The 144179-nt window shown below is 44.0% G+C and overlaps 2 protein-coding genes across 3 annotated transcripts; both read right to left on the reverse strand.

The window, feature by feature from the left end:
• Nucleotides 1–13738: 13738 nt before the first annotated feature.
• LOC147609648 (protein MID1-COMPLEMENTING ACTIVITY 1-like) lies at nucleotides 13739–79772 on the reverse strand. Of its 2 annotated transcripts, none has more exons than XM_086788013.1 (7): nucleotides 78369–79772; nucleotides 57165–57601; nucleotides 48592–48704; nucleotides 14858–14929; nucleotides 14527–14633; nucleotides 14284–14382; nucleotides 13739–14112 (listed from the first exon to the last, which is right to left on the reverse strand). In XM_086788013.1, the coding sequence occupies exons 1-7, from the start codon at nucleotides 78774–78776 to the stop codon at nucleotides 14101–14103; spliced, it is 1248 nt and encodes a 415-aa protein (XP_086644139.1). In that variant the 5' UTR covers nucleotides 78777–79772; the 3' UTR covers nucleotides 13739–14100. The 2 variants fall into 2 exon arrangements, with proteins under 2 accessions (XP_086644139.1, XP_086644138.1); XM_086788012.1 differs by having other exon boundaries at nucleotides 14289–14382; nucleotides 78369–79770.
• Nucleotides 79773–100955: 21183 nt separating this feature from the next.
• LOC147609649 (ubiquitin-conjugating enzyme E2 8) lies at nucleotides 100956–143791 on the reverse strand. The gene is made up of 4 exons (XM_086788015.1): nucleotides 143562–143791; nucleotides 143046–143173; nucleotides 101445–101549; nucleotides 100956–101318 (listed from the first exon to the last, which is right to left on the reverse strand). Exons 1-4 carry the CDS (start codon nucleotides 143629–143631, stop codon nucleotides 101175–101177), a joined length of 447 nt encoding a protein of 148 aa, XP_086644141.1. The 5' UTR covers nucleotides 143632–143791; the 3' UTR covers nucleotides 100956–101174.
• Nucleotides 143792–144179: the final 388 nt, after the last annotated feature.

The raw sequence follows: 144179 nt of genomic DNA on the forward strand, positions 1-144179 counted from the left end.
GGTCTCCTTTTTATATAGGAAGAGACACTAGGCACTAAGGAGGGGGACTAGGCTTTTGGCACTTATAATTACATTTGTCTCCTACAAAAAGTAGGGGGTTAGAGTAGGTAGGTGTGGTCCCACAATTTTCCTAGCTCATTATTCCAAAACAATCACTTCCCCCCTCCCAAAAACTCATCTCAAACTTGATTATAGACCAAAATCTCATTTTCAAGTCCGCTTAGCTTCTTGAACATCCAAACTATACTCTCGTTAATCTCTTCCCTTCTTTCATCTCTTCATTCTCCATGGCTCCTCCAAAACCCTAATCTACAGATCTCATTCTAGAACATTCACCCAATCCTAACCTTTCGCACAACAAACTTCACCTTTAGCTTCAGGTTGATATGGCCGCACCAAGAAGACGAAAAGATGAGATTGAGGAGATATCGCTGCACAATAGGAAGGATGACGATGGTGCTTGGGTGTGGGAGAGGCATTTTGCAAGGGTTCTTGGGTTTATCTACTACAACCTACTGCAATTGGTCCCCATCGAGTTTGACAGCGAGATGTGATGGAGCTTCATTGAAAAGGTCGTTTATAGGGTTTCAAAAAGGCGAGCAATGGAGAACTAGTGGGCATGGTACAACACGTTTACACAACACGAGATATCCATCTTTGCCAACAAACTAAGTTTCCATGCAACTGTAAGTATCATGAGTTTGAAAGGAGCATATGATTTTATGACTGCCAGAAGTTTCTTTCTTTCTAAGTCATCTTATTTCTTGTTTGTAGACATTTTCCCCTCAAACTTGGTAGAGGAGCAGCCATTACGCAGTCTTACTGGAACAGTGCAAAACTTCTCAAAGAAAATGTTTTCTTTTACTGGCACTCCTATGTGGTTCCAAGGCACGATGGTGGTTTTGGTAAGTTACAGATGATAACATGTCTCCCCTCTCTTCTATTGAATGGCCAATCCCAGATGCTTGGACTGTAATGGTCATGAAATCAAGGATGCTTTGTGATATACAAGGGTCTTTAAAGTTTGCAAAGCCCTCTCGATCTGTGGGTCTTAGTTGGGTATGCCCAATATATCTTTTTGCTACTAAGATGTTCAATCAATTTACTTTCTCACAAACATCTACCATGTTTGTGTGCAAGAAAGTTCTAGGTGATGACATGGTTGCCTTGCTTGGAGAGCACTGGAGTATTGTAGAGGGGGTGCATAAAAATGACACATTCAAGTGTAATATAGTAGACTCTGTACGGCCATGGCAAATGAGTGGAGAAGGGAATGGTCGTGGCAAGTCTTAGGTAGGTTGAAACAACGAGCATAGTTCTGGAATGGCCATGACACTTCGGAACCTGCAAAGGAACAATTGTGGCAAATGTGGAACGCCCGTGGCATTTATTATTATTATTATTTAATAATAATAATAATTATTATTATTAATTTTTTTAGAGGCACCCTAAAGTAGGTTTTATACCCAAAGGCTATGCTACCAGCACCCCATTGTGAGTTCTGTATAGACCGCGTGCTCAATTCGCCAACGTAAGGAGTCGATTTCAATTGGGTGATGTGGGAGATATCACTTCCTTGAGGGATTCTAAGGTAAGTGGCAAGGAAGTACCTAAGACTGAAGGAGTTGATGATGGCATTGGAGTACTCATTTGTTCAGTCTCACAATGATAGGTGGGGGGGTCGCTAACGTTGAAGGTATATCAGTAATTAGCTCTGTCAGTGAGTGATGAGGGCAGCATGGGGGTTATAGTATCACTGTGAAGCTTCTACTTTCCTTTTTCTTGGGCAGTCATTAGAACAGATGTTTCCATTGAAGGGTAGAGGAGTGTTGAGTGACATAGGGGGGAAAGTTGAGGTTGGGGAGATGTGGGGATCCAAATATGATGGTTGCCCTCATAGAAGTGTCGGGCTCCTAGAGCGAGGTTTAGGGATCCACCTTGGAGTTGGTTTTGGGTACAACTGAGGGCTTTGGTTAAGGGTTGTGAATCCATGGAGAGTGCTTGGGCCTGCATTTTTTTTCATGGATGACTTTTAAGGTGGCCTCCATGAGAGGGCCGTAGTAGCATTTTAGTTTGCTACCATTGAAGTAACCAACCATCACTACACCATCAATTTTTTCGATGCGCACTACGCCTTGTGGTGTTATCTCAGTGACTAGGAAAGGTCCTAAGCCTCTAAGCTTGAGCTTCTTTTTATGTGTCTTGGTACTGAATAAGAGGACCATGTCACCCTCATTCATCTATTTATCCTTAAGCTAGTCGTCAAACCATTGTTTACGCCTTAACTTTTTGACAATCATATTGTATATTGCTAAAAGGCGTGTTTCGCCAAGCTTTTCAAAGTTGAATAAGCAACAGCCTAAGACGTTTCCAGTGAGCTTTTCTTGTACTGCAACACGTAAGCTCGGGCCTAGGAACTCCATGGGCATGACTGCTTCAGTACAGAAGTTAAACTGAAAGGGGTAGCATTAATTGCTGCCTTGTATGAAGTTCTATAAGCCCAAAGTGCAACCAGCAACTTTTGTTACCAATCGTCAGCTGGCCTCCATAGTTTTGGTCAGAATGGCACATAGGATTTTGTTCGTGCTTTCCGCTCGGCCGTTCACTTGTGGGTAATATGGGGAGGACTTTTTGTGTGGGTGACAAGGAACTCTTGCCAGGGATTGAATTACCTCGTTAATAAAGTGTGTCCCATTGTCCTGACGAGCTGGAGGGGGTAGCTGAAGCGTGTGATGAGACTGATTCATAGAGAAATTTAGCAATCGCTCTAGCATCAGCCTTGTAGGTCGAGTGAGCTTCTACCACTTGGTACAATAATCCATAGCAGCAATTATATAACAAGATTGAGTGTATTTGGTTGTCGGATTGATGGGTCCAATGAAATCTATTCCCCATTTCTCAAATGATTGTAAAGACACAATAGGGTTCAAGGGCTTTGAAACAGGGAACGGTTGTACGCTGGCACTCATCACACCGTTTGACGTATTCTACAGCATCAGCCATTAGAGTGGGCACCATAACCCAACCGTGAGGACCTTAGGAGCAGTGATATCTACTGCAAAGTGCTCCCCAACACAAGCAGAGTGAGCATGTTCAAGGAGGAAGACATACTCATCTTCTCGGACACAATGTCATAGAATTCTATCTTTACCCTACTTATAAAGTTGACCTGCATTGAGTTGGTAGGGGCTCGCTTGTTTAGTTAAGCGATGGGCACAATTTGTTGAGGAGGGGATCAACAAGTAAGCCATTGGCTAAAAAGTGAGCCACTTCCTCGCCCCATTCAGGAATCCAACATAGTTGGAATAGGGCGGCATCTGGTAAATCGTCATCTACTCCCACCGACTGTTCACTCTTAGGGTTCCTTGACATGTGATCGGCTAGGACATGCTGAAAGCCTTTCCTCACATAACAATGAAGTCAAACTCAAGCACAATATAAGCAACCATCGGGTGATTCTGCCTGTCATACAGGGCTTACTAGGTAGAGGAGGGCTTGATGCTCTACGAAGAAATCAAATTTAGTCGCCAAAAGATAATGGCAAAACTTCTTAACAATGTAGACCATGGCTAATCCCTCTCTCTTGGTCATGGTGTAGTTCCTCTTAGATTCATTGAGTTGGCAGCCTAGCAAAACTAATAGGGAAATCCATCTTGTGTTCTCTTGTTGGTTAGGCTAGCACGCATCCTATATCAAAGGTTGAGTCATCGATATGGACATGGAAGATGATGTCCCAATTGGGGGACCTGAGAATTGGAGCGCTTGCCAAGGATTTTTTGAGTGTAGTGTAAGCCCATTAGCATTCTTCACTCCACTCAAAGACAATGAGGATTCCATGAAGAGGTCGAGCAATATCAGTGTACATAAAAATGAATTGCTGATAGTAGCCGATGTGTCCCATAAAGCGCTGGACTCCCTGGAAGTTGGTGGGTGGCGGTAGCTCTAGAATGAGCCGCACTTTGCTATCATTGGTAGAGATTCCCTACCTGGAGACGATGTGTCCCAGGATCACTCCATGCCGAACCCAAAATTGGCATTTCAGTAGGCTCAAGAGTTTGCACTTTTCTAGCACTTTGCGCAAACATGAAAGGTTCTCCTTCCAGGAGAAATTGACACAAAGGTCATCCATGAAGACCTCAAGGAATTTTCAAAGATATTCCTTGTAAGCCGTACACATCAGATGTTGGAAGGTTATGGAGACATTGGTCAGCCCCCGAAGGGCATGACTCAGTATGCATATATTCCCCATTCGGTGGCAACGACACTTTTGTGCTGGTCCTTTGGATCGATCAGCACCTCAATGTAACCAGAGAATTCATCGAGGAAGCTATAGGCTTCCTTTCCTACTACTCATTTTAGTACATGTTATGTGAAAGGTAAGGGATAGTGGTCCCCTGATGATGGTCCTTTGGATCGATCAGCACCTAAATGTAACCAGAGAATTCGTCGAGGAAGCTATAGGCTTCCTTTCCTACTACTCATTCTAGCACATGTTATGTGAAAGGTAAGGGATAGTGGTCCCCTGATGATGGTGGTAGCATTAACCTTTTTGAGGTCGACGCACTCTCTAACTTTTCTATTTTTTTTGGGCACTATCACGATGGGTGATACCCACTCCGTAGTATGCTCAATTTCATAGATGAATCTAGCATTGATAAGTCTCTCAATTTCTTCACGGACCATCTTGGAGTATTTAGGGTTCATCGGATAAGCTTGTTGTTTGACCAGCCTAGCTCCATCAACCATTGGAATGGTATGCTGGACCACTTCTAGAGGTACACCTTTCATGTCCATGTACTTCCAAGCGAAGCAATCCTGGAATTCAGTCAGTAGAGCAATGAGTTCGGTCTCTTCTACTTTAGAAAGGTCTTCTCCAATAAATATCGGCCTTGTCTTCACCCAGGCCTGCCAAGTTTATCTCCTTGACCTTAGTTGGACCATCATAAGAGGTCCCAGGTTGCCCACTATCAGAACTCTGAGCCGAATCATATTGGACAAATCAGTCGACCATCTGAAAAGTCTTGAAATGCTCAGGCACTTGCCTAGTTTCTTCACCTTTAGCACTTTCTTCATCAACTAGCATTTTGGCTTCTTTTTTTGCAAGTGCTAACTTTTTATTGCATGCTTTGTGCACTAAGCAATAAAGCTTTTTTGAGTCTGGTTTGGGTTTAGTGGGTTTTACTGGCTGTGGGATGGTCGAGTGGACCAACAGAGAGCTATTAGCAAAATCATTTTGCCACATTTTATTGAAATGGTCATGTGCTTCCACAGCCCCCACATACTTCAACCAATGGGTTTCTCAGTCATCTAGGAAGACGTATCATTCTGGCCCAGGGAATCCCTTAGGCATGTGCGTTCTATGGGAGCATGTACCCCCTAATGGCTTTGCTCGAACGCCTTGTTCAAGTTCTTAGGTGGCAACATTGGGCAGGTATGCTGAGCTAAGCATGTAAAGAGATGTAATCTTCTGCCTGTCTATCGTGCCAAACCTTGTACCAGTTCGTCTAGGCAAAATGTCCAAGGTAGCAAGGATATGCACTGAAAGAGGCACACACCCCTCGCCCTCCTTTTCATCTTCAAGTGTCTTATGGCATGTTTGACATAGATAGACTGTTATGGATTGCGTAGTTGTGACAGAGTCCTTTGCGAATGGTCTACCGCTCATGGGGTATACCTTCCACGTGCGTAGATTTATCTTGAATGTAAGATCTTTTCTTCGAATTTATATGTGGTCAGTATCCCAATCATGAATCATTTTTTACTCTGTCATGAATGGTCTGCCAAGGATGCAATGGTAAGAGACTGGCTGACGTTCAAAATTCATCACCACAAAGGTGTGGTGGTAAGTCTAGTTCTTCCCAGGATCTTAAGATTAAGGGATCTTAATCTTAAGATCCCTTAGTAGACCAGTAGGTCTAGCTGTGGCTCCATCAACAAGTTTAACCAACAAGGCGGGTGCTCCCCATTTTTCCCAACATTCTTTTGTAACAATGCTCACTCCTGCTCCACCATCCAAGATTGCAATAACTTGGTGGCCATCGACGAAGGTCTCCACGCCTACTTCTCATGCATAACCACCCATTTCCTATGAATCAAGGACACACAATTCTGAAAAAATTTCAAAACCCGATAACATTGTAGAGGTCATAACTCTTGAAGCTCATAGAAGCATCTGATTGCTATGCTATAAAAAGTAAAGTTATGGCTCTCAACCTAATCTACAACTTCTCTTCAGCAAATTCTGCATATTGTTTGTGCTATAATCTATGTAAGCAATAGCGATCATTATACAATGCAATTGTGTTTTTATTTATGGATTTTTCTAATGCCTTTTTATGGGAACTTTTTTCCCTTCCACTTGACCTCTCAAGATGATTTAAAGGCTGCATTGACTTCATCACCTTTGTTCGAGCTTGTTCACTCAAACCGTAGGGGTCCCAGTTACCTTATGGGGTTTACGAAAATTCTTCCCTTGAATTCATTAGAGCTGTCAGGGTCCATAGTTTCATGCATGCCTTCCCCGAGGCGTCCTTCCATCCAATCCTTCAGATCGTTCCATAAGCTTGGGCTACTTTAGAGCAAAGTGCTGATAGGGATTTGGACCTAAGAAGAGAGGAAAGAGGAGAGACCGCCAATGTCACTTGGAACGGGGGCTGTTTTGTGTGAGGAAGGTTGGTTTGGCTCAGTCTCTTAAGCTCTTTTGAGTGTAAGGGATGAGAACAGGGATTTCTATGCTCATTCCCCTAAAATGGTCATCTCCCAGGTTTCTCAAATATTCAGCCACCCTGTTTCCTGAAAGAATGGATGTCTTGGATCAGTAATTAATCATGTTTAGGGACTAATTTAAGCACTTGTCTTAATTGTGGTTGCCTATCAATAAACAAAGGATGTATATTAATTACTAACCATATTTAAATTTTAATTCAAAAAAAGAAATAATATGGTTGAAAAAACTTATGTTGAATTTTTCAAGGTGGCATCTTTCAAGCATTTGACTTTCAAGCCAAAATGCCTCCCTAGACTTGTTTGCAAAATCGAAGGGGTTTACAGGAAATCAAGATGAGATCGCATTATCACAAGACGTGAGCATATCACAAGTGGCCACATCAAATCAATTTTATTTACTTTTCATAAAGCAACTAGCACTATAATAAGAATACAAATTGTTGAAATCTCATACATTTCCATGTATGATCTCGAGCAAACTTCATATTCAATTCCAATCGTGCTTACCATTCCAAAAAAGTCATTCATTACAATGTAACCTTAATGGGATCATAGTACTTGATCCCAAAAAAAATTGTACTTTTCCACCTAGATTAGATGTGATGTAAATATTTTATTTTTCAATAAATTATCTATTTTCAGCATACAGTTGGCCAAGAATCAGGTCTTTCATGCACGGACCAAACATATAGAGGTCCACTATCATTTTGTCAAAGAGAGTGTTAGATGGTACAGTGGATTTGCAGTATGTGGTTGGTGATATCAACACTCACCAGTCGACTGCATGTTATTGGTTTACACTTGGTTCTGGTGCTATTTCCTTGAGTAGTAAAAAGCAACCCACTATTGCATTATCCTGCTCAAAGGCAGAATATTGTGTTGTTTGTTCTACTGGCTACTACTGCAGTGGAAGATGCTTCTGTTGGCCTTTGTGAGGGTGGTTGGTCTGGAAGCTCTCCAGGATATACCTAAGCCTCTTCAATAGGTCTCAGGTTTGAGAACAATGGGCATGGCTCAAGGTAGGCTGTAGGAGGCCCTTGACCAACTCCTAAGCTTCCAAGAGTGTCTCCTTTTCCTCAATGGGGTTTGGATACTCCGTGAGCTTTTTTGGTAGTTGATATGTGTCAATAGGTTCTCTGGCTTGGGTGGCAGCGCGTAGCAATTCTTCCTCTTAGATGAAGAATTCGACGCGTGAGTTATAGTGCCGTCTTCCAAACCACTTTTGATAACCATTCAGCTCTCACCCTTGCCAATCTTTGTGGCTTTCTTTCTTGAGCGTCGAGTCGCTCGTACTTGTTCGCGGGCTCTTGCTTGCCCCTGGTTTTGTGAAGTTGATGCCTCTGTAGCAGTATGTGATGCGTCCCTCTGACAGTTTCGCAGTCTTGTGAGACAGCGTTGAGAGAGGGACTGCTTGGATGAAGCCATCTCTTACACTCAGCAGAGCAGAAGTTAAGGCTGGTGTTGGGATTAACTTCATGAGCCTTTCCCATCATTCCCAATATTAGCGCACAATCCTTATACATATGGTCAATACAAAACCCTACACACAATGGAGTCATAGCAAGAGCACCAGAAAAGCAAAGGCACCTGACATTCCCTTTCTGTTCGGACACCGCCACTCGGTGAGGTCCTGCACAATCATACCAATGTACGGGTGGTCGTTTTGTCATCTAATTCATGTTTCTAGCCCGAGGTTCTAGGGCTACTAAGTACACAGGGTACATTCGATATCCCTCCATAACATAATGACTGAAGAGTTGAGAGGGTGACCTTGTAAGCTCTTGGGTTCAATAAATAGGAACTTCCAAAATTTCCCCCTCGTTCCCATCTTCAAAGATTTTCATCAGGGTTAGCTGACGTACTGGTGCAACTCTTGGCAACGGGAGCTGAGGTGGAAGAAGTGGGGGTGGTAAGGGCATTTCAAGTACCCTTAGGATTCCTCTTTGGGCCACTTCTTGGCCAGGTTGAGGTGCGTCGTGATGCGCAGGTGCTGGCAAGGCCAGCGGTTGCCTAGGGTTGGCGGGCAACGCTTGAGGGTAGAGCTCTAGCTAAGGCAACTTTTTGATGATAACAATTGGAGACTTCATGATTACACCATTTTATGCAATACGTACAGTAGAGGCTTGGACAGGGTCTCAGATATGGACACTCCATTTCGGTATGGTTAGCTCAATATATTGGGCACCATACAAATTCTCTCCTAGGATAAAGATGAGGTTGGCCTCCCCGATCCCGACCTTGGCCGGTTCTTCATTGCTGGGTCATTTGCTACATTAAAGCAGCAGCCAATCGCTCTATATTTTCTCCTGATGTGGACTCCTTGCTTTTTCCATCAGGTTTTGTGTTGGCAGTCTTGAAGGAAGATTCTCATATGCCTTCATGGAGTTCTCGAGAACGTGTTCCCTTGAAATTGTCCTCAAAGTCCATAGCACTCCTACAGCATTGCTCAAAGGAGGTATGGCCCAAGACATGCAATGAGTTGTGTAAGGGAACATCATCAAGACCCTCTAGAAATCTCCCTATTAATCTTTCATCAGAGAACTTGTCTATGGCATTGCAGCACGAGTGGAGATATCTAACTCTATTGATGTAGTCTGTAATAGTTTCTCCTTCCTTTTGCCTTACATTATGCAGCTGCTCAACTGGTCTCCACTTGGTACCTTGGCGAGAATACCCTACCTTGAAAGCCTCTTTCAAAGCTTCAAAGGTGGCCTTATCCTCAATCTTCAAGGACCAAAACCATTGTCCTGCCCGAAGGCACTCACCTTGACCTAATCTTCAACATGGCCAAAGGCATCGCAAATTTGATTAAACATCTCTAAATGGGGGATCGGATCTCAAGTCCCATTAAATTTTATGATAAGTTTCAAGATGTTAGCGGGTTTATTCCGCTCTACCCTTGGTACAATGTAGGTTGCACTAGTGCTGAAGGTGTGATACTACCAGGAGCCACCCCCTCCCTATTTCCGTGGCCAATCTCAACACTTCGGGTGTGTCAGCCCCTGCCATGGCTAGAACAGGAGCAATTTGAGGAAGGGTTGGTGGAGGAGCGGGGCCAGGAGGATAATATACCATAGGAGGCCCCTGTCTGATTGGTGGGTTCAAATGTATACCTCTTGTGGTCCCATGTGGTACCCAAGGTAAACTCCTTGTGGTGGGTACTGCTGATATATAGGAGGTGGACCAAGTGCATGTGAAGATCCTAGGTAGACCCTTTCCCCTTGGTGCAACATTCCTTGTCCTTGAGATGATGGACTTGGCCCTAGACTTTGTACCGGTCCTTGGACCCTATACTGGTTAGCTATACCTGAAACAGGCACAGCTCTCCAGACTGGTGGTTCTGTTTGGGTTTGTTGGCTTTCACTTTGCTCTACTTCCGCTCTAGGCTCTAGAGACGGAGTAGGATCGCTTTCTTGGGGTTGGTACATGCCTCTCACCCTGGGTTGCGGTTCTTCTAACTGTGTATTTCCTAGGATACAATTACGGAGCCTTGAAGCAAGGCTTCTCTGTGAATGTGTGGGAGAGGTAGGACCTTCCTCTTGGACAGATGGTCTGTTCATACACTGAAGTTCTTGCTCTCCTGTTTTCGAGAAATGGAGTCCCTCATCCAGTGCTTGGGTGGTCTTCGCTTTGTGATGTCAAAGACAAGCACTATTTGACTCCACTCAGTATTGACCGATGGGTCTGATCTTATAAGCGAAGGAGCTTCCTAAGATTTTGCTTCATCGAAAAAGAGGGTTATTTCACACTAATCTACCCGATCGTAGGCGCATGGAAATATGGAACATGTGTGAAGAACTCCTCTGTGATTTTTTTTTTTAAAATGGAACGGACGTACGCTTCGAAATGAACGGGCGTACACTTTCAAAACGTGGAACGAACGGCCGTATGCTTCTCAGGCAGAGAAGCATACGGATAGGCAGAGAACGGACGTTCACTTGCGGAATGGCATGGGCGTGCACTTTCAAGATAAAAGAAGGAAACGGACATTCGCTTTGGAGGAGAAGGGAACGGACATTCAAAGTTGGATTCAGAGTGGAACGGGCATGGCAAACTTGCCACGGACATTCGCTCAAGAGCTGAATGGAATGAACGTTCGCTTTTAGAAAAAGAAAGGAACGGGCATTCCCTTCCAAAATCTGGGGACGAAAGGAAAGACATGAGCGTGCGCTTGCAATTGAACTCTAGAATGGGTGTTCGCTTGCGAGACTGAACTCAGGAACGGACGTTCACTTTGAGATGAGAAGGGAATGGACGTGGCACGTTCAAAACGGGTGTGGCACTTTTGGAATGGCTGTGACACTATCAGATCTGAAAATTTTTCAAAATTTGTCTGGGGATTTATGGCTTCAAGTCTCACAGCCCCTTGAATATTCTCTGACAGTCTAGTTACACCCCCTAGACTAAATGCACTTCAATGCAATTTATGCTCAATTAAATGCAATTGTTTTTATTTTAATACATCCGGCACATTTAGGCAAAAGATCTTGCTGGATTTGGTCTGTTGAGGAAGGGAACGGACGTGGCATGTGCCATGGCCGTGGCTTGATAAGGGAACGGGTGTTCGCTTCTCAAAACAACCAGACAGAATGCAGTTTCACTTGGAATTTTCCTCAAACACTTGTTGATTCAAGTGTTTTCTAGTGTTTTTGGTGTTTTTGTTTCAATAGATGGCTAGAGATAGCCCCTAGCTACCTAACTATTGGTGCCTACAATACATGATTAACACTAACAAATTAAGATTAATTTATAAATAAAGCTAAAATACAAACTTTTTTTAAAAAAAAAGCAAAGAAAATGAAGGTTTTGCTTGAATGTTAAGAGCAAAGATGAGAGCACTCATTTGCTTCTCCTGCTCTATGTGAAGAGTCGAACATTTCAATGCTCGATTAACCTCCAAAGCTCCGAGTAATCTCCATCAAAAAACAAAACAAAACAAGATTAAGCAACCAACTGATCGATTTACACTCCAATTGGACTAATCAAATGTATAGCACATGAATTGAGTGGAGGACCCTAAGCCAAATGCCTTCCCCAGGAGCGGCACCAAAGATGTTAAGGATAACATGCTACCTTCCACACAAGAGAGAAAGAAGAGAGGAAAGATGCATACAAGCGTCGAATTCGGAGAGTAGCACTTAGCCAACCCTATGAGGCTTAACTCCTCGATGTGAAGCCACTAGAGGCTCACTCCACCTCTTCCTGTGTTACCCAAGAAGAGATCCAATAGCTAGGTAAAGAACAAGGAGGAAGCTATGGAGAGTTCAATCTCTACTTCATGCAACTGGTATGCAAAAAGACAATGGTAGATAGCAAAGAGAAGGTAGAGAGGAGAAGAAAGGAGAGTTCAATCTCTACTTCATGCAACTGGTATGCAAAAAGACAATGGTAGATAGCAAAGAGAAGGTAGAGAGGAGAAGAAAGGAGAGCATTACCATCCCTACTTACATACACTCACAATTAAACATGCAAGCAAGTTAAACAATAAACAAACATGGATCCACAAGCTCAAATGAGAGAGAGAGAGAGAGAGAGAGAGAGAGAGAGAGAGAGAAGGTCTACAAACTCAAACGAGACAAATGGAATTGTCCCTTTTCATATTCCATAAAATGTCTTATATACAGAGCTCATAATTGCAATGTCAAGTTAGACAACATGCAAATATGCATTCACAAGCTCAAATGAGAAAGAGAGAGAAGGCAAACTCAAATGAAACAAATGGGATTGTCACTTTTCATATTCCATAAAAATGTCTTATATACAAGAGCTCATAATTACAATGTCTGGCCGCCCATTTACAATTGGGAGCCCAAAACTAGTCTTCCTAATTTCTCTAGCTCTTTGTACATCTATTCCTCGTCATGACCAATGTTACACAAGCCGTAAGCTCGATCATCCCTTGTCTCTTATACAATCAACTCATTGCGTAACTTACAAGAAGGATAAATTACAAAAAAAGGGGTATAACCACGTGCGAAAGGTAATGTTAAGCGGAAAGGTTAACACTACTTTAGCTCAAAAGAAATCTGGCATATTCTTCTCATTTAGCATGACACGTGCTATCTCTTCAATATGCATGTTCTTCTTTTTTGCAACCCCATTCTGCTGATGACAGATATGGTTGCGTGAATATATCTGCAATCCTTTCTCCTTTTCATCCATCGCTTTGAATATGAGAAAATGAGTAAACACCTCACGTTTATATTTCATGAAATACATCCACATCGTCTAGGTGTAGTCATCAATGAAGCTCACATGATAATGGCATCCTCCAATACGTTGTTTTGGTAGTCCAAACATCATCTAGAGTGGATTATTTCCAAAGCTCTCTTGCCTACTTCTGCATTACATGGAAATGACTTGCCTAGCTTGCCTAATTAACAAGCCTCACAGATTTTATGCAAAACATCAACTTTAGACTTCGGTAATCCGGCCACAATATTCTAGTTGTTTTGGTAGTCCAAACATCATCTAGAGTGGATTATTTCCAAAGCTCTCTTGCCTACTTCTGCATTACATGGAAATGACTTGCCTAGCTTACCTAATTAACAAGCCTCACAGATTTTATGCAAAACATCAACTTTAGACTTCGGTAATCCGGCCACAATATTCTAGGCTTACATTTTTTTTTGTCACTATATATTCACATGTCCGATACAGTCGTGTCAAATGTTGATATCAACAAATGACATTGGTTCCATGTGGAGACATTGCAGCATTTATCTCAGGCATGCTTACATCCAAGGTAAACATTCTACCATTTTTGCAACAATTATTATTCAAGTCTTCTACAAAGCATCCATAAGAATTAAACCTCATTTGCAAGCCCTTCTCAACCATTTTTCCAACAGAAACCATGTTTTTTGTAATATTTGGAACGTAACGTACATCTGCTAGATACTTAGTCTTGCCATCCTACATAGATAATGGCACTTTTTCAATATGCTAGTGTAATGTACAAAGATGCACCATGTAACTTAGCTATCTTATTAATATATATGTAACAGAGATATTCTTTAAAAATTAAATATAACATTGTTGCTTAAGAAAAAGGTGTGCATGTGTACAAATCTCACAATGGACGAGTCTCTTCGTGAGTAACCCAGCATTAGAAGTTTCAATGGGTGGGATAGATGCGCAAAGGCCCACATGTTCTAAAATGGAGTCAAACAAAATGCATACCGTTCATACGGGATTGAAAAAGAGCTACAAATGTCTTCTGTTTTTTCCATGTTATTGTCCCAAAGAGGGGGGCCCAAGGCAATGAAAAGGATGTGAGACTGTTTTTTGGATGAAGGATTTTTTCATACATAGGATATAAGAATACTTGAATCTTTTATTCCCCTCTTTCCATGGTTTGGGCAGGAGGAGGGCTCATTTTGAAGCCTGCACAAGAATACAAATGAGTGTTAGAAATGGCTCTTGCTATTATGAAAAAGTTCATGGGTGTGTGTGTATAGATTTTCTGCACTTGCAGCATTATTCTGCGGTGTCAATGTTTTGAATATTTTCCAAAATCTATGCAGCTGAGTGGTTGCAGAGAGCATAAAGGCCTGCCATACTATCTCCATCGCGAGCAAGAATCTCATGCCATTCTTGAATAAGAGCACAGCAGAAGCACATCACATGAGCGCACAGATCTTCACAGCATCCTCCCTGGAAAGACAGATCAATGGTGTTCGACCTTTCTGAAATCCGCTCTAATGCTAACCTTGAATAATCTTAAGCTTTAGGATTTTAGGTTTGGAATGGATAACTCCATCAAGCAGACTACTTATACACTATGATTGGAAGCATTACCTTGATGTTGTAGCGTTTACGCAACTTCTGCCTGAAGCAACAAGTGTAGCAAAAACAGCATAGCATTAATGAGTAGGTCATAAGATCATTGCATGCATCTTCAGGAGCTGTTGTGACACACACACACACACACGTGTGATTAGAGAAAAGAAGATACTTCATGATCACAACACAAATACAGCTTCTATGTCAACTGATGACAATTACATTGGTTACCCACAAACACGCAGAAAGAGACCAAATCAAAATGATCTATGAGAATATGATGGACACCATAGTCATACTAATGAGCAATATTCAAAAGACAATCTAAGCAACAACATGTACTCACAAACTTTTCCCTCCGAAGCAAAAGCTGCTACATCTGAGAAGGTGCCACATGGGTACATGAAAGTACAAATACCTGGAACACAAAACAAAAAGGAAGAAAAAAACATAAATAAATCTATATGAGCAGAGATTACATCTACCAAAGTTTCACACCCTAGAAAATATTCCCCTGATAAGATCAAGGATGTAGTAAACAGCCTCCGCTAGGAGATTCTCCTCAATCATTTCCATTAGTCCATGCAATATCCATTCTGCTCACTAGTGGTACAAATGGGAAGACTCTTAGAGAGTGTGTTTGCAACCGCATCAATATAACAGAAGAGATCGAGTGCTTTGAAGGAAATCGTTAAACTTCAGATACTGCATTGGCTGGCGGTGGTCAATTGTGCAAGAGATGATAGCCGGATATGGTGGGGTGGATCAAGGGGCCTCATCGAGTATGAATGTGTCGGCTACAAGTGAAGCAAGGGCTCGGGCAGTAGGTGAAGGCGGCTGCATCGGTTCAACAGGCGGCGCACAGAAGCATGCAAGGCCTATAAATTTAGCTACGTAAGGTTATAAAACCTTACGTAAAGTCAAGGAGCCGTTTGTCTTTGTTTTTCCATCATCAAGGACTGGCGCCCATTACTCGTGTAGTGAGAACACAAAAATTATAAAGTGCCCGCCGGCCATTTGTAATGAAGTGTGGACCTGCAACCTGCAAATATAAAAAAGAGACCTGGTTGTTGAGCATTTCCTCGCCAGAAAATAAAGGAAAATGGGGTTTTCACTAGCTTTCCACCACTCCAGCCCTCCGGCGTGGGAGGTTCACATAGGTGGGATGATGGCAAGAGTCCTAGTTACAAGTGTGACCGAGCACAATCCCGGGGTTTAGAGATGGCATAGAACAAAAAGACAACCTTGCAAGAACAAGACCATATAAATAGATGCGTGGATTTGTACATGCTCCGCCCGTATTGGCATCAAGTCTGGCATGAGACCGTGGCCCTTCTCAAGTTTATTGCTTAGAAAATACTTCACCTTGCTCCATTGTTCAAGTGAATACACAAAAATGGGTAAGAACCCTAGTGTTGCCTGCCGAGAATAGCAAGCTAGATGGTAAAAATTACCAGATGGAAGTTCAAGATGAAGGATTTGATGGTCTTAAAGGACCTACGGGAGATTACAATCGGTGTGGAGAAAAGACCTTGTACTCCTATATGGAAGAGCTATAGGAGGAAGGCAATTGATGCAAAAGAGGGTTCATCCATTGATGATGAGGCACCAACACCCGAAAAGAAGGAGAGGCAAGCAGCCATTGCTGCTGAAATGCAACAAAAAGAACATGAGTTTGATTGTAAAGCCCAAAGGCCGTTGTGCATGATCAGCATGTCGATCATCTCATTCCACACATAAGTACCGGCAGTTCCCCATTGGAGGCGTGGGAGACCCTCCATAGCATGTACGAAGCAACAAACACAACTAGGTTGCTTTACTTCAAGCAAAAGCTTCACAACTTGGAGATCCTATGTGCTCCTCTACACTGCCATAAGGAATGACACATTGTTTCGGATGGAGCTGGGCATCTAGGACAAGAGGGGTCCATGCCAAAAATAGATCTCCACTAGTTGGTGGACAATCCATCGTGTAGAAACAACCAAAAGAAGTAGTATACCTGGCTCCTCCTGTAAGTACGAGTGCCGAAATCTCTGCCGAATCTCCTCTGAATGGGGGGTGTAAAGTTATATGCCATTAGGCCTAAGAGAAATAATTCTTTGGGTTTGTCCAAGCATGAGTAACCTGGCGTTACACACAATGTAGCTGAAGAAAGGTACGCTCCTCATGGGGTTAGCAATAGTAATCCATTCCCACTCGCCAGGGTCCCAATGTAGATATATGATAGCGCATCCACCATATAGCCATAGGCACCACACAGCATGAGTAACCATCACTAAGGAAGGGTCACTGTACCAACGCTTCCCAGAGCGATTGTTATGTCCGGACACGCCTAGGGTTAGGGATAGGGACGTGGACTTACCCAAGTTAGGGTTAAGGTTTAGTTGGGGCGTGGGGACCTGGAGAGTTCACACATGGGCTAAGGGCGCTAGCACGATGAGGTCTAGATTGACTAAGAGTTATAAGTAATTGCCTATGGCTAATAATGGCTAAAAGCTAATAAAGAAAGTAGGAAATCTTACAATTAAAGCAACGACCAATAATAGCCACGTTATTCCTATATAAGTAACGTGGACTTACCCAAGTTAGGGTTAAGGTTTAGTTGGGGCGTGGGGACCTAGAGAGTTCACACATGGGGTAAGGGCGCTAGCACAATGAGGTCTAGATTGACTAAGAGTTATAACTAATTGCCTATGGCTAATAATGGATAAAAGCTAATAAAGAAAGTAGGAAATCTTACAATTAAAGCAACAACAGCCAATAATAGCCAAGTTATTGCTATATAAGTGACCGTAGGGGGACATATGAGTTATTGAGGTATCCACACAATACATGAGGGCTACCAAGGGCATGCAAGACCTCATGGCCATGGAGCTGAAAGGTTGGTTCGGCCTAGTGGTACGGAATGCTAGGTTGGGGGCATTGGTACCAAGTACGCTTGTGACAATCGAAACTTGGGCTAGGGAGTGAATCTGGAGGACTCTACAATCTATCACGTTCATGCGATGTGTATAATGTCAGGTCTATGAAACCTCATTAGGGTTCTGATTCTAGGTGAGATGATCCTTGGGCGTGGTCTATGGAGACCTTACATTGGTATCAGAGCGTAGATTTGACAACATAGAGCCCGATAAATCTTTTATGTATCTCTCTTTGCATAAAATCAAAATTGATGAAAATAACTCTTTTGAATTACCCTCATGTGGGCTGGTTTCCCTGCATCAACGTGTGGGAGAGAAGGAAAAGCAAGAGCCCTAAGCATGGATGCGCATAGGGAAGGAAAGAAGGTAAAAAAGCACCATCCTGCAGGCTGAGAATTGCCTCCTAGATGAGCACAAACCATGACACTGTTGGTAGTTTTTTGCCCTTGCTTTTGCCCTATTTTGTTGGCAGATATGGACAGGTAGAAAAGAACCGTGTGTGGCTGCATCGCACAAGGAGAGGGAGCGGATGGTAGCCCAAGCACATGAAGGGGTTGGGGTCCTAGGGCTATGGCCCAAGGCCAGCCCGTAAGGGGTCACCTATGTAGGCCAGCTGAGCCTATCCAAAGCCAGCCAAGGGGGGGCCAGTAAAGGCGGCTAGACCTACCCAACCAGCCCCATACGGCTAGGCCTAAGGGCAGCAAAGAGGGGTAGTAGGATCGACTCTTTTTGGCGGTGCCAGACTGCCTGCGCACGGGCCAGAAATATGGCCGGCCAAGGTAAAACTGGCCCATCTGCGCACAGGTCTGCATAGGCCAGCACACATAAGCACAGCCCATCAAACCGTGCAGGCCACACAGCGAGGCCTAGATCACCCACCAACAAAGCATGCAGGGCACACGGGCAGTGAGCCTAGGCAAGTCGGGCAGGCAGTCTAGACAGCGAGAAGAGGAGGGCTCCATATATGTAAGGTTGTGCACAAGTCAGCCATGTGGGAGAAGGCAAGCTAAAAGAGGCATGAATGATAAAACGGGAAAAAGAAGGAGTTTTTAAAAAAAAGCATAAGTGAGCTTTTTTTGGTGCTAAAGTGGGAGGGGGCTTTTCCAAAAGCACAAAACTAAAACTAAAGCCAAGGGTGCTTTTTTTAAACCTCAATACCCCTATAAATTCAGTCTCAGCCTGAGCTTTGCCAAAAGCACAAAACTAAAGCCAAGAGTGCTTTTTTTTAACCTCAATACCCCTATAAATTCAGTCTCACCCTTCTTGTTGTCTCATACATTCAGATTGTAGGTACATCTCCAAGCTCTTGGTCTCAAAAAGTTCAAAAACTTTCTCTGCCCTCTCGTCCACCCTAAAATCATTTCTTTAACCTTTCACTTCTTTCCAGCCCGTAACCGTCACTTTTATGTCTCACTGCTTCTCTCCAAGTTAGCATGCACGTTTCATGCGCACTAGAGATATATGGAGTCAGTGGCCGTGAAGTCATCTGGTAGTAACAACGTGGAGTTGGTCGGCAATGATGACTTTGAGCAAGTGAAGCCACTGGGATGGCTAGGATTTTATCCGCCACCATTAGTAAGGCTGGAAGATAAATAGGAGCGCATTATCCAAGATCCCCCAAGGGAGGATAGTGCCGGGACTCGGGCCCAAGGTTAATGGGTGCTCCATTCCTTTGCCAACAGATGACCGTGGGTTTGTCAAGTGATGTTACGAAGCTTTTGCTTAATCTGAATTTGCACACACATTGGTGGGTCCGGGAATGGCTCAATAGTCTTCACTTCACATGATCATGGGGTTGTCAAGTGGTGTCAAGAGGCTTTTGCTAATTGGGATTCAAAATCTGAATTCGCACACACACTGGTGGGGCTCAATAGTCTTGACTTCACAAACCCTAAGTCGTGACACTTACTTTCAACCACTTTTTTGTACTTTTTTTATAAACCCCCTAATTAATAATACTTACTTTTTCGAGGTCTTTGCCAAACCGTGATGGAATCTAATTTGTTGCATGCTCTTACTTTTTCACATGAGTGGATAGTTCTTTTTTTTCCTTTTTCTTTTTCCTAAAGAAAGATCCTTTTATTGACGGTTTAGTTTTCAAGACCAAAATGGAAGGGCTCGCTTTTTAGTAGCCTTGAGCTACTAACAGCTTGGTGTGGATCCAAGTTGTTGTCCTTTCGTAGTAGCCTTGAGCTACTAACAGCTAACAGCTTGGTGGGGATCCAAGCTGTTGTCCCTTCCTAGTAGCCTTGAACAACTATACAGCTTGGTGGGAATCCACAATGGGGCTCAGGTTGTGGGTGAAACATGGCCTATATAACCTGTTATTGAAGTCTCTTGCTCTTTGTTGGCACCGTAGCTTCGAACAAAGAGGCATAGTCAATGGCTAAAGGATTTTCTAGATATCCATATGAATCATATTGCTCTCCTTGTCCGCACTCTCGGAGTCTTCTGGCAAAGTCACCAAGTACTGTTGTTTTGGTGCGGAACTAGTTGGGGTTCTCAGGGTGCCCAAAGGGTTGTGTTGTGTCTCGGCTCCAAGAGTCATTGGTAGCTCTGTACCACGTGTCCAGAGTTTGAGCTGGCTCCCCATAGAGCCGGCCTCACCAAGGGAGGTGGGATTGGGCACCAATCATGTGCCTTGAGGAAAGGCATGTTGGATGTGAAGGTAGATGCTCTACACAGACTCACAGACAAAACACACACACACAAGCTCAGAGAGCAACAGAAACAATGGCGATAGTTGGAGTGTACTCAATCACAGGGTTGTTTCCGTACGGCGTATGACGGCTTATCGTACGGAATACCTTACGGCGGGTCAAATCCATGAAACATTCTTGGTTGAACTCTAACCATTCCCCAGGAGGGGGGGGATCGCAATAGGAGTAGGTGAGCAATGGAGGCCAGTAGTTAAACATCATGAGATGGATCCCTTAAATAGATGGGTAGTTATTCATCTTAAAGAGAACAATCACAAACTGGTGATTATCTCAGTCTATGCTAATCGGTACTTATGCCTCAAAACCAGAATTGTGGAGCTCGATGATGCATTTCATTGATCTAATAATACTGGTCGGAGACTTCAATATGGTAGAGTCTCCCAAGGATAGGTTAATGGGCATGGGGTAGAGTCGCAGACAATTCGAGGCCTGGAAAGAAACAAGTGGATGGACCTAAAAGGCATCCACGCTCTGCAAGACTTCGCCTGTGATAATGAATTTATATGGGACAATGGTCGTGTAGGCACTCAGCTAAGAAAAGCAAGGCTAGATAGGTGCTACACATCCATAAGTATCAGTAACCTATTCCTAAATGCAAAAGTAAAAGTCCAACACAGTATCACTCTCTCTGACCATTACCCAATTTTGTGTACTGTGTCTCAAGGGGCACAGAAGGTCAGAGCACGCTGGTTTCATACAGACCCTAAGCTCTTCCAACTTCCTACAGTGAGAAGGATGCTAAAGAAAATCTAGCACCAACATTTTCTTGTCCACAAATATCCAACAAAAACCTTATCGCAAGTTGTTAAAGACTCACAGAAGGTGCTTCTGAACATCAAGGAGGAGGTCACCAAAATGAGGATAGACAGGAAAGCTAAAAAATATCAGGGCTGCAAACACTAGAAACAAAAATCAATCAAGGACAGGTAGAACAGGACTTGATCAAAGTTAGAGCTGCAGTAAGGAAGGAGGAAGAGATTTAGTGCCAGCACATCAAACTCTATCTATGAGAGTGGTGGGCTGGGAAGATGGATAGACCCTCCAGAGAAATGTTATCTTCTAAAGAAAAAGGCTGCAATAGGTCATATCCCTATGCTAAGGGAAGATGGATAGACCCTCTAGAGAAATGTTCTCTTCTAAAGAAAAAGGCTATAATAGGTCATATCCCTATGCTAAGGGATAAACGAGGTTGAAATGAAGAATCAATAGCAGAGAACATGGAGATTGTCAAAGATCACTTCTCAGCCATCTTCGGGACACAGGATGAATACACAGAGGATAGAAAAGAAGCAATGTATCTCATTTCAGATTGCAAGAAGAAAACAGTACCTGTGAGTCTCTCAGCCATTCTAGAAGAAGATATAACCATGGGAGAGCTTGAGGATGCAATTGATGCAATGCAGAATGGTAAGAGTCCAGGACTTGATGGTCTACCTGCAAAATTTTACAAAACCTACAAAGACTTCTTGTTAAGCCCCTTGCTTAAGGTCTACCAGGGTAGTCTGCTACACTCTATATCCGTTCATGCCATCCACTTCAGGGGGGTTTGTCAGCCTTTTGCCTCCAGGAAGTTCAAGTGTGAACAGAGCTGATCACGGGTAATTTTTACCTTGTGCTAGCGGGGTTTTTTTCCCATGAGAACACACCCTTAGTGTGTTAGCAGCCACGTCATCCCTCTAAGGGCTACTAGTACGTTATACTCCACACACTCATTATATGATTGAGCATAGTTGTGAGGTACAATACCATACGGTTCGTACGATACGATACCGTACGGAAAAATGCGGTATTGTACCGTACGGAAAAATACGGTACAATATAAAAAAATTTCTTATCGTACGATAAAATACGGTGTTTTAAAAAAATACTTATAAACTTAGGTATTTCCAAGTCCAGATATGGAGTATTTTAGAAAGGAGGGAAGCATCATAGTATAGAGGAAGCTTAAACAGCCATAGATAAGCTTAAACAGCCATAGATAAGCAAAAAAAAAGACCATTACCTTACAAAATTATTTTTTTGGGGGGAAAATTTTTATTTTTGAAAAAAAAAATCGGGGAATTTTTTTTTCCTGAAAAAACCCGTATGAATCCATACGGTATCGTACCATTTTAACTTCTTGTAGGCAGATAAAATCCGGATAAATGTTCATTTGATACATCCAATCTTTAACAATTCTAGCTCTATTAAAGTCAATAAGCCCTTTGGTATTGTAAGATATAAGGGTCATGTTTCTCATGTTCTCTCATTTTTAGGAGGGAGTTTAGCAGAGTCTTGGGTTCTCTTCTATGTGGGGAGGGGAGAGTTCATCCCACCTACTTAGGACCATCTCCTTTTAAGGGCGAGGGATTCAGCTTATATTTTGTTTGACAACAGATAGAGAAGGGGATTTTTTCCCTCCTGGTAGGGATTCTTCCTCAGCTTGTCAAGGGCCTGCATCCGAATTAACCAGGGAGGCATCTTGGAAGTGCATAGCCTCAAGCTCCTTTTCAAGGTCACTTTCATGAAATTGTGTACTAGGAATCTCTACTTCCTCATCTTCACTTGAGGCTTCTTTGGCAATAGGGTCAACTATACCTATCAAGAGTGGGGAGAATCTATTGTAATTTCTCCTCCTAGGAATATTTCTACCAGTTTGATTGCATCCTTGTCCTCTACCTCTTCTCCCAACCGTTTGAAACCCCTGGCTATCCTCTTTAGGGTCAGGATAGTTGGTCGGTGGTTAAGGGGGGGAGGGAGTTTGATAGGGTAGTTCCTTATGAAGTGATACTTTACTCCACAATGGAAACATGTTGGGGATGTTTCTCGTTTGTATAGATTAGCAAACGTTTGCTGCATTCTCACGTTTGCAACACATTGCAAACTTGACCTTTTTTGCAACTTAAAAATTTGGGTGGCCGGCCATGTTTTAGGTTTTTCTTTGGTAGCGTGTAAATACTAAACATTGGGTGGCATGGCTCATCAAAGCGTACTGAATTAAAACGTTGCCGAATGTTGGGAATCACACTCAAGTAAACTGCAATGCAGGGAGTACAATCGCCATTCACCTTTCAAGTTTCAACATTGTGAAGAAGCTTGAACGTGTGTGATGTACCCCACAACCATAGCCCACTATAGCCTAAAGCCTACAACCTTTAAGTAGAGTGTCTATTGATGTTTTTGAAATTTGAAACTCTCCCAGAAAAGCCCCAAATTTGACATGTTAGTCTACCAAGTTGGTTTTCTTTTGGAAATTGGCCATCTAGTAAATGTCACGAATGCATCTACGCCAAGGTTTGAAGCATTCTTTAGCAAACTTGGCAAACTCGAATGCGAATGCACGAATGCAACGAATGCTTGCAACTATGGTGTACGCTACATTACTGATTTTTTTTGGGAGCTGGTCGCTATAGGGGCGAGGCCCTCTGGCCTAGCGGCCATTGGGAGCACGCAGGGGAGGGGGGGCTCTCTTGGGCGTTGTGAGCAGTAAATAGGAGATGGGTGGGCGCATGCAAAGCAGGAAATGGACGATAAATGAAACCCTAACCTATCTTCAACAGAAATCATTCATACACTGCAGCCTGCTTCTCTCCTCCTTCCTCCAACTCCAAAAACAAACTTTATTTCACTGTTGAAATATCAATGCCCACCTCGCATCCAAGATGCCATGCGGATCCATCTAAACTCGTACACTGCTTCTCTCCTCCTTCCTCTAACTCCAAAAACAAACTTTATTTCACTGTTGAAATATCAATGCCCACCTCACATCCAAGATGCCATGGGGGATCCATCTAAACTCGTCAGCTGGGTGCCAAGTCTGGCAGGAAGTGTTACTAACCCAGAAGCTGCATGATTTGTGCCAGATGATCCTCGCCCCTAAAGCCAAGCAGAACTCCTCAACCACTGTTGCAAAGCGATGGAGGTTCCCTTCTGACACCGTGAAGTAGGCAGCAGTGTAATCTGCAAACTCTGCATCCAGCAACTCCTCCTTAGTGCGAATTGGCAAGTGCAACCCCTAGAGGCCTATATCCTGCGCTCAAAGAAAGGAGCTCATGGCCTCAGCCACAAAAAGGAAGGGGGATTGAGCAAGCGAGCAGCCCAAGTGGGAAATGGCGAAGCACTCTCCTCAGCGACCCTGCAAAAGGACACTTGGCTGGCTGCCATGTAGAGGGCCACAACTCCTGGGATCCAGGCAGGTAAAACTCCCAAAAGGTGAAGATGTTATCCAAGATGCTACGGTCCCGGATGAAGCCAGTCTGAGTAGCTTGGATCAAATCTGGGAGGGAAGGCTGATCGCCTTGGCCAGGATCTCGTACGCTATCCCTAAGAGGGTGATGGGTCTCCACGGTTGGATCTCCACCCGCCTTCTGGAAAAGGCATATCAGACCCTCAAACATGCGCTCGCGCAAAGTAAGCCCGTCTGCATAAGCTCATTGAAAGCAGCCCGAAGGAATTCTCCCATGAAGTCCCAACGGTGAAGGAAGAGGGAAACCAGCAGGCCATCCTCTCCAGGGCACTTCCTGCACGTAAGGGCCTCCGATGCGGCTGCTAGCTCCATGTCAGAGAACGGGGAATCCAAGTGTGTCCAGCGGTGCTCCAAGACAAGGCTGAACATGGCTCCAAACTCGTTGACAAGCCACCTCTTTCTGAGGGGAATCTAGTTCAGCAGCGATCAGAGAGCTATAGAGAGTCGAGGCTACCTCCTGGACCTGTTGAAGCCCTGATGCAATAGATCCATTTGGCCGGCAAAGAGCTCGAATCCCCTCTCACCGAAAGTGAGGTCCTGAGGCAGCAAAAAACTCACGGGAGACCCTGTCCCTAGAAGGAAGCCATGCATGGTATCCACTGCTCCTCTAGGCTCTCCAGCAAAGTACAGGCCACCTCCGTTTGGGTGTGAACCCAGGGACTCTCTGGGGTGTGCTCCTGAAGCCACTGAAGAGGGGCTAAGCTGCATCGAATTATCCTGTCCTGCTCTCTGAATGCCCTGAGTCGATTTTGGCCAGAGGTCTTAAGGAATGAGCTAGTCTCTAGTAGCCCGGCATCCAGATAAGTCGTCGCTGCCTGCCCAGGAGCAGAACTGTGGGAGGTCCAAATCTCCTCAATCTGGGCAGAGACGGAGGGGTCTTGAAGCAAGCAGTTCAGAATCCTCACTGAGTGCTGGCTGTCCACCCCCTAACCTGGCTTTGTGAGGGTGAGAATCACTGGTGCATAATCCTCGCTGAGTGCTGGCTGTCTGCCTAACCCAGCTCTGTGAGGGTGAGAATCACTGGTGCATAATCGGAGAATGTCATCCGGCGAGGATGCCAATTATGCCTCCCTTGTCGCAGCCCCACTCATCCACATAGAAGCTGTCAAGACGTGAGAGAGTGGGCCAGCGGGAGAAGGTGAAGCTGCTTTGAGCACGGCTTAAGTCAGGAAGATGCCAGGTGTTGTCGCCGCGGATGTAAAAGAGAAGCTCCTCCCAAGTGGCGCCCTCGGGGTCAGAGACTGTCAGGTGGAGACACCCACCACTGCAATCCTCGGGATCCTTAAGCATGTTCGAGTCTCCACCTATGCTCCAAGAATTTTCCATGGGGAGTCCCGGTCGCACCTGAAGCTAGAAGGTCGTACTCCAGTGGCCCCATTCCCCAGGGCGTAGATGTTGAGGAGACCGAATCCTCCCCAACGCATAGGATCAGCCACTGGACGCAACCGGGGATGATCATGCCTAATTCTTCCACCAAGGGGACAAGGGTCAGGCTCACCTAGATGCATACCCCTCCATGATTCCCCTGGGGACCAGAATGTGTGGCTCCTGTCGGGAAGGATCTTCCCACAGCTGCGGGTCCTGCCCACTGTGAGATGATGCTCCTGAACCATGAGAATATCAAGATCACCACCAACCATCTGAAGCTTCTCACGGATCTTCTGTGTGCCTTGTCGAAAGTACGCACCTCCCAAGCCTTGGATGTTCCATGGGCCAATCCTAATGGCAGGAAGCTGAGGTGGTGTGCAACGGCCAGAGACTATCAACTGCTGCGCCTTTGGACCTGGCTTCGAGGGGGTGTAGTGGCTGTCCTCCCATGGGCAAAGCCGCTCCAGGTAATAACCTCGAATGGTGGTGGCAAGGTGGCTCCACTGCACAAAAGCTTCTGCTCGAGCCTTCTCAGGCGAGATCTCATGGCGGTGAAGGTGCTTTGTATATGCCCTTCTCAGTGAGAAAGGTGAGGTCAAAGTAGAAGAATAGTGCAGCCCCTTCCGCTTCGGGAGAAGGCACAGGAGCTCCATCCTAACCATAGGCCAAGCCACCTCCATGGTGTCGGTAACACAGGTGTCTCGCAGAATCTGAGAATGTTATGTCGCCTGCTTCTTGTGGAAAGTGGTGCCCACCCCCACATCAGTCCAGGTGACTACGGCCCTCACGCTCTGGAAAAATGAGAAGACATTGGCTCCTACATCCTCCGGGGTGGTGGGGGAATGGTCGAATACCACACAAACTCGCAGTGGTACTGTAGTCTCCTCAAACTCTGCTGCTGAATCCACTGGGAGATGCTTGAAGAAAGTGTAGTCGACCGAGTATCCCAGCAGGAATGGGGGGCCCACTGGAGGTGAGGGTGAGTACTGTGTCACTGGAAGGGTAAATCTCCAGTCTCCACTGGGACTGAGAAGCTCTGGAAAGAGCACCAGTGGGTGGTATTCCTCTGAGAGTGTTAGATACTCGTAACGCCACTACGGGCGCTACCACAGGAGGGGACGGCCTCTGGCTCACCACCCAGCCATAGAGAAAGAATGAGGATTGCCCCTCATCCCCCAGGCTATATAGTGTGTGGCCTGCCATCCACACTAGCCTGGCCGCCCATGACTCCGCATGGGCGTCCTCTCCCACTGAACCCCGGAAATGGCCATCCGGTCTGCCATCGGTCATCATAGGCGTTACAGCCTACGTGACATTACCCCCCCCTTAAGAAGAGTTTTCGTCCTCGAAAACAAACTGGGGAAACCTTTTGGAAATTGCACTATGGTGTTCCCAAGTAGCTACCTCCTCATCCCTATCTGTCCATTTAACAAGTACCTCCTGGTACACTTTATGTCGGGTTTGTCTGTCACGATACTGTAGAATCTTTTCAGGTTCATGTGGTATCTTTGGTGGCTCTATTAAGTCCACCAAAATCTCTGGAGAAACTGCGTTCTCTAACCCGTGAACTGATTTCTTCAGTTTACTGACATGGAAGACAGGATGGACTTGAGAACTCTCCGGTAACTCAAGTTTATATGCTACGTCCCCAATTTTCTTAAGGATTTTAAAAGGACCACAATATCTCGGAGAAAGTTTATCACACTTTCCCGTTTTCATGGTTTTTGACTGCGCAGGAACCTTGAGGAATACAAAGTCACCTTCTACAAAGGTCACCTTTCTACGTCCTTTATCTGCACAAGTTTTAGCGCGATCCTGAGCGCTACGAATGCTCTCAAGTACGGCTCTGAGCATATCATTCATATCTTCAAGGAAGTCCTTGACAGATTGAATTTTTATAGGCAAACTCCAATAAGGGCAAGTACTCTTCCCAATTAGATTGCTTCTTACTAACATACGAACGCAACATATCCTCTAGAATTTGGTTAACTCTTTCAGTTTGACCATCAGACTCCGGATGATCTGCCGTACTCATACTCAGAGTAGCATCCAACTTTTTGAAGACTTCCCTCCAAAAATAACTATTGAACTTTCTATCTCTATCCGACACTATATCTGCGGGCAGGCCATATAGCTTGTAGAGATGTTCAATAAAGAGTTTTGCCAACTCTGGCGTTTTAACAGTTTTCTTCGTGGCGATAAATTTTGCCATTTTAGTTACCCTGTCCACTATCACCCACACCGAGTCATTCCCTCGACTCGTCTTGGGTAAACCAGTAATGAAATCCATGGAAATGCTTTCCCATTTCCCTTGTAAAATCTCCAGCGGATGGAGTAGTCCTCCAACCTTAAGACGTTCATGTTTATTGACCTGGCACTTACTGCATTTCAGCACATAAGTCTAGACGTCCTTAAACAAACTAGGCCAATAAAATTGTCTTTTTACTAGTGCATAGGTCTTCTAAATCCCAGGATGACCCGCACTTGGACTATCATGACTTTCTTTAAGAATTTGGGCCCGAAAGTCACCAATAGTTGGTACACATACTCTACCCTTGTAAAGTAAGTACCCGTCGTCAATGGAGTAATTAGCATATTTCTCCCCCCGACGAAGTTTATCACTCCCCTTTGAAGCCGTGGCAGTCAAAGGTGATGAAGGGCCTACGTCAGAGCTCTCCGGCTCCAAACTATACCCAGAAGACACGGCTAGTCTCTCCGGACTAACTCTCGCTTCCCTTCCCGTTGCACCTTCGGCCAGTCTCTCCGGACTAGCAATATGTGCCAACGAAGGAGGTGGTCGCGTCTGTGAAGAAGTGCGTACGCGTATAGCGTGCCAGACCTCTGTAAAAGATGGATCATGCTCACATAAACCACGTAGTGACTCCAAGAAATCATTCTTGAAGACTGTGAAACTACGTTCATTAATCTGTGGCATGCGACTAAGTGCATCTGCCACCACGTTATACTTACCTTTCTGGTAACGTATCTGAAGGTCAAACTCCTGTAGAATCTCCGCCCACTGAGCTTTTCTTCCCTTCAGTTCATTTTGACTTGAAAGCCATTTCAGACTTTCATGGTCCGTCCGGACCTCAAAAGTAGCACCATATAAATAGTGTCTCCACTTTTTCAGTGCATGAACTATCGCTAGTAACTCTCGCTCGTAAGCCGAGTAGTAACGCTGCGCACGATCTAACTTTTTACTCTCAAATGCAATTGGGCGTCCCCTTTGCATAAGTACGGCCCCAATGGCCTCATTACTAGCGTCTGTTTCCAAAACAAACGGCTCATTTGGATCGACAATAGTCAAAACAGGTGCAGCTGCTACGGTCACCTTGAGCTTATCAAAGCTCTTCTGCTGGGCTTCCCCCCAACTAATGTTTTTTGTTTTTGACCGTAACTGGTCAGTCAACAAGACTGCGATCTTCGCGTAGTCCTTCACATACTGTCGGTAGAACCCCGACATGCCAAGAAAAATCTGCAATTCCTCGAGATTCTTCGACGCTAGCCATTTAAGAATAGCCTCTGCTTTTTCTGGCTCCATCCGCGTACCATCGGCGGATATAATATGGCCAAGGTAGTGAATTTCTGTTTCAAAAAATTCACATTTGCTCTTCTTCACAAATAGTTTGTGCTTTCGCAACAACTCGAACACTAGACGCAAATGCTCTATGTGTTCTTTCTGTGTCTTATTGTACACAAGAATATCATCTAGGAAAACTACTACGAATTTTCCCAGATATGGACGTAAAATACTGTCCATCAGCGTCATAAACGTCGCTCGAGCATTGGTTAGCCCAAATGGCATAACCAAAAACTCAAAATGCCCGAAACGGGTCCTAAATGCTGTCTTCGCAACATCTTCTTGTTTAATTCTAACCTGATGCTATCCTGATCTCAGGTCTATTTTTGTAAAGTATCTCGATCCATAGAGTTGATCAAACAACTCATCCATGCGTGGCATTGGATACTTGTTCTTAATCGTTATCTGATTAAGAGCCCTATAGTCTATGCACATCCGCATAGATCCGTCTTTCTTCTTTACCAGAAGAATAGGCGATGCCCACGGACTTGAACTAGGCCGAACAAAGCCTTTGTTCAAATATTCCGTCAATTGTTTTTCCACCTCCCGTGCCTCGGAGTGGCTTAATCTATGAGCAGGTTTGCTTATAGGTTTTGATCCTGGCATAACTTCGATGCCATGGTCTACTTCTCTAGATGGTGGTAAACCATCTAGTAAATCATCAGGAAAAACATCCTGAAATTCCTCTAATAAATTCATTAAAGGATCTACGTACTTTTTCTTTAATGTCTCATTCACCTTGGATTTTTTCTTGTTTGAATCACATGCATGCCAAACAGGGTTTTCAAACAGTGGGTCTCGTCCAAGGCTATCTTGTTTTCCTTGTTTGTCTACGCAAACATCATTTATCGTTTCATCTACGGAAACAGAATTCAAAAGAGGGTAACAAGCATATACCTCTGCTATATCTGGTCTCTACGGACCGCTGTGCACAGCTCCATGGAGGAAATAAGTGGTGTGGCGAGCACAGTACGGTCGCCCTGCAGGGTAATGACTCTACCTTCATGCTCAAAACATAGCGTATTATGTAAATAATTCCGAGCTAGACTAGGGCCCAAGCCATACAGCCACTCCCTGCCTAGATATACGTCTGCTCTGGCTAAGTGCATGACCTGAAAGTCAAGCGGAGCCTCGTAGTCCTGCATAGATAATGGGACCCCCAATACTACGGTATTCCATACCGTTTTGTCATATCCGTTGGCTAGGCCAACAGTATACTCATGATCACTCCGGGTCTCAGTCAACCCCAACTTCTTGACTAACGAGTAGTTCAAGAAGTTGTGGCTAGCTCCATCATCAATAAAAACTGTGACTCTACGGCCACCTATGGTGCCATACATGCGCACCATGTCATGCGGACCTACAGTAGGCTGCCGTCACTGAACAAGCGTGATGCTCATCACAATGACACACTGTCACCTCTCTGAACTCTACGGAACTGAGAGGGAGTCTCTGCACTGTATGCAACTGCCTAGACGATTTACCATCTTTTTTGGGCTCGTTGCCACTCGTGCTGGCTTTAGGCTTTGGACACTCATCCTTCGTGTGCCCTACATCATTGCAATTAAAGCAGCGATTTTCCTTTCGCGGTTTAATATATTGCTCTTTCTTTTGGATTTCGGTGTCTCTTTTCTTCCTGGATGGTCGCGGTTTTTTAGACCAATGACCACCTTGTCCTTCCTGGTCCGTCCTATCCCCTTGTTTATCACTGCGGAACCCTTTTCTTGTAAGACCTGACCACCTCTTTTCACTACCCTCGGCCCTGCTAGAACCACCACGCGCACTACGGCGCTTGATGTCATCAAATATCTGCGCATACTTAATTGCCTCTCCTAAGTCTTTAGGCTGTAAGGGCTCTACGTACTCAAGGTAATCATCTTTGAGGCCTCTTTTAAAGCCTCGCAATGTCTGGAATGCATCGATTCCCTTTAACTTGAGTACTATCTCCCCATAGTCTGAGATGTACTAAGTTAGGGATTTGTTCTCCATCGAGCACTTGTCTCATAACTGAAGGGAATGGGTGTTAGGGTTAGGGTTTACAGAAGATACAATCAGGCGTGGAAACCAACACACAGAGAGAACACGACTTCAGTATGCTTGAATGATAAAAAAGTGAAGTACAATAGCCACATGATAGTGACCCTAAAGATAAGTGTTCACATGTCCGGCCATAAATGTCCCGGGTGGACCAAAACACTTATAAACTGCATATAAGTGAAACTGGGAAAAACCTCCACTAACTGAAGTAAAAAGTGCCTCAGTAATCTACTGATGATCACTAGCACTCCTCTGGGTGCATACACAGCATAAAACCCAACAAACCCCCCTGGAGTGATATGTGATCACTGTACATCATCCACCAGAAGGAAACAAATTCAAAGCATTGCGGAATGCTTCAAATTTCAGACGTGGTAATGCCTTCGTGAAGATGTCTGCCACATTCTGATCTGTAGGACAGTAGATCAGACTGATATCTCCTGCCTGGAGTCTCTCCCGAACAAAATGATAGTGAATCTCAATGTGTTTCGTGCGAGCATGAAACACAGGATTCCTGGCCACAGCAATGGCACTCTGACTATCAGTATAGATAGGTGTAGGCTCCTCCACTGAAATATCCATATCAGTCATAAGACGACGTAGCCAAACACACTCAACAGTAGTAGTGTAGGCTGCTCTGTACTCTGCCTCACAAGACGAAGTGGCCACTGTGGTCTGTTTCTTGCTTAGCCAAGAAATGCATGAAGAGCCAAGGAAGAAACAATTTCCACTAGTGGAATGTCTGGTATCAAAATCACCAGCCCAATCTGAATCACTGTAAGCGTGTAACTGCATATCACCCCCCTCAGGATAAAGCAATCCAAGAGACAAGGTACCCTGCAAATAACGGAATACACGCTTCACAGCTTGCCAATGTGACAACCGTGGGCTGTGCATGAATCTGCTCAACTGAGAGACTGCATACTGAATATCTGGCCTTGTATTACACAAGTAAATAAGGCACCCAACAGCGTGAGCATATGTAGTGGCATCAAAGGAAACACTGTCATCTTGTAGTGACAGTTTCATCCCAGGCTCCATAGGAGTACTAATAGGCTTGCAATCCTGAAATTTAAACTTCTCCAGAAGTTTAGCAACATAACGTGATTGCAACAACCCAATGCCTCTGTTATCCTGCACAAATTGTATGCCCAAATAGTAATGTACAAGGCCCAAGTCAGACATGTCAAATGTCTGTTGCAGTATCTCCTTAAAAGCTGCAATTTTGTCATCATTTGATCCCATGAGCAAGAGATCATCCACATAAAGACTGATGACCAGCAAATCTGTCTCTTCTTTCTTTACATACAGAGTGGCTTCTAATGGACTGTTCACAAATCCCTGAGTGAGTAGAAAAGCATCTATTTTTGCATACCAAGCTCGTGGAGCTTGTTTCAAACCATACAAGGCCTTTTTCAGCCTGCAAACTTTCCCCTCATGACCATGTTCAGCAAATCCCATGGGCTGAAATACATAAACTTCCTCCTCGAGGTCCCCATGTAGGAATGCAGTCTTTATGTCCAACTGGTGAACAACCCAACCACGATGTGCAGCCAATGCAATGACACACCTAAGTGTCGACATACGGGATGTAGGAGCAAATGTCTCCTCATAATCAATGCCCTTCTTCTGTGCATAGCCCTTTGCAACTAGACGGGCTTTGTACCTGTCAATGGATCCATCTGCATGTCTTTTCAACTTATAGACCCATTTAGTACCAATTGCTTTCTTGCCTTTGGGCAGATCAACCAAATCCCATGTTTGATTCTTTTTAATAGAATCAATCTCATCCTGCATGGCTTTGTTCCAATGCACATTATCTCGTGCATCCACAAATGAATCAGGCTCATCATCATCCTGTAAACTGGCTGCCATAACCAGATTCAAATCCATGATGTGTGCATGCTCATTGGTCCTTGTTTCCCTACGAGTACGACCAGCAAGAGGACCCTCTAAATGGCTGTCCTGTAATGTCCTCAAATACCATCTAGGTATGTGTCTGACCTGTGGTGCCTGCTGCCCCATATTTGGTTCAGCTTCTGGCTCATTTGGCTGCTGAATTTCTGCACCACCTACATCATTTGCTGGCTGTCCTGTACCCTCAAGAGTTGGATCACCAACAACTGTGGAATGAAACTCCATGGGTAGTAGACCTTCAAACACATCATTTTCAGCCTGATTTGCCTCATAACCAGCCATGGATATTTCTGATTTTTCATCAAAAATCACATCCCGACTAGTGAATATCTTCCTGGATAGTGGGTCATATAACCTGTAGCCCTTGCTCTCACGGCTATACCCAACAAAAATGCATTTTGTGGCTTTATCATCCAGCTTCCTCCTCAACTCTTTGGGTATGTGTGCATATGCAAGACACCCAAAGATACGAAAATGCGATACAGAAGGCTTGCGGCCATGCCAAGCCTCAAAAGGAGTAATAGAAACCAATGCCTTTGTGGGACATCGATTCAAAATATGACAAGCACACATGACTGCTTCCACCCAAAAGATATGTGGTAGCCTTTTTGCCTTTAGCATACATCTGGCCATCTCCATGAGTGACCGATTCTTCCTTTCTGCAACCCCATTCTGCTGTGGAGTGTAAGGAGTAGTATACTAATGTTTTATACCTCTACTCCCAAGAAAGGAATTCAGCATATGTGACATATATTCCCCCCCTCGGTCAGAACGGAGAGTCTTCACCTTGCATCCTGACTCTGTCTCAGCAAGTGCTACAAAGGCCAAAAATGCATCATATACCTGTGATTTCTGTGTCAAAGGATATACCCAGCATATACGAGAGAAGTCATCAATAAATGTTGCAAAATAAAAGCAACCACCTAATGACTTCGTCTGCATGGGACCACAAAGATCACTGTGTATAAGTTGCAACTTTGCAGTTGCTCTTAGAGCCTGATCACGTGGGAAGGAAAACCTGTTCATTTCTCCCAAAATACATCCTTCACAAATGTGATCTGGAGGCTTCTCCATGAGAGGTAGATCTGTAAACATGTTATGTCGCTGCATAAGCATAAGACTACCAAAATTTACATGCCCCATGCGAGCATGCCATAACTCCGCATCAACCATAGCTGGAGTAAGAGTGAATGCATGATAAGCAGACTGATCCACTGGCTGAAATGCATCCAACTGATAAAGTCCATGACATAATGTACCAGTAAGCATCAAGGTCAAGGCATTAGCTTTGTCTCTGACCATGCATTTATCATCATCAAAGTGGACTTGCATTCCACAATGTGCTAAAGAAGAAATGGACAACAAATTCTTCTTTATCCCTGGTACATATAAGGCATCTGTAAGGCGGAGAATGGAGCCATCAATGGCTGTGAGCTGAATCTCCCCAATGCCACGAACTGGATATGAAGCATTGTTGGCACACTGAACAGTTTTGCCAACAGGGGCAGGGCCAACATGACTAAACAAATCCCTGCGAGATGTGACATGCTTTGAGGCACCACTATCAAAATACCAAGTACATGCATGCTCTGTCAAACTGAGTGCCTGTGAAGACCAAGAGGCATCATAGCTGCATATATAAAAACAGTAATCCCTGTCCTCAACAAAAGATGCAGTCTCTGGAGGAGCTTTAGAAGCATCATTAACAGACATCCCAGCTTCCTTTGCCTTCTCTTTTGCAATCCTCTTCCTACATTCCGTGATGTAGTGACCTGGCTTCTTACAGTAATGACATTTGCCCTTCTTCTTGGGCTGTCCATCACTTTTCTTGGTATCCTGTGAAGAACCACCATCACCTGAGTTTTGATTTGCACTCTTTGGCTGAGTTTTTCCTTTCCCCTTTTGACCTGTAGTAAATGCTTGTTCAGCATTTGTGTTCATATTCATATTCTTCCTCATTTGCTCCTCTTGTAGTAAGAGAGCAACAAGTTCCTGATACTTGAGGGGTTCAACAGCATTCCTCATGCTGAGGTTCAAAGAGGTATGAAAAGCCAAGTAAGATCTTGGCAAAGAGTGCAAGATGGTGGACACAAGCTGTGTCTCAGGAATAATCTCATCCACATTGATGAGTTGCTCTCTCAAATCCTGCAGCTTGTTTAAGTGGCTAGACATATCATCTCCTTCATTCATTTTCTGATTTTCCAGCTCTCTTTTCAAAAATGAGATCCTAGCCTCATTACGAGCAACATACATCTGCTCCAAAGTCACCCATGCATTCTGTGAAGAGCCAGCTGAACGAATATGAGGTATAATGGACCTCTGTACTGACAATGCAATGAGTGACAAAGCTTGTGCATCCCTGGCATCCCATGTCTTTTGAGCATTTGTTCTCTGAACAGGCAATGGCTGTCCTGGAGCCTGTACCTGTTGTCCTCGTCCACGAGCACCCCCTTGGGGAGGAGTCTCTGGAGCCAATGGACCTGGACGTGGTTCATCACCACTAACAAAATCCCAAAGACCTTTTGCCACAAGCACATTTTTCAGCATAAAACTCCACAAGGAGTAGTTCGTGCCATCCAATTTGTCTTCCTTAGACAAATATGTGAATACATCACTTTGCTGTTGATTTGCCATTATGCTTACGCACAATGTTGTACCTGTTTACCAAAAAACCCAATAGCAGAAACCCTGATAACAACTGTACTCCACTGAATACAGTTCACCCAAATATGCCTGCACTCTCAATCCTCTGAATGTGCAGCTCAATGCACCAATGACTGAGTAGAGCAGCAAATGGCGTACACAATGCCAAAATGCCCCAAAAATGCCCAAATTTGCTGCACCCAAACACTTCTGTATTGTGCAGGTACTCAGCAACTCAGTCGAGGTGCTGTACGGAAGCAGGTACGAAAGCAGAAGGCTAAACTGCAGTCGAATGTTGACGTAGCAGATTCTGGTCGACTGTACTGTGCAGGTACGGAAGGTACGGAGCAGACAGTGCTGTACGGTGCTGCAGCGTTGAGGCGACCAGGTACAGAACTCTAGAAGGCGGCGCTTACTGTACGGGCAGGTACAGTAGTTGTAGGCGACGCCTGTTGCAGTACCCGACTGAAGGCGACCAGGTACAGAAGTTGTAGGCGACGCCTGACTGGATGTACGGGCAGCAGGCACAGAGGTGTAGCTGAAGGCGATGCAGGCGGCGCAGACTGGGTATGCAGGCGGCGCAGACTGGGTGTACAGGCAGCAAGCGCACAGGTGTACGGCTGTCAGAAGTACGGGCGGCAGGTACTGTAGCTGCTGTACGGGCAGTGCAAGGCAGAGCTTCAATGCTCTGATACCAAATGAAGGGAATGGGTGTTAGGGTTAGGGTTTACAGAAGGTACAATCAGGCGTGGAAACCAACACACAGAGAGAACACGACTTCAGTATGCTTGAATGATAAAAAAGTGAAGTACAATAGCCACATGATAGTGACCCTAAAGATAAGTGTTCACATGTCCGGCCATAAATGTGCCGGGTGGACCAAAACACTTATAAACTGCATATAAGTGAAACTGAGCTAAACTGGGGGAAAAAACCTCCACTAACTGAAGTAAAAAGTGCCCCAGTAATCTACTGATGATCACTAGCACTCCTCTGGGTGCATACACAGCATAAAACCCCACAATAACTCCCAGCTTCTCTCTGCCTCATTAACAGGCAAAAATTCTTTTCGAAACATCGTTTCAAACTCCGTCCAAGTGGCAGGACGAGTTGTCAAACTCATCCACCACTTGTACGCTTTGCCGGTTAATGAGAGGCTAGCCTCTACGGGCTGTATACGGCTAGGCTGCTGTCGCAGCGCGTGCAAATCTGACCACTTCGCTAGAAACATATTGACCAAGTCCTTGTTTCTCTCCTTTTCCTCGCCACCAAAACTAGGCGGCTTTAAGTCTTTTAATAACGACGAAGCTGTCGCTACGGACAGCCCCGCAGGCGCATCGGCCTGTACTCCTGCAACCACTGGCGAGGCTACGCTCACCCGTGCTACAGGAGCTCGGCTACCACGAGGAGTCGGAGTACTAGCCGAGGCGGCTATCAGTGCATCTAACCGTGTGGAGATGCTCTGTAGCATCGTGACTAAATCAGCCTGGACTTTACCCATATTGTTCAGTTTGGCATTAAGATATTTAAACAGTCCACTAGAGAGCTCCGTCTCTATTAGGACATCAGTGGGGTCCAATAGGTCATAATCGTCGTCGTCATAATCCAAGAGGTCCTCCTCGGTCCCCTCGGCAACGTCGGTGTTCATGTCCTCTGGCTTGTCGGCCAGAAAGGGGTCATCTGCCAATGCGGCCGCTGCGGGCTCGCTGGGTCCTAAGGCGGGGTCAATAGCCGAGGAAGGCGCTGGCGGATCACGCGTGATCGACGAGCGCACTCCGGACCGGACAACGGTCGGGCGTGTACGGCCTGACAATTCGGTCGGGGTCAAACCCGCGACCGAGAACAAGAGACCTGAAAAACCTAGAGAAGTAGAAGGCGGTAGGGACACACTACGCCTAGCAGACATCTTTAATTCTTGCAAAAAACAATGCGAGAACTCGGAAATTACTAAAAAAACGCTAATAAAATGAGCAGTGGTGGAGAGAGAATAGTCACCCCCCTTTACGGTCGCCTGTCGATTTGTGTTGCGCTGCGAGCCTCCAGACAGCGCCGCTTCTCCGGGATGCTCCGATCCGAGAGAAGAAATGCCTGCAACTCATAACAAAAATAAATTTGCTCGGGAGGCTGTGCCTGAAACAGTCGGATTATCCCTTGCCGGGATTATCCCTCCTCCCCAGCCGAGATAGAGGATCCGTTTGAATTTAGTTTCATTTTTAATTTTATTAAAAATGAATAGTTAAAATATGGAAGAAAGAAATAATTTTTTATTTCTTTGGCTGGCTGGCTGGCTGCCTGTGGGTGGCTGGCCGCCGCCGGGGCTGCTCTGGTGGCCGCCGCCGCCTGGCTAGCCGGGTATGGCCTGGCCGCCGCAGCTGGTGTCTCACAGCCGAGGGAGAGAGAAAGCGGCCGTTGTGCTGTTTTTTCTACACAACGTAGGCCAGCATTGTTCTCTCTCTTCACCTCAGACGACCTCTCTTTACACCCAAAACATCTCTCTTTTCACCAAAACGAAACGTCTTTCGCAGACAGCTTCAACGCAAAAGAAAAAAAAAACGAAAATTGCTTACCTGCTGCCGTTTCGCTTTGGTGTGTGCTACCGAGAGAGAGAGAGAGAGAGAGAGAGAGAGAGAGAGAGAGAGAATTCTTCCCTTCAATTCTGGCCGCCTCCCTCCACACACTCCATTGTGGAGATAAGGATGAGAAGATGAATGGTTGAAAACCATTGAGTGGGCTCCGGTCCCCCGGTCACGCGCGAACCCTGACGACCCAATCGAACCGATGCTCTATACCAGTGTTAGATACTCGTAACGCCGCTACGGGCGCTACCACAGGAGGGGACGGCCTCTGGCTCACCACCCAGCCATAGAGGAAGAATGAGGATTGCCCCTCATCCCCCAGGCTATATAGTGTGTGGCCTGCCGTCCACACTAGCCTGGCCGCCCATGACTCCGCATGGGCGTCCTCTCCCACTGAACCCCAGACATGGCCATCCGGTCTGCCGTCGGTCACACAGGCGTCACAGCCTACGTGACAGAGAGGCTGGGGGGAACAGTGCTTGGGGCAGGATGGGGGCAGTCTCCAGCTCTACGGTGCAGGTTGTCGCTCTGGCGGGTTCCCCATAGGGTCCGGGGGGTCAGCCTGCGGATGGGTTCCACTGGGAGGTGAGGAGGGGGTCTTGATGTGGTCAGAGGAGGGGCTGGCATCCGCTGCCTCCAAGAGTAAGGGCTCATAACGGCTCGTCGCGGGAACCGGTATCTCAGGAACTGTTTCCCCTTTTGAGGAGGGATCATGATGAGACGTCTGCGGATGAGGCTCTTGGAATGGGCCCCCCTCCTCTGGGGCTCCCATCTGTGCTCCCTCTCACGCTCATGTCGACGACGGCACTATGCGTGGTCTATGCTTCCAACAAGTGTGTCACCGCAACCATTCCCAGCGGGAGGACTCGGTTGTGCGGGGTCCTCCTCCATCAGCTAAGGGATGAAGACATCCGCTGACTCTCTCCTCCTCTGCTGCTGAGGTGGCGAAGGAACCGACCTGGGGGGGGGGGCTGTCGACGATGATGATCAGGTGGGGCTCCCGGGAAAGGGGGCTGTCAACGACGAGGCTCAGGCGTAAATCCTGCTCCGGGAGCTACGAACAACTAGGGGTGAGAAGTCTAGCCTGCCATGCCCTGTCAGCGCGAGCATGCCTGTGCCAAATTTCCCATCTGGCAGCAAATTCCATCATTCTTGCATTGGGTAGGTGTCCATCGTTTGATCTGGAACTTTCTTTGGTCTGGAGGAGATCGTCGCCTAGCTCAGGCGAAGGTGGCCTGGCATTAACTGACCCAACCTCAGACTTGGGGAGGCTTGAATTTCATAGATCTCATGACCGAGAATAGGACCTTTTTTTGGGCAAGTTGATCGTACGTGGATTGCATCCTAGGGAGGAGCCCTGGAAGGATTTCGTGATCAGCTGCATTTCCTCATGCCTTCCTACCTGCCAATGGAGGCCCTTGGACACCGGGGATTGGATGGATCTTCTTGGAAGCCCCCCTCCATGATCTCAGCACTGGCATTGAGGACCGGTTTGCAAACAAACCTCTTCCACACCTAGCAACTTCTCTGTTCAAGTTTCCCCCACTTGCTAGGAGGAGAGAGAGACACAACCCATGGTCTAGAACCCTTATTTCCGCATTCCCTCAGGACACATGATTGGCACCCGCCGATCTCACCTCTCTTGGGGCCGGCTCCTATTGCAGGGGGGCGGCTTAGACTCTGGGCACCTGGTAGAGTTATCGTCCACTCTCAGAGCCGACACAGTAAAACCGCTTGTTCACCCTGAGAGGAGCCTCCATTATGATCCGCAACATCAACTCTGCCATCCCACCATAGTTGCAAGCATTCTTTGCATTCGTGCATTCGCATTCGAGAATGCCGAGTTTGCAAAAGAATGCATCGAGGGTGGATGCATTCGCATTCGTGGCGGGTAAAAAAATTATTTTTTTGGGCATAAATAGAATGTTCAAAGTCAATGCTTGAAAACACAATGAAAAACTTGAAAGCTTGAAACTTAAAAGATGTTAGAATTTAGAACTTAAGACTCAAGACTCAAGACTCAAGAGTGCTGGAAATGTACTCAATTTGCAAAGGGATGCAAACTGTTAAAAAAATTGCAGGCAAAGTTTGCAAAGGGATGCAAACTGCAAACGTTTGCAAACGTTTGCAAATGTTTGCAAAGCCTTGCATTCGCGAATGTTTGCAACTATGCATCCCACCAGATTGGCTTCTTTCTCCCGATATTCCCGGGATGGAGCTTTCTCCCGCACCGGAGTTCCCTTCTTGGTTTTTGGTTTTTCACAAGGCAGAGCCTCATCAGCACTCATGGGGTTGGACCACGCGGCCTCTTGGCAGCCTCCCAGTAGTAGATCAGTGATGAACTTCCCTCCCCCCCTCAGCAGGTCCACATGATGGGCCACAAGGGGAGGAAGTGGGCAACAGATCCCCCTCCTGGTGCTTATGGCATTGAGAGAACAGTCCACTGGTTCACAAGCATTAGGACCCTAGAGAGTGGAAGTGATTCAGGATCCTGAGGAGGCCATCCCATTCTTTGATTACTCTGCATAGCTCGGCCATCGGATCCTTCTCAAGACCACAGATGGCACCTCGGCAGCGCAGCAACATTGGCAGGCACAGAGAGTCCTGGTGACTTTCCTCCAGGATTTCTCATAGAGACACTCATGTAGCATCCACCCCAAGATCTCCTTTCTCTGGCTCTTAGCCCATCGAAACTTAGTTGTGGGCACATGGCTAGCAACCATACGCAGACCAACGAGCTTCTGCCATTGCGGCAACCTTGAGGAGAGCCAGAGACATTGCCTATGGGACTACTCCAAGGCACATCGGGTTTGGTAGTGCATCCTCTGCTTATTCACCTCTGATCTAAGCACTTCCCGTACCGTCAAGGAAGGGGGGGGGGGGGGGGGGGGGCAATAGCTTGGGTTGCAGAGGCGAGCGAGGCCTTACTTTACGAGGACGATGGACATGACCTTGCTTTGAGTCTCACTCACATGCGCATCTCTGTGAGACGAGATCTCCGATACGGCCCTGGACTCCAGAGTCACACACTAGCTCACAATGGGAGATCATCAGCCATCTGGCGAGCCTGACGTAGTAAAGCCACCAACGGCTTGATTTTCTTTATAACTAATAGAAGAATCTTTCTTTGGGGTAAAAAAAAAAGACCTTGGGGGACTTATGAGTTATTGAGACAGGAGGGCTACCCGGGGCATGCAAGACCTCATGGCCATGGAGTTGCAAGGTGGATGGTTTGGCCTAGTGGTATGGGATGATAGGTTGGGGCCATTGGTACTTGCAATAATCAGACCTCACGCTCGGGGGTGAGTCCAAATTCTACAGTTGGGTCGTGAGTCGCTAGCCACAATCTATCACAATCATGGGATGCATACAATGTCGGGTCTATGAAGCCTCATTAGGGTTTTGGTTCTAGATCATACGATCCTTTACGACCCGCTACTCTCACTGGGACGGATCACAGAGCCAAATGTGATCACCTATACATCACACCTCTCCATCCACCATCCAGACTAAATAGTAGAAAGCAACATCCTCTTCATCCTCTGCTTTTGGGAATCCCATCACCTGAACGGGAACGCCTCTAAGGCAGATTACCTCCTCCCATCCTCCCCACTGGTTTCTTCCATCATCTCGGCTTGCTACTATGCAGATATTTTTACGTCATAGGTCCCCTAGCTCAGTAGATGATGAGGCTGACAAGGCAACCCATTATGTGGAACGACCTTATTAGAGATGATCTTGGCAAACTCTTGGGTGCAGCGGATATATGCAGCAGTGGCCAAGCTGGGTGTTATGTACTAACGCTAATCCTTGGGATTAGTGGCCTAATCTAACAAGGTTAGGTAAGCCTTGGGATTAGGAAAAGCAAGCTGAACTGGTGGCTAAGGTGGATTATTAGTAAAACCATAGTCACTGACTATTTATGACTAGTTGGCTATAGCAATAGGTATCGACTTCTGGGTTTATTACTGTTATGTTGTTGACAGTGGGTCTGAGCCCAGACAAGAGACTCTTGCCATGGACTTGGCAGATGGGAGTGAGCCTTATCCCTCGGCTCAGGGATGGTTTGCAATCGCAAACCTACGGTTGGGAGGTGAGCTAGCCTACACCCCTTCTTTTTGGTACTAATCTTGTTGCTTGTGTTTAGGGAGATTTTGGAGGGATCTTCCAGTTTGTATCAGAGCGAACCTAAACATGGGAAGCAGAAAAAGAAAGGTTTACATGTCTCATGTATGGTTGCGAGTATCTCGATTCTCAAGGGTCCTAGGTATTATTATTGTGGAATTGCTAGGGTTTTGATCTTGGTTGAAAAGGTATGGTGCTTTGTTGCAGTTTTCTGTCATGCATGTTTGAATCATGTGATCTGAGGGAGGAAAGAGAGAGTCTGTATGCAGAGATGTGTGCAGCTATGGTTCAGTTGCATGAGGGAATCTCGGCGCAAGATGTCCTGTAGGCCGAGTTTCATGTGGGTGTGCAAAGCCGAGAGAGAAGCAAAGAGCCGCCTATGGTCTATATGCAGGAAAGCATGTGTGTGCTTGGCTATAGTTGTAGGGGGACTAGCATACTAGGGCTTGGTCTTTCTCATGTAAGCAAGAAGCACACGCATGTGATACATGCAGCCAGAAGCCAGAAGCGGCAGAGGAACAGCAGTGAGCAGCCAGCCAGTAGGCGCAAGGTACGGATAGTACACTGTACAAACTGCCACATTGCAGTCATACAGGCTGACATGGCAGCCGTGCAGGCGTGTGCGCATGTGCAAAAGGGGCAGCAAGTCTGTTCAGGTCACCAAGAAGAGGGAGGGAGAGGGTAGCTAAAATATTGAAAAAGCATGAAAACCCCTTGTTTAAGTATTTAGGGGCAATAGTATGTTTTTTTAAGAAAAAACATGCATGTGCAGATCTCTTATAAAAAATGTGAGAAAAAAAGGGGAGGTTTCTTTTTATGGGCACACATACGGTTTTTAAAAAAATTAAAACCTACACCGCTTTTTTGGAACAAAAGAATGTATAGCCTTTCTGGAATTGAAGGAGGGTGTCTCTTTTGGTTATTCCGACACACACTAGGGCAGGTTTCACCCTAGGGTTTTGCTCTTTCCATCATTTTTTTTGGCCCATCGGCACAAGACAGGAGATAGGCCAAACAACATACGCTTTGACAACATACGCTTTGGGACTTGCGGGACAGGTTTTTTTTATTTTTTCTAGCTCCTTTCTTCCAGCTCATGGCAACCCCAGTTGGATTACCTTCCTTGATGGTCTTTATCATCATGTGGAGCATCAGGGGGAGAAAACGGCTATAGTTATACCCAGTTTTGAGGGGACTTGGGAGAAAGGAGCAGGAAAATAGCAACCGGCTATACTTATACCCAGTTTTGAGGGGACACGGGAGAAAGGAGCAGAAAAACAGCATACTTTGATACCAAGATGGCAAAACTTCGGGAGAAGCTGCTTACAGGAGTTGATAGTTCTCTTGCAGCAGGTAGTTTTGAAGCCGTGTTCTTCTGTGATACCTAGATTGGCGGCCCTTCTTTCATACCGGATCTTTATGTGGGTGACAAGAGGGAGCAACTTAGGAGTCCTAATACCAAGATGGCAAAATTTCGAGAGAACATGCTTAAGGGAGCAGTTAGTTCTCTTGCAACGGGTAGCTTTGAACTTGTGTGCTTCTGTGATACCTAGTTCAGTGGCCCTTCTTTCATGCCGGAGATTTATGTAAGTGACAAGAGGGACCAACTCATGGCTGAACCGAGGGATTATCCACTTGGACTTCAACCATTCCCAAGTAATGGGAAAGTACAAATTGTACAAGGGTTCCTCACAAGGTTGAGGGAAGCCCTAACCAAGTGGAGGAAGATTGTGGATAAGCAAATTTCAAGGGCTGAATTTTAGGCTTGCTTTTGGGTTGAATTTTTTTAGTGGGACGATGAGTTTGATGTGATGGCCAGACTTGCTGATGACCAGACTACTAGTAGTTGTTTAGTACTTTCCTGTACAATCATGGATCTTGTCTGCTCTTTGAGGTTTTCTTTTTTTTAAATTACAGTTCTGATCCTTTACTCTTTTCAGGGGCTACTAGAGTCTTAGGGGCTTGTGCCTTAGGCAATTTAGAGTTTACTTCCAGTAACTTTAGATCATGTATTTGATCTAGCACATTTCTTAGATATAGTGCATAGGATCTCGAGGGTGGTTTTATTATCATCTTTTGATAGAGAGTTTCCATTTTTAGAATTCAGTGCAGCTTCATGTGGGTAGTTATTCTTTTAGAGACTTTGATGAGTTTGACACAAAAAGAGAAGTATGTCTTGGCTTTTATCAAGAAAATTACACTGATGAGGGTTCTCTGTGACCATAAATAACCTTATTGTTGTCTCCAAGGGCCTTAGTTCTAAGTGTTTTTCTTTGAGCTGCACTAGGTTTACTGGTGTTTATACTAGTAATTATAGAATGTGCACATTTTGGTTATGTAGTCCCTTTCAAGATTGGATGACAGACACCTAAGTTTCGGTTTATCTTACGGAGTTGGATGGGTACTAGGCTTTAGTACTAGAGATGTTAACTGAGGGGGAAACGTTATGCAGATGTGTAATATACATAGAGATGTGTAATATACATAGCATGACGGTATGACCTATACTTGATTTTCCAAATGCCTTTGCTCACGTATATCCTCTAGCCCAGGGTCATAGCAAATGTTGAATGGCATTTTTTGTAGAGTTTTTTTTTTACATGTTGTGATGATAGCGGGTTTCCTTAGGGTGATGCACCTTTGTTTCATCTCAGATGAAATATGAGAGATACTATCACTTCCTGTGTATGCGAGATGGAGTTCTTTATAGAACTTGATCGTCTTGCGATTTTATCTGTTGGATGGGGCTTGAGTTCTAGTGCGTACATATACAAAGGTGGAAGTAGGTGTATAGTCGATTCGTTCGGAGTGTTTAGCAACGTCGTATGGGATTTATTGTTTCTTTCGAGAAACAGTACTATTATAGTAGAATTTCCCAAGAATATCCTCTTGAGCTTGAACTGAGGGTCATTGGCTTTATCTATGGTAGCTATACTCAAGATCTGGCTAGCTTTATACAAATGTGATTTTCAATAGTGAATTTCTATAGTCATAGTTTTACTTAGGTTGGATTGCCGTACACAAGTGTTCTGCACTTATGGTAAGCCCCAAGATTATAAGAGGAAATAACAGGGAATGTCAATTGCCATACATGAGTGTCCTACACTTATGGTAGCCCCAAGATTATAAGAGGAAATACCAAGGAATGTCAGGGAATGTTATACGGGACAGATTGATGTGGTGTGCTAACCTAAAAGTCAGTGTTCTTTAGGTAGGAGGCTAGTTATGTCAAGTCGTGATTGGGAAGGAATTGATCACTTCACATTAATCATATGTCTAAAGGGGCTCTTGTATTAAATGTATCCTGGTGGTATGGAACACTAGGATCTACTACATGCATGGTCTCTCAATACATCTATATTCCTATTTGGTGGATGTCCGGACTAAGGGGAAGCAGCAATTGATTTGAGAAATCGATTACAGGAAGAAAGAAAGAATGAGATTGTGGATTGCAAATGATCGGAGAGACTATTACGTAGTTGCCTAGTATTTGCAACTATGATTGGGTCTATATTTTAGGTAAAGCGGTTATGCTTTGCTAAATGCTAGGTGAAGCTTCTTTGCTTCACAAAGATAATTATGAGGATCTTCACGTGTGCACGTGTATTTTGAGATTCACATTCAGAGAAAATTTTGCTCATATTGAGATCAATAGGTTTCTCAAATAGATTTATTCTCCCGAAAAGATTTAGTTTGTATGCAGGAAGAAGATTTAGTTTGTATGCAGGAAGAAGATTTAGTCGAAGGATTACAGTAGTTCGACCCAATAGAGTGTTGATTCTGGCAGATTTTGGCTTTGCATCTTGTTACCATGACACAATAGTTGTGTTGAACTTCAAGTTTTTGGATACTTCAGACCGTCACAATTTGACTTAGATAGGTTCCTACTTGTGATGATTGTGCTTAGTTTGTTAGGAAACAGAGAGGATGTATCAGATCTTGGTCAAATGTTGTATGCATGTGGACACCAAGAGACCACTTGATTGGTCAGAATTGACTATGATAAGAGAGTGAAACAGGTTTTGGAGGATATGCTTGTGCATAGGTCTCCAAACGACCATCTAATTGGGAGAGGTACATCCCAAAGGTCGAGTTTGCCTAAGATCCCTAGTAATGGCAGAACTTCAAGGTATTCTGATTTATGCAGTTAGAGATTTCCTGATGGATATGCAATGCTAATCACTACACAATTCTATCAGAAGTGGTCAGGATTTACACTGGTGGAAGTGTTCACAAGTTTTCCAAGGGAATAGTTGAGTATTTGAGAGTACCCAAAAGTTATGAGGCGTTGCAAGTGGGGATGGATCCCCTAGGTATGAGAACAATAATTGAGAGGTTGGGTTTTTTAAGACCTTGATTTGGCTTTGATTTCTTCTTTTGTTCCACAGAGATAGTCCTATAGGAGCAGTGGCTTATGACTAAGTTGGTTCCTATATAGGTAACTATGTGGAAAGATTAGACATGTGTGAACCAGATTATGGAGCCAGTTGTCACATGTAGTTTGAGTTTCCCCTGTTTATTCCCAAGGGTGGAAATGTCTTAGGGGGGGGGGAGTATGTTATGTACCTAATGCTAATCCTTAGGATTAGTGGACAAATCCAGCAGGGTTTGCGGAGCTATGGGATTACGGAAACCAAGATGATATGGGTAGTTAAGGTGGATTATTAGTAAAACCATAGTTATTAGCTATTTATGACTAGTTGGCTATTTATGACTAGTTGGTTATTTATTGCAGCAGCAATCACTATATAAGTGACGTTTGGGTTTATTATTGTTATGTTGTTGACAGCCTAGACCAAAAGACTCCTGCCATGGACTTGGCAAATGGGAGTGAGCCTTAGCCCTTGGCTCAAGGGTGGTTTGCAGCCACAAACCTACGGTTGGAAGGTAAACTAGCCTGCACCCCTTCTATTTGATACTAATCTTGTTGCTTGTGTTTAGGGAGATCTTGGAGGGATCTTACTCTCGGAGAGATGCGTAGCAACAGTACCAACAAGAAGAACTTTAAAAGTCTTCCAAATGATCAGAGATTGCCATCTACCCAGCATCTCGGAGGGATTCACAGACAGATTGCACAGATTGATGCACCTATACCTAATCACTGGATCACTGATACATTCTTAGATGAGTACTACCACTTGTGGTTTGGGGAGAAATGAGGAATCGAAGGCACAAAGTGGATAAATTTGCATCTCCCTTTGGAAAGACTTTCTGGAATCAAGGTTGAGCCAGATGAGCTATCAAGGATACCACATTCCTCATGCCAAGTCTTTTGGAACTTAATAGCTCTGTATTGAAGGTCAGGTGCAGAATTGAAATAAAACCTTCACATACAAGACCTCCTGAAGGGAATCCAAAACATCTATTGATAAGCAATCAATACTTGAGCCTATCCCAAGCCTTGCCACACAGATCATTAACTCATATACAGTGTTCCAAAGCCCGCACAACCCTAAACCAACCCCTGAGCTTCAATTCAATCAATATCTAAATAGACGAAGCTACGATGAGCAAGCTACAGGTGTATTAAGGACCATTCTCTATAATGATTGAGCCCTACCCCCCTTTCCTCCAACAGCCCTTGCAAAAGGTCTCTAGAAATTAAGTCAAGTACATCAGATTTGAGATTTTGGACAAATCTTGACACAATGCCCATAACCTAGTTAACCATACATCAGATTTGAGATTTAGAACAAATCTTGACACACTTCCCATAACATAGTTAACCGTGGGTCATCTTGCCCCACTGAAGCTTTGTCAATTGAAGAGTTTTTTGGTAGAAGGCAATCCAACACTAATACTTCTGAATCAGAACCGGGTTACATCAACATATGCCTCCAAAATAATCAAAGCTCAAAAGACTGCTTGATTAGTGGATTTCATAAATCACAAGGACACATGAATCCTTTAAGAGTCATTTTGGACCAGCAATTTCAGGAGCCAAAACTTCAAGATAATTTACACTTACATAGGTAAGGGTCCATACAACAATCGCAGAGACTGTTGTGCCACGTGTCTGACTGTTGAAACAGGCTTCTTGAAGAAGACTGCGCTTCCAAAGACCATGATGGAATGTCGTGCCTGCAATCACCTACCAAAACTAAAGCTTAGACATCAAACAGCAATATTAACATGAGTGCAGATTAGCTACATTTATCATTCAGCTCAAGTAATGACTGACTATGAATGGATATTACCCATAAGACGTATCTTAATGAGGCTAGCATTGAAGTTTCATCAACAAGAATCTGAGTGAATTCCAATTTAACAAGAAAATCAAGATCCATCCTTGACATTGAGAAAATTGCAAACATTTAAGCAGTTTGGTGCATGAATATAAGTTGCGGGAAAAGCTAAAACAAGAGAAACTTAAATATGTAGCATAACATTAAGGCAAGGTCCAATCCATACGATTGGATCAGAGGTGTCTTTTGCCTTTATCGGGAGGCTCACATCACTGTGCTTGCTTGTGGAAGTCGAGGTGAGCGCTTGCAAATCTCTTGTTCCAGCTGCCCCTTAGCTCCCCAGCTGTATCTCATCATCGCAGAAAGAGCATTTTCCTTCGCTCTAATGCTGAAGTATATGTATTGAGATTGCCATTGAACAAAAAGGAGGAGCTTCTCAACTTTGAGTTGGAGAGCGTTTCTTGAGGCATCCTACTTATTGTTGCAGAAACTTTGAGCATTTTCCTTCGCTCCAGTGCCGAAGTATCTAGATTGATATTGCCATTGCGCACAGAGGAAGAGATTCAACTGTGAGTTGGACACTGATGTTTCTTGAGGCATCCTACTCATGTCTTTGCTCATTTCACACTGCCTTGGAAGAGTTTTGTCTAGCCCCAAGGGCTTTTATAAATTAGCATAAGTCTGTCAGATTTCATGGGCCAGTGACTCCGAGAGGATTGATTGGGGCACAGATGTTGGCTTCACATGGATTGAGAGAGAACACACTGCCAAATATCGTGGATGCCAGGTCGGGATAGACATTACACCAGCCCAGCAATTTTCCCTTGTGCTCATGAGCATAAAGAAAGATAATTGGGGCACTTGGAAGCTCGATCTAGCATCTAGAGCCCTGGAGGTAAAACCAGGTGTTGCTTGCACAGCTCTGTATGTCACTTCTTGTTGGTGCTATGATCGTGGATGCATTAGACCGTTGCGGAGGGTGATCCATAACTGTTTATGGTCAAGGCTTGATGGCACATCAGATACCACGGCTAGAGTTGCTTGGGAAACTATTATCCTTCCCAAGCACGAAGGGAGATTGAACATCATGATCCAGAGATCCAATGCAAAGCTCTAGTTTGCCAGCTGGTGGTTAGAGCATTCCTTCTTGGACAGAGCCCTAGAAGGATTTCATGTTCTTAGATGTGTCTCTCATGGTGGTGGATGCCCTATCAGATATCTACATGGACTGATGTACATATCTAAGTGGGAATGGACTGATGTAACCAACCCCATGAGGAGCATACCTTTCTTCAACTGCACACTGTGTAACGCCAAGTTGTTCATGCTTGGACAAACCCAAAGAGTTCCCACCCTTAGGCTTCACTAGGAGGCGTATAACATTACACCCCCCATTCAGAGGGGATTGTAGCAGAGACTCTAGCACTTGAACAGGAGGAGCTAGGTATCCTACTTCTTCTGGTTGTTTCTACACAGTGGGTTGCCCACCAATGAGTGAAGATCTATTTTTGGCATGGACCCTCTTGTCCTAGACGCCAAATGTATCATTGCTTATGGGAGTGCATAGGAGCATAGAGGATCTGGGGTATCTTTAGCCCAGCTCTTGAGGAGTGATACTATCTCAGTTTGGCCCATGGCTTCTTTTTGAGGGTAGGGGAGCAAATCCTGTTATACTTGTCCGTAGGGGCATAGCTCAAAGATGTTTGCTTCAAAATATGCCCCAATTATGATACACACCACCTTCACTGAGTATTGACACCAGCCACCAGCTGTGAGATTAATATTAGTATCACGGCATGGCATATTTGGAAGACCACATGCTCCGAGGCCTTCAAGGGTATTCAGGTTTATGACACCCAGTGTATTTGCAGTATATGGAGTGACATTGTTGAGACTCTTTTGGCCACCTGGGCATCTTCTAGAGCTGCACATACAAAATGCAGCAGATTTATGAGGGATTGGAACTATGGTGTTTTTTTCTCCTCCACTCCTGCGAGGCTTTTATGGCAGCATAATGCCCCCAATTGGTTGAGATCTCCCTACCTTTTGGCTTGAGATCTCCCTTTGTATGATTTTATTTTACATAATAGAAGTCTCTTTTCTAGGGAAATAACAAAGAGAACGCAATCTCAATCTCTGAAGCCTTGCATTTGAGCATTTAGAGAACGCAATTTTTAGGCTGAGGTGCTGAGAAACAGGCACATTTGCAGCAGCATCAACCACGGCCAGCCATTGTGCAGCCACCTCCAAAGGTCTACAAAGTGCCGATATTCTTTCTTCAAAGTATCTCCAGCACCATTTTTTTTCCGGGAAAGAGATCCTTCTATTAGTTACCGAGCAAAACAGTCACCTCAGCTCCATAGAGAGGAGCGAGAGTCAAGAAACAGAAAAGGGGGAAGGATGCTCTTCTCCTCCAGCTGGCCACTAGGTTTTGGCAACCGTGCTTGGATGGTATATCTGTCATGGAAACAAGACATTGGTTTTCGAGAGGAAACATGACTTTGGTATCGAGGAAACAGGCCTTTGGTTTATGGGATACAGGTCTTTGGTTTATCAGATACAGGTCTTTGGTTTCATGTGGAAAGCATGTCTTTGGATTCATGTGAACAGGTTGTAGTTTCTCGAGGTTACATGCAAGCTGTGACTATAGTGAAGGACATACGGTTTGGTACAGCCCTATTGCTGTTTGGGAAAGGGTTTGAGGGATCCATGGTAGAGATGGAGAAGACCTTTTCAAGTAGGGAGGTGTTGTAAAGGTGTGCCTTCTCTATGGTATGCTGTGCTATAATAACGAGAGTTCTTATTTGGAAGTCTTGGGTGAAACTATAAGGAATCCTATTGGTAGAGGATTCTACAAGTTGTACTTTGTACTCAAATTTGATCAAGTAAAGAAATACCGCAAGGGGCGCCACCACGTTTTGGGGCCAATCGGTGTCCGTGTACTATTTGCAGGAGCACTCTAGCTTTCCCTGTTTGTTTCCTTTTTCAGGTCCCCATGGGTGATGAAGTGTTTTGTGTGCAAGTGTTTGTTTCACCGCCCGTCAAATTTCTGAAGGCCGGTTTCATGGTTCCATTGCCAGGATATCATCCACTTTCTCAAGGAGGCAAGCCCGTAGTTGTCACATCAAAAGCTTCAACATGTGGAAAGTGAAAAGGAAGTGCAAGAGGCAGTATAGGATTTTGTGTCTTTGCCTATATGAGGTGAAGAGCAAAAGCTGAGGATGAAGCTCAGGAGAAAAGACACCAAGGACATGAAGTAGTCAGCCAGGAAAAAGAAGCAGTTGAAGTGTTATGGTGCAAAGATGGGTTAAAGACTATGGCTTTTTATACTTTGTCACCGGTGGTATCTTCACGGAGGCTTCATGGGGTTCGGAAGGCAGCTTCTTTTTATGTTTAGTAGTGGTGGTCTACTATGCTTCATTAGGGACTTGTGCTTACCACTTGGGTGGAGTGCAAGCAGGTTTTGGGTGCCTGTGGATGTATCAGATGAGGCTCAGACGGAAGAGGAGAAACTTGATGAGGTTCTTATTCCCAAGCAGATACTGGCACATAAGGAAAGAAAGGTACGAGGTAAAGTTTCTCGTCGCTATCTTGTGAATTTCAAGAATTGTTTACCGATGGATGCGAAGTGGATGGAGGAGGGTGACTTAGCAGATTTACCTCAGGTATTGCAGCTTTATCTTGATGCCTTTGAGTTGGAGCCGACTCTTGTTACGGCTCATTCAGGTTCAGCAGAGCATAGGTCTGGAGCATTGCGTGATGCTCAAGAGGGGGGTAGCACCTCCACTCCCTTGTTATAGACAGGCTCAGTTTTTCATCTAGGAGTCGCTTGGTGACATCTTTGTATTCACCCGAAGGTACTGGAGGCTGACAGTACATCTTCTTATGGGACTTCTATGATATTGTGTACTAGTCACATGAGATGGTAAAGTTGGGTATGGTTCACGGTCGGCCGCACCATGAACTATAACTGCAACTTTGGATAACTCTGTCTACATCTATGGGTAACAGAGATGGTTTTTGCCTTTGAAACTAAGGTATGACTGAGAAAGATTGGGATGTTGATCTTTGTCATATGGTTCTAGCTGTTCTTGAACACAGGATCGGTCAATTGGATATTGAGATGATGCTATTTGTGGAGTTGGTCTCCTTTGAAATGGCATGGTTTGGTTGACCTCAAAGTCTGCGGCAACCTGAGCTAACACTTCGAGACTCTATGAAGGGCATAAGTCTTGCGAGCAATCCTAGAGTTGGTTTGGTTCATGAATATATGGATTGAACTCTATTTGTGCATGTATGCATACACTTTTTGAGGTATTATTGTATTTTGGTGCCATTGGATCTTGGTACCATTGAGTAATACTCTGGAGTGAGTGGTGTGATGCATGTATACATCAAGTACTTTATTATGTTCATGGATGCAAGTGTGACTCCTGCGGGATAGCCATGAGACATATGTGGGAAGTAGTTCGTGGATGTATAGTTTGGATGCATTGAGTGCTTTCATATGCTCATGTTGTACCTTCAGTGGTGGGTCTTGCGGGATATCCATGGGTGTAAGGCTTGCGAGCAGCCCTTAGACTGTTATATTGGAGTAGGTAGAGCATTTTGAGGAGCATATTGTTTGCGAATGCATATATGTGTCATGCATATGTTTGTCATAAGTAGAATGATGCATGGTTTTGTTTTTGGCTAACACAGGTTACGTGTTTCCACTTGGTTTTAGACTTTTGCTGCAAGTTCTGAAGGAACAAGCAAGAGTTGTTTGTCACTTTGATGTGACAGTGCGACCTTATTGTCCAGGATGATTGTTTCATCACCCAAATACACTGGAGGGGCATTGCTTTTGTCATATGGGAAGTCTTTGCTCATTTGATGCCTTACTATATTATTGAGTGCAATCGAGGACGCTTGCTTTTTTTCAAGAGGGGGTATGTTACGACCCTGTGTTTTTCTCTGGACAACAAGCAGGTGGGCACGGGCACAGGATGGACAGTGTGAACGGCATCAGCTTGGATATGAAAAGGAAACCCATATGTGGCAAGCCCAAGTGTGAAAGGGACAAAAAGGGATTTTGAGTTTATAAGGTTTTAAAACCTTAGATGATTTTTAAATATTATTTACTGTTTGGAAGATGCGTTTTTGCTATTGCTTTTAGTTTTTGGCGAAAAGCAGGTGGAGGCACCTCTTTATAAAGGGAAGGGTGGCAGATTCCGATGGTGGTGTCGTGTGGTGGCACATCCACATATTTATGATCACTCGGACTTTGCGGCAACTTTAATTTCTTGACTAAGGTATAGTTCAAGAAATTATGCATGGCATTATCATTAATCATAACTCATACTTTGTGACCTTTAATGCGACCATGCATTCGAACCAACTCATGTGGTCCAAATGTTGGCACCCACATGGATGACGTGACATAACACACATGAACTTAGAATCAGCATATGATAAACTTGAACCTCTTTAAACTTTTGAGAAGTTTCTAGAGGGATCACTTTAAAATAGTGTGCATGCTTCCCCACCTTATCAAAGATCCCATGAATCGCTGCAATACTACAAGATTCTTGAAACAACAAAGCATGTAAGGGGAGTGCAAACACTATAATGACGATGAATGGAGAGAGTCACTCGCACATCTGAGAGATCATACCTGTTTTTTCGCTTTCCCATAAGCGCGAGACGGATGATAAAGATGTCTGGGATACAGGAGTTCATGATGTTCCATTAGTCATTCAAGGTCATGAGATGCATTCCGATCCTTCTCGCTCTTAGGCGACTTGCAGGACTGCACGTTAAGAAGCACAGCAGCTAGGCGGACGCCAGACCGACGCCAGACCGACGCCATGCGGGCTATGTGTGTGGAAGCAGTCAGGCGGGAGACTCTCTGCAGCATGGAGCAGGCCATGTGCAGGCGCCAGGCGGGCTACATGTGTGGAAGCAGCCAGGCGGGGCGATGCCCACATGTTTGGTGTAGGCGGTGCAGGGGATGGGCGCACAGCTGCGAACCAACCGGGTGTTGGCGGGCATGGAGCAGGCCACGTGTTGGTGGCGGCTGCATGTGTGGAAGCAACCAGGCAGGCGGTTTTTCTGCAGCGTGGAACAGGCCAGCATCGTCATCATCACCTTCGCTCCCACTTTTCGCATGCGCGTGGGCTGTTGGAGGAGGCACTGCTGCTCTCGACTGCTGTTGTGGAGGCTCTGTGTGGACTATTGATACTCTTGCTGCTGTTCGACAGTGCTACTGTTTCAAACCATTTTGGGGGAGGGGGGGGGGTGGTGGTGGTGGCCTTATTCCCCAAACCTTTTTGGTACAGGAGAATAGAGATAGGCTTTTTCTCTCTCTCTCTCTCTCTCTCTCTCTCTCTCTCTCTCTCTCTCTCTCTCTCTCATCATGAATTGCACGCTCTGTTGAAGAGATTGGGATACAGAGGATCAAGCTACATAAGCACAGGATGATGTTCATGGAAGAGTTGTGTTGTTACTCTTCGTCTTGAACTTACGTGTATTCAAGGATTGCTTGACACGTTCTCTATCTTTCTCTCTCTGGGTTTTGGCAACCATGCTTGGATGGTATATATGTCATGGAAACAGGACATTGGTTTTCGAGAGGAAACAGGACTTTGGTATCGAGGAAAAAGGCCTTTGGTTTACGGGATACAGGTCTTTGGTTTATCGGATACAGGTCTTTGGTTTCATGTGGAAAGCATGTCTTTGGATTCATGTGAACAGGTTGTAGTTTCTCGAGGTTACATGCAAGTTGTGACTATAGTGAAGGACATATGGTTTGGTACAGCCCTACTGTTGTTTGGGAAAGGGTTTGAGGGATCCATGGTAGAGATGGAGAAGACCTTTTCAAGCAAGGAGGTGTTGTACAAGTGTGCCTTCTCTATGGTATGCTGTGCTATAATAACGAGAGTTCTTATTTGGAAGAACCGGGTGAAACTATAAGGGATCCTATTGGTAGAGGATTCTACAAGTTGTACTTTGTACTCAAATTTGATAAAGTAAAGAAATACCGCAAGGGGTCCCCATGGGTGATGAAGTGTTTTGTGTGCAAGTGTTTGTTTCACTGCCCGTCAAATTTCTAAAGGCCGGTTTCAGTTTTCATGCTTGCATCTCCTTTGAAGAACTCGCCAAATCCAACCTTCAACTGGATAGAAAGATCCTTGATGGAAGAAGACAAGAAGCTCAAAGGCAACTCTGTCTCTCTTGTGGAGAAAGCTTTTTATCAAAAATTTAACCACAAGCAGATCAAGAAATGAACCTACTGTAGATTAGTCTTTGGGTCAAGGATCGATGGACTAAGAGAAAGAAAGAATACCATGTCAACAACAGAAAGACTGAAAAATATGACAAGTCATCTGAAGAACGAGATGAACATCTATTGAAAGTGCTATTTGTGATAGGATGAGATCAACTGTAACCCACTTGTCATAATAAGTATCTTATAGCTTTACTAATAGGTCGAGGCTTCTTTGTAAAGAACCGGGGGCCCTGAGTTAGTCCGTCATGGTGTAGAACTTGTGCCAGTAGAGGATCTAGGATTACTAGATCAAGAGGGGTGTTAAAATATGGTGATCTTGCTATCCTAGTTTGGAGAAGGGGGAGCATAAATCTTGGTCTGAGAAGTATTTAGAAGGTATCAAAATCAGATGTTTGTTCCAAAATGATATGCATGCATGAGTCGTGCAAAAAGAGTGGCGGAAAAGTAGAAAAAGAGACTCTTTTGGATTCCTATAAATTGATGTAAGGTCTTGGTAATAATATAACACTACTTTTCTTGGAGTTTACACGTTTTGTCATTATGTTACATTTTTATTAGTCTTAATCCTAGTTTAGGCTGTGCATAATCTACTTCACAACGTGCTCTCCAACTTTCTTTGATCATAGATAAAACCTTTGATTTAAGTAGAAGGCCCATTTATCTCTTTGTGAGTGGTCCCTGCAGGGACTTCTCTTCAAACCATCGTGAGAGAGATGAAAGTGAACCATGCTAATTCTCAACAGAAAAAGGGTGTGAAGGGTGTGCTTTCACAGTTCTGAATCAAGGAAAAGGCATTGTACCAAAATAGCTGGTAAGCAGTTAAAGATTGCAGCAATGGAGGTATATTCTTAGGTATCTATCAGGCTGAATTATACCACCACCCATAGTAGAGCAGTACTAGACCTTCCTTGAAGCATACTTTTTCCTTGTGGTTGTGAATTGCCACAGAGCCACTTACCACAAAGCCTTGTGATTAATAATAACAAGAACCACAGTTGTAACTTGTATCATCAAAAGTTAACATGCCCTAGTTTTAAGCGCATGCTAAAAAAAGGGGCCATTAGTTTGAGAAGTTCATATGCATACCCTGGAGAAGGGGAACCCAATTCAGCAAGCTCTAATCTTTCATCCATAACTTTTTCTTCCTCTAACTGTTGTTGATGTGGTTCCGTAATGTTTCCTCCATCTAAATCTGAATGTTTGGAGGATTTAGACTTTCCATTGGAATGTTGCAGACTCTGAGGTAACACAGTTTCTGTGACATCTATAAGATGATGAATGACATCAACCTGATCCAATTCCATGCTTTCTTCCATATGATGGAGCTCTGCTCTCAACTTGTTTTTCTCTTTCTTTAAGACTTCAGCAAACCTTACCCCTGGATAACTGCGGGACAGAGACCTCTCCAAAATAAGGGCATCCTTTTCATTGACTTCAGGCTTTAGAATCGTTTCATGTACCTTCAACTCCTCTTCATCCAATGTATATACACGCTCATCCTTTTCTATGGCTCGCAAGCGTTCCTACATTGATCAATTGCATGCACAGAAGAAATTTAGCCATCCTCTCTCTCTCTCTCTCTCTCTCTCTCTCTCTCTCTCTCTCTCTCTCTCTCTCTCTCTCTCTCTCTCTCTCTCTCTCTCTCTCTCTCTACCGCCCACACCAGGGGTACACTGATTGATCGTGCGATTGAGCTTGGGTGGTCCAGACGCCCACGACTACGGAGGAGGGCATCCCAGCATAGACGGAGGTTGCAGCGGCAGATTCGGATTATTCTTGCGAGGCATGCGAGACACCCAGTCAGGGTGCTGACCACAGAGGATATTGAGGAGATCCACCAGTGTCCGATGCGGCACATATTATGAGATGGAGGTACCTCCATAGTGTACCTTCCAGTTCCAGTTTCATTTTCTAGGTGCCAGTAGTATCATCTTTATTTTTCTTTTTCTGGGTTTTTTTATCCAGACATTGTATCAGATCCACCATGATGTAACTTTTGGTCTCATAGGTCATTATGGCCTTTTGAAGACATTAATATAACATTTCATTTCATTTCATTTCTCTCTCTCTCTCTCTCTCTCTCTCTCTCTCTCTCTCTCTCTCTCTCTCTCTCTCTCTATATATATATATATATATATATATATATATATGTATATGTATGTATATGTATGTATGTATGTATGTATGTACTTGAGATATGTAGTGTGATCACTCCACATGCTTCAGTCATCATGGGGGTACTTTGTAACTTTTATCACTTAGATGGTTGTTTATCTAAATAGCTAGTTTGTCTTTCTTTCCATGATACACTTGCTTCATGGACTCCAATCCTAGTCAAGCATTTCAATGAATCTGTTTGCCAAGACTTCCGTAGAACATGGTCTGAAAACACCATTATACCCATTTACGAGGCAAGGGACCTCATGAACCTATAAAACCACCAAACCATTATTGAAGCCCATCTCACACAATTATATTTGGATCAGCAGTAACGGTACATCTTAGTGATTGGGCAGAGAGATAGGGTATCCATGCAATGGGCCACGAACACTTCAAATGAGATTGCTCCACAGTAGAGGCTAGACCACATCTTCACGCTTCAATGATTTGTAGATTTTTGCAAGGCTTTCAACACAGTTCCACAAACCTCATTAACAGGTTGCTTTGAGACAGTTAGGGGTGGTGGAAGATGAGGTCATTTGAGCCATGATCACACTATCTGAGTAGGTCACTAGTCATGAAAATACAAATCAGGGACTTTCAAAGCAAGTGTCGAATATGATTGGAGTAAACCGGTGGTTTCGTCTCTCCCCCACCCTTTTTTGGCTCTATATAGGTGAGCTGGCAGCATTCATTGAAAGATTCCGTGACAAGGGATCCACTTTAGCTGAGATGATTGTCTCTATTCTATTGAGCATGAAGTGACCCACTTTAATCTTTCTTCACAGGAGATAGAGCTGAAGAGAGAGAGAATGTAGAGATGACACCAAATTGGATCCCAATCTACCCACTTAAGGCCCCCCTCCGACAAGTAGGAGTATTTTCTTTTATTATTTTGGAGAAATTTACAATGCAAAAAACTTAATGGAGATGATTGATGGAGGATTGCCAAGCTCAAGAACGATGTAGACCAAATGTCCACTCAACCATCAAACGAGTTGTGGACAGCTGTGAAGCCACTTCGGAGAGCCTTATGCACACCTAGATCTGCAAAGGGAAATGCAATACTGAAGGTTGAATGCTGAAGATAGCTTTGGGCTGCCTTGGACTGTAGCACAAAGAGTGCTTGGCTGAATTGATGTATGCACAAGACCAAAGTCTCAAGCACACATACTTCTGCAATGTTTGACTGCTGAGTTCCATCTATAACGAATAGGCTGAGGCGACTTCTTATATATGCTTATTTGTTGCTGATAGTTGGTGTCAGGGTTTTCTTTATTCATATGGTACAAAAGGTGACATGAAAGTCTGTACATGGTGTAGACCCTTGGTCAACCCCTAGGGGTGACCTCTTGCCTCTTCTATATGATGAATGATGACTTCTACTTGAAATATGCTGAATAAATGAATGTACTTCACTGAATGTTGACTTCATGCTTATATATGTGCAAGGGGTGCTGGTTGGCCAGCAGATGTTGTTGTCGGCCAGCATTTTTTTTCAGGAAAGAGACTTCTATTAAGTATGAAAAAGGTATACAACAATCACGGCTATAAGCCGGAATAGAATAGAATCACCCCAATATGTAAGGTGATCTCAACCACTGAGGAGCATCATGGTGCCATGAAAGACCTATGGGCCTAGAGGAAAAGAAAATGCCATGGTCCCACTCTTGCATAAATACAACGCGCTTTGCCTGCACGGAACGAGAGGACCCCTGAATATGAGCCCAAGTAGCCATGAGAGTATGGATGATATCACCCCATATAGTGCTAATGCACTGAGACTCAAAAATATGAACACCCTCGATAGCCTCCGTGCATCTAGCTCTACAGATCTGCCATGATGTAATACTGGCAACAATCTCCCAACTGGTGTCAATCCTCCGTCTAGGAGGTGTATAATGTGAGTGAGGGACATCCTGCAACAAACCATACTGGGAAATACCTCTACAAATGAAAATAGCAATGTCACTATCAACTGCCCTCGTAGAAAAGCTGTGGACTAGATTGGGAAAGCCAAGCAGCTATCCCCCAAGTAACATACATGGCGTGGCCACTCAATTTGCCCATTAGTTGAGCTATAGAACACCAAATACGTTGTGAACTGCTGCATCCCCATAAACAATGTTGTACAGCCTCAAAATTTGCCGCACATCTCGAGAGGCAGGTGCTACACCGAAAACCGATCTCCACTGATTGGTGGAGAGACCACCATGTAAAAATAACCAAAAGAAATAAGAGATCCGCTCCTGCACAAATGCCAAAGCCTATGCCATGGTTAGTTAGTACGAAAGGTACGATACGGTACGGTACGATAAAATACGGTACTAATTGGTACCTTAAAATTTTTTGAGGTACGGTACGATATTAGTACGTTTTTAAAAAAAATACTTCCTAAACTTAAAAATTGTAGACAAGAAGTTACAAAATAGTAGAACCATGAACATAATGTCATCATGCCATTAGAGTACAAAATTGCTACAAAAGGATAGGCCAAAAACTCATGGCATGGGCGACCGCCAACATGCGTACATACATGATACTACATACTACAATACATCATCGATGGGCTAGAAGGAGATAGATGCCCAATGCCTAGAGAGCTATAACATATCAAAAGTCTACATCATCACCAACATCTGCATGATCATCAACATGATCACTACTAGAGTGTCCATCAAGAGAGTTCTCTGAAGAGGACTCTTCCAAGGTGGACGAGACACTCTGGGGATCATTCTCGCTAAGTAGGTTGCCATCATCATCAAACAAGGGCTCTCTAGGCAGTGGGGTATCATCATGAGGGGGCAATGGAATATCATCATGAAGGCGGGGATTGGAGCTCGAGGATCCCCGCCTCACATATGTGAGGAGGCCACCCTTTGCCGATGTCGAAGGCGGAGGCCTATGAACTCCAACTGCTCGGCCCCGTCCATGCTGACTCCTGGTGCTGCGAGTATCTGCTGCCACAAGCTCACTATAGAGCTCCATGAAGATTGCCTCCTCCTCCTCATCAGGTTGTTGATTGACACTTGCAAAGTTTTCACTCGTCAAGGTGAAAGTGTCAACATTGACCTACACATTAAGGCACAAAAGTTAGAGTCTGTACAGTGTACACAAAACTTAAAAGTTATGAGTCATGACAAGTTAGAGTCTAGACTTGTCACTTACTTGCTTGGGACTACCCATACTAAGAATGCCCTGCATCATGCGCAAGTTAGTGCGGCAGTAGACCAACCGCTCCAACTGTCGTGTGCTCAGTCGATTGCGTATCCTCGTGTGTATGAGAGAATAGGAACTCCAGTTCCTCTCACATGCACCCGAAGAACAATCCTGGGCTAGGACCCTTAAGGCTATGGGTTGGAGATGCTCTAGTCCATACCCAAAATTGTCCCACCAAAAAAGGGGCTTCACAAGTGACTCCCTCCTCCAGCAAGTGGGAGACGAAAAGGAGGTTTGACCTCTCTGATCAACATAGCAGCCCAACTCCTCTAGAAAGGCATTGTGCTCATCAACTCGCACAGCTCGAAGCATATATGCATCCCGATCTTGTCGAAGCTCCCTATCGGTGCAAACTACTGGAGACTTGTAGGCTGGATGTACCAATGCTGTAAACCCGTGGATTGGTTTGTGCATCCACCTCCATCTCTTCTGTGCAATCTCCATGATTTGTGCTCGCTCCTCAGATGTAATGTCTGTGCAAGCCTCCAACTCCACAAGGGCAGCTCTAAAGAAATGGACAAGAAGGCCCATGGTGGACCCCTCGCAATCTGTCATCCGCAAGAGCCTATAGAATGGAGTCATAGCAATGACAATTGCTCGGACTCTAGCCCAAAATCTCTCCTCTAGGCAAAAGCGTTGCATGGCTTTGGCCTCTTCAGTGACGTGCTCATCCCAATCGTTCCACATGGTGGAAACAACTGTCTGGCGAAGGGCGGGCCTCACATCGTATAGACGCTCCAAAACCAGCCACATGTAGGCAAAGCGGGTGGCCGATGGCTTCTTCAAGTCAAGCTTGCTATGCTCACGAAACATAGCAAGCACCTTCACCTTTAGCATGAAGAAGTTGACAATAGATGTAGCTTGTTGCACAATCCTCTTCACCCAGCCGAGCTTCGCCACATCCTCCATGAGTAAGTCAATGCAATGACTCGCACATGGAGTCCACACAATGGTGGGGAATTCCTCCTCAAGCAAGGGGCCCATGCGTCGACAATTTGATGCATTGTCGGTGATGACTTGCACCACGTTTTGAGCCCCAACCTACATGGTAGATAAATCATATGAGTTGAGGGCTTTGCACAAATGACAAAATCAGCCACACTTAAGTAAAATAATGCTTACCTCTATGATCGCTTGCCTAATATGGCGGTAGATGAAACTCCCGGTTGTCTTTCTCCCCCTTCTCCCGGTGTCAACCGCACGCAAGAAGTATGTGCCAAGCGGGCAAGACACAAGGATGTTGATAATGCCACGCTTCCTTTGATCACTCCATCCATCTGTGAGAATAGAACATCCATACTTCGTCCATGCGGCTCGAATCGGGTCAAGGGCTCAATCAATTCTCTCCTTCTCTTCATCAATCTTCCTTGTGCGCATAGCCGTGTAAGAGACCCCCGTCCACCCCTCACATGGGCCCACATTTGCAATCGCCGTCACCATCTTCTTCCATTGCTCCTTTTGGAGTACATTGAAGGCAAGATTGCATTCAATAATGGTGCGAGCAATCTCTATCTCCGCAAGGCGTTGCCGCTCCTTAAGGAATGCAACCGAACCTCTCACTCTACCCGTGACTTGGTGGAGAGAGGGTTGCACCCCTTCACGCTCCACCACCCTTTGCCTTTTGCCCGGTGCGGAGGCGGACCGTGCATCCGTGGAAGTAGCAGTGGAGGATACACCAATGAAAGAGCCGGTGGCCGCTTCATCATGTGCCGATGGTGGTGCCGGTGGTGGTGCCGGTGCGCGTGTTGATGATGCTCCTCTACTTGAATTTGAGCCGCGGCTCATCTTCCACGAAATGTCATCGGCAATGCTTTGCGGAATCTCCTTGCATGGGGCAACTTGTCCCCCAATCTTCGAAAGGTGTTGGAGAAGCCTTGTTGTTCCACTAGTGTATGACTTGCCGCAATATCGGCATGTCCAATGATGGGAGTTGGACTTCTTGGTGTCCTTCTCCACATTGAGGCAATGCAAATCAAAAGCCTCATGCTTCTCCCGAGGCATGATGGATAAGAGAAGGGCTGAAGCGTGGAGTAGAGGAGAGAGCGTAGAGAAGATGAAGTATGGGAAGAGCTTGGAGGAAGAGAACTTGGAGTAGAGGCTCAAGTGGGATGGAAGGAGCTTGGAGGAGGGTGGAGGAGGGTGGAGGAGAGGCTTGGAGTAGGGCTTGGTGCTTGAGGCTTGCTTGGAGTAGATGGAGGAGAGGCTTGGTCCTTGAGGCTTTTATAGAAGGACTCAAGAGAGATGAAGGCAAACAACCAAAAAAAACGGGCAGAAAACGGCTACTTCCAACGGGCAGAAAACGGCTACTTCCAACGGGCAGAAACAGGCGATTTTCGTACCTAATCGTACGGATACGTACGGTACCGTACGGTACGATTCGTACGTACGGATCTGCCCGTACGACGTACGGAACTAAGCCTGGCCTATGCCAATATCTGCGTTGTCACTGGAGTGATGTCATAACTCTCCCAATGAGGCTTGAGAGTAGGGATACTATGCATCTGGCGAGTGATGAGAAGCCTGGCATTCTGGACCGTTAAACTAAAAAAAGGAAGGCTTTTCAATGGATCGGAGGCATCAATCCACTCCCACTCACCTAAATTCCACTAAAGATATCTGATAGGACTGCCACCATACAGCCACAAACACCAAGAGCCATGCATGAGTCACTATCTGAGGAGAAAGGATCAATGAACCAGTGCTTCCCCAAAGCACAAACAATCCTCACTAGACTAAGCCTGGTATCTCGGATGATCCCCTCCATGCTACATCTCCTGAATCTCCATCCAGGCATAATACAATAGATGATGCAATCTATAGCCTCCTGGACTGGGAGAGCAATGACCTATAGAGGTATGCCTATCCTAGAAAAAAATCCCAGCCATCTCGGATGATAATCTACATGAAAGGTCCCAAAGAGCCACTCATGCAGTATAGCTGCATCAATCTAATCAATACGTATGCAAGGGCCCTAAGATGCTGAGTGGATGTAGCTCTCTGATCCACCGGAAGACTCTTAAAGGTCTTCCAAGTAGAAACTGTATATGCACATCTCTCCCATCCTAACCACTGCATGTAACGAGATGTACCAAGTGGCTGACCGGCCTCATCCCTAATGAACTCGTTCCACATAATATGTTGTCGGTCAGCCCCATCCAAAGAACTAGGAAGTCTCTCTTCGCAAGAATGGTCTCATGCTTCTCCATGCTCTGACAATGGCTACAATAAGAGGGGAAGATGGTGCCCTCATATCTGCCTCCATGAACAAAAACCATGTGCTGGGAAGCATGTACATCCATAAATCTGAGATAAGAAAAAATCCAAGGTTTAGTGCCTGGTAAGAAACCTCTAACCACAAGTTTGCAAATCAACACCCTGCATTGAATATCCAGATCAATAATATTCAGCCCCCCCTCATCTAGGCTGAATAACTGTGGGCCAAGCTACCTTGGCATGTGTGTGCGTGGTGCCATCCAAACCCGACCAAAGAAAATTGCAGATCAACTTTCGCATGCACGCACGAGAGAAGCACCAACAAGGGGCAATAAACCAAGCCGTGGCAAGCAATACCTAATTAGCCACCAATGCTCTAGAGGCTAAATCCAATCTCCTAGAGCTCCAATGAAGAAGCTTTCCAAATACTCATAAGTACCGGAGCAAACTGTTGTGTAGGAGAAATATCAACCCCAACGTGGCATCCCAAATATCTAGCAATGCATCCTCTACTGATCCAAGTAAAACCAAGCTCTACACCCCAAGCAACTCTCGGCGAGTTGCTAATCCAAAAACCAACAAATTTGTGCCAATTAATGAGGGCCCTTGCTGCCGAACAAACTCTTCTGGTGCCACATGGAATGAACATAAACATATGTGTGAGGCCTCCAAGAACGTGGCTATGTCATCGGCTAACTCAGAGTCAACCAGCTCCTCCTAACGAAGAAGAGGAAACCTCAATCTAGAAATACCAGTAGTGGAGCGGAGGAAGAGAGAGCTCGTGCTGCTGCTAACCCTGCCCTGCTGCCCCCCACCTCTGCCCAGCTGCCTCCCACTACCCCCACTTCTCCCTTGTTGCGCCCTGCTGCCCCTGCCTCAGCTGCCCCGCTGCCCCCACCTCGTTGCTCCTTCCTTGCTGCCCCCCACCTTGCTACCTCATGCTCCCCCCCCCCCAAGCTGCCCTGCTGCCGCCCACTGCCCTTGCCTTTGCCTTTGCCTCCTGCTGCCCCCGCCTATACCCTTGCTGCCTCCGTCTCCCTCTCAAGTCTCTTCCCTTTGCTATTCCTTTAGCAGCAATTGTTTTATTCGAATTCAAGTCGGCCGCCCACCTTTGATTGGCCTTATGGCTTTGGTCACAGCCAATCCATCTTCACCCCCACAAGCCAGGAGAAATTTTTCGCAAGACGGGCTCACCTCTCTCCAACACGACATTGACATTGAGGTCCAGACCACACTTATGCTCCCACCCCTCTCGCTCGCAAGCCCGTGAATGGTTTCTAGCAGCTCTCCCTTCGGAGCTGATTGTGCACTTCCAGGATGAACGTCTGCTTGGTCGAGGCTTCTTCCAGGTGGATTTCTTTCTCTGGAAGCTACTTATCAGGTGTTGACTGGCAGCTCCTTTCCGCCCTAGGAAGATCATCTTCTTTCAGTACCACGTGGGATTTGATCCGGTGGTGGAGGATCAATGCCTTACCCCGGTCTCATTGCGGTTCCCTCCTCTTCCTTGGTCTTATTGGAAGCTCTTAGCTTCCATAGGAGCATCCTTTGGCCAGGGTTTAGAGGTACCGGCCCTTCCGGGCTCTCCCGCCTCAATTCCACAGCTATTACCACCACTTCTAATGGTGTACCCCGGGTTTTTGTGGTTGTTCTTGATGCATCGATTATTAACGATCATATCATGCTTCAGAGACCCGACGGCTCTCATTTCTGCTAGAGGATGGAGATTCCAAGCAGACCTTACCAGTGTCGGATTTGTCATCGACAAGGCCACATTGCTAGAGATTGTCCCAGATCGAGAGTCCACACTAGGAGGCGGTGTGAGCCCAAGCAGATGCCTCCTGCAGCTACCCAAACTCCAGTTGCCCTTATGCCCCAGTAGACCACACAGCGTTGGGTTGTGGTTAGAGATGGTAGGCGCCCTCGGACCCCCGTACCTGCCCCTTTACACACACCCCTAGAGGAGCACCCCAACCCTTATGCAGATCTTGCCTCACAGGATAAGATCCTTCTTTGGAGGATGAGGCAATGCAAGCACAGAATTTGGATCCCTCACAGGAAGATGTTGCATTACAGTTACAGGATGATTGCACCCTCAAGGATGATGTTGCACAGTCGCATTGTCATGGTACCTCTCTAGTTTTGAGGACCAGCCCTGTCTTTTCCCCAGAGTGGGAACGAGAGGTAAGGTTTTCATTGTCATATTTTCCCTCCCTTACCTATGTGAGGCGTACCTCCATCTCTAAAGGAGGTCCTTCGTCGATCACAAGATCTAGTCGTTCCTACTCTGAGTCCTTATGAGGATTGTCTCATGGAACATTCAAGGTCTTGGCGGTTTTGTTGGAAATAAGTGCACACTAGGTGTACTATTTCTCTAGTCTAGTTTCAGTCTTTGTGTCTTGAGTCTAGTGCCATGTGGCACCTCTACATTTATCCCATAAGTGAGTCTACTCAATCTTGTACTTCTCACCTATAAATTGTAGGTGTCACATCAATGAATGTATCAATCTTGTGTCTTGTCTACACTCATCTCAAGGTAACTCTTTGTCTTTCATTTGTTCTTGTTTTATTTCTAGTTTTGCTCTTGCTTTCATATTTTCTACATGGTATCAGAGCATGCTCCTCCTGCCCTGTGTTGCCCGCCATAGCTTCAGGCCACCATCTCCCTAGCTGCGCTCAGCTTGTAGGACCAACCTATACACTTTCTGCGCCAGTTTTTTGCTGTCCGCCCTGCGCCGGCCTGTTTTCCAGTTGCTGCTGCCTGCGCTTCATCCTCTACAGGTTGCGCATCACTCCATACCTGCAGCTACTGTCGGCCTCCCTCTCTGGATGAGCAGCACTTGTACTGCTTATTCACAGGAGCTGTATTACACCTCTGTAGCACCCTACGTCTATCTGCTGGAGGCGGTGTTTCTTCATCTACAGGCTACGTATCATCTAAAGGCAGTTCAGTTCTGCCATCGCTTCCTCTTGAAGAATCTACAAGGTACTGTGCATTGTCTCCTTCAGTTTGCTGGTCAGTCCTTTTCTTATCCTCATATCTGCAAACTGCTAGTTCCTCATGCTTCGATAGGCTATCACATGCTATGGCCTTGACAAGTGGTGAGAGAGCCAGCTTCTAAAAACAGTTTGGATCTCTTCTTTCATTCATTTCTGCAATCTTGTAAGGGAATAGACACTGCCCTTGCATTTTAGCAAGAGGTAAGACCTTCCCACATGGCCTCTTCTACTCATTCTCTCATGTCTATCGACAAATTCAATGGCTCCAACTTTCATACTTGGCAAATCAAAATCAAGTGCCATCTTATGAAAGAAGGTCTTTGGGACGTTGTTCACCATGCTGCTCCCGAAGATTCCGACATTGAGCAAGTTATCACTTATGCTCCCACTGCCAAGAATGACAAAGCCTATGCTATCATCCTGCTCGGTCTTGGAGATGATTACATTCATCACATCTCCGACATACAGTCTGCTTCTCGAGCATGGATCACTTTGGATACCCTTTTTGGACCCCGTTCTAAAAACTCTAAGATTGCACTTATGATCTCATTCTTTGATCTATATATGCAGGAGGGAGCTACTATAGCCTCTCATGTCAATTATTTTCGCAGTCTTATGGTTCAACTTGCATCAGTGAAGTCCCCCATCTCCGAAGATATTGCTATTGCTGTGCTTCTCAAAAGCTTACCTGACACCTATGCTACTCTTGTCACTACCTTCAAGTATCACAATAATCCTACTCTTGAAGGTATCATCAATGCTCTCCAAGAAGAGGAAAGAACAAAACAACAAAAGGTAACTGACACTGCATTTTTAGCAAAGAAAGGAGGTTCTAAGGTAAGAAAGCCTTGCACTCATTGTGGGAAAACTAATCATATGGAGAAGGACTGCTTCAAGGCTCATCCATGCACCATTTGTGGCCGTGATAATCACCGGGAGAAGGACTGCTACTCTAAAACCTCTACATCAGCCCCTGCATCTACCTCAGCCCATGTTGCTGCAGCATCTACATCAGCAGATCTTGCTGTTCATTCCTCACATGATGAGGAGTGGGCTTTCTGATTACTTCACCTTTTCTTGTCTACCACTTTGACCACCGATGATGTAGGTCAAGGGGTTCTAGTGTCTTACTCATTATGCTTTTTGACCTCTCTCTTGTCCCTACCCAAGAGGCAGAGATTGCCCTTGAGGAGGGGATGTCTTCAAGGTCCATCTGTTTGTCTACAGTCAGCTATCTAGTCTTGTCTGTCTGTCTATCTGTCTATCAAATCTGACTGTGTCTTGTTTTAGATCCATCTTGTCCCTATCCTTGTGGACCCATATGAGGATATCACTTGAGGAGGGGTGTCTCAGGATCTTTTGTCTCTCATGTCTTGTCTCTCAATCTATCAGTCTTTATGTCTGTCTTCTAGTCTTGTCCATCTTGTCTTCTAGCTTGTCTCTCAATCCTTGTCTAGTCTCTCTGTCTTGGTCTTATCTTTTGTCATGTCATAGTCTTGTCTTTTGTCTTCCTCCTAGTGTCCACTTAAGGAGGGTGTTGGAAATAAGTGCACACTAGGTGTACTATTTCTCTAGTCTAGTTTCAGTCTTTGTGTCTTGAGTCTAGTGCCATGTGGCACCTCTACATTTATCCCATAAGTGAGTCTACTCAATCTTGTACTTCTCACCTATAAATTGTAGGTGTCACATCAATGAATGTATCAATCTTGTGTCTTGTCTACACTCATCTCAAGGTAACTCTTTGTCTTTCATTTGTTCTTGTTTCATTTCTAGTTTTGCTCTTGCTTTCATATTTTCTACAGGTTTTTTTCCGCGTCAACGGTAACAGATTGTCAAAACTCAGCTGCAGAGTGCAGTTACATGTGGACCAATGTGGGAGATCAGGCAAGCTTCTCTAGGGACACACCTTTTGGTTGCCAGCCATTGGTACCAAAGGTGGTGTTTGTATTTATGTTTTAGCCCTGTGGTTTTTCCTTGCATCATTGGACATGGTGTCATTTCACCTGCAAGAGCGCAGTGGATCCTTGTTATGCAGGGTGTTACTCGCATTGGTATTCTTAACCTCTATGCTCCTAATTATAGAGGTGAGAGGATTGTCTTTTGGAAATCTCTCACTACATTGATGCCTCATGCTGACCATTGGATTATTGGTGGGGATTTTAACATGGTTGAGATGCCAATGGATAAAAGAGGTAGACATGAGGGCTTGGTACATCCTCTTGAGAGAGTGTCTTGGGAGAGGTTTATACTCTCCATTCATGGTAGAGATTGTTGCCATGAGGATGACATTCCAAGAAAACCATTCACTCTTCTTTATTCATGGTCTAACAAGACAATGGATGCAGGATGTATTTATGAACAGTTAGACCGATTTTGTGTGGATAATTGGGTGCTTGAAAAAGGGGGGCATACTTTTATTGTTTCATTGCCATATGGTAATGATCAGTGTGGATGTTGTATGTAAACACTTCAAAACTTCGTTGGTCATCGGGAGTGAAGTTGCATCCCCCCCCCCCCCCCCCCCCTTCCATTCGCCACCTTGCTCGTGCCTGCACCCTCTCCTCTATCGTGCCCACTTGCGCCCCCCTTCACTCCCCATGCTCTCGTCGTCGCGTCGTCACCCCCACCTGCTCCCGTTCGTGCCCCTACTTGCTAGCGCCTTTGCGCCCCCCCCCCTCTCCCCCTGCCCCCGCCTTTTCCCCCTCCTGCTCTCACCATCAACCTCTCCCGCCCCCCCCCCCTTGCTCCTGCCCGCAAGCCCCACCTCCCCCCTTTGAGTCCTGCCCGCCAGCGCCGTTTGCTCCCCCGACCCCCTTCTACCCCCTACTCCCACCTGCACCTCCCCCTGCCTTCCTGCACCCCTCCCCTCTTTCCCCTTTTTTTCCTCCCTTCAAACCCTCCTCTTTGCTCAAAGTTTTCCCGTCAGCACCCCCCCCCCCTTTTCCGTTCATGCCAATAGTCCTGCTCCCCCTCACCTCCTCCCACCCCTTCCCCACCCTCGCCTCCAACTCTACTCACAGTCGCTCCATCTGCCCCTTCCTCTTCTTCCATGCCTACCACCCCCCCCCTCTCCGCCTCCCCAGAGCATTCCCGTCGGCCCCGTGCAACCCCTAATCCGGAGAGGAGACAGTTGGCGAGTTCCGTTCGTCGCCTAATTCATCGTTTCTCAGAGCCGCTGGAGATGACCATTGTGGCCTCATCAGTGAGGGCTCTCCCACCTGAGCCTCCAGGCGGGGCGCCCAGGATCTGTTGGAAGCACACTAGGTGTACTATTTCTCTAGTCTAGTTTCAGTCTTTGTGTCTTGAGTCTAGTGCCATGTGGCACCTCTACATTTATCCCATAAGTGAGTCTACTCAATCTTGTACTTCTCACCTATAAATTGTAGGTGTCACATCAATGAATGTATCAATCTTGTGTCTTGTCTACACTCATCTCAAGGTAACTCTCTGTCTTTCATTTGTTCTTGTTTCATTTCTAGTTTTGCTCTTGCTTTCATGTTTTTCTACATGGTATCAGAGCAAGGTTTTAGGGTTTCCCTGTTTTTCCTATGAGCTTTCGCCATTCTCTCCAAGTTGTCCAACGTCGCCTCTTATAGCTGCACGTGCTGCCCAGCCTATTCACATTCTGAACCACCCTGCGCCGGCCTGAACCTTCTGTCCGCCGTCTTTTTGCTGTCCGCCGGCCTGTTTTCCAGTTGCTGCTGCCTGCGCTTCATCCTCTACAGCTTGCGCATCACTCCATACCTGCAGCTACTGTCGGCCTCCCTCTCTGGATGAGCAGCACTTGTACTGCTTATTCACAGGAGCTGTATTACACCTCTGCAGCAGTCTATGTCTATCTGCTGGAGGCGGTGTTTCTTCATCTACAGTCTACGCATCATCTAAAGGCAGTTCAGTTCTGCCATCGCTTCCTCTTGAAGAATCTACAAGGTACTGTGCATTGTCTCCTTCAGTTTGCTGGTCAGTCCTTTTCTTATCCTCATATCTGCAAGCCGTAGTTGCTCCCGTCCAACTGACGGTCCACCGGGAACGTGGGGAGTGTCGGGATCTTCACATGTCTCTTGGCCATCTCAAACAGATCTGCCATTGCGGGGATGTACTCTGAAAAGGGTGGGTGGGTGGGAACAAAGAAGAACTGATACCTGCAAGTGGCTGTCCAGCAAATCAGCCCGCCTTCCTCTTGCTTCTCCTCTTCCCGAACAGTCCAAAACAGTCCACCAATCAGCCACAAAACAGCCCCCTCTTGCTCACACAAATCCCAAGACCTATCTAGAGCCTAGGCTCTGATACCATGTCAGAATACGCAGCGGAGATGATGACCAAATCTGGGAACACAAGAGCAAAAACGCAGGCAGAAAAACAGCACAAGAGAGAGACAGATGTAGGCGTGTAACTCTGCTCTATATACACAAAAAGATCCCGAGATATGATACAAATAAGGCATGGGGGCTGAGGTCCTATATATACCCCCCTCGAGGGCAGTCGGCCAGCATCAGGAATGCCCACGACTGATGAAAAGACCCACGACTGCATAAATGCAGTCGGCCAGCAAAACAGGTGCCCACGACTGATCAAATCCAATCGGCCAGCAGCCCTGAAGCCCACGACTGATGTAGATCCAGTCGGCCAGCAATAGGGTGCTCCTGGCATCACCTGGCAGCCCTCCCAAGCCTCAGAAAAATGGGAAAAAATAGGGGAAAAATACGGAGAGTGGGGAAAAATGGGAAAACACCTCATAAGGGCGGGCACACCCACAACAAAGGCCCTGGTGTATAAAACTGGACAGGAGATGACTTCTAACAGCACCCGCCGCGGGAAGATTTTACCAGGCAGGAGTCATACTTTTTGGTCTCCATCCTTCGGCCCTTTAGGGACACAGGGAGGAGAGAGTCTCTCTGTCACTGAGCAGCTTCTGCTATATGTTAGACACGATCAGGAGTCATAGTTCCAAGACAAGCTCAGTGGGTTACCATTCTGATTGGTGAGGATAGCGTTGGCTTCCTCAACATTTATGCCCCGAATGCTACTGCAAGTAGAGCTATCTTTTGGAGCACTGTCCGACAAGCCCTACCCCAAGTTGATTTTTGGTGCATGGGTGGTGACTTCAATATGATGGAGGGAGCAGAGGACAGACTTAGAAGTGACCCTTAGCATCTCCCAAAGTTTGGGCGTAGCCCTGGGAGTCTTAGCTTCTCTCAATTGGATAGGCGGAGCACTGGCCCCAACCTCTCTCAGCTGGACCGGTTTTACGTCGACGAGTGGGCTTGCCGCCGTGGAGGCATGGTTGGTATTTTGGCAGGCACTACATTTTCAGATCATGCAGCAGTTATTATGTCCCTAGAGGACCCATGGAGGCATGACAGGCATGCGAGCTCCAGGATCGAAGACAGACTCATTTAGGACCTCTAGATCTGCAGCCGGATCAAGCAGATATGGGCGGGATTGGACTTTTCCTCAGGCTCTACAACGTACACTTTGGATGATGGAATCGGGGAGATCGGTGTTTTCTTACAAGATGCAGCCCATAGTAGATTGGAGGGATTTCAGGTGCAGGAGAGGAGTCTGAGGAGGGGCCTAGCCTCTTTACAGCGTCTTCAGGAGAGTTCCCCAGACAGCCTGTGGATTGAGAGTCAGATTGTTGCACACGGAGATTCGGTCCATTGAGGAGAGGAGGGTGGAGTATAGATACCATTTGGGCATGAAGAGATGATGAACTATGACAGACTCAAAATTTTGGAAACTTCTGACTCACATGAGTCCCCGGCAGGATCGCCAAATTTTTAGTGTACCTGTAGTGGACGGGATGCCCGTCGTGCAGGCACACTAAATCACTAGGGTCCTCTCTAGGGCAGTATACCCTCAGGAGTTGGCACAGGCTAGGGTGATGGCGACCTCTCTGTCCCACTCCACTACGCACTCACACAGACTCAAGAACGAAACACCACACAAGAGCTACCGAAGTGACATACACACAACACAAGATAGAAGTAGGCAATAGACTTAGTTGGGACATCACAAGACCATCTATTGCATTGAGGATCCTCTCTCGGTACAACAGGCTCTCTATATACAATGGGCATGGCCCCTTTGGCTATAATAGCCAGGTGCTAAAAGTAGTCGTGACAGATGCCGTTGGAGTAGTGAGCGGCGCCGAGAACAAGTAGGTGGTGACAGATGCCGTTGGAGTAGGGGAGAGCACCGACGAGTAGGTGGACGCCGCTTCATTGGTCAAGTGGGTAGCCAAACTTGGAAGTAGGGTCGCCGGAGATTCCATTTTGTGTGGCTAGTGATTGGCCTTGTGGGTGCCCTTGAGGTTCACGAACTTTGGGATGCTTGATCTTGAGACTTGGGGGTTCACACAGTGAGGATGCCGACTTCAGGATGCCCGATCTTGGGGGTTCACGAGGCTTGGGTGCCTGACCACGGGCAGTGAGGGTGACTACAAGGGCACAGAGCAAGGTTGTAAGCCCAATGGAGCGGATCCAACCATGTGTCCAAGAGATATAGATAGAGAGAGAAGGGGGAGAGAGAGAAGGGTATAGGGGTATTACACACTACACCCCACTGAGTGGGAAACGGGCCCCGCCCCCTTTCACGAATTTATTTCAGAAGCAATCCATGAGCTTTTCCAAGCGAGGACCAATACAAGCAAATGAATACAATATCAAACAACTATGTCGATGACGAGATCAAGCTAGTGTCAGTGTCGAGGCACAAGATCCCTGATGCCTGAGCACACCACTAGGAAGACCCATAAGAGTCTTATGTCGGGCTAGTACCCATGTCCAAGGTCTGAATCAAATCTTTGAACCTCACAGATATCCAAGGGAACCTCAATGCCCAATCTAGAAAAATAACCTTGAAAACAGTAAACACCGGGGTGGAAGATATGTGGCCTTGACCAAGATCAGTGCTTTTTCTTGTGCTAGCTTTATGAACCTTGTTCCCATGTGTTCATCAACCTATCCATGTGTCCGGGCATGCGTTCCATCATGTGAAAAGAGAGGGCCAAATAGTTACATTCCCTCCCTCTTATATCACAGTTGTCAACTGTGGGATACAAATATTCCATATGATCATGGTACTAGCCCCATCTGGTGCTCTTGTGCATCTGGTCTTTCCTCATATATGTGGTGCCTTCTTCGCATCTGGTAGCCCAATGTTATGTCTAATACTCAAGGGTAAGGTTGATTCCCTTGAGGGCTAGGTATGTGTCTATATGGAAGTGTCACATGTGTTAGACATAATAAATGCGTACTTACCTTCTCCAAAAACTAGACATAAGCTAGTCAACAAACAAGTATGCATCATTCGCGTCTACAGGGTACTCCAAGTACTGGCCAGGTAGTTTGGAGCCCAGTGGACTATCACATGCCATAAATCCAACATTGACCACACATCAAAAACCGCACACAAAGTCAAAGAATTTCAAACATACATCAGTATGCAATGCACAAGTAATGATTCTCCTGTTCACGGATTGTCCTATCTGGTTTCATCGGAAACCGTGCTAAGCCATCTGGTTCCCGAGGAAAATTGCTCAGACTGTCGCTCAAGGCCACTTGGTCACTAGGACTACCCGAGAATTCTCGCATAGTCATCTGGGCCATCTGGTCGCATTAACCGTCCGACTATGAGATCCAATACAGTCATCTCAACCATCTGGTCACAATGACCGCCCGACTGTGAAATCCAATACAGTCATCTGGGCCATCTCGTCACAATGGCCACCCGAAGCGAAGTCCAAAAATATCTGGCATCGTTGCCGTCCAATGAGTCATCTGGCACCATTGCCTCCCATATACAAGTCTTGCTCTTTGGACTTTCGGCCATCATTGCCACCCAAACTAGAGCATATCCAATTAACCATTATATAAGCAAGATAATGATCAATTCCATTTCAATATAAATATATACAATGAACAGGGCTAGAGGTACAATCCCTCCCTCTTAAATCTGATATATAGGTAGTCCTTGAAGTACTCTTCTAGCATCCATAGGTGAATAATTCTTAAACTTCAAGAAGAATTTCTTGACCACTGTCTTTTCTCATTTTCTCACAGAATGGAATACAATCTGTTCCAGCTACAAGATTTCTTCTTGTTCTTCCACTTCTAATGGATCCTCCAATATAGGCTCCTCTGGGAGTAGTCCTATATATGGCTTCAATAAGCTAACATGGAAGGCATTATGTATCCTCCAATGATCTGGAAGGTCCAATCGATAACATACATCGTTGATCTTCTTGGTAACCTGAAAAGGTCCATAGTATCTGGGGGCAAGTTTGGGTTCCTTGTGCTCCTTAGCTTTAGACTTTCCAAGTCTAACTTTTTCAAATCACAATAAGACCCAATCCCCTTCTTCAAAGGTGACCTTCCTTCTGTGTTTATCTGCAGCTTTCTTTTGCTTGGCTTGAGATGTCTCCATAGCCCTTCGCACCTGTGCAAAGGCTATCTCCAAATCTCGAACAAATTCGTCCGCATGGAAGATCTCTTCATTGGTCTTTAAAATGGGCAACAACAATGGTTTACCATAGATAATCTCAAAAGGAGCTTTGCATGTTGAAGAGTGAACGGCATTGTTGTAAGCAAACTCAACCAATGGCAAGTACTTCTCCCATTGATCCTCTGCTTCGAGAGCATAACACTTTAGCATATCCAAAATAGTGAGGTTTGCAATCTCACTTGGTCCATTTGTTTGGGGATGATAAGCCAAATAGAAATTCAGCTTGGTCCCCATGTTGTCAAAAAGAGCTCTCCAAAAGAAACTAGTAGTCCAAGGATCTCTATCCCCCACAATGGATTTGGGTAATCCATGATGTTTGAAAATCTGCAGAATAAGCAATCTCGCCATATGTTCTATGCAGATAGTCTTCTTCACGGAAATAAAGTGGGCTTGCTTACTGAATCTATCAATAATAGTCCATATTCTATCATTCCCGCGTCCTGACTTTGGCAATCCAAAGATGAAGTCCATAGCAATACTTTCCCATGGAATATTGGGAATCGGCAAAGGTTGTAATAATCCGGCAGGCTTTTGTCGATCAAACTTGACCTTTTGACAAACCAAACATTCTCGAACATATTGCTCAATGTCTCTTCTCATACTAGGCCAATAGAAATAACTCTCCAAAGCCTGAGTTGTTGTCAAGATACCTCTATGTCCCATATAGGGTGGGGCATGGCATTCTTCCATTACTTTTGGCCTCAAGTCCATAGTCACACATAAACAGGTTTGCACATAAGGAACCCTTCCTTGATAACATAAGAGGTCACTAAGTCTCCATTCTGCAATTTGTTCTAAGTTTCCTTGAAACCCTCATCTGTAGCATAAAGAGCTTTCATCATAGTGAAGTCCAAATGTACCCCATAGAAACTGCATGAGTCATGGGTCTCCGAGATAAAGCATCTCCTACTTTGAGTATGCATAATCTGAAAATGAAATGGGCCAAGTAACTAACCCATCTTATATACTTTTCTGATATCTTAGGTTGAGACATGAAATACCTAAGACTTTGATGACCCATCTTGATAATAAACGCTAAGGTGCCACCTGAATTGTATACATTCTGTATTAGTTATGCACTTGTTCTTGATGAGCTTCTAGCACATTATGACCTGCAAGTGCTTATGTCAGTCTTGATCCTTTCTATGCAAACTTGGCTCCATGTATGGCCAGATCTATCTGCTGATGTTGTAGGCCAAGACGTCTTGTATCTTGATGTATGGGATATCCCTAAGTATGTCTTACAAAGATTAACGGTTGGACCCCTTTGATTACAGAAGGCCTGTAAAGCATCCAAACACCTTTGTAGCCCTCTATGAAGAGGAAAAACAAGCACCATCCACATATAGCAAAATACTGACTACAACTTGGAATAATCGAGCATCTCCCACCTGCACTATTAATGTAACACACCACAAATGAGTGGGTTAAAGGATTCCTCCCTTTTCTCAACCCAATGGCGCTCCTAATTTCATCTCACTTCCCACCAAAACTCTAAACTCAGGCTTTCAGAGAATCATACAAAGCCATCTCAATCCATGTGCTGCCAGAAGTGAAGTTTTGAAGACAATAGCACAAAGTCAAAAGCCTTTCTAAAGTTCACAAAGAAGGAATTCTTAGCCAATATTGTTGGTCATCCATGTGAAATCGAAGCCCTTCCAGATGCCTTGTTTAACAGTTTGGCAGCAACCATGAGCAAACTATCACCTCCAGCATCTCATGGTCTCCAGACACATTATGATTAAGTGTCTTATTTGTGCACTGGAGAGAGAGGTATGACATGGTCACCATTTGTGGGAGGCCAAAAAACAATCAATGGGACCCACATGGTACATGATTCTGGCCAGGTTCTGGCGCATCCACCAGGCAAAAGTGTGCAAATAATGTGAATGAATAAATAAAGGATAAATCAAAAAACGTGCTTCCTAGCGCCATCTATATAATTTCATGTTATATGGCTGTGGCACAAATACATGCCCATTAGGTACTCAAAAACACCAAACACAGTACACCTAAAGAAATTTGTGTGAATTCATATATATCTATGTTTCTCTATCTTGTCTGTCATTTGATAATAGCAAGGCACAGGATCAAACAAAGTTTCCAAAAAAAACATTTCTGTCATGCATGCAAATTAAAATATGCATATAAGGGAAGTTTTCAGGAAAAGCTCAGGTTATGCACAGCAATGCTCACCCGATGATTGTCCACGAGAGTTATTAGAGGAATCAGCCCAAGTAGTCTGTCGATCTCCGCCTGCCGCTCTTTGAATTGAGAAACAGTTGTCCAACCCAAGGCAAGCAAGTACAAATAGCTCTTGTCTTTGCAACTATTTACCAGAAGGAATGCTCTCTTGAGGGCCTCTTCAAGTTCCTCCAAGGGCTCCCGAGTTTCGGGCCACTCTTTCAACTCCGAGATCTTAAGCTGCTCAAGGAGGTTCCCTATCAGCTTCAAGTGTTGTGCAAATTGTTTGCAGTTCTTCTTGTGCATGCGTGCATTGTTCGCAGCCTTCACAATGAGTGCTATGATTTTAACTGAGTCTAGGCCAGTGAGTTGGACTAAAGAAGCAGCGTCTCCTAAATGGTTCCAGCTGAGATGAGCCATCTCTGTGTACTACCAAGTCCTAGCTTTAATATTCCATCCCTATGAACCAAATCCTAGCTTTAATATTCCATCAAGGAGTCTGCTTTTTCAGCCTGGCTAAAGATGTGTAGCTGAAGGGATAAGCAAACTTGTCTTTGATATTACATGAAAAAATTCCATGGCTATATGTTCAGCCGTGCTAGAAATGGGTACCTTTTTGTTGATGTTGGCATAGACGTTTGCCTCAGCGCCAATGACACTTTGTATCGCAAACATGTAGATAAGATAGAAGGCAGAACTCAAACGCACGCAAGATACTAAGAACCCATAACTTGAACGCCTACATTGGTCGATTGTGGCAAGAAACGGAGAACCCACTTGCCCAAAACGCTTGGAACTGAGAACCCAGATGCTAGAGATGCTTGAGGCTGAGAATCAACATGCTAAGAATGGCTTGCAACTTAGAACCCGCATGCCAGAAACACCTAGAACTGAGAACCCAAGCGCCAAAAACGCTGGAAACTGATGTGAAAAACTAATTGAACCCAAAAACCCACATGCTAGAAACGCTTGAAACTAAGAACCCACAAAACAGGATGGCTAGAATGAAGCTAAGAAGGCAGTGGGAGATGTGATCCTGAAGATGGGCATGTCACAGGTGTACAGGGTGATGGCAATTATCCTGTAGAGAGGAGTTCAGAGAATCAATTGAGTCTGCTGCACAAACATGACAGCTTCCATCACCTGGGTACTGCTCCTGGTTTTCTTTTTTTGTTGTTGTTGTCCTTGCTCTGTGCATGCTCACCAGCTACCACGCTTCACTGTGTTCTTTTACTGCTGTTAGTGTACTGTAAATTGGAAATCGTAAAATGTAAATGACCGTCGTCCGTGCTCTGCCTTCACGAGTCTGCCCACTTTTGCAGACAAAGCCGCATGTGGCAGCCTCTTTCACCCTGCATCAGATTCAGAACTCATGAATCCATGATACATAACAGCTGGCTGCATGGCGTCCCCGACTCCCCACCCCATCAACCAAGCGCCTAAAGGTGGATTTATGACATTCTTGTTAGTGGGCTAAAGGTGGATTTATGAGTGGGATTTATTTTGTTCTCTCTTTTTGTCTTGGCTTATGCAAGACACAGTGAAGAGATCCAAAGGGTAGAGGTTTATTTTTTGGATTTGGTGTATATGTATTTTAATTAAAAGTTTTGTTTGTGTAAGTATAGTTATTGTTTACAAGTAAAAGTCAATCATCAAGCTATGTAACGATGTAAAAGTGGAGGTTTGTTTTTGTAAAATAATAATAATAATAAATCAATCAATTACAAATATAAAAAATCTTGTGTGGATATGTTTGGATTTGCATTTATTGTTTGTGTAAGTATATTAATTGTTTTCGATTAAACACTATATAATGGCATAGTGGGAAGACATCCTTTTGCAAAGGGGTACTTGCAACTTGTTTGTTTTGTCCCGTGGGACTTTTTTGTTACATCAAGCACATCCAAGCATTGAACCCGCAATGTGTAGCACTTGGAACTCCAACTTCTTACCAACTTAGCTACACATCTGTCTTTATTCTATTAGTTCTTAAGTTCCATGTAGGCCATGGATTGGATATGTTAGTATGGTAACAAGTGATGTGTAATGTGTGATATGTGACTTGACAAGAATTAAAAATTTCCTCACTAAGACCTTAGTTTATATAGTAGGTGTAACGTTACTCGGATTTTGTAAATAATGTTTAAGATTTTTTAGATTACATTTGAGAGTTCATAAAAACAGTGTGCTAGGCAATGAAGAGCATTTACTAACCTCCCAACCCCCCCCCTCCCCCCCAAAAAAAAAACAAAAACAAAACAAAACACCAGAGCTCTCTGTAGGACCTTGGGCTTTGTAACACCACGTGAACTTTGGGCCCCTTTAACTTTTCCCACACCGCACCTTACGATATAGTAGTGCAACCCTATCTAATCAACAATCTTACAATATAGTAAAGCAACCCTATCTAATCAACAATCTTACGATATAGTAGTGCAAACCTATCTAATCAACCATTTTACGATATAGTATACAACCCTATCTAATCAACAATCTTACGATATAGTATGCAACCTATCTATTCAACAATCTTACGATATAGTAGTGTAACCCTATATAATCAACAACCCTAACTCTTTTTTCCTCTAACTGCTATGGTAGTGCAAACCTATCTAATCAGCAATCCTGTCTCTTTTTGCCTCTGTATTTTTTCCTAGTTCATAGATAAAGAAAGCCCTACCCACAAGACCTCACCATGATCAACCTCCCAAGTCGTGCAACTTCTATACACACACTCCATCAATACCAACATTTATAGTATTATGGCACTAGTAGCTCTACTTGGTCTAAGCCTAGGGGGGCTTACTTTCATGCCTATGTACATCAACGACTTTTGTTCTATCTTTGTGGTCTCTCCTTTGAACTCATTAGGTAGCCTTTGGACATCTTTTGGGCCTTGTAAAAACGACTCCTAATTTTTAGGGATTAAGGCTAATTTTGAGCATTCTTAAGGAGACAAGGGCAATAAATAGGCCTACTTGGATCCTATAGTTTGCTCTTTCCAGTCTATAATTTTAGGGTCTAAAGTAGTCAATTTCTCTCTCTTGTATCACAAGCACTTTCCACATCACCAAGCTCGTAAACTGGGGGGAGGGGGCAAAATAGTGATTTTTTTTCCCCCATTTTGCTAGGTTTTTGGCTTTGAAACTTATCCTAGACCCTTATATATATCAAAATTTTAATTTTCAACCTCCATTTCCCCCCAGAACCTCCTCTATCCCCTTAAATGTAACATCTTTTTCTCCCTCATTTATTGCGTCCACTTCCCCCACCAAATCACCCTCATTAAATGCCTCCAAATTATCCTATCACTTTCCACATCATCATTCTTGCAACTAGGTGGTCTCTCCTATCTTTGTGGTCTCTCCTTTAAACTACTAGGCCACCTTATGCTCTATGGAAGCATTACTAGCAATGTGACCATTGGGGATCATGAATTGTGTGAGATCTATTAAAGACCTTCATTCTTGGTAAAATTTATTTTTCATGTTTGTTTGTAACTTATGTCCTCCATCATTGAAAAGTAACCTTAAAGAAGAGGTAAGAGAAGGCTAAGGGGAATCAATTGGGGAAGGATGGTGCACCACAAACAAGTTACTTCCGTGCACTCATTAGTGTAGATTGAACGTACATCAAAAACAACAAGGAGAGGTGTTGAACTCTTCAAAAGAAGGTGAAGGGAATCTGTATCCAAGATTGTGAGCTTGTGTGGAGCTTAAGTGCCTTAGAGTATGAGGAAAATACTCTTAGATGCCTTAGAGTATAAGGAACAAACTCTTCAGAAGAAGGTGAAGGGAATATGTATCCTAGATTGTGAGCTTGTGAGGAGCTTAGGTGCCTTACAGTATGAGGAATGTGTTTTTTAATGGTAGTGCCTAGTAGCCCTACTACTATGATCTCCTCATGTGCAAGATAACCTACCTTCTAGCTCTTCTAACTAGCACATCCTCCTACTCCCTCCTCCTCTTCTCTCGATCTCATCTCTCTCTTCTTGAGCTTATCTCTCTATTATCTTGCTAGTTCCACTCCCTTCCCATACTCAAGCTTCACTCCAGTCTAGTGTGAAATTTCAAATAAGAGGATGCTTCTCCACTCAAAAGAAACTTATGCAAGCTTCGCGCGCGCGCACACACACACACACACACACACACACACACAAACTCAATTCTTAAGTGCTCCCTTAAACTCAACAGAAACCACCATAGCAAGATCAGAGATACAATGATCACAAGTTCCATGCAACTTAGATTTCCAAGAGAGCATATCGCATTGAGAAACTTAAGAGAATCCACAAGAAGGAAAGTAGAGAGAAAGAGTGAAGAGGTCAAGATCCATCAACAAGTTGAAGAATTGATGAAGGTCGTCCGAATCTCAATAGAGTGGCAGGACAGTGGATCTAAGCTTCGAGACCATAAATAAAACTCACCAATTAGGGGAGGACGAGTTAGCAAAGTCATGGATACCTTGTGATTGGAACTACTTATGGAGTAATCCAAGGACCACACACTAGAACCAATAGGTTAATGCCACATGTCATTAATCTTCATAAAGGCATGGCCCGATGTTGTAATTGTGTATTCATATAGTGCATTATATGAAACTCTGTTTGAATCATTCCATATTTTATATAGAATTTATACTTTTTCAATAACTCCTTATCAAAACCTATTATCATCTGTATAATGCAATGGACACTGCTTTGTGGTCCACCTTACCCTTCTTTCACCCTTTTGGGCTACATAGATGGAATAATGGGTGAGGTTTTCAACAATCTCATATTGCATCATATCATAAAGATCATTAAACAACAGTCCTCTATTGTTTCACCTCTCAGAAACTAATTGCAATCAATGAAAGTTCCAAGATCAAATGATTAACTCTTTGTCAAATGAAGTATAGCTTGAACATGTTGGTAAATTCAATGCATTAGAGTGAAGGTCCCAGTATCCATAAGGTCTTAAAACTATTAAGCATACACAAGGGAAAGCTATATGCAGCTAAAGGTAGGTTGGTTGATGTGAAGAATGGTCCAAGCAACCTGCCTTTAAATATGTACAAATGAAAACATCATAATGATAGTTTAAGCTCTAAATTGAAAGAGCTTATTACTACATTATGGACGAAGCAAACATGCGTTTCAGCCAATAAGAAGGACAAGAAGGGGTCCCGCGCGCTACTGCGGCAATATATTGATGGCTCCTAATTACTCCTGAGGAGGGGAAAAATCATAACTCCTAGATCGCAAGTGATTCCAAGCATTTGTTTCCATAGAGATTTTTAAAATTTTTTGATTTAAATCTCTATAGAGTCAGGTATTTCCATCTTCTCTCTCAGCATTGAAACATATCAAGGCTTGCTCTGGTACATCTGTTTATTCCATGAAACGATTTGATAAAATAGAAATTTATTTATTTTGATACACATTGTGCCTGAAGTTGCCCATCTTATGTCTACTACAAGGTCTTCTTCTCCTCCATCTACATATCAACAATACATCCGTGCAACAATAATTTGAGCTATATTTTGATTCATAAAATCCTAGATGGATAGAGAGAATGAGAGGGAGAGAGAGAACTAAACATGAAGAGAGAGAAAGAGAGCATGATTATGTAAGCTCTCTCTCTCTCTCTCTCTCTCTCTCTCTCTCTCTCTCTCTCTCTCTCTCTCTCTCTCTCTCTCTCTCTCTCTCTCTCTCTCTCTCTGCTCTATATGTGGGTCACACACAATGCATCCTCTTGAGGCCTTTATGCCTTCAAGGGAATTCCTAGGGTACGATACTCCCTCCTCCCCATCTTCCACTACCTCTTCCGCACCCTCTGCCAGCCTCCGCTCCAACTTTTGCCAGTCTCCCACGCTATCGTAGCCTCCAACAACCTCCTCTCCAACCTTTTCTAGTCTCCTACGCTATCGCAGCCGCCACTAGCCTCCTCTTCACCTCCGTTCTCAACGATGCGTCTCGTCCTCCTTGTCATGAGCCAGCCTCAAAGAAGGTGGTGAGATCTGGAAGAGGTCAGACCCCGTTCTTTGGAACCACCCTTTGCGTCATTTCACTTCTAAGAGGAATCGTAAGGTTTAAGAAGACCTACAATCGTTCGTGCCATTCAAGAAGGAACTAAAGTGCTAGAGTTCAAGAAGGTACTGCCATTATGGATCCAAGTGGCAATAGCTTGACAAATTTTCCATTTTTATAGGATGTCTCCTCCATGCTGCCACGTTGGCAAAAAATTGTGTCTTGTTAATATGTAATATATATTTTCCATCAATGAATTGGTGTAAAGAGATACATATATCACCCTATACACTTTCTAGATGAACCACAGGTATTCCATTACTCTAAATTATCCTTAAAACTTTATTACCTACAAAGCACCGTTTTTTGTATTTAGTAAAAGCCACTAGTATATAGCACTCTCCTACTACTAGAAAGTGCTAATAAGTAGTGCTTTTTATCACTCATACTGTTAAGTGAATACTATATAGCAATATGTAGTATTGTAAAGCAATTATGGAGCACTATATAGCACTGTATATGAGTGCTTAACTACAGTGTGAGTGACTACTATACAAGAGCACTAAATGTTGTATAGTACTATTTGACTACTATATAGCCTTACTTCAAGCACTCATAGGCTACTACAAAGGTGATATATAGCACACTCTCATTGCTTACACTATATACTGCTATATAGTAGTATATGGTGTGTGAAGCAATGAGAGAGTGTTATATCACACTTAATAGAATTCTATGAGTGCTTAATAGCAATGAGGGACTGCTATAAGGTAGGGAGTAAGTACCTTATAATACTACCTGATTTGGCTGCTATAAAGCACTGTAAATAGTGAAACATGACTGCTACTTACTCCCTACTATAAAGCAGTTACTCATTGACTACTATAAAGTGCTATATAGCGCTCTTTATAACACTATATACCATTGTTTAGCAATATCTAATAATGTATATATATCAATATGTAATGTTGTAAAAAGTAGTGAAGGGAGTGCTATATATTTCTTTATAGCAGTCTATAATAGCAGTGAGGGAGTGCTATATATTTTTTGTCAATAGCAGTGTAACTGGTATATAGTAGAAGTTTATAGTGCTACCTAACTACTATAAAGAATTGTAAAGCCCTTACTCGCAGCTATAAAAGCAGTCACTCACTACTTCAAGCACTCATAAACTGCTATAAAGTGCTATATAGTACTTCACACTACTTTACAGCACCATATACTCTTATATAGCATAAAGTTCACTGATATATAGCAGTATATAGTGTTGTAAAAGCAGTGAGGCAATGCTATACTAGCACTTAGCAATCTGAGTGGTTAAAGTAGTAGAACTGATTACCTAATGCCCTTTGAGGAGACTGGTATCCTCTAAGAAGAATCCCATTCATGTTGACTCAACATTTTATTTTTTTGTGCAACTAAGAGAGTCTTCAAAGACAGTTATACATTCTCCTTGGCCTCTACTTCATCTTCAATAAGAGGATGATCCTCTTGTTCGTCTCCCTTGCAAATGCTTCTTCATCACTATCACCAATGATCGGTGAGTGGGAAGCCCTTGCACCATAGAAAGAGTGCAAGAACTAACCAAGGTCGTGGGGCTTTGTCCAACTGCACTCGAGAGCATAAAACAGCTCAATCGAGAAGCTAATCTTCCATAACCTAACTCACAATTGTATGGGCAAGGTATGTAACTCACCTCGTAATCGGTTGTGCACTTGAATTCTCATAAGAGAATGTTTCCGTGTAGGTGGCCACACTCCAAATCTCCACTCTAACACCATCGCCGCACTCCAAAGGAAGACTGACCCTCCTCTCATTCACACTCTCTCTCTCACATGCACTTATACATACGCAATGAGCATATAATAGCTCTAATTGAATTAGCCAATAAATCAAGACACACAAGAGAGCAAGAGAGTAAAGAAGAAGAGCACTCTATTAGTTACATAAGAGAATGAATGGTGAGAATACAAATTGACCCTTATCTTGGCCCCCAGCCTTCACACCTTGGCTAGCCATACTTTAAATATAGGTCCATGGCTATACATGGCTAGCCGCCTAGGCTTGTGCAAACACTTAATCTAAGCATGAAATGTCCATAATTAATCCCGTGGTGTGCTTTTTATAGACAAGTGATGATAGTACATGTAAAATATACAATGTTAGCATTCTTAATGAAGTGACAGTTGCCAATGGATGGTGTCGACGTTCAATGAGAGTAAACATGCCCCCTTCCTCATGCAAATTTTATTCTCAAAATATGTCGATTAAGGTTTGTCAAGGCTGTTGCTGGTTGCATGCTAACATTGGAAATTTTGAAGGTCTTGGGAGGTCTGCAAGGCAACGTGGTGTACAACAAGTAAGGCGTTCTTGTGGAACGTCAAGCATAATGCAAACATCAATCAAGTAGTGAGCAAAGATTTTTAGGAGTGGTCAAATTTTCTAGTTAAGACAAGGTTAATTCTAATTTTGATCCAAATTTAATCTAAACTAAGATGGAGCAAAAAGCATGCCTTGGGTTATGGCCTTAGTCTCAACACACACTCACTTTGGTGAAACCATCTCTAGCTATTATCTCGCCTCATAAATGAAACTACTAAATGATTATTTTAAGTGTTCATTTTGATTCTAAAAATATAAAAGTAGGGCAGCACCCTGTAGAGACCCAAACAATGGGCCAAAGACCTCATATAAGAGTATCTAAGAATCGCTAAGTACCTCTACAACGATGATTATTACTATTTTTTTAAAAGCCCTTTATTGATAAGTTTTTAGACACAAGGTCCCATCCCATGGAGATTAAGGCTACGGTCCCAAGGCCCCATCACTAAGAGCCAAAAGTCCTACCTGGATCGCACATGGTGGTGTTTATCTTCTTGTGGTTTTCTTTTTGTATTTTTGTTTTTTTTTTTTTAAACTAGTTTCACTTTCACAATTCACCTAGAAAGGTCTATTCTAACTAAAGAGGTCACACTAAGGAAGGTGGAGTACTTGGCATACTCCTTTGGCGTACTCTAAGGTCGATTTCACGGAGAATTAAAGTAAGGTCGATCTCAAGGAGAATTGAACTAGGACCAAAGCCTAAATGGTTATCCAAGTAATAACTAAAAAATTAATAAACCAGTTACGCAACGATGCAAGAAAGCACTCAAACAAACACTAAATGGAGAATCATAAAAAAGATTGAAACAATAGCAAAAGGTGAGAATAGGTTAGAATACACATGGGCAAGAGAAAAAACATTTCCATATCGAGGTTGCATGTCCACTACATGTTGTAAATATGGATCTGGTCTACACGACTGCACCTCAATAAGTTGTAAATCAAACTCATCTAGCCAGCTTATCGTCATATAACCTTAGTTCGTAAGCATACTCCGATTCTTCATCTCACTAGATACTTGGGTTTGCTTCATATATATATGTGTTCTCTGGTATACTAGGTAACGGTCTGAGTGCATCCTTACTGTGATATAGCATAGGTACTATAGGTAAGTGAGATAAGTAGCTACCGTGAGCTAAGATGTCTAGGACAGCACACACCATGCTCTAGAAGGGACAAGGAGTCAGAAACATAATTTGAATAAATGATGGTGTAAGTCCATAAGTTCTTACCCTCCTTCACTTCTCTACAAGTTATTTCTATGTATCTTAATAGAGTCCTCCCCATTGGGTAACGTACACACATGATCATGTCGTTGTGGTGTCTCTCCTACCATGGGCTACGATAGTCCTGTCCCATAGCGCCTAAAATAAGTTCCACAATGCCAACATAAGCAGGACACTGCGTACAACATGCGATGCCTACAAGTAAAGCATGGTGCAAGGGGATGGAACTGTAGGCAGAACAGGTCCACAAAGGTGGCTCCATAATGCCAACATAAGTAGGACGATGTGTATAACATAAGTAGGACATTGCGTATAACATGCCATGCCTACACGTAAAGCATGGTGCAAGGGGATGGAGCGTAGGTAGAACAGGTCCACAAATGTGGATCCATAAGATCTCTCCCCTAATAGTGCACAAAAATAGTGTGTGGGTCTAGAAAGGTTGAGGCTTGGATAGCCAACAATGGTTTTGTAACCTTTAGTGATGTAGAAGATTCACCATCAATCACTATGTCGTGTGATAGGGTTTCTCTTTGGGATCCTGACCTATTTGGGCATTGGTGGTGAAGGCTCTTTTACAATATCTTTCCCTTTTATGGCATTTGAGCTATTGAAGCTTTTATCCATCACTAATAAGGAGACTTGGAAATTTGTAAGCGGCAGCAGTGAGACTACTGATATACATTTATGTTTTTGTATCCAAATACAATGGTTACCCTCGTAGTAGCCTTGAGATTTCAATAAGCGTGTGGGTATCCATATTTTGGGGTAACCATTGTATCCAAATACAATGGTTACCCTCGTAGTAGCCTTGAGATTTCAATAAGCGTGTGGGTATCCATATTTTGGGGTAACTTGTAACTTGGACTTCTTGTGCCGATTCTTGTGCTGAGGTCCTCCTTGCTTGGTTAGTTAAGGTAGTATTAATGGAGAAATCTTGGGAACCCATTTCAAGGTAGATTTAGGTTGCCACTTTATAGATCGTTGTATCTACTCATTCTTTTGATATGCACGTTTTGCTATGCGAAGGTAAAACAATTGAGACTTTTTTGAATAGTGGACGCTGAAATGGAGAGGAATTCCATAGATTTTATGGATGTTGAAGCTTCCTCCTTGTTGCGTCCCTCGATAATAGTTAGAGGCGGTAGGGGTTTATAAGTAGGTTTTTCAACTGTGGTTTCACCCACAAAGACACACCCTATCAACCAATCAATCATACAACCTGCAGCTTTCATCCATGTGCAACCAACTATTACTCGTTCGGGGGTAATGTTCTTGCAACAATAAGTAGAAGTCTACCACTAAGTACTTGTTGCCATCATAGTATGTCTCTATTTGTAGTAGTCCAAGAACCTTGGTATTCTTACCATGGATGCCTTTCACCTTTAAAGAGGTATCTACGAGTTGGGGTTTTCCCAACTGGTTCCATGCATTGAAGGAAATTAGATTATACTAGCCCCCGTATCAAGTAATGCATTATAAAGCACTTTACCATGAGGGCTAGGCAAGTAAATGGATGTTCGTAGAGGTGCTATGTACTCCTCTGTGTCTCCTTCAACCTCTCCAACAAAAGCTTGTGCGGATCCCATAATAGCTTCTCAAATTTGTTGAAGTTTGGCTTGGCTTTTCTTTGCCTCCTCTTGGGCTTAGGTCTTCTTTTGAGCGACCCTTTCCTTAGCGGCTTTCTTGTCATAAGAAGCACGTAAGGATTCTTCGGTAAGAGGTCCATATTATTTTTAAAACTTACTACCATTAAGAAAACTAACAATTTCAACTCTGTCAAGAGTCTCAACACATATAGTACCTTGTCGAGTAACTTCACAAACCCTAAACGATCCCTTTTAATTAAATTTAAGCTTTTTCTTTTCACTACGGACCCCATACATAAGTACAAGATCTCCTACCTTGGTCAATCAATTCATTACCACCATCAAGCTTTTCACTTACAACTACCCTTAAGCTAGGGATCATGAACTCCCAAGGCATTACTGCCTCAAGTCCATACACCATCTTAAATGGCGTGCAGCCAATTGCAACTTTGTATGATGTGCACTAGGCCCATAAAGCTATTGTGAGCTTAGATTCCTGGTCAGTGTGTCGAGCCTCAATAGTCTTTGTCAATATTAAAATAAGAACCTTCTTGGTGCTCTCTGCTTGGCCATTTTCCTGTGATTAATATGTCATTGACTTATGGTGAGCGATCATGAAATGTGTTAGTGAGTTTTTTTATTACATCGTTGATGAAATGCTTACCTTAATCACTCACTAGCTTAAATGGACACCCAAAGCAGGTAATGATGTTCTCATAGAGAAACTTAGTAGTTGCCATGGCATCCGCTTTTCGTGAAGCTCTTGCTTCAGCCCATTTGGTTATATAATATGTGGCAACAATAATGAAGCGTGCTTTGTGCCACGTGCAGCACGACAAATAGGTCCAATGAAATCTAAGCCCCATTTTTCAAAAGGTTGGTTGTAAGTCGGTAAGGTGCTCTCTCTTTTAGAAAATTTCTTGCTAAATCTTTCCTCGATTCCTTTTTTCTGGAAAACCATTAGCTGAAAAGTTAACAATTCTCTCACTCCATTCTAGAATAACCTTAACCTTGAATAGTGTAGCATCCAGTACCTCGTCATCAACCCCGATTGGTGCTTCACCATTAGGTATACGGGATAGATGATCTGCCATGACATGTTTCTTGCCAAGCCTCACAACCACTATAAAATTGAACTCAAAAATAATTAACAACCACCTTTTGATTCTTCCCATAGAGCATGGTTTGTTTACCAGATACAACAAGGCTTGATGGTCAACATAGAAAACAAATTTGTTAACAAGAAGGTAATGCTAAATTTTCTTTACGACATAAACCATTGCTAATCCTTCACGCTCAGTGGTGATGTAATTGATTTTGGTTTCATCTAGTTTCCAACTTGCAAAACTTATAGGATAGTCCAATTTCTACTCCCTGGCTATGCTAGAACACATCCAATTGTAAAATTAGAGGCATCAATATGTACATGAAAGATGAGATCCCAGTTACGTGTTTGCAAGATTGGAGCACTAGCCAAGGCTTGCTTCAACGCATCATAAGCTTGTTTTTGCCACTCCTTAGTCCATTAAAATATAATCAATAGCTTGTACAAAGGACGAGATATTTCTACATAGAAAAGAATAAACCGACGGTAGTAACTGACATGGCCCATGAATCTCTAGACTCCCTTATAGTTTGTTGTGGTGAGGGTAATTCCAAGATGGCCTTGATTTTCTCTCATCGGTGGAAATCCCATTTATATGCCCAAGAATAACCTCGTGTTTCACCCAAAACTGGCATTTGTAAGGGTTTAAGGATACGTGATAAAATCGACACCTTTCAAACACCCTTTTTAGGCACGCTAGGTGCTCTTTCTCCAAGACAAATGAATGCACAAATCATCCAACAAAGCTTTGAGAAAATTCCTTGAGAAGTCCTTAAAAGCAGTATTCATAAGTCTTTGGAACATGGCCAGTGCTGCATTGATTAGACCGAATGGCATAACTCTGTAAGCATATACACCATGCTCAGTGAGACAGAGTCTGTTTTGGCTTGGTCCTCAAGTGCGATCAAAATTTGATTACAACCTGAGTATCCATCTAAAAAGCTATAAGCCTCCTTGCCCACAGCTCGTTCTCCACCAGCACATGTTCTGAATATGGTAAGGGGTATTGATCCCTGCACGTGGCAGCATTCACTTTCTTGAGCTCAACATAGAATCTAAGTTTTCCATTCTTCTTAGGTGAGACCCATTCTATTTCCTTCTAGCAGAGCGACTCGATTTTGGTTCATTAGACACTTCCGCCTTAGCTATATCAATCTACAATACTTGACATTTTGTAACTCATCTCCCCAATCGTCTTTAAACTTTCGATGTAAGTCAACTACGCCTATGTACTGGAGCTATTGGACATTAGTTATTCTTTCTTGTAGTCTTTTTGTTTACATCTCCACCATCTTCGAAGATGCTCCTTGGCGTATTGATGAACTTCATCCCTTTCTTTAAAACCGTATTAGATTCGGAGCTACTCCCTGCAGTCCCTTTGGATGTTGTGGTGTGACTAGGAGTTGGTGTTGCTTTCAATATTTGTTTTATACTTCGCACCACTATTGGTGCTTAAGCTTGAGTCGTCCCATGTGGAATCAAATTCACTGTAACCAATCCCGTCGATATCAAAAGGTAGAGCACGAATCATTCGTAGTAGGGGAATGACCTTAGGGAGCTCCTCACCATTAAGTGCTTTCAATGCTCTGAAGAGTTTAGGATCCCCACACAAGGGCAAAATCATCGTGTTCTTTGTTTCAGAAGCCACGAGCTCCAAAAATCTAGGGATGTTCAAGGGAGTACTCATCACCTCTCTACCATAGGAGGGTGCTGGTGATATTGGAATTTCCACCTCTTGAACGGGTTCAGGGTTTTCATACTCAAACATTCTCCTAAAGAGTTGAGAATCCATGCTTGAAATAGGTGATTTCTCACTGACCTCAAGGATGACACTAAGTATATCCAAAAGTTTATGGGTTGTGATCAGCTTTAGGTTATTTGGATGCACAGTGTCAGAGATGTTTACTTGTTTTGGTCTTGGTTCTAACTCCTCCTGAGTACGTGTGACCATATCCCTGATCTCATGAAGTTGTTCCAATTCTTTTACACGGTCAGGATATGAACCAAATTTCTCTTTGTGTAGTTTCTTGGGAGCTTGAATCCCTTCCTTTTTGGTCTCCTTAGTTTTTGCTTGAGTGTCTGTACTTTTCTCAGAACCAGCATGTGTGTCCACTGAATCGGAATTCTCATCAATATCATTCATGTGGACTAGTTCGTCAAGAGTTCCCAAGTTCACTCGTTTCATTTTCTTTATTTTCCCTCCTTTTATAGATTTCTTTCTTCTATGGCCCCTCTTATTTTTGGATCTCGCTACTAAAATAGCTTGGTTTTCTACTTTCTTTTCCACGTGTGTTTTGAGCCATAAGTCTTACTATTTCATTCACATACGGGTTAGGATTTCTTAAAATTGATCTCTAAGTTTGTCCACCCACTCCTCAATTTTCTTCCTTTCCTCACTATTAGCTGCACCCAAAATCTTAGAGAGATCTTCAACTTCTTAGCCCACATAAGATATGCAGAAAAACTTTAGACTCATAGCAGAAATTTCAGAAATTGTTCTTGGTGGGGTAAATTTAAGCAAAGGGTTTCATAACATCAATTTACGACCTTGCTCAAAGTGTTCCGAGGCCCAATTTTCGACATCAAATCTGGGCCAATTAACTCCAATTTTTTTATCAATTCAAAGGCAAAGTCTCTTGAGTTTTCTATGGCAAGTGTATGCCCGCTTTGATACTACTCGACAGTCTCTTGGCACTTATGGATTTTTCTTCTCACACCACGAGTTGAACGAGTTTCTAATTTCTTCCAAATTGTGGGTGAAAGCTAAGTATTAGTATTATTTCAGCAATTTTCATATCTACATTTAAAATCTGCACCTTTTATCTTTCCACATCTCTCTTTTATCATGAACCCTCTACCCCCAACCATTCAAGAGCAAATTCAGTCACTCCAAAACCAGATTCTACTTGAGAAGAAGTTGAGAATGAATTTAGAGGATAGGTTATCCCACAACAAGAAGAAGTTGAGAATGAATTTAGAGGATAGGTTATCCCACAACAAGAAGAGGCATAGACATGCTAGTGATGTGTCTTCAAACTCCGATGGTGACCAAGTTCAGAGAACCATGAAAGCTACTCTTAGAGCTTAGGAATCTTAGAGCTTTTACCTTTCAAAATTTTGATGAGGGATGCCCGCACAATACTTGCTTATCCTAGCCAACTTAATGATTATTTTTGCGGGAGAAATTCTCTGAGAAGGACAAAATCAAGTGTGCTACCAATCATTTGGTGGACAATATCTAGACATCATAAGTTTGATAGCCTTTTTCTAATCCCTCGCAAATCAACTTCGTGGCAAAATTCTCCGTCATGTAACATTTGGGATCTTCTTCTTTAATTAAGACTCCTTACTTTCCTCTTCTCTAAAAGTCAAGATGACAAAAAAGATATCTCTCTCCCAATTCTTTCGTGTGTCTTACATCATATTCACTTCCATTTCCCCATAACAAGTCATGACATCTACCTCTCCATCTATTAAGATTTTGTTTCTCTCCAACCGATGCTTAGAAAATTACCATATTTTAGAATATTTTTTAATAATACACCTAAAAGAAAGTTCATTAGCAAACTAATCAAGGACAAGAGATATCTAGTACACTTGTTCTCTCTCTCAATACCTTGCCATGGTGTGTAGGTTTTCAAAGGAAATTTTCATAGTCATTGAAGAACCCTTTAAGAAAACCTATGTTGGCTATAGCGCTTTCTTGGAGTCTTCCCTAACTTCTTTCATTTGATCACAACTCAATGAGTTTACCTCTATCTCCCATTTGAGAAGCTCCTTCTTAGCCTTGAGATACCTCTTCTTCTCAACAAGTGGCTTTAGAATGCACCACCACTCAAAATCCAAGATTTTTGGCTCCTTTGCTTGAGTGTCAATTTGTGCTTCCTCACCTTGAGTTTCATCCTACATGTAGTATAAGACACAGCTACCTTGAATTGATAAGCATTACCAAAGGCAAGATTGATGATCTTTTGTGTATTTTTAAACATTCCCCTTGGATACACTTCACTTACTCTAGGCATTGGGGATGCGTGGAAATGCACTTGGGGATGCATCGAAAGCCTTCTTGTACTATACATGCAATGTTGGGTATCATGATTTCCCACTCTATTGTAGATTTAGCATTAGTGCCTACTATCTGCAAGGGCAAGAACACTCATCATTGGTTATGTGTTACCATTACAAAGTAAATGACATTATGGTTGCAACTTAGGAGAGTGGAACCACTTACCTGTTCATTTTCCCTTAATGATTGTGACCAGTTCCTTAGCCAGCTTTACAACTTTATCTTAAAGATATCTTTTCTTCCATTGAATCTGATTCCAACTATTTAATTGAGATATTAAAGAAGATGATTTATCATACTTATCTTTTTCATCATAATCAAGGTGATCCTCCACTTTCATTGCCCTTTGGAATCACTCGTCGAGGCTGGTCGAGACTTCTATCTCCTCCTTTCTTTGTACTTCCATCCTACCTAATCCTTAGGTTTAGGCTAGCTATGGAAAAATTCTTTAAAGTGTTATATTTAGACCTCTCATCTTATGCACACTTTGTAATGAGACTACAAAACTTTGATATGTAGTCCCTTATTAATTTGTAACTTCTTTGCTCTATTTCTTTTAGTCAAAGCAGTTGGTCCCAAAATCTTGTTGGAACCTCTTAATGAACACTACCCTTGAATTCTCGCATGTCTTGGCTATATCAGGTAAATCCACATATCAATTTCTCATTTAGTAAATATCATGCCGGCTAAGCACATGGAAAGTGCCCTCTTACTTTCTACGTTAGTGTGGACTGTGTAGAATTGACGGATGCATCCACCTCCCCGCAGGCTTACTCCATTTAATCCAAAGTAAGGGAGGGTCTTGAGTAAGGGTTTGGGTATATCCTCTGGCCATTGTGCGAAAATGTGCTTCCAAAAGGAACCTGAGCGGTTGGCTCCCCACAGCCCGTGTAGAATCCATCATGAGTGTGGACTATGTAGAATCCATCAATGGCTATGAAGTGCTACAAGTATATAAGTCGGTTGCCTTATCCAATGTACTTTATTCATAGGTGCTTAGTGATGGTCAATAGCTTTTGTGTGACAAGAAAGTTAACTTAATTCTTGGGCAAATACGGGGAAGCTTTACTTTGGTACTCAAGGGTCACAAGGGCGTGGAATGCAAAAATGTATTTCCTTAAGTTTATAGTCACAAACCGAATGCGGCTACATTGTTGTAGTGTGACTGGACAAGGCATAAGTTCTCCAATTGGGTGCTGGGACGACCCATTCCTTCCACTCCATAATGTTATCTACTCCTAATTACTCAAACTCCTATTCATTTTACTTTAGTTCCTATCTAACTCGTGACATGTCTGCCCTTAGATATCTAACTCGTGATGTGATATTGATTTTACTTTAGTTCCTATCTAACTCGTGATATGTCCACCCTTAGATATCTAACTCGTGATATTGATTTTACTTTAGTTCCTATCTAACTCGTGATATGTCCACCCTTAGAGATTCTAAGCTCTAGTACTCACACCTCACTCAAGGAGCTCATTAGGAAGAAGGTTTGGTTTGATCAAAAAATATCCAAAACTCAAGAAGATTTGAGGTCAACTAAAGGCTCACAATGTCCTTGTACCGAAATAAAGCTATGTTGAGTGCCATAAAGAACTTGTATCGAAAGGAGAAGCTCCTATATGTAGTAAATCTCTAACTATGCCTTGGTTATATACCTTCACTCTACGACATGGCCTCATTAATACTCATCAATGTCGTAGCTATGCCCTTGGTACATCCAAGGATGTTTCTTGCAAAAATTAAGTAGTCGTTTCTTCTCTTCTCTAGCTTCTCTAGTGTTATGGAAATGCTTCCTAATTCCTAATTCTCTAGAAGCTTCATAAGGATATGCATAATGGGAGTGTGTTTTCTCTCCCATTGGATCTCACTCACACTTCCTCACATTTCCTTTCCTCTCTTATCACTCTTGCTACTACTCACTCTCAGATCATCTCATTAACTTAATCCCTCCTAAGTCTCCACTCCACTCCACTCTACTCTAGGATGAACATATGTTCTTTCACTCAAGATTACACTATGCAAGCTATCCTTCTCATCACAGCCATAACATAAAGCTAATCTAGTGCTAATCCCACACAATCTCACTCAAATCCAATAAATCAGAGATCAAATGGAAGCTAAGATTAGTCAATAATGCATTGAGTTAGCAAAACATAGAGAGCACATTGAACTATAGTGCAACATGAAGCATCCACAAGAGAGAGAGAGGGAAAACAATTTACAAATGAGACAATGCATATCACAAAGTAAAATTTTTAACTTGTATATAAAGGTAGATAAGATAAGTTATGGGTGTTCACACTTGTCCTTTGCCCAAAACTTACTTATGCCTTAGTCTAGCTCTCTACCACTTTATTTCTTAAAATTGTTAATCCTGGGCATAACGTTATACATACCCTAGAGCCGTCTCATAGGATTCAATGAATACAAATTACACGCTCATTCATAGTATTCCAAGCCAAAACAACTTTCCATCATGCATTCTAGTTTCTCTCATTTATCTTTGGGAACCCATCTTTGGTTTATGTAGGCACCCGATGTTGAATCTACAATGTGAACACATCTTGGCAACCTACCAAATCCTTAGTGTGATGATGCCCATATAATTGAATCACATCATGTGACTTCAAAATTAGCCCAAACTTTGACCGTGTATTACCGTTAGCATTTTGGACACCATCATAACCCACATAGGTCCAACTTAAGCCCATCTTTCCAACCCAATTTTGGTAGTTGAAAAGACGGGACCTTGCGGACCCGCTATTTCCCACCACAACCTGCTATTTTTTGGCAATGAGCACTTTGAGCAAAAATTGTGTGTAATGTAACTCTATGATTCTTTTTTTACCTTTGATCAACATTGGTTGGATTAATAGAAGCGTAGCTTGGGAGTTTCTTTTGTGAGCTCAACTTGAGAGCTTATTTTGTGAGCTTTTCAAGAAGCTTAGCTCTATAGCTTTTTGTAGAGTTTATTGCTTTAGAGATTTTTTTAAATAACTTTTTGGAAGAGCTTGATGTGGGTTTCCTCCCTCGTTAAGGAGTCTCACAAGTTTATTTCTTGTGGTTGGCTATGTAAATCAATTATGTTTCAGGGAATCTAAATGCTCATGCTTCCCATGGGATTGACAACATTTGATAGTCAATTTGTTAGTGAGAATAATAATGAAAATGAAGCCTTATCTATTATCAACTTTACTCTTCCTCTCTCTTCTAATTTCCTTACCACGCCACTAGCTCAAATCTACTTCTTCTCACATACCATGTTAAAACCACTAAATTAAATAATAATCTAAGCCAATGTGATTGTTGAAGCACATTCTCTACTGTTCACCTAGTCGACAATCCACACATCTAAGTCAAGGTTCTCAATCTACCCAACACTCAAAATATCTCATAGTGGTTCAACACATGTTCCACTTGTGATTAACATATAATCCATCACTCAATCATCACCTTCATCCAAAATAATTTTAGTCAGTGCACACATTAATCCTGGTGGATATCATACCAACGCATATAGCCTAATTAAACACATTAATCTTGGTAGATGAAATAAAGGTGCATACAAAATATTTTTTAAAAAATTAAATAATGGACGTCACCATAGAGATTAGATTCCCTCTTGCTCGGATTACAATTGACTTCAATTGTATGGATGGTAAGAGTGGTTGAGATTTTGGTAAAGAATTGAACGCTTGATTTAATTTATAAAAAGTAATGCTAGAAAAATCTTGAAAGTATTTGTTTACCTTGTGCTCAAAATAGTGTTCTTTGATATGCTAAATTTTCTTAAAGGCTAGCGCTTGTATCCCTTGAAGTTTTTGAAATTTATGAGGTCTTGCTCAAGCTAAGGCTTAAATCGTCCAAAAGCTTGAAAATGTGAGAGTAGAGAGTTTTTTAATAGTATAAGATTAAAACTTCCAAAGTTTGTTGTTGGTGTAGTCTTTGAGAATAAATTACTGAAGCTGCCGAAAGTTCCCTTGAAAGGATTCAAGTGACGAATCTTATGAATTTTTTTTTAAATCTTGCCTCTGTTGTAGCACTCTGAACTCCTTGGAAGGCGAAATTTTGTATCATAAGCTTATGATGTGCATAAAGCTTTAATATCCAAGCTTTTAAGTATTAGATTAGCTTTATAAGCTTTAGAGAGTGATTTTTTAAAAATTGTAAGCTTTACACCATTAAGCTTTAAGCTTAAACCTTAGAAAAAGTAATGGAGAAAAACGCGGCCAGCGCACAGAGGGGAAGCTGGGAGCGAAGAGAAAAATAATGAGGAGAAGGTGGCGGCGATTGCAAGCAAGGTGATGCCAACTTTCCAACAGATGGTTAGGAGATCGTTTGGGATGCACAAGGTGAAGCTTTCAAAATTTAGATCATGCTTAGAATGGTTTTTCTGGATCAAAAACCCTTAGTTTTAATCATTTTTGTATCAAACCAGCTGAAGTCACTTGGGGGTTAAAAATTCTGTCAACTGAAGCATCTTCTTTGGCATGATGAAATAGTTATTGTATTGCATGGTATTCAACCTCATGAATTAGAGCACCAGTCATTAAAAAGGCGTTTTGGCTTGCCTCACGTAGGGTGAACTTTATTGTTGGTCTATGAATCTCTTTGAAGTTATCTAGGGATGTGAAGGTGGCGTACCCTCTATAGTTGTTAACAAAGCTTCAAAGCATCCAGGTATTCAATATCTCCAATTTGCCAAGGACAACATGGCAAAGGCCCAATCAATAACAAGAGATAAGTTACGATGCTAGGTTTTAAGAGCTTCGAAGAGTGGGTCTACCTCAAACCTCACAAGCATACGCATTAAAGATAAGACGAGAATTAAGCTTACTCAAGTTTTATGGCCGTGTGAAATGAAGAGAAGAGTTGGTGAGTTGCATATGAGTACCAGCCACTACTCAAAAATTATCTGTAGTCATATAAAATGAAGACAAGTTGTTCAAGCACATTACCACATGCATTTAGGGCGTGCAAGACAATGGAGTGCTTCATCAGGCAGCGCAGCCTATTAGGAAAACAAAAAATGACTAAACAAGGAACACTATAGTGAACAAATTTCCTTATCTGCACAAAGTCGGACCTTGGAATCCTGAATCAAGTGGCAGCGTTTGCAAGGCCCCAGTCTCTTGTTTATCAAAATTACCAGGCTCCAACAACAAATCTTTTCTTCCCTTGCGCACTTGATGGGTCAACCCAACATGGCCAATCTATAACGTTGCTTCCCATGCATGTTCCCAACCCATCAACCGGATCTTTCAGCACAGCTGCACATCTTTGTGACTAGAATACGGGCACCATCTTTCTTCTGTTTAACAGAGGCTTGACTCGACTCCTCTTGGGGTGTGGTTACTGATGGGCATTATAACCTCAGTATAACTCAATGCACACTGCTGGATCCCGGACCTTATTAAACTATCTTTTTGTAGAGCCGGATGAAGCTAGACCAGTTCTACTCTCATGAACAAGATCAAGGGGCTTTTCCCATCATCAATCCTGCAAATCATCTTGTTAGCAAAAACTTCATGTTCTATTCCTTTAGCCTGTTGCTGCACCAGATCACTACTTTGGCATATCTTATTCACACTTGCCACTAGCTACACGTACAAAGCACCCCAATGGCAAATGCAAGAAGCAACTTTGGAGCCATGCCCCGTTTCATCCTAATGCCCTTATGACTCTTATTTCACTTGAAGCCTCACTCACATAAACAGTCCTGAATTTTGATTGTGCTCCTCCATTACTTTTACTGTTTTAACTGGATGAGACACCCTTGTTTTTACTCTTATTTCATTTCAAGACTCACGCATAGACAGTCGAGAATTTTGATTATGCTTTCCGATTTTACCCCCTTTTTCTTCACACCAAGTTTAATTCAAAGTTATTCTTAGGTTTGCACTTACCAGTAAAAATGGAAGAAAGAACAAAGTACTCCTTGCTCACCACACATCAACAAAGTAATACCAAGGATCAAACATGAGTGTCCACATACACCTGGCCAGGCCTGTCTCCACTTTGTGCTCCATGATAGTAGGTATCAAACATAATTGAAAGGCATATACACAATGTCACAAGAACATGTTCTTAAAGCTTTCAAAGCATGGAGCAGCTGCGCATCTTACCACTTAAATACCTTCTGTATGACCTACACAGGGCTTACATACCTTGTCACATTAATTCTACTATTACTATACAAATTATATCCATCCATATCTTACTAAACACACTCCAAATCCCATTATCATGTGCATAATAAACTAGACTTCACAAACTTATAAAGGATGGAATCTTGTGTCCCAATCAAATGTTAAATACCAAGTTTCTATATGACAACATTGAATATGGCTGGCATTCTTACTGGCAAAAAATAGAGTAATAATTAGGTATTGTAGTTTAATTACAAAAAGAAGTTGCCCAATCTCTGCTTGGCATCAACCCATCGCATACTTTTGGGTCCAGTTCCTTGCAGTGGATTCATACTTCGCCCTGTCTGTCTTGTACATGTGAGCTATCTCTGGGACAAGAGGATCGTCTGGGTTGGGGTCAGTGAGTAGGGAGCAGATAGAGAGAAGAACCTAGGGGAGGAAAAACAATCATCACTTCAGTTGCATAAGCAAACAATGAAGTGGCAGAAACAAACAACATAGAAAACTTCTATACATTCTTGGAACATGATCAAAATAGTAAGGTATCTTTCTCACCTTTGAGATGGTCAGAGCCGGACTCCACTGCTCTTTCAAAATGTCCAAACAGATACTTCCATTACTGTTGATGTTCGGATGAAAGACTTTAGTTCTGAAAGCAACCTGCTCGAGGACATGCAGAGATGCAGGTCAGAATGCCTTGTATCCACAAGACATATTTTGTCTAGATTGACTGGGGAAGAGCACTAACTGGTCATAGGAGTACCACGACAACATACTTTCGTATTCACATTAATTTGAAGCAAACTTTGGTCCATCAAGAGCATCAGATCTAGCAAAAAACAAGTGAGCCCGTAGGGTACGGAAGTCCCAGAACAAGTGTGAAAATGCTGAAAGATCCTGAACAATTATTATCTCCATAACAAACATCCTGTTTATTAAGGTTAGATGCCATGAAATATTCAGCCTGTTGAGAACCACAATGTAGTACACAGGTGGCCGTCACAAAAGCCTGCAGATCTGCTGTTATCAAGAACCACTATGTAGTACAGGGATGGCTGTTGTCATGTGCACAATGTGTATCTACCGTGTGCTACACGCACGCAAGACTAGCTTCGAGGTTTGGTGAAGCTTGGAGCTAGACAGGCTAATTAGCGAGCTGAGTTAGGAATAGACTAACGGGCGGGCACCCAAGTATGGACGAGCGGGCGCCCAAGTGTGGACGCCCGATGACCGGCCAAGAGCTTATAAAAGGTTGGCCAAGGTTAGTCATTAGTCATATAGAGTCTCGCGAGATTTGTGAGAGCTCTATGGTCTGGAGCCTGGATCTAGTGCAGACGTGCACCTGCTTTACGCAACCGAGGCCGGTAGCAATCCCGAGGCCCGTGAGGGTAGCTTCGTGGCGGTATGGGACGTCGCGAGGTAGAGATTGATCGGTATGTCAACCTAGTTAGCTCAGCTCGTGGCTCGGTGGGGACAGCCAAGATTGTGGGCTTGCCCACGGCTGTCATGGTTGGGTGGTGAGTCAGGCCTGCACCCCCCTTCTTGTTTATTTGTTTGTTTGCAGGTTTCAAGTCTCGAACCGGGAGCGTTCTACGAGGAGATCCTTTGGGATTTGACAGTGGTATCACAGCATGCCTCGTGAACGAGCAAGTTGGTAGGTAGAGAAGATGAGGTCGAAGTAAGGTATGTGTTCAAGAAGCTTGCTGTTTTGTTTATGCATGCTGCTGTTTTTTCAGATAGTATGTGCTTTTTCATCAAAGAACCCGTGATGAGGGTGTTTCGCTTTTGGTTGACCGCGAGAGAGAGCGAGCGAGCGAGAGATGTGATTGATGGGCTACGCGTGGTCGCGTGCTGGTCGTGGGCTACCGGAAGTAGTAGGCGTAGGCGTGTAAGCAGCCAGGCCTACCCAAGCGGCCAGGCGTGTAGCCGGCCAAGCCTACGTAGGCGGCCATGCTGCCAGGCACCTAGGCCTACAAAGACAGGCGCCCAGGCCTACACAAGCAGCCAAGCTCGTGGGCGCCTAGGCCTACACAGACAGGCGGCCAAGCCCAGGCGTAGGCTGGCACAGGTCACCTGAGCGAAGGGGCGCCGGCAGAAACGCAGGTGACAACAACAGATGGGCGACGGCAACCACGCAAGCGCCGGCAACGCTAATTCCAAAAAAAAAAACCAATAAAAGCATTACGCCGAATAGGCTGCTTTCGTTTTTTTAGATTCAACTTTGTTTTTAAAAAGAGTTTAAAGCCCCTAATGTTTAAAGGTGTTTTCTTTTTTAGAAAACAGAATATATATATATATATATATATATATATATATTTATAACACAAAAGCAAAAGCTCAAGTTGCTTTTGGGGAAGGTTATATAAACCCCTTAAGTGGGCTTCTTGCCACACATCTCTCAAGTTTTCAAGCTCTCAAGCTCTCAAGATCGAATTTTCTCTCCCCTTGCCCTCTTCAAGATGTCGACCCAAGAATCCAAGTTGGAGCCCCTTGTTGAACGCGAAGGCTTGCCGGCCACGGACGATACCAATGCCGATCTTTTTGACGATTATGTGTCAAAATCAAATTTCCAAGAGTTCAAAGTAGCTCTTGAAGTTCTTCTTCGAAACGTAAGGCACAAATTGCCGCCTAGATGTAGGCCTTGCAGAACTCCATCTCTCTCTTGACCACTACCCTATCTACTCTTTCGAGTATGGATACCTTGGCCTCTGCTTTAGGCCCCAACATTACTCCGGAACAGTTTGGGGGCGAGCATAAGCAGCGTACCAAGGAGATCGTGGACACTAGGCTACATAAGTGGCAGGTCCATTTTCAGTTTCATCCATATGATGATGGAAAAAAGATCCAGTTAGCAGCAAAGTTTCCTCTCAGGCAAAGCTTTGCTTTGGTGGAAGGAACTCAACCCTAAGCCAACAACTTGGGCACAATTTGAAGATGTCTTCAAGAAAGAATTCCTCAAGAAAGAGCATGATTATGATGTTGTTGCCCGGTTTATCGCTTTGACCGTGACCTCGCAGCACCTCACTTATGAGGTCTACCTCCAGAAGTTTAGGGACTTGCAGATGAAAGCTACAAAGATGGATCCCACTACTCTTTTGGGGTTCTTCGTAGCTGGTTTACCAAACTCATACCGTTTATAGGTTAAAAATAACAAATGCAAAACATTGAACGAAGCCATTCATTCAGCTCGTATCTATGATGATACAATGGTCTCTTCCAAGTCTAAACCCGTTACCGAGCAAGGGAACAAGCATGAAAGAAAGTTCTCCGCACCTATGGCTAACACGACTGAAGGAAAGTCTTCGGTCCAACCTTCAAAGAATCCAAGTTTGACACCAACAAAGAAGAAACGACTCCTTAAGGCTTTGAAGCTCAAGAAGAAGAGACGACGTTTTATCTGCGAAGAAAAAGGACACATGCGTAACGAGTGCCCGAAGCAAAAGGGTGCCAAGACCAACGCAGGACCCAAGCCAAAGGCAGCTAACCAGTTGTCTTTGACAGGTACGTCAGTTAACTGTACTTTCTCGCCCTAGTGCATGTTCTGATTGTCTGTTCAACTCTAAAGTTTTTGGCTTGCATGATCTTCTCCGAGTTTATGGAGAAGTGAATGGCCATAGAATCCACATTCTTCTAGACCCTGGCAGCTCACACAACTTTGTTAACTACAAACTTGTGCAGAAATTGAGTCTTGATACGACACCCAACGATCATACCTAGGTACGCCTACCTACGGGAAAGCAAATATGGGATCGAAAGGTGGAAATGCTACCAATCCGGATTCATGACTACAAAGATACTCTGGAATGCTATGTTATGCACCTAGAACTGTAGACTTGTTATTAGAGATTGAGTGGTTTAAGACTCTTCAAGTCCAGATAGATTGGTCTAGTCATATTTTTTCTTTTCAGCATAGGAACACCCAGTATAGTATTTTAGGTGATTGTATACATCCCTCTCGACCTCTTGTAAATACAGTTGATTTTGGAAATATAATGGATTCCTCTTTGTATACCGCTTTCCATTGTATATTGATTCCACTTTCTTTATTTCTCATACCTTCCATGGATGTCAATGAATTAAGTGTGTCAAAGCAAAGAATTACAAAAGATACTTCATTCGTTTCAAGATGTATTTCTTAAGGAACTGCCATCGGGCTTACCACCTGAAAGGACAGTAGATCATCATATTGACTTGATCCCTGGTGCTCATCCTCTCAGTATTCCACCTTACAGGATGAGCCAAGCTGAGGAAGATAAGTTGGCTAAACAACTCGAAGACTATTTGAGGATGGGCCAGATCCGTCAAAGTAAATCACCTTGGGGTGCACCTGTATTGCTTAGGAGAAAGAAGGACAACACCTGGAGAATGTGTATAGATTACAAGAGATTGAACAAGCTGACAATTAAGAACCGTTATCCTCTCCCTAGATCAGATGACCTGATTGACCGGTTAGCAGGAGCGAAATATTTCACAAAGATAGATTTACGTACTGGCTATCACCAGATACGTACTCATGAAAGGCATGTCGAAAGAACCGCCTTTTGGACTAGATATCGCCATTACGAGTTTCTCGTATTACCTTTTGGGTTAACCAATGCTCCAACCACTTTCTCTAGCAAATGATGAACGATCTTTTTCGTGAACATTTTAATTTGTGGTGGTGTTCCTGGATGATATTTTGATATATGGTTGTACTCTTGAGGATCATGCTCAACACCTCACGATTGTCTTATCTATTTTAAGACAGAATCGACTATATGCTAAATTAAGTAAAATGTGAGTTTTTTATGACAGAAATCATTTACTTGGGACACAAGATCACTAGAGATGGATTGAGCATTGACTATGATCGAGTTCAGAAGGTTCTGGACTGGCCTATACCGCGAACAATGAAACAACTTCGTTCTTTTCTCGGTTTTGTTGTTTTTCTTCGAAAATCTGTGCGAGAGTACTCTCAGCTCACATTACCAATGACCGACTTATTGAAAGGTCGTGGACGTAAGTTTGGATATGGCCTTCAGACTTTTGAAAGATAAAGTCAAGGAAGCACCTATCTTAGTATTATCCGATCCTACTCGGCCTTATGTTCTTGAAACTGATGCCAGTGACTATGCCATCGGGGTTGCTCTATTTCAAGATGGTAGACTGGTTGCTTTTGAAAGTAAAAAGCTAGACGACACTCAATCTCGTTGGCCAACCCTTCAAAAGGAGCTTTATGCTGTGATTCACGCTGTCAAGATTTGGAGACATTATTTATATGACTCCAAGTTTGTGGTATTGACTGATCATCAATCAATCAAGCATGTGTGTGATGCGGATGATTTGAGAGGAAAGAAAGCTCGTTCGGCTGAGTTAATGCAAGATTTTGATTTTGAGATTCGTTATCGAAAAGGATCTTGAATAGTGTTGTAGATGCGCTTAGTCGAATTAGAGAGGTGAATACTTTGTCGTTCACCGAGATTTCTACAGACTTATTTCAGTCATTGAGAGGACTTTGCAGAACTGATAGTTATTTTGGTCCATTTAGGCAGAAGATCCAAGACGGGAGCTCATTGATTGACCAAAACTCAATGACTGAGCAGTCTACCATTCAGGCTCAGGAGGCCAGTGGATGATTCGGAATGGTTTACTATTCCGTAATGACAAAATTTGTGTACCACAGATCCTAGATATTAGGTCCAAGATTCTTAAGGAGTGTCACGACGCCTCTTTTGCTGGACATCCTGGGGTACACAAGACACTATCGTTAGTGAAACACACTTTTTATTGGCCAAAGATGAAAGGGTATGTAGAAGATTATGTTCTCAAGTGTCAAATTTGTCAAGCAAATAAAGCTGAACGCTTTAGACAGGCTGGGTTGTTGCATCCTTTGCAAATCCCAGGTAATAAATGGGAATTGCAAAACGTACATCAAGTACGTAGTTTTCTGGGATTATGTTCGTATTACAGGCATTTCATAAGGCATTTGCCATGATAGCCACTCCTCTACATGATCTCACAAAGAAGAAAATCACTTTCAAATGGACTTCAAAAGAACAGGATGCTTTCTTGCAGCTCAAGCATGCTATCATATGTGGTCCAGTATTGATTGTTCCTGACTTGCACAAGTCATTTGTAGTTGAATGTGATGCTTGTGGTGATTGTATAGGAACTGTTCTAAATCAAGAAGGGCATGCAGTTGCATACGAGAGCCGTCGTTTGCATGATGCTGAGCTTCATATGGATATCTATGAGAAAGAGCTCTTGGCTATAATTCACACCTTAAAGATATGGAAACATTATCTTCTTGGGGCTAAATTTGTAGTCAAGACAGATCATCAAAGCTTGAGATATTTTCTATCTCAAACGAAGCTTTCAGAGAAGCACATGAGAATGGCAAACTTTCTTTCCATGTTTCATTTTCAGATTATGCATACTCCAGGAAAGAAAAATGTGGTGGCCGATGCATTATCCAAGAGGCCTTATGTAGCTGCAGTATCAATGACCTCTCATTAAGACTTATCTGCTATGAGAGATTTGTATCATTTGGATGCTAATTTCTGCTCTATATAGACTGATTTAATGGCTGGTCATTCACATGTCTCTTATGTTAACAACGAGGGTTATCTTATGAAGGATAATTGCCTATGTGTCGTGAAGGATTTACGTCCAAAGGTTGTGGAGGAATGTCACGCTCCACCTTATGCTGGTCATAGAGGTATTATGCCCACTACATGCATGATTCAGAGATATTTCTTTTGGCCAAGCATGCGTAAAGACATTGAGGCTTATGTACGTGCATGTATTACTTACCAAAAGGTGAAATTTGATAGGCAAAAACCTCCAGGTTTGCTTCAACCATTGCCTATTCCCTCGCAACCTTGGGAAAGTATTACTATGGATTTGCCTAGATCCCAGCATGGGAATGATGCTATTTGGACCATTGTGGACAGGTTTGGCAAGCAAGCTCATTTCTTACCCGTCAAGAAAACCACTAAAGCTGATCATATGGTAAAGCTTTTTCTTGCTAATATTTTCAAGCATCATGGTATGCCTAAATCCATTGTTGGGGATAGAGATCCCAGGACTACAAGCCTCTTTTGGAGAGTTTTATTTGATAATATGGGTACTAAACTTGAGTTTTCATCAGCTTATCATCCCCAAACAGATGGCCAAAGTGAAGCTGCAAATTCAGCCGTGTTGGATTTATTGAAATGTTATGTGGCAGATCAAAAGATTGCATGGAAGAAGTATCTTCCACTTGTTGAGTTTGCCTACAACAAAAAAATCCATGCTTCCAAGGGAAAAGCTCCGTTTGAGATTATCTATGGCAAAGTGGTATTGCCACCCATCCTTCGTACCAAGGATGAGATTTTTGCAGCTGATGAATATGTTCGTGACTTGGATGTAGCCTTTGGTCAGGTGCGGACAGCCATTGCGAGGTCTCAAGATAAGCATAAAAAGAAGGTGATTGGGTTTTGCTGAAATTTGAGAAAGCTAGGCTTCGGAAGAGGCCAGGACGAGAAGGATCGTATCCTAAGCTTTCTCCTCGTATTATGGACCCTTCAAGGTGATTCAAAAGATCAATGAAGTGTCATACAGGCTTGCTTTCCCTAGTCACTGGAAGATTCACAATGCTTTTCATGTGAGTCTATTTCGGAAATATGTGGGGCCAGATCCTGATGAGCCTGTCCACAGAAGATCCGCCAGAGATTAATGAGCTTGAGGAGATTCTCCAGCCAGAACAGATTGTTTTTCACAAGGAGCTAAAGCTACATGCAAGAAAGCTTTCCAAAAAGAGATACCTTGTGAAGTTTAAGAATTATTTGCCTATTGATGCCAAGTAGGTAAATGAGGACTATTTTGTTGATTACCCACAGTTGTTGCAGGCATATCTTGAGGCTTTTCAGTTGAGGACAACTCTTTAGAAGCCCGGGGGGATGTCACCAATTGGCCGACCATTTAGTCCATCTCCAGTTTTTGTGTCTCGTTCACTTGAGGCCAGGCCAGTGTCTCATGTGAAGAGGCCAGTATTCTGCTAACATGGACTTCCATGAACGGGAGATATGTCCATGATACTATTTGCACATGCACACATGTTTTGCATGTTTGAAACTGTTTTCGCATGACTTGTATTTTTGTGTTTGCCTGCTGTTGGGGTAAAGGCATTATGCCCACCCTTATAGTGTGGACAAGCCCATAAGTTATAGTACATAGTACACTTAGCACTTTTAATGTACTAAGTGCACTATGTGTACTAGTGCGTGTGATAGGGGAGTCACAAACTCTCACACTTAGTGAGTTGACTTATCCCCACAACTCTCTCTCTCCCTTGTTCTCTCTGTGTATGTCTCCCACACATGAACTCTAACCCTAATTCTTCTTCTCCCATTCAACTGGTATCAGAGCTACGCGTAGCAAACCACAAGGCAGCATTCGCAGGCAGGCTGGGCGAGCACGTGGCAAAAGGCAGCTGAGCAGGTTGCCCAGCCAACCAAGCGCCTACAACAGCCAGGCGGACACGGAGTGCAGCGGCGTACCCATACGCACGTAGCAAGCGTAAGGCTGTGTAAACGTGTAGCGCTAGGCGTTAGACGGCGTAAAACCATCGAGCGGAGGCGACGTCAACAAAACAACGTGTAACGCTGGCTACCGGTCGGAGGCGGCGTCAACAAGCGAACACGCCTACAAGCGAGCTCCTAAAGACGCCAGCTTCGGTGAGAGCAGGCTCCCCAAGGATGATCTGTGCCATCGCCTTTGTAGTGTACGCTTGTCGAATTTCTCAGAGAGAGGGCGAGAAGCCATGACAGAAAGCACCGGAAGGCAGCTTGGAACAATCGGAGCCCTCAGCCTCTCTGTGATATCATCCGTCGCTATTGTCATCTGCAACAAAGCTCTCCTCACTACCTTTGGCTTCAACTTTGACTGAAGCAGCATCAGCTCCTTCAATTGCCCACCTGCACAGCAGCAGCATCACCCCCCTTCCTGCAACAACAAAATTCAGCCTGCAAATCTCAAAGAAATTCAAAAATTAAGAGGTATTTGCCTTCAATTTTGGGAATTTCTTATTAATTCAATCAATTGAGCAGGTACAGGTGCCGAATTGCTCAATTTTTGAGCAAAATTGGCAAAATTGGGTGACATTGGTCACAATCAGGATCAATTTGCAGGAAATTGGATGTCAAAATTTGGGGCTTTTGATGTAATCGTGCAATTAAGCATTCATACATGCTGTATGATGTGAGAAATCGCACATTCGGGCAAAATTGCAACAAATTGCAGTGCAGATCAAAGGGCTTTTGTGCCGATTTGGTTGATTTGCATGCAGGCACTCGCATTTGATGCTTTGGGCAACGTGTTGATGCCTGTCAAGCACTCAATGTGCCTGTAAATCAAGGGGCTTTCATGTATTGGATGTATATGTGGCCAGGGGGAAGCACCGTGAAGACTTTGGATGCCTTCATGTGCGTCAATGTACCATGTATGATCAGCAATTGATCTTAAATCAAGGGGCTTTTCAAGATTTTATGCTTGTTGAGCTTGGCAAAGCAGCAGGCAAGACATTTATGCCTTGAATCCTCAGAAATCAGCTTGCAGTCAAGGGGCTTTTGCCCAATTTCTGTTCGGGACTGTTGTATGCTTCAGCCTCATGTATGCCATGGTTGCTACTAGGCCGGACATTGCATTGGCAGTGGGAGTGGTTTCTAGATACATGGCCAACCCTGGCAAGAAGCATTGGGAAGCAGTGAAAGGTGTCATGAGATACCTGAAGGGCACACAGGATATGTGCATTTGCTTTGGCAAACAGGATGCATTAGTGCATGGTTACACGGATTCGGATTATGCCGGTCATCCAGATAACCGGAAGTCTACTACCGGTTATGTGTTTACATTCACAGGAGGTGCTGTGTCATGGATATCCAAGATGCAGAAGTGCATTGCCTTATCTACTACAGAGGCCGAGTATATTGCAGCCACAGAGGCTTGCAAGGAGGCATTATGGCTATCTCGGTTAGTGGTTGATTTGGGCTATACAGGGGATATTCCATTGTTGCATTGTGACAGTCAGAGTGCCATCCAGTTGGCAAAGAACCCTGTCTTTCATGCAAAGACGAAGCATGTGGATGTGAAGTATCACTTCATCAGAGAGGTGATAGAGAACAAGCAAATTCAGCTGTTAAGATTCATACGGATGACAACCCAGCTGATCTGTTGACAAAGAGTTTGCCTCCGGAGCGGTTTGCTCATTGCAGACACTTGATGGGCATTGGATGAGGCCAGTTTCAGCCTTGATATGGCCTTGTATATTATCATGTACATGCTGATTTTTTCTTTTCCTTAATTTAAGGGCACTTTGCCTTTAAGTGGGAGGTTGTTGGGGTAAAGGCATTATGCCCACCCTTATAGTGTGTACAAGCCCATAAGTTATAGTACATAGTACACTTAGTACTTTTAATGTACTAAGTGCACTATGTGTACTAGTGCAATATACATGTGTGATAGGGGAGTCACACACTCTCACACTTGGTGAGTTGACTTATCCCCACAACTCTCTCTCTCCCTTGTTCTCTCTGTGTATGTCTCCCACACATGAACTCTAACCCTAATTCTTCTTCTCCCATTCACCTACTTGACGTGTCACTTACTGAGCGGGGACGCCTGCCAGTGAGTCGTGAAGTCTGCTCTGTCTTCTGACGAGTTTTGGTGCATGTGAACAGGTGGTAAGTATATTGCACATGTTGGTTTAATATTTCATATTTTAACCCTTTGTTTTATAAGGTCATTTGTTCACACTCACTTAAAAGTGGGCACCCCCTTTGGGCACCCACTTAGGGGCCAAGGTGGGGAGCCCCACTTAAGTGTGTGTGGGGGTGGGTGCATGGTCACCTACCCACACCCCCTTGGAACTGGCCACCCACATGCAAGCGTGGGGAGCCAGCCAACACTAAGGTTCTAACTCCACTCTAATTTTTATAAAAAAAAATTAGCCACCACCTCCATCGAACAGAACCGGAAATCGTTTCTTCAAGCTGCGCGTGTTCACCAGCAGGCTGCGTTGAATCACCAGCAAGCTGCCTTCCCTTCGCCTGGTAACCTAGAAGGCGGCTGTGTGTTTGTGCGCCTCCAAACAGGCTGCGCTGCCTACCACAGCAGGCGCCTGTGCGTTATCTTTAGAGGCGGCATATAGCATCTCTTGCAGGCTGAGCGCTGCCTCCTGCAGGCGCCAGTGTCTTCTCCTCCTTCTCTACAGCCAAGCGCTTCTTCCTACCCAACAGGCGACTGTTCCCCATCCTCTCAGGCGGCGGTGCTCTCAACAAGTGTCTGTGCTTGTTTACCAACCTGCTGACCACTCTTGCCGGCGGCTGTGTGCCACCCTCCAGCAGGCGGTTACCTACTCGGCATAGCGGTTGCACGCTCCATCACCAACAAGGCTGTTCCTCTTCTCCATACAGGTGGATGTACCATCTTCAAGATAGTTGCACTTGCTTGGTGGCCAGGTGGTTGTACCTCCCTCCATAGACGGCGTTTTCCCTCTTCAAGTGGCTGCATCTTAAACACAGGCAGCTCCTCCTCCTCCTCTCTGGACAAGCTACTGTGTCTTGGTGTTCCCCACTAGTAGCTGCACACAGACAGACACATCCGGGTATTGGTCTTCCATCTGCAAGGCTAAAAGTAAGTGAATTTCAGATTTTAGTAAAGCACTTTGTGATAAATCTGATAAGAGACTCTCTCCACGGCAACACCCGTTCGGTGCCGGGTAGTCCAAGCTATTGGAGAACCTCGGTCCAAAGGTGCTAAGATCGGGAGAGCCAAGTGTTAGTACGAGAGCGCCTGTTTGTGCGTGGTCTTGGAACACCAGTGGGGCGCTCTCCGCCGCAGAGTCCAGTGAAAGCACAGGACCGTAGAGACTGGACCACACTAGTGGTCGTTCTGCTTCGAATATCTACTTCAAACCTATTTGTTTGGTACTGTATTCATCTTGTACATGGATATCATCTAGTTCTTGGAACCCATGGAGCATTGTATTTGTTAAATACTCCCAATAAATATATCATATATTGAGGGGGGGGGGGGGGGTCGGCCCGTTCCGGCCCCAGTGCTGGTGTCCATTTATCTCATTTTATTTCATTTCAATTTCAAGTTGTATTAAGTTGTCCATTTCAAATTGTGGTATTAAGTTGTGCTATTACGCGTGTGGGTGTCCAACAGAGTCTTTCCCACTTGACGGGATCGGTTTCATTGGTATCAGAGCACGGTTGTTTCCCTCTTTTTAGTGGGGAAACGAACCTGTGTACTGGACACCCCGCTTCTAGCACACTTAACACAATGGACAGCCAAGGCAACCCTTTGGAAGTGCCAAATTCGAGGGGTCCATCTAGTGCTTCTCGTGGGTCTGATGCTCTGCGAGGAAGACACAAGTCCCTTGAAAGGGTAAATGATAGTGAATCAAAGGGTCAACTGTCTCCAGGAAAGACAGTTATGCTTGAACAAGAGCCTGATGCAATGAGGGCTGAAATGGAACATATGAGAAAACTTTTGCAGGCACAAGAGCAAGAGTTAAAATTTTTGCATGAAGATCCCCATGTGCAAAGTGCCATTGAAGCTAGGAAAGCTGATGCAATGGTAGATGTAACTTTTGAGTCCATGGCACGAGAAGTGGGCAAGAAGCCAAGGGAGTTGGCACTTGCCTACCTCCTCCGCAAAGGCGACATCAAAGAGGGGGACGACGGAGAGCTGAAATTCAGAAATCCACCTCGCTTGAAGCATGGAGATCCCGCATCTCAAAGGCTAAAGTCTTTTATGCAAAAGGAAGAGGTGACAGTCACCTCTCGACATGCATCTTCTCCACAAGGCACAAAGCCTGACAGATATATGTATGCTAGTGCTCATGGAGAGCATAAAAGTCACATGCATGCAAGACATGTATCTCATGGTAAGGGTGACAGGTCTCCCACTAGAAGAAATTTTGCCTTCTGAGTTGTCTCATGGAGAGACATTGCCATATGCAGAAAAGTCACATGCATCTGAGTTTCAAGTTCCTGGAGCACATGCCACCATGCCTCATGAAACTTCTATGACGGCCCATGGAGCCCATGCAGATAGGGCTGCCCCGTTGGATAAGGGGAAAAGAAAAAGAGAAGACCATAAGCCTCACGCCAGAAAACTCAAGGAATTTAAAGCAGGTGACAAATCTGTTAAGTTTGATGTCTTTCATGGAGAACATGATGCTTCTAAAGTGTTAGCATTTGTGGCACAGTTCGACATTGCTTTTAGCGATGAGGACTTCACCGAAAAGTCTAAAGTACGCCATGCTAGCATGTTTTTGAAAGGGACCGCTGCTCATTGGTGGATCACTAAAAAGATCACCAAGGATCCCATTTGCACCTGGAAGGAATTTAAAGACAGATTCTATGCTCAGTTTTTGCCACCAAATGCAGAGCAAACTCTCACTCAAAAGTGGGACAGGCTGGAGCAAAGAGATAATGAAAGCGTGCAACAGTATGTTAACAAGTTCTGGAAAGTGTTGCTAGAAGTAACTGCCTTTATGCAAATCACTGAGGATGAAAGAAAGAGGAAGTTTCGCTCTGGACTGCAACCAGCATATCGTTCGGGCATTGAATTGCACCCGAAACATCCTTTGCAACAGCTCACAGCTTCTGCTCTTGCTATGGAGCAATTGGTACTCAAGATTAAACAGGATCAAGGAGGTTCAAAGGGGAAAGATAAGGCTGTCCCAAATCTGCGAAAGGGTGGACAGCCACCTAAGAAGAACTTTCGAGACACCCACAAGGGTGGTAAAGCTGAAAATTCCACATCTAAAGATCAGGGCCCAAGGAAGAACAAATTCGGCTTAACCCCAGAGCAAAGAGAGCAATATGCCAAGGATGGAAAATGCTTTTCTTGTGGTAGCAAAGACCACATGTTTCGACAATGCCCTGACCGCAAACCTAAGCACGAGGATAAGCAGACCAAGGCTAATGTACATGCAGTTCCTGATGTGCAAGGAAATACAAGTCATGGTGCAAAAGAGCGAATGGTATGCGAGGCTTGGGGGCAAATCAAGGATCAGTCCGCATTATTCATGTTTGATGACTGTGCAACCACTTCATCTCTATGCAAACGGCAGCTGCATTGGGTATTGAGGTTGAGAACACGGGACCTCAGATTGAAGCCGAAGCTGCATTTGTTGGTAAAGAGGTGCAGGTTACCCCATTGATAGGGAAGTTGCGCATCCATATCCAGGGCTACCTTGATAATGAACATTTCCTAGTTGCTCCACTAAATGGATGTGATGTATTGTTGGGCAAGCCTTGGCATCATAGGCTTGAGCCCCGCAAAGACTACAAGTCCAATATGATTTCTTTTATGCATAAAGGCCGCATGCATTTTATTGATGCTGACAAAAAAGGGGATTCCATCCCACTTGTATCACACATCCAAATTAATAAAGCAATCAAAAAGAGTCTTTCTGCGTACTTGGTTTTTGTTCGTGATAGCCTTGTGCCAAATCATCAAAATGTGGATGCTATGTCTAATGATAGGCTGAATTTTCTTTATGCATTCAACGACTGTTTTGCTGATACATTGCCAGGTGAATTACCTCCCCAAAGGCCTGAAGCTCACCGCATAGATCTTGTGCCAGGTAATTCTCCACCTAACAAACCCGCATACCAAGTGAGTGCTGCACAAGAAGAAGAGATCATGAAGCAAGTAAACGAGCTTTTAGAGAAAGGTTTGGTTCAGCCCAATTCCTCACCTTACTGCTCTCCTGTGCTTCTTGTTCAAAAGAAGGACGGATCATTCCGCATGTGGGTAGACTATAGAGCTTTAAACAAGCTTACCATCAAGAACAGATTCCCAATTCCGCGTATTGATGATATTTTGGATAAGCTTGATGGCTCGGCTTGTTTCAGCCGACTTGATTTGAAGAGTGGTTATCACCAGATACGAGTGGTGCAACGAGATGTTCATAAAACTGCATTCAGGACAGCCTTCGGATTATATGAATTTCTGGTAATGCCTTTTGGTCTCACCAATGCTCCTGCTACTTTTAATCGTATGATGGATAGGATATTCCGACCCCATCGCAAATTCACAAGAGTATTCTTTGATGATATCTTGGTTTTCTCCAAGAATGAGCAGGAACACAGAACTCATTTGGTCACAGTGTTCGAAGAGTTGCGGAAGCATAAACTTTTCATTAATGCCAAGAAAAGTGAGTTCTTCCTTTCAGAGATTCATTATTTGGGTCATATTGTATCCAAAGATGGAGTTACAATGGATCCTGCAAAGATAGAGACCATTCGGAATTGCAAAACGTACATCAAGTACGTAGTTTTCTGGGATTATGTTCGTATTACAGGCGTTTCATAAGGCATTTCGCCATGATAGCCACTCCTCTACATGATCTCACAAAGAAGAAAATCACTTTCAAATGGACTTCAAAAGAACAGGATGCTTTCTTCCAGCTCAAGCATGCTATCATATGTGGTCCAGTATTGATTGTTCCTGACTTGCACAAGTCATTTGTAGTTGAATGTGATGCTTGTGGTGATTGTATAGGAACTGTTCTAAATCAAGAAGGGCATGCAGTTGCATACGAGAGCCGTCGTTTGCATGATGCTGAGCTTCATATGGATATCTATGAGAAAGAGCTCTTCGCTGTAATTCACGCCTTAAAGATATGGAAACATTATCTTTTTGGGGCTAAATTTGTAGTCAAGACAGATCATCAAAGCTTGAGATATTTTCTATCTCAAACGAAGCTTTCAGAGAAGCAGATGAGAATGGCAAACTTTCTTTCCATGTTTCATTTTCAGATTGTGCATACTCCAGGAAAGAAAAATGTGGTGGCCGATGCATTATCCAAGAGGCCTTATGTAGCTGCAGTATCAGTGACCTCTCATGGAGACTTATCTGCTATGAGAGATTTGTATCATTTGAATGCTAATTTCTGCCATATATAGACTGATTTGATGGCTGGTCATTCACATGCCTCTTATGTTATCAACGAGGGTTATCTTATGAAGGATAATTGCCTATGTGTCGTGAAGGATTTACGTCCAAAGGTTATGGAGGAATGTCACGCTCCACCTTATGCTGGTCATAGAGGTATTATGCCCACTACACGCATGATTCAGAGATATTTCTTTTGGCCAAGCATGCGTAAAGACATTGAGGCTTATCTACGTGCATGTATTACTTGCCAAAAGGTGAAATTTGATAGGCAAAAACCTCCAGGTTTGCTTCAACCATTGCCTATTCCCTCGCAACCTTGGGAAAGTATTACTATGGATTTGCCTATTTGGACCATTGTGGACAGGTTTGGCAAGCAAGCTCATTTCTTGCCCGTCAAGAAAACCATTAAAGCTGATCATATGGTAAAGCTTTTTCTTGCTAATATTTTCAAGCATCATGGTATGCCTAAATCCATTGTTGGGGATAGAGATCCCAGGACTACAAGCCTCTTTTGGAGAGTTTTATTTGATAATATGGGTACTAAACTTGAGTTTTCATCAGCTTATCATCCCCAAACGGATGGCCAAAGTGAAGCTGCAAATTTAGCCGTGTTGGATTTATTGAAATGTTATGTGGCAGATCAAAAGACTGCATGGGAGAAGTATCTTCCACTTGTTGAGTTTGCCTACAACAATACAATCCATGCTTCCACGGGAAAAGCTCCGTTTGAGATTATCTATGGCAAAGCGGTATTGCCACCCATCCTTCGTACAAAGGATGAGATTTTTGCAGCAGCTGATGAATATGTTCGTGACTTGGATGTAAACTTTGGTCAGGTGCGGACAGCCATTGCGAGGTCTCAAGATAAGCATAAAATGGCTGCTGACAAGCATAGAAGGGACATGCAAGTCAAAGAAGGTGATTGGGTTTTGCTGAAATTTGAGAAAGCTAGGCTTCAGAAGAGGCCAGGACGAGAAGGATCATATCCTAAGCTTTCTCCTCGCTATTATGGACCCTTCAAGGTGATTCAAAAGATCAATGAAGTGTCATATAAGCTTGGACTGTGTGCCCAAGGAGATAACTAACAGTCACCTGTGTGCCTGTCTCCTGCCCCGCCCTTCACAAGAGCATGAGATATAGATTTCATCATGCAGTCCTGTGCGCCCAATCGAGCAGCCCTCCTGTGCCCACCTTGCTTTTCACCAAGAGAACACCATGCCCTGCAGTTATGGGTGTCGCCTGTGCTCTCTGGCGACCAACCATCCAAGGAGAAGAAGCGCCCCACACGTCGAATCTACCACGCTTCCCCTTTTTAACAATAAGGAGGCGCCTCAAAAACAACCTGCTTTTCTCCAGAAAGGAAAAACTAGAAGCAATAGCAAAAAGCGCATCCTCCAAGAATATTATTATTTTAAATCATCAAAGGTTATAAAACCTTATAAACTTAAATCCTTTTGTCCCAAAGGTTATAAAGCCTTTATACTTTAATTCTTTTTGTCCCCTTCACACTTGGGGCTGTCCACACATGGGTTTCCTTCTCAATTCCAAACTGATGCCATTCACACTATCCACCATGTCCCTCTGCCCACCTGCATACTGTCCAAAGAAAAACACAGGGTCGTAACATGTGTTGTGCCACCTGAAGAGCCGCCTACTGCTATGGCCAGCGCTGCCTGCACTCCCTTGGCTGCTGGAGTCGCCACTCAGCTGGCTACGCAGCCAATATCAACACAGCCGACACCGCCTGCAGCCCAACACCTGCTACCACTAGCGCTCAGCACCACCAACGCTCAGCTTCGCCAGCCCCTAGCGCTCAACTCAGCCAGCACTATTGCTTGCTTGCGCAGCCAGCCACTACCTCGTCACTTCTGCCATATGCCGCATGTGCCACCAGAGGATATCCCTACCGTATAGCCACATGGACCGGCAATGGTTCAAACGGCCTTGTGTGTTTCTTGTGGGCTGCTTCAGTTCCAATTTAAGGCAACATACTCTTAGCTAACCCCCATAAGCCTCTTCGCCCACACTTATCTCCGATATACCTTGCTTGCAAGATTGGGGACTTGGACTTGGACTTGGACTTGGATATGGACTTGAACTCGAATTTGGACTTGGACTTGGATCTAGATTTGGACTTGGACTTGGATTTGGATTCAAATATTAGACCTGGTATTAGCCCAATGAGAGATTCTTGTGGGTCATACCCCTTCGGGCCAAACGCATGCATTTGAAGGATGCCGCCTTGAATCGGTGGCTAAAAGTGGTACAAGAAGGGACCGAGCCCAAGACATGGACCAACTTCAAAGTTATTCTCAACAAGAAATTTCTACCCGTAAATTTTGAACTAGATGTGCACAAAGAATGGGATGAGGTAAAACAAAAAGTCGATGAAGTTTTATCTTAACTTTTCAGCTGTTTCTTTGAAGTTTACTTCATATACTCCCATTCCACCGCTAATGAAAATGCATAAGTTTGTGAATGGATTGCAACCTAAGCTTATGCAAGCAGTGTAACGACAATCGGGATCCACCTCAAAGCAAGAAGTTTAAAGACCAATCCCCATCAAAAGCCAAGTCTCAAGAGAATAAGGATTGGAGTGAGCACAAACCTCCACTCTTTTGAAGAAGATTGTCCCTCACGCAACATGAAGAATACGCCAAAGAAGGGACGTGTTTCCAATGTGGAAAGTGGAGACATATGGCTGTGAATTGTCCCGACAAGCTAGTGCAAGAAGCCAGAGAGATCGGAAGATCAACCGATTGACACCATGCCAAGAAGTTCATTAAGAGGATTGCAGTAGATGCAAGTTTTGAAAAAGAAAGCCGTGGGAATTTTTGTGGAACAAAGCTGAAAAAGAATGGGACCCTGGCGAGTACGAGTGGCATGATCCTTATGCATCCCTGGAGGCCACAAAGATCACCTTTTTCCAGTATACTGTTCAGTTGGGGCGGCAAATTTTGACGGCGCGGAGGATAGTCTCTCCAGCTACATCGGGGCATTGGCGGCTACAGGGACTCACACAAGAGTTCCTGGAGGATTTTTGGACCAGGCTCTGGGCTAGTCGACAGGCACGCAGGATCTCGACTTTCCAGTGGTGGCTGGTCGCTCACAGGGGCTCTGCAGTTGGCACCTGGCTTGTCTACAGCGGTCTTCCGACGGCCTGGGTCCGATGCGGCCACCCTATGGAGACTCAGAGACATTGCCTCTGGGACTGCCCTCAGGCGCAGCAGATTTGGCTGCGGATGCTGCGGATTCTGGCCCCCCTCTCTCCAAAGGGTATGTATACGTGGGGTGCCGCTGCTTGGTCGACTTCGTCAGGGCCTGCTATGGGCTATGAGACGGAGCAGGACAGCCAGGCCATCAGATTCATTAGGGGCCAGCCTCGCCTGGTTCCTTCACCGGATTTCTCGTCCGCCAGCTGGACACAAGAGAGGGATCTACGATGGGAGCTCCTCAGCAGCCTCACCATCTGGTTCACCTGGAGGGCCCGGTGTTTCAGGGCCTTTGAGGGGAGACTGGAGCCACCAGCAGAGACTGTTCGGGGGATTTGGCAAGAGTTGATCCACACCCTGCGAGGACAGTATGACCGCATCCGAGGCGACTCGGATGAGGCGATCTTGCGGCGCCAGGCCTTTCACACCACTTGGCGCAGCGGCCCCTTCTATACCCTTCACGCGGGGTCCCCCCGCTGGCACTACAGGCCACCTGTTTGGCTTTTCCCCCCTCCTATTGTATAATATAGCCCCTCAGTTCTTTTTGTACTGATACTTGTACTTTTTAGCACCTAGGGAGAGTCTCCCTGGCTGCCTTGCTTTGATCTCTGCTTTGTTTTCTTATGAGCAGGAGAGAGCCTTTTGAAGCCCTTCGGGCGTTTTTATATAACTAATGAAAGGATCTTTTCTCGGAAAAAAAAAAAAAGAAATCTCCGAAGCATTAAGATTTTATGCTAGCAAAGGATCAGTGTTGATTATTTCAAATGTATTTGAAGTACAAGCATAGACGTCTTGCGAACAAGACAAATTCAAGAGGGAGGGATTGTACCTCGGTTCTCTAGACCTCTTCATTGTGTGTGTGTGTGTGTGTGTGTGTGTGTGTGTGTGTGTGTGTGTGTTCTGAAATGGCATTGATCATTATTTTGCTATATAATGGTTATTTGGACATGCTCTAGTTTGGGCGACAACGATGCCAGATAGCCCAAAGAGCAAGATTTATATTAGGCTAGTAACGATGCCGAAAAACCCAAGGAACGAGATTTGTATATGGAAGGCAACGATGCCAAATGACCCATTAGACGGCAATGATTTTCGCAATCATCTCGTGCCTGTACATATTACACATTAGGGCCATTGTTGTGGATGTGCCCGCCCATGTAGGTGCTTCTCCATTTTTTCTCATATTCCGTATTTTTCCTGTTTTTTTTCTGGTCGTGGGGAATTGTCTTCTACTAACCGACATGGTGTGTTTGCCACCCAACTGGATCATGTGCTGGCCGACTGGTTTGGTCCTGGCCGACTAGATTTTCCCAGTCATGGTCCTCTTTTACGAGCTGTCGGCCTGTTCTATACCGGCCGATCTACTGCCCAAAATAGTATATTAGCACCTTTTTCCCCCACACCATTCTTGTATCATTCTATACCGAATCTAGTGTATATAGCAGAGTTTATACAGCTTCTCTCTCTCTACACTTCTGTGTTTTCTCTCACAACAATGTCTCATTTCCGCTGTGCATTCCAACATGGTATAGTCCCCCGTGTGAATCACCAACGAGCATCAAATGCGAGCTTCTTGGTTAATAGGCGGAAAGATCTCAGACATAGAAAACGTATTAGAGCCCCAGGTGGCTTGAAGCTTGGAGACAGTGAAAGCTCAAGGGTTTGCTATTTTTTGGTGCTGATTGGAGAATTTCTAGGCTGTTCGGGACTTGGAGAAACAAGTAGAAGGCGGCCACATCTTTGCCAGACAACCACCTTGCATAGTGTTCGCAACCTCTTCTTCATTTTCTTGTCCCACCCACTCTCCCTTCACAAGACCTTGTGAACCCTTGAGATGGCAAATTTGCTCGAGATGGCTGAGACCCTTCTGACATTCTCGGTGGACCGACAGTTTGTCATGTGCACAATGTGTATCTACCGTATGCTACACGCACACAAGACTAGCTTCGAGGCTTGGGGAAGCTTGGAGTTAGGCAAGCTCATTGGCGAGCTCGGCTAGGGATAGACTAACGAGCGGGCACCCAAGTGTGGACGCCCGGTGGACCGGTCTTGCTTTCGTTTTTTTTTCTGAACTTTAGCAAAGGGGTTTAAAAACCAATGCCTTGTTTTCCATGTGTTTTTTTTTAACAACAAGCATAAATCGCTCATTTGACACACAACTCAACTACATTGCAAGCAGGCCGAGGCTATGGAAGCCAAATGTTACTTGATTGAGCATGCCATGGACACTTGATAGTGATCAAAGCATAAGAGTTGCATGGTCAAGTGTATGATTTTGATAGTGATTACTTTGGTCATTATGTTATGATTGGACATTGGAAAATGCTTGTGGATTTTATATATATATATATATATATATATATATATAAAATTTAAAAAAACACAAAAGCAAAAGCTAAGTAAGCTTTTGGGAAAGCCTATAAATTCCCCTCAAGGAGGCTTCTTGCCACACATCTCTCGAGCTCTCTAGCACTCTTCTTTGTGCAAGATCAAACTTTTCTCTCATCTTGCCCTCTTCAAGATGTCACCCAAGAATCCGAGTTGGAGCCCATTCCCGAACGTGAAGACCTACCGGCTACGGAAGCCACCGATGGCGATCTTTTCGACAATTTTGTTTCAAAATCTGATTTTCAAGAGTTTAAAGTTGCTCTCGAAGCTTCTTTCTTGGAACGTCAAGCACAAGTCGTCGCACAAATGCATGCTTTACAGAATTCCATCTCTTTGTTGACCACTACTCTATCTACTCTTTCGGATATGGATACTTTGGCATCTGCTCTGGGCCCCAATATTACTCCGAAACAGTTTAGGGAAGAGTAAAAGCAGCGTACCAAGGAGATAGTGGACACTTGGCTACATAAGTGGCAAGTCCATTTCCAGTTTCATCCATATGACGACGGAAAAAAGATCCAGTTAGCAGAAGGTTTCCTCTCAAGCAAATTTTTCTTTGGTGGAAAGAACTCAACCCTAAACAACGACTTGGGCACAGCTCGAAGAAGTCTTCAAGAAAGAATTCCTCAAGAAAGAGGATGTCTATGATATTGTCGACCAGTTTGCTAGTTTAACCATGACCTCGCAAAACCTCACTTATAAGGTCTACCTCCATAAATTTAAAGACTTTCATATGAAACCTACGAAGATGGATTCCACTACTCTTTTGGGTTTCTTCGTAGCCGGTTTACCCGACTCATACCGTTTACAGGTTAAAAACAACAAATGCAAAACTTTGAACGACGCCATTCATTCCGCTCGTATTTATGACGATACAATGGTCTCTTCCAAGTCTAAACCCGCCCCAGAGTAGGGGAACAAGCACAAAAGGAAGTTCTCCGCACCGATGGCTAGCACGACAAAAAGAATGTCTTCGGACCAACCTTCGAAGAATTCTACTTCAACACCAGCAACAAAGAAAAACTGTCTCCTCAAGGCTTTGAAGCTCAAGAAGGAGGGACATTGTTTCATCTGCAAAGAAAAAGAACATATGCGTAACGAGAGCCCAAAGAAGAAGAGTGCCAAGACCAACGCAGGACCCAAGCCAAAGGCAGCTAGCCAGTTGTCTTTGACAGGTACGTCAGTTACTGTACTTTCTCGCCCTAGTTCATGTTCTGATTGTATATTCAACTCTAAAGTTTTTGGCTTGCATCATCTTCTCTGAGTTTATGGAGAAGTGAATGGCCATAGAATACATATTCTTTTCTACCCTGGCAGCTCACACAACTTTGTTAATTACAAACTTGTGTAGAAATTGGGTCTTGACACAACACCCAACGATCATACCTATGAGATACACCTACCTGCGGGTCGACAAGTATGGGATCGAAAGGTGGAGACGCTACCGATCCGGATTCAAGACTACGAAGATACTCTGGAATGCTATATTATGCATCTAGAGCATGTAGACTTGTTATTAGGGATTGAGTGGTTTAAGACTCTTCAAGTCCAGATAGATTGGTCTAGTCATACTTTTTCTTTTGAACATAGAAACACCCAGTATTGTATCTTAGGTGATTGTATACAACCCTCTCAAGGACGTCTTGTAAATACAATTGATTTTGGAAATATAATGGATTCTTCTTTGTATAATGCTTTTCATTGTGTCTTGATTTCACTTTCTTCATTTCTCATACCTACTATGGATGTTGATGAATTAAGTGTGTTTGAAAGCAACAAATTAAAGAAGATACTTGATTTGTTTCAAGATGCATTTCCTAAGGAACTGCCATCAAGCTTACCACCTAGAAGGGCAGTAGATCATCGTATTGACCTCGTCCCTAGTGCTCAACCTATTAGTATTCCACCTTACAGGATGAGCCAAGCCGAGGAAGATGAGTTGGCCAAACAACTCGCAGATTATTTGAGAATGGGCCAGATCCGTCCAAGTAAATCACCTTGGGGTGCACCTGTGTTACTCAGGAGAAAGAAGCACAACACCTGGAGAATGTGTATAGATTACAAGAGATTGAACAAGCTAACAATCAAGAACCGATCCTCTACCAAGATCAGATGACCTGATTGACCAGTTAGCCAGAGCGAAGTATTTCACAAAGATAGATTTACGTACTGGCTATCACCAGATACGTATTCATGAAAGGCATGTCGAAAGAACAGCCTTTCGGACTAGGTATGGTCATTACGAGTTTCTCGTATTAGCTTTTGGGTTAGCCAATGCTCCAACCACTTTCCAGCAAATGATGAACGATCTTTTTCATGAACATTTGGAAAAATTTGTGGTTGTGTTTCTAGATGATATTTTGATATATAGTCGTACTCTTGAGGATCACGTTAGACACCTCACGATTGTCTTAACTATTTTATGACAGAATCGACTATATGCTAAATTAAGTAAATGTGAGTTTTTTATGACAGAAATCATTTACTTGGGACACAAGATCACTAGAGACGGATTGAGCATTGATTATGACCGAGTTCAGAAGGTTCTAGCTTGGCCTATACCGCAGACAGTGAAACAACTTCGTTTTTTTCTCGGGTTTGTTGTTTTTCTTCGGAAATCTGTGCAGGAGTACTCTCAGCTCACACTACCGATGACCGACTTGTTGAAAGGTCATGGACGTAAGTCGAATCAACCTATCACTTGGAATAACGATCTGAATATGGCCTTCAAACTTTTGAAGATAAAGTCAAGGAAGTACCTATCTTAGCATTACCCGATCCTAGTCGGCCTTATGTTCTTGAAACTGATGCCAGTGACTATGCAATCGGGACTGCTCTATTTCAAGATGGTAGACATGTTGCTTTCGAGAGTAAGAACCTACAGGACACTCAATCTCGTTGGCCAGCCCTTGAGAAGGAGCTTTCTGCTGTCATTCACGCTCTCAAGGTTTGGAGACATTATTTATATGGCTCCAAGTTTGTGGTATTGAACTGATCATCAGTCAATTAAGTATGTGTGTGTTGCAGATGATTTGAAGGAAAGCTCGATGGACTGAGTTAATGCAAGATTTTGATTTTGAGATTCGTTATCAAAAGGGATCCATGAATCATGGTTAGTTAGTACGAAAGGTACCATACGGTACGGTACGATACGATAAAATACGACACTAATTGGTACCTTAAAATTTCTTGAGGTACGGTACGATATTAGTACGTTTTTTTTTTTTAATACTTCCTAAACTTAAAAATTGTAGACAAGAAGTTACAAAATAGTAGAACCATGAACATAATGTCATCATGCCATTAGAGTACAAAATTGCTACAAAAGGATAGGCCAAAAACTCATGGCATAGGCGACCGCCAACATGCATACATACATGATACTACATACTACAATACATCATCGATGGGCTAGAAGGAGATAGATGCCCAATGCCTAGAGAGCTATAACATATCAAAAGTCTACATCATCACCAACATCTGCATGATGATCAACATGATCACTACTAGAGTGTCCATCAAGAGAGTTCTCTGAAGAGGACTCTTCGAAGGTGGACGAGACACTCTGGGGATCATTCTCGCTAAGTAGGTTGCCATCATCATCAAACGAGGGCTCTCTAGGCAGTGGGGTATCATCATGAGGGGACAATGGAATATCATCATGAAGGCGGGGATTGGAGGTCGAGGATCCCCGTCTCACATATGTGCGAAGGCCACCCTTTGCCGATGCCGAAGGCGGAGGCCTATGAACTCCAACTGCTCGGCCCCGTCCATGCTGACTCCTGGTGCTGCGAGTATCTGCTGCCCAAGCTCACTATAGGGCTCCATGAAGATTGCCTCCTCCTCCTCATCAGGCAATATGATCGCTTGCCTAATATGGCAATGGCAAGTGCACACGCTCCTGACAAACAGCTCCCTATAGGCTGCAAAGGGCGATGAATGGCTCTCTAGAAGACTGAAATTGCTCCACGCAACAACAACAACAACAACAACAACACAACCCCCAAAAAAACGTACGGTATCGTACAGTACGGCAGGTACGTACGGTTTCAGTCGTACGACGTACGGAACTAACCCTGCCATGAATAGTGTCGCAAACGTGCTTAGTCGAATTAGAGAGGTGAATACTTTGTCGTTCACCGAGATTTCTACAGACTTATTTCAATCATTGAGAGGGCTTTGCAAGACTGATAATTATTTTGGTCTATTTTGGCATAAGATCCAAGACAGGAGCTCATTGATTAACCAAGACTCAATGACTGAGCAGCCTACCATTCACGCTGCAAGAGGTCAGTGGATGATTCAGAATGGTTTACTATTCCGTAATGACAAAATTTGTGTACATAGATCCCGGGTATTAGGTCCAAGATTCTTAAGGAGTGTCACGAAGTTCATCCTATATTTCATGTTAGTAGACTTAAGGAAGTACTAGGTAGAATAGACCAGCTAGTTACTCCTCAAGAAATCATAGATGTCGAGGATATAACATTTGTTCCACACGAACCTAAAAAGATTCTTGGATTTCGTGAAAGATGATTGCGTAATACACTTATCACGGAATACAAGATCAAGTGGAAGGATCGTGTTGAGGAGGACGCTACATAGGAGACATTGACTATCCTTCAGAGGGATTACCCTAGCTTTTTAGTGAGCTCAGGAGTGAGCTCTTAGAGGAAGGGAAGTATGTCCCCTTCACGTTTGTTTAGTTTGTTTGTAGGTTTCGAGCCTTGTACCAGGAGCGTTTTACGAGGTGATCCTTTGGGGATTTGACACAGTTAGACAAGACCAATTATGGCATCTAGAAGGTAATGATGGAATCTGTCCTAGAGTCTTATGATTTGGCTAATTTCATTGTGGTTGGAGTTCCACGGCCAGAGTTGGAGGGTGAGCTTTTACCTTCTACTACAAAAGAGCAAGAGGCTCAGGCACAGTGGGATCATATCAATGCCCGTGTGCATTCTTTCATCTTCCTTAATTGCAGCTACGGCTGTCCATACCCTCAACTGGTCTCGGACGACTTCTATACCTAAAATGACTCCATTTGAGGCTTATTTTTGGCAGGAAACCAATTCTCTCCCATTTTCGTGTTTTTGGGAGTAATGCCTATCCTATGTTCACATTCCAAAGAAGCAGAAAGGGAATCCTGACTCAAAGTCCCAGAAGCTTGTATTTGTGGGATATAACTCTTTCCAAAGGCTACAGGTTGTATGACCTAGAGCGAAACGAGGTTGTTGTCAACAGGGATGTTGTCTTTGATGAGCATGTTCCAGCTCTCACTATCGAGGAGCCACCACTTCTTGGAGAACTAGATGAGTATGAGGATCATTCCCAAGCTATTGTTCCAGCTAGCCAGCCTCAATCAGTTGTAGAGATTGAGCCCGAGGTTGGAGATGCAACAATAGGAGGCTCCACATTCTGTTCGAGTACCAAAGTGGTTGTTGGTCACCATTCAGGAGTCGGGTGTTGTCACCAATTGGCCGACCATTTGGTCCATTCCTAGTTTTTGCGTCTCGTTCACTTGAGGCCAGGCCGGTGTCTCATGTGAAGAGGCCAGTATTTTGCTGACATGGACGGGAGCCAGACTGGTGCCACCCGTGTGTTAGCAGGATGGTGTCGTATGGACGGGAGCCAGACCAGTGCCACCCGTGTATGACCTGGACTGTGTTCGATCCATGGGACTGTCACGCCATGGAAGAGCCAGTATTCGTGCCGTGTTTTGCCTATGGGACTGTCACACCATAGGGAAACTCGTGCCTGGAACTGTGTCTTACCTATGGGACTGTCACTCCATAGGAAGACCAGGTTTTTATGTTTTTATGTCGTGCCAGTTTTGTGCCGACAGATATTTTTGTACTTGTTCCATGAACGGGAGATATGTCCATGTTACTATTTGCACATGCACACATATTTTGCATGTTTGAAACTGTTTTCGCATGACATGTATTTGTGTGTTTGCCTGCCTGACGTGTTACTTACTGAGCGGGGACGCCTGCCAACGAGTCGTGAAGTCTGCTCTGTATTCTGACGAGTTTTAGTGCATGTGAACAGGTGGTAAATATGTTACACATGTTGTTTTAATATTTTATTCTAACCCCTTTGTTTTATAAGGTTAAGTGTTCACACTTATTTAAAAGTGGGCACACCCTTTGGGCACCCACTTAGGGGCCAAGGTGGGGAGCCCCACTTTTAAGTGAGTGTGGGGGTGGGCATGGTCACCTACTCCCACTAGTCCCCACATGCAAACGTGGGTATCATCAATAGTACAACTCCACTTTAATTTTATTAAAAAGACTCCCTCCTTCAAGCGTGAGTATCCATCGCTTCTATCTGGCGCATGTTCATCAACCGGCAATCATCTTCTCTTGCGCCTGTTTTTCCCCAGGCGGCTGGCTGCAACTGCTTCTGTACCCTCTGTACTCAAGGCTGTACCTTCTGTACTGCAGGCTGTGTACCTTCTGTACTGCAGGCTGTGTACAACTTCTCTCCCTCAAGCTGACGGCGGCGCTCACAGTTCTACAGGCTGCTGCGTACCTTCTCTCAACAAGGCATCTACACCATCTCTCAGGCGACTGTTGTCCCTTCAGCAGGTGGTTGCATATATACAGGCTGCGCTGCCTTTCACTCCTGCACACAGTCGTGGGCCTCCATCTACAGGCGGCTGCCCACCATCTACAGTTCACTACTTGCGCCTGTTTCTTCAGCAAGGTTGCCCACAAACTACAGGCGGCTGCTCATCATCTTTCCTCCACGCTGCCGCCAGGCGGAGGGTATTCCTTCTCTCACAGCAGGCGGCTGTGGCCTTCTTCGGTGGTACCTGTCTTGGTGGTTCACCACAAGGCAATTGTTTTCTTCAACAAGGGTGGCCTCAGCGAACCACAAGTATTGGTTTTCTATCAACCATCTACAAGTAAGTGATTTTCAGATTTGAAAAAATATTTTATGTTTAAATCTGATAAAGGATTCATCCCGCTCGGCCAACACCCGTTCGGTGCCGGGTTGTCCAAGCTATTCTGGAGAACCTTGGTCCAAAGGTGCTGAGATCGGGAGAGCCAGGCGTTAGTACGAGAGCGCCTGCTTGTGCGTGGTCTCGGAACACCAGTGTGGCGCTCTCCGCGGAGTCCAGTGAATGCACAGGACCGTAGAGATTGGACCACACAAGTGGTCGTTCTGCTTCGAGTTTTCTTCATCGAAATTCGAGTCTATTTGTTTGGAACTGTTTTCATATGTACATGGACATTATCTGGTTCTCAGAACCCATGGAGCATTGTATTCTTTAAATACTCCCAATAAATATATCATATATTGAGGGGGGGGTCGGCCCGTTCCGGCCCTAGTGCTGGTGTCCATCTTTCCATTTCTGTTCATTTAAATTTCAAGTTGTTTTAAGTTGTCCATTTCAAATTTGTGATTTTAAAGTTGTGCTATTAAGCGTGTGGGTGTCCAACGGAGGCTTTCCCACTTGACGGGATCGGTTTCATTGGTATCAGAGCACGGTTGTTTCCCTCTTCCTAGTGGGGAAACGAACTTGTGTACTGGACATCCCGCTTTTAGCAAACTTAAAACACAATGGACAGCCAAGGCAACCCTTTGGAAGTACCAAATTCGAGGGGTCCATCTAGTGCCTCTCGTGGGTCTGATGCCCTGCGTGGTAGACACAAGCCCCTTGAAAGGGTTATGGATAGTGAATCCAAGGGTCAACTGTCTCCAGGGAAGACAGTTATGCTTGAACAAGAGCCTGAAGCTATGAGGGCTGAAATGGAACATATGAGAAAACTTTTGCAGGCTCAAGAGCAAGAGTTGAAGTTTTTACATGAAGATCCACATCTGCAAAGTGCTATTGAAGCCAGGAAGGCTGATGCTATGGTTGATGTAACTTTTGAATCAATGGCTCGTGAAGTGGGCAAGAAACCAAGGGAGTTGGCACTTGCCTATCTCCTTCGCAAAGGTGATATCAAAGAGGGGGATGACGGAGAGCTGAAATTCAGAAAGCCACCTCGTTTGAAGCATGGAGATCCCGCATCCCAGAGGCTGAAATATTTTATGCAAAAGGAAGAGGTGACTGTCACCTCTCGACATGCATCCTCTCCCCAAGGCACTAAGCCTGATAGATATATGTATGCCAGTGCTCATGGAGGGCATGAAGGTCACATGCATGCCAGACATGTATCTCATGGTGACAGGTCTACTTCCAGAAAAATTTTGCCTTCTGAGTTGTCTCATGGAGAGACCATGCCATATGCAGGTAAGTCACATGCATCTGAGTTTCGAGTTCGTGGAGCACATGCTACCGTGCCCCATGAAGCTTCTATGACGGCCCATGGAGCCCATGCAGACAGGGCTACCCCGTTGGATAAGGGGAAAAGAAAAAGAGAAGATCATGAGCCTCATGCCAGGAAGCTCAAGGAATTCAAAGCAGGTGACAAATCTGTCAAATTTGATGTCTTTCATGGTGAACATGATGCTTCTAAGGTGTTAGCATTTGTGGCACAGTTCGACATTGCTTTTAGCGGTGAGGACTTCACAGAAAAGTCAAAGGTGCGCCATGCTAGCATGTTTTTGAAAGGGACTGCTGCCCATTGGTGGATCACTGAAAAGATCACCAAGCATCCCATCTCTACTTGGAAGGAATTCAAAGATAGATTTTATGCTCAGTTCTTGCCACCCAATGCGGAGCAAACTCTCACTCAAAAGTGGGACAGGCTGGAACAAAAAGATAATGAAAGTGTGCAACAATATGTTTAACAAATTTTGGAAAGTGTTGCTGGAAGTGACTCCCTTCATGCTAATCTCTGAGGATGAAAGAAAGAGGAAGTTTCGTTCTGGATTGCAACCTGCTTATAGATCGGGTATTGAATTGCACCCAAAACATACGTTGCAACAACTCACAGCTTCTGCCCTTGCTACAGAGCAATTGGTGCTCAAGATTAAGCAGGATCAAGGAGGTTCCAAGGGGAAGGACAAGGCTGTCCCAAATCAGCAAAAGGGTGGACAGCCACCTAAAAAGAACTTCCGGGAGCCTTACAAGGGTGGTAAAGCTGAAAATAACACATCTAAAGAACAGGGCCCAAGGAAGAACAAATTCGGCTTAACCCCGGAGCAAAGAGAGCAATATGCTAAGGATGGAAAATGCTTTTCTTGTAGCAAAGACCACATGTTTCGGCAATGCCCAAATCGCAAACCAAAGCACGAGGACAAGCACACCAAAGCAAATGTTCATGCAGTTCCTGATGTGCAAGGTAAAACAGGTCATGATGCAAAAGAGCGTATGGTTTGCAAGGCTTGGGGGCAAATCAAGGATCAGCCCGCACTCTCCATATTTGATGACTGTGCAACTGACAATTTCATCTCTATGCAAATGGCAGCTGCATTGGGTATTGAGGTTGAAAACATGGGACCTCAGATTGAAGCCGAAGCTGCATTTATTGGTAAAGAGGTGCAGGTTACCCCTTTGATAGGGAAGTTGCGTATCCATATCCAGGGCTACCTTGACAATGAGCATTTCCTAGTTGCTCCTCTGAATGGATGTGATGTATTGTTGGGCAAGCCGTGGCACCATAGGCTTGAGCCCCGCAAAGATTACAAGTCCAATATGATTTCTTTTATGCATAAAGGCCGCATGCATTTTATTGATGCTGGCAAAGAAGGGGATTCTATCCCAGTTGTATCACACATCCAAATTAATAAAGCAATGAAAAAGAGTCTTTCAACGTACTTGATTTTTGTGCGTGATAGTTTTGTGCCAAATCATCAAAATGTGGATGCTATGTCTAATGATAGGCTGAATTTTCTTAATGCATTCAACGACTGTTTTGCTGACTCGTTGCCAGGTGAATTACCTCCCCAAAGGCCCGAAGATCATCGCATAGATCTTGTGCCAGGTAGTTCTCCACCTAACAAACCCGCATACCGAGTGAGTGCTGCACAACAAGAAGAAATCATGAAGCATGTCAACGAGCTTTTAGAGAAAGGTTTGGTTCAGCCGAGTTTCTCACCTTACTGCTCTCCTGTGCTTCTTGTTCAAAAGAAGGACGGATCATTCCGTATGTGTGTGGACTATAGAGCTTTGAACAAGCTTACCATCAAGAACAGATTTCCAATTCCACGTATTGATGATATCTTGGATAAGCTTGATGGCTCAGCTTGCTTTAGCAGACTTGATTTGAAGAGTGGTTATCACCAGATTCGCGTGGTGCCACAAGATGTCCATAAGACTGCATTCAGGACAGCCTTCGGATTATATGAATTCTTGGTAATGCCTTTTGGTCTCACCAATGCTCCTGCTACTTTTAATCGTATGATGGATAGGATATTCCGACCCCATCGCAAGTTTACAGGAGTTTTCTTTGATGATATCTTGGTTTTCTCCAAGAATGAGCAGGAACACAGAACTCATTTGGTCACAGTGTTCGAAGAGTTGCGGAAGCATAAACTTTTCGTCGATGCCAAGAAAAGTGAGTTTTTCCTTTCAGAGATTCATTATCTGGGTCATATTGTATCCAAAGATGGAGTTACAATGGATCCTGCAAAGATAGAGACCATTCGGAATTGGCCCGAATTGCAAAATGTACATCAAGTACGTAGTTTTCTGGGATTATGTTCGTACTACAGGCGTTTCATAAGGCATTTTGCTATGATTGCCACTCCTCTACATGATCTCACGAAGAAGAAAACTGCTTTCAAATGGACTTCAAAAGAACAGGATGCTTTCTTGCAGCTCAAGCATGCGATCATATGTGGTCCAGTATTGATTGTTCCTGACTTGCACAAGTCATTTGTGGTTGAATGTGATGCTTGTGGTGATTGCATAGGAGCTGTCCTAAATCAAGAAGGGCATGCAGTTGCATACGAGAGCCGTCGTTTGCATGATGCTGAGCTTCATATGGATATCTATGAGAAAGAGCTCTTGGCTGTAATTCACGCCTTAAAGATTTGGAAACACTACCTACTTGGGGCTGAATTTGTAGTCAAGACAGATCATCAAAGCTTGAGATACTTTCTATCTCAAACCAAGCTTTCAGAGAAGCAGATGAGAATGGCAAATTTTCTTTCCATGTTTCATTTTCAGATTGTGCATACTCCAGGAAAGAAAAATGTGGTGGCCGATGCACTATCTAGGAGGCCTTATGTTGCTGCAGTCTCAGTGGCCTCTCATGGAGACTTATCTGCTATGAGAGATTTGTATCATTTGGATGCTGATTTTTGCCATATATGGACTGATTTGATGGCTACATGCCTCTTATGTTATCAACGAGGGTTATCTCATGAAGGATAATTCCCTATGTGTGGTGAAGGATTTGCGTCCAAAGGTTATGGACGAATGTCACGCTCCACCATATGCTGGTCATAGAGGTATTATGCCTACTACTCGCATGATTCAGAGGTATTTCTTTTGGCCAAGCATGCGTAAAGACATTGAGGCTTATGTGCGTGCATGTATTACTTGCCAAAAGGTGAAATTTGACAGGCAAAAGCCTCCAGGTTTGCTTCAGCCATTGCCTATTCCCTCGCAACCTTGGGAAAGTATCACGATGGATTTTATTATGGATTTGCCTAGATCCCAGCATGGGAATGATGCTATTTGGACTATTGTGGACAGGTTTAGCAAGCAAGCTCATTTCTTGCCTGTCAAGAAAACCATTAAAGCTGATCATATGGTAAAGCTTTTTCTTGCTAATATTTTCAAGCATCATGGTATGCCTAAATCCATTGTTGGGGATAGAGATCCCAGGACTACAAGCCTATTTTGGAGGGCTTTATTTGATAATATGGGTACTAAGCTTGAGTTTTCATCAGCTTATCATCCCCAAACAGATGGCCAAAGTGAAGCTGCAAATTCAGCCGTGTTGGATTTATTGAAATGTTATGTGGCAGATCAAAAGAGTGCATGGGAGAAATATCTTCCACTTGTTGAGTTTGCCTACAACAATACTATCCATGCTTCCACAGGAAAGGCTCCGTTTGAGATTATTTATGGCAGAGTGGTCTTGCCACCCATCCTTCGTACCAAGGATGAGATTTTTGCAGCTGATGAATATGTTCGTGACTTGGATGTTGCCTTTGGTCAGGTGCGGACAGCCATTGCAAGATCTCAGGATAAGCATAAAATGGCTGCTGACAAGCATAGAAGGGACATGGAAGTCAAAGAAGGTGATTGGGTATTGCTGAAATTTGAGAAGGCTAGGCTTCGGAAGAGGCCAGGACGAGAAGGATCATATCCTAAGCTTTCTCCTCGCTACTATGGACCCTTCAAGGTGATTCATAAGATCAATGAAGTGTCCTACAGGCTTGCTCTACCTAGTCATTGGAAGATTCACAATGCTTTTCATGTGAGTCTATTTCGGAAATATGTGGGGCCAGATCCTGATGAGCCTGTCACAGAAGATCCGCCAGAAATTGAAGAGCTTGAGGAGATCCTCCAGCCAGAACAGATTGTTTTTCACAAGGAGAGAAAGCTACCTGCAGGAAAGCTTTCCAGGAGATACCTTGTGAAGTTTAAGAATTATTTGCCTATTGATGCCAAATGGGTAAATGAGGATTATTTTGCAGATTATCCGCAATTGTTGCAGGCATATCTTGAGGCTTTTCAGTTGAGGTCAACTCTTTAGAAGCCCGGGGGGATGTCACCAATTGGCCGACCATTTGGTCCATTCCTAGTTTTTGCGTCTCGTTCACTTGAGGCCAGGCCGGTGTCTCATGTGAAGAGGCCAGTATTTTGCTGACATGGACGGGAGCGAGACTGGTGCCACCCGTGTGTTAGCAGGATGGTGTCGTATGGACGGGAGCCAGACCAGTGCCACCCGTGTATGACCTGGACTGTGTTCGATCCATGGGACTGTCACGCCATGGAAGAGCGAGTATTCGTGCCGTGTTTTGCCTATGGGACTGTCACACCATAGGGAAACTCGTGCCTGGAACTGTGTCTTACCTATGGGACTGTCACTCCATAGGAAGACCAGGTTTTTATGTTTTTATGTCGTGCCAGTTTTGTGCCGACAGATATTTTTGTACTTGTTCCATGAACGGGAGATATGTCCATGTTACTATTTGCACATGCACACATATTTTGCATGTTTGAAACTGTTTTCGCATGACATGTATTTGTGTGTTTGCCTGCCTGACGTGTTACTTACTGAGCGGGGACGCCTGCCAGTGAGTCGTGAAGTCTGCTCTGTATTCTGACGAGTTTTAGTGCATGTGAATAGGTGGTAAGTATGTTACACATGTTGTTTTAATATTTTATTCTAACCCCTTTGTTTTATAAGGTTAAGTGTTCACACTTATTTAAAAGTGGGCACCCCCTTTGGGCACCCACTTAGGGGCCAAGGTGGGGAGCCCCACTTTTAAGTGAGTGTGGGGGTGGGCATGGTCACCTACTCCCACTAGTCCCCACATGCAAACGTGGGTATCATCAATAGTACAACTCCACTTTAATTTTATTAAAAAGACTCCCTTCTTCAAGCGTGAGTATCCATCGCTTCTATCTGGCGCATGTTCATCAACCGGCAATCATCTTCTCTTGCGCCTGTTTTTCCCCATGCGGCTGGCTGCAACTGCTTCTGTACCCTCTGTACTCAAGGCTGTACCTTCTGTACTGCAGGCTGTGTACCTTCTGTACTGCAGGCTGTGTACAACTTCTCTCCCTCAAGCTGACGGCGGCGCTCACAGTTCTACAGGCTGCTGCGTACCTTCTCTCAACAAGGCATCTACACCATCTCTCAGGCGACTGTTGTCCCTTCAGCAGGTGGTTGCATATATACAGGCTGCGCTGCCTTTCACTCCTGCACACAGTCGTGGGCCTCCATCTACAGGCGGCTGCCCACCATCTACAGTTCACTACTTGCGCCTGTTTCTGCAGCAAGGTTGCCCACAAACTACATGCGGCTGCTCATCATCTTTCCTCCACGCTGCCGCCAAGCGGAGGGTATTCCTTCTCTCACAGCAGGCGGCTGTGGCCTTCTTCGGTGGTACCTGTCTTGGTGGTTCACCACAAGGCAATTGTTTTCTTCAACAAGGGTGGCCTCAGCGAACCACAAGTATTGGTTTTCTATCAACCATCTACAAGTAAGTGATTTTCAGATTTGAAAAAGTATTTTATGTTTAAATCTGATAAAGGATTCATCCCGCTCGGCCAACACCCGTTCGGTGCCGGGTTGTCCAAGCTATTCTGGAGAACCTCGGTCCAAAGGTGCTGAGATCAGGCGTTAGTACGAGAGCGCCTGCTTGTGCGTGGTCTCGGAACACCAGTGGCGCTCTCCGCGGAGTCCAGTGAATGCACAGGACCGTAAAGATTGGACCACACAAGTGGTCGTTCTGCTTCGAGTTTTCTTCATCGAAATTCGAGTCTATTTGTTTGGAACTGTTTTCATATGTACATGGACATTATCTGGTTCTCAGAACCCATGGAGCATTGTATTCTTTAAATACTCCCAATAAATATATCATATATTGAGGGGGGGGTCGGCCCGTTCCGGCCCCAGTGCTGGTGTCCATCTTTCCATTTCTGTTCATTTAAATTTCAAGTTGTTTTAAGTTGTCCATTTCAAATTTGTGATTTTAAAGTTGTGCTATTAAGCGTGTGGGTGTCCAACGGAGGCTTTCCCACTTGACGGGATCGGTTTCAGGTGTTACGAGTATCCCTCCAAGTGGACCACAAAGAATGGACCTCGAAGATCACACAAGGTTCGCCAAATGACCCATTGGACGGCAACGATGCCAGATATCTTCAACTTCATAGTCGGGCGGTCATTGCGACCAAATAGCCCGGATGTCTGTATTGGACTTCATAGTCGAACGGTCATTGCAACCAAATAGCCCAGATGATTGTATTTGATTTCTTAGTCAGGCGGTCAATGCGAACAAATGGCCCAGATGACTATTAATGAACTCTCTGGCGGTCCTAGTGACCAGATGGCCTTGAGGATAGTCTAAGTGGTTTCCCTCGGGAGCCAAATAGCTCAACACGGTTTTCGATGAAACCAAGCAGGACAATCCATGAACAAGAGCATCATTACTTATGCACTGCATACTGATGTCTGTTTGAATTTTTTTGACTTTGTGTGATATTTTTGATGTGTGGACAGACTACCTGGTAAGTACCTGGAATACCCAGTAGACACAAATGAGGCATACCTCTTTGTTGACTAGTTTCTGTCTAGTTTTTACAAGAGGTAAATATGAATTTATTTTAACTAACATGTGTGACAGGCCATGAACAAGTACCATCAAGAACAAAGCTATTAGTTAAAGAAAAGGGCATAGAGATGTTGCCAGATGAGTAGATGACACTACAGATAAAACGCACAAGCTCACCAGACAAGACTAGTACTAGGAATATATGGATGTACTAGGAACATATGGATATACTTGGAACACTTACATTCTGCAGTTGAGAACAACTGCAATATAAGAGGGAGGAAATGTAACTATTTGGTCCTCCTAGCTCTACTTCATGGTTGTTTCTCGTATTGGTACAAACCAATTCATACCATACAATATGGTACGATACGATAAGTTTCCCCTCCCCCTTTTAGATTTATCGTCCAGTACGATAAGTCCCCCCTCCCCCTTACACTTATTGTACAGTACAATATCCCCCTCCCTTAGACTTATCGTACGGTACGATAAGTCCCCCCCCCCCTTCTTTTAGAAATACAATACATTCTGCAGTTGAGGACAATTGCGATATAAGAGGGAGGGAATGTAACTATTTGGCCCTCCTAGCTCTGCTTCATGGTTGTTTCTCGTACCGGCACGAACCAATTCGTACCGTGCAATATCGTACGATACGATAAGTTCCCCCCTTTTAGAAATAGATCCAAATGCTCAACAAAAATAGAAATCCTGCTGAACAGTTAAAGATGGAAGATCCCGAATGCCCGCAATACTTCGCGACTTTCGTATCCACTCAGCATTCCATATGGGGTTGCTGAGAGACCCAAAACATCTAGCAAGGTAGACTAGTAGTGTACACTTGATTGGTAGAATGAGGAGAGAATCTTGCTACATCACTTGGAGATCCCTCGTATAGATAGGCTAGGCAGTCAAATCCTCAAGTTGTGTACGAGGGAGAAGATTTGGACAGGACCATTTTGATCTGCAGAGAGGACATGCACTGCACATATTTGTGCAAGGACGGTCAATTAGTAATAAACACTACATTGCAAGACCTTTGGCATCGCACTACCCATGCAAGCTCTTTTTTGGAGACAATTGGGAGATCCAACTGAGAGAGACACATAGCACTATGGACTCCTCTCCCAACCTTCCCTCACATTCAAGCTTGAAGCTCCATAGTTTGTAAGTGTTTTTAAAAAAATCGTATTTTATCGTGCAGTATTCCAAATTTTCATATCGTACCAAAAATTCCCGTTCAGTATCATATTTTCGTACCATGACAACTATGCTCTATTTCACATGATGGAACCCTTGCCTAGACACCAGACAGGTAGAAGAAGGCATGGAAACACGAACCATGAAGTTTTAACATGGAAAAGTGCTAATCTCGATCAAAAAGCAAAGAAAAGCAAAAAGTCAAGCTGGATTGATTGCGAGCCAAGGACACCACTCGCAAGAGGAGACAGAGCCGGACCAAAAACTAAAAGCCGCTTTTTTAAAAAGCAGCTCTTGGGCCAAAAAGCAAGGCCTTGAAGCTAGAAAAGCAAAAACATAAAAGAACTTTGAAAAGCCGGTCTTATTTGAATAGTAATTTAATGTTTAAAGTGAAAAAGAGAACAACAAAGAGAAAAAGGCAAAAGCAAAATCCTATTTAAACTTTTGGCAAAAAGCAAGGCCCTCTTCAAGTATAAAAAAGCTTGAACCTCTCTTGTAGCACCATGAGCAAGACCATTGAAGGAGCTTGAAGATCATTTGCTTCATCATCATCATCGAGATCGTGGGAGATTGCGAGAAGATCATCATCAACTTCATCTTCATCGTTAAAGCGTGGCTTCAACATGGAAGAGTAAAGCCCATCTTCGCTATCATCATCAAGGTGGGGAGTTCTTTTCCACCTTCATCATCCAAGAGAAGGAATTTGTTCCATCGCCATCACAAGAGCGCCACCATCAGCCCTATTAGCCTCTGTGCAACCACAAGCTCATTGTAACTATTTCGCCCTCCTAGCTCTTTTCACATGATATAACCCTTGTCCGATCACCAAACAGGTGGAAGAAGGCTGGGAGACAGGGACTATTAGGTTTCCTCAAGAAAAAGCACTAGTCTTGGTCAAAAAGGAGAGAAAAGTACAAAGTCAAACTGGGTTGACCATGAGCCAAGGGCACCACTAGCAAGAGGAAACTAAGCTAGACCAAAAAGCTAAAAGCCGTTTTTTCCAAAAATCAAGGCCCTGAAGTTAGAAAAGCAAAGTTAAAGAACTTTGACAAAAGTTGAGTAATATTTTATTACTAAAGCAAAAAGTATTGCTTTTGGCAAAAAGCAAGGCCCTCCCCAAGTATAAAGGAAACTAGAGCCCTCTTGTTTGGATATCAAGTCTCTGGGAAAGCAAGGAGATCATCACCAATATCATCATCATCTTCTTCGACCACTTGCTGCCGAACAACCCGGCTGCGCTAGCCCCTGCTCCGCAGGTGCCATGCTCGAGGGACTAGGACCTTTGACACACTTGTTAAATCTTAAAATCATCAATGCATATTAAAACATTTAAACATGGCCACAACCTTAACACATATCCATCATCACTTTGCATAAAACATAAAAGCTGAACAAAACATCCACAAATGCTGAAAATGGAGCTTGCACATGTGACACCGCATAGAGGCCGGAATGGGCCGACCCCCCCTCTCCCCCCTTCGAGTATTTTATTACCCAAGGAGAATAATATCATGTACAAGCTTTGAGGACCTTGCTCTCCTCACGGGAGATGCCGGATTATCCATATACGAATGCCATAACACAACCCAACACAAGGCTACCAAGCTGGAACACAAGCTGCAGAAATGCCAAGCCAACAATATAATCCATATACCTCCGTGTGGGTACTGATTCTTCCCCAAAAACCACGGGTCTTCATCCATTCAGCCAATACAACAAGTACAATGGCTAGTACAACAAGTACAATAGTTAGTACAAGTAGTACAATAATTGATACAGCAAGTGCAATGGCTGGTACCACAAGTGCAGTGGTTGGTACAGCAAGTACAATGGTTGGTACAAACTAGTACAAGTATAAATTTTAGTACAGCCAATACAATGGCTAGTACAATAAGTACAAGTACAAATTCTGGTAAGGTGCAATGGCTAGTAAAGCCAATACAGTGGCTTCAATATTTCTTCGCGATGGAAGCCTCCAAAACAGTCCCCAACAGCCGGTATTCTTTATGGGCAGCCTTTAAGAGAGAGAAAGTGAGTAGCCATCATTAGGCCAACCTGTAACGATGGTAGAGGCTAGTGTGCAGCAAGAGAGCCTTTATTAATGAAGAGAGAGGACTCCAATTTATAGATTTGGGACTACCATGAGTGAAAATGGAAAGAGAAGGCTATGATGACAAGTGGAGAGCCACACAATAGCTGAAGTGACAAGTGTGAGGCCACTTGTCTCACTTTGATCCACTTTCTAACAAGTGTGAGGCCACTTGTCTCACTTTGGTCCACTTTCTTGCCACATGTCCTAATCTAAGAGATGGGTCCTTCCATAAACTTTCTCTAAAAACATCCCAACTGGTAGACATTCTGTCATAGACACTTTGCCAACTCTTGGTATCTGCTCAATTCCAGATGTAACGACGTGAACAAAATTTCCATCGGAGTTGGGCCAAAAATAGCAAATCTCCTAAATTTTAGGAGTGTGGTCCTTTGTATTCCAGGATATTCCCCCATTCCCAAAGCTTGAACTTTCCAAATATTTAGATGTCCTAGAGTCCACCAAACCCCTTTCATACTGGGAAATGTCCAGGCTGGTGACACGCCGCCACTGATCTACCGCCTCAACTTCGTCTGCTCCACCTGCGCCGCCTTGCTGAGCCACCCTGCTACTCTGCCCAGCCGGTTCTGCTTGCTACGTCGCCTTCAGCCGACACTGGCCAACGCCCTCTCTTGATTCCTGGCAGGAATCTGGCAACAAGCAGCCCATATATCTGTCTTCCGGGATAAGAGTTCCCCTGCCATCTGTGGATTCATCTTGGTGTTCATTTTTTCGAGGAGCTTTTCTAAAGTTTTACCACAGTTTGGGCATTGAGTATATTTCTGGACATCATTGAGACTTGGGATTTGATTCATATTATGAATATTGGTACTAGCTCGGTGAGAGATTCTTGTGGGTCATCCTTGTTGTGTGTTTATTGTTCGATGGAGGACAATGCAGCGGACCTCTTCACGAAGTCTATACCTCAAGCGATGCTCTGACAGCACTCCAGCTCACTGGGGTTGGTTCCACATCCAGAAGAAGCTGAGAGGGGGTGTTAGCAGTCATCTCCTGTCTGTACATATTACTCAGTGAGGGCCTTTGTTGTGGGTGTGCCTACCTAGGAGTTCTCTCCATTTTTTTCCATTTTTTCCTTATTTTTTTCCTTGTTTTTGGTCGTGGGGACTATATGGTTCTAGCCGACTATCTCTGTCCTGGCCGACTAAGGTTTTTGTCCTAGCCGACTATGTATATGCTGGCCGACTGGCTTTATCCCAATCATGGACATGATTTGCTGCTGTCGACTGTTTTTGGGCTGGCCGACCAACTGCATAGGGTGGTATTCCCCCACACTCCATTTTGTACCGGATCTTTGTGTATATAGCAGAGTTTATACAACTCTCAATCTACACTTATGCGTTTCGTTTCTCACCACAGTTGTCTCATTTTTCGCTATGCATTCCGACAAACCATGGCATATGAGGAGGATGGTTGGAGACTAGCACTACAGGTTTCTCATCATCAGATCTCGACAGCTCCCGTTCCAGATCCCTCTTCAATTCACTCCTTTTTGTCATTTTGATTATTGCTTCCTCTAAAGAACTGAGTTTGTACATAGCCTGCGCTGCTGTTCTTTTTGACAACTAATAGAGGGATCTCTTTTCTTTTTTAAAAAAATTGTGACGATCCTAAACAAGCCAAACACTAGCATTAATGTAAAGCTTTGGATCCGAAGGTCAAAAACTAGCTTACAAAAGCACCTGCATAAAAACATGTAAGACAACAATAAAATGTAAATACCTCTGCTGTTATCATGGTTCCTTGTATATGGGTGACCATATCCAAGAGCTGGGAAACATTCAAAAGCAATTCTAAGAATTCATAGCGAGGAGAACCTCCTACAAACATCTCCTCAACTAAAAAGGAAAGCAATGTGTAGCTAATGTCACATTTGACTCCCAAACTTGTAGCAAGCTGATCAGACTTCCTCCCAGCACATGAGAATAAATGGACCGACCCCCTCTCAAGGACTAAGTAACATGAGGATGCCACACCTTTAGGTGAACGTTAAGAGGTGGCATTATAAACATTAAGAGGTGGCATTATAAACATTAATGCTTAATCATCGACCCATATAAACTCTAAAAAGATTCTTGAGGCATACAGCATGTGTATTTGGTGATGAAATAATTATGCAAGCCTGTAAAACAAGATAACCCTAGTTCAGCCAAATAAGATTTACTCATTGCAAACAGGTACCTTAGGGGGTTTGAATGGGTAATCTGGAGGAAAGTGAATTGTGACCAGAAAAACACCTCCAGCATAAGGGCTATCAACAGGCCCCATGATTGTCGCTTGCCAATGGAACATATCTTCTGCTACTGGCCCTACCAAAAAAAAAGACAGTAACATTTAGCAAAGCACATACTCCTCGGGGGAAAAAAAAAATGGTAGCATTTAACATAGTGCCAAACGAGACGGACACTTTGGTTGCAGGCAGCTTTCATGGACACAACCATTTAAGGAAAGATACCTCTCGTGAAAACCCTAGTAAGGTCAAACCTTGACAAAACCCTATCAATATCAAAACCTTCACAGACACCGATAATCCTTTAACAAAAATCCATAGCAGATTGTTTTAGCAGGAAAACCTGCAAAGCTATTCCAAACCCTAGCCGCATGGAGAACAAATTTACAAATACTAGCAGCTTCAAACGGCCTCATGTGCAGAACAGCATGAAATCATAGCTATGCCCTTGTGATTTGAAGACATACCTGCGCTGCACGAGGTCGGCGGATCCTTTTGTAGATCCTTGAGCTCCTTGAGAATACGTTTGGACGCCATGAGGGTTGCAGGCAGAAAGGCCTTGGCAGCAAACACCGACTCTGATCTGCTCTCTCTTCGCTGAACACACTAGTCGCCAAAGAAGAAGGAAGCTTTAAATAGACGAAAGTAAGAGAGAGAGAGAGAAGGGAGTGGCTCCTTACAGAACTTATGTTATCATGATTTGGTCAATAGTTCCAGCTCTTAGGGCTTATTTCCACGCTGGTCATGGTTCTTTTATTTAGAGAAAGGATACTTTAATATTAATATGGTTTAATTACAAAAGAGAGATGAAGCTGTCTCCTGAGTACTATAGGCTAAATACTGAGGAGTTGCAACTTAGCGCAGTCCAGCAACTCAGAGCCACCAATTGTAGTTCGCTTCAACCATTGGAAATTTTTAGTAGAGTAGAAACTAGCCCTTAGAGAGCTGCCAACAAAGTTTTTCTAGTCTAGTTTAGAGTGAACATATAATGTGAGTTTCTATAGTACATGTTCCTAGGGTTGGAATAGCTGATTTTCTATAGTACATGTTCCTAGGGTTGGAATAGCTGATTTGGTGTGCTCGAG

This window comes from Cibotium barometz, chromosome 51 (assembly GCF_041138505.1).
Source record: "Cibotium barometz isolate CiBa-2024 chromosome 51, ASM4113850v1, whole genome shotgun sequence".
NCBI classification, from domain to species: Eukaryota; Viridiplantae; Streptophyta; class Polypodiopsida; order Cyatheales; family Cibotiaceae; genus Cibotium; species Cibotium barometz.

What these genes read in the sequence shown, in the direction of transcription:
- LOC147609649 (XM_086788015.1), bottom strand. Translation starts at nt 143,631, where the DNA reads ATGGCGTCCAAACGTATTCTCAAGGAGCTCAAGGATCTACAAAAGGAT. An exon ending in ACCCATTCAAACCCCCTAAG is followed by an intron (nt 101,550 to 143,045) that starts GTACCTGTTTGC and finishes GTCCTCGAGCAG; the next exon opens with GTTGCTTTCAGAACTAAAGT. An exon ending in CGGCTCTGACCATCTCAAAG is followed by an intron (nt 101,319 to 101,444) that starts GTGAGAAAGATA and finishes TTCCTCCCCTAG; the next exon opens with GTTCTTCTCTCTATCTGCTC.
- LOC147609648 (XM_086788012.1), bottom strand. Translation starts at nt 78,776, where the DNA reads ATGGCTCATCTCAGCTGGAACCATTTAGGAGACGCTGCTTCTTTAGTC. An exon ending in CTCTCGTGGACAATCATCGG is followed by an intron (nt 57,602 to 78,368) that starts GTGAGCATTGCT and finishes TGATCAATGTAG; the next exon opens with GAACGCTTGCGAGCCATAGA. An exon ending in TGCTTCGGAGGGAAAAGTTT is followed by an intron (nt 14,634 to 14,857) that starts GTGAGTACATGT and finishes GTGTCACAACAG; the next exon opens with CTCCTGAAGATGCATGCAAT.